This window comes from Rhincodon typus, chromosome 14 (genome assembly GCF_021869965.1).
Source record: "Rhincodon typus isolate 14 chromosome 14, sRhiTyp1.1, whole genome shotgun sequence".
NCBI lineage: Eukaryota > Metazoa > Chordata > Chondrichthyes > Orectolobiformes > Rhincodontidae > Rhincodon > Rhincodon typus.
This window is the reverse complement of record NC_063345.1, coordinates 58,915,915-59,060,093: the sequence shown is the minus strand read 5'-3', so window position 1 is coordinate 59,060,093 and position 144,179 is coordinate 58,915,915. Positions and strand designations below refer to the sequence as shown.

At 39.4% G+C, this 144,179-nt stretch overlaps 3 protein-coding genes across 7 annotated transcripts in view; all 3 read left to right on the top strand.

Moving 5' to 3' along the window:
- Positions 1-34,643, top strand: part of LOC109913834 (fibronectin type-III domain-containing protein 3A-like) — a 154,197-nt gene extending 119,554 nt beyond the window's left edge. For 4 of the 5 annotated variants that reach the window (XM_048605069.1, XM_020513382.2, XM_048605067.1 and 1 more), the window contains 20 exons: positions 572-630; positions 5,810-5,967; positions 7,478-7,537; positions 7,641-7,779; positions 8,120-8,173; positions 8,513-8,634; positions 10,448-10,622; positions 11,908-11,994; positions 13,500-13,638; positions 18,116-18,184; positions 20,477-20,595; positions 21,610-21,715; positions 21,811-21,986; positions 22,616-22,729; positions 25,244-25,393; positions 25,543-25,826; positions 25,941-26,153; positions 26,804-26,970; positions 28,936-29,057; positions 32,027-34,616. In XM_048605069.1, the coding sequence (XP_048461026.1) occupies positions 572-630; positions 5,810-5,967; positions 7,478-7,537; positions 7,641-7,779; positions 8,120-8,173; positions 8,513-8,634; positions 10,448-10,622; positions 11,908-11,994; positions 13,500-13,638; positions 18,116-18,184; positions 20,477-20,595; positions 21,610-21,715; positions 21,811-21,986; positions 22,616-22,729; positions 25,244-25,393; positions 25,543-25,826; positions 25,941-26,153; positions 26,804-26,970; positions 28,936-29,057; positions 32,027-32,344 (2,831 nt within the window). In that variant the 3' untranslated portion in view covers positions 32,345-34,616. Of the gene's footprint in view, positions 1-571; positions 631-5,809; positions 5,968-7,477; positions 7,538-7,640; positions 7,780-8,119; positions 8,174-8,512; positions 8,635-10,447; positions 10,623-11,907; positions 11,995-13,499; positions 13,639-18,115; positions 18,185-20,476; positions 20,596-21,609; positions 21,716-21,810; positions 21,987-22,615; positions 22,730-25,243; positions 25,394-25,542; positions 25,827-25,940; positions 26,154-26,803; positions 26,971-28,935; positions 29,058-32,026 lie in introns of all 5 variants that reach the window. The other variant, XM_020513383.2, reaches the window with a different exon arrangement.
- A 6,793-nt stretch (positions 34,644-41,436) lies between these two features.
- taf9 (TAF9 RNA polymerase II, TATA box binding protein (TBP)-associated factor) lies at positions 41,437-60,377 on the top strand. Its single transcript, XM_020513386.2, has 7 exons — positions 41,437-41,579; positions 45,046-45,127; positions 49,254-49,390; positions 49,476-49,610; positions 49,705-49,789; positions 52,557-52,670; positions 59,021-60,377. Exons 1-7 carry the CDS (start codon positions 41,544-41,546, stop codon positions 59,191-59,193), a joined length of 762 nt encoding a protein of 253 aa, XP_020368975.1. The 5' UTR covers positions 41,437-41,543; the 3' UTR covers positions 59,194-60,377.
- Positions 60,378-62,700: 2,323 nt separating this feature from the next.
- On the top strand, positions 62,701-139,727 carry LOC109932200 (succinate--CoA ligase [ADP-forming] subunit beta, mitochondrial). The gene is made up of 11 exons (XM_048605076.1): positions 62,701-62,835; positions 63,255-63,429; positions 66,408-66,507; positions 89,695-89,857; positions 103,950-104,078; positions 110,929-111,067; positions 112,800-112,961; positions 113,959-114,101; positions 126,919-127,039; positions 139,065-139,153; positions 139,531-139,727. The coding sequence occupies exons 1-11, from the start codon at positions 62,764-62,766 to the stop codon at positions 139,603-139,605; spliced, it is 1,368 nt and encodes a 455-aa protein (XP_048461033.1). The 5' UTR covers positions 62,701-62,763; the 3' UTR covers positions 139,606-139,727.
- Positions 139,728-144,179: the final 4,452 nt, after the last annotated feature.

Here is a 144,179-nt window from a genome sequence, read left to right as displayed (position 1 = left end):
GCATTTGCGGAACTGTGGAGAATACAAGCCATAAATATGGCAGTAACACTTCTCCTTTAGACTAGTAGGGGAAATGTAGTCTAATTAATAGCTTCAGAGTATGTAAAAATATTTCCCATTCAGACCTGGTCCAATTAATACAAAATGTTGCCAATGCTGGAAATTTAAAACGAGCAGAAAATGCTGAAGGGGCTCAGCTGGTCTGACAACATCTATGGAGATGGAAACACAGTTAATGTTTTGAGTCCAGATGACTCCCCTTCAGAATTGACCTAATTAATAGCTCAGAGTGTAAACAATCGTTCAGCATTCAAAATTGTGGAGGGGAGAGAAAAAGGAATTGTAATCAAATTGAATAAAAGTGACTTGTGTAAGTATTAGATGTGTTGAGCAAATGTCACTGTAATTTATTAAAATGGCAATGTACATATGAATATTATGAGCTATAAAATAATCCAAGTCTAATTCAAATGTAGAATTACCATAAAATGCTGACTTTTGAGGTCCTATTACTTTCCCCTGCATTATACATTTTTTTTAACCAGTAGTCTTGTGCTTTTTTGATTATCAGATTCCGACTCAGAAACCAAATTATTACAAGAATTTCTTTCTGGCATTACTAAGCCTGTGGTAAGTAAGATTAGAGATTTACAAAAACAAACTCAATTGATGTATTAGTACCAGATAATGGCTGGCTGATCTAAAGTACCAGGCACACAATCCTACAACAAGCTCAGGATCAATCCCTGGTTTATGCCCTGATTATTGATTTTGATATTGCAGTAATAATGCTGCAATTGTTTTCAGAGGTCCAGGGCAAGGAAAGAGGAAAATGTGAAGGTTCCTACATCTGCCTGCTATCTGATACCCCACACTGTTTTCTAATTATTCTTGTTTCTGCTATTCCTGCTCCTATTTCTCGTGCTTACATTGAGAAGATGGAGTAAACCTTTTGATATGGTGTGGCTTTTGATAAGGTACATCTTGACCGTTGGGGAGGCAATGGCCAAGTAGCATTGGCACTAGACTCTTAATCCAAAAACCCAAGTAATGTTCTCGGGACTTGGGTTCAAATCCCACCATGGCAGATTGTGGAATTTGAATTCAGTAAAAACTTGGAATTAAAAGTCTTGTGATGACCAAGAGACCATTGTTGATTGTCGTAAAAATCCATCAGCTTCAATGTCATTACCAGGTTTGACCTTCATGTGACTCCAGAGCAACAGCAGTGTGGTTGACTGTTTTGAAGCAATCGAGCAATCTACTCTGTTGTATCAACTGCTACAACGCCGAAAGAAAGGAATGAAATTGGACAGGCCACCTGACATCAACTAACGCACTGGAAACGACAGCAGCAAACACAGCCCTGTTTGAAGTCCTCCTGACCAACATGTGGGGGTCAAGTTGGAACAGCTGTCTTGCAGACTAGTCAGGCAACTACCTGACCATAGTCATGCTTACTGAATCATACCTTGCAAATAATGTCCCAGATAACATCACCATTCCTTGATTATATCCTGTCCCACTGACAGGTCAGATCTGGCAGAGGTGGTGGCGTACAGTTGGGAGAGGCAGAGTTGCCATTGACTCTGGAGCCCATAAAGTCTAATGCCATCAGGTCAAACATGGGCAAGAAAATTGCCTTCTAATCACCATGTTTAACACTTTAACAGCCAAACTGTTCCACTAAAGCTACAACACTGACATCTACCCAACAATGTAGAAAATTTCCCAGGTATTTCCTTAACACACAACAAGTGATATCCATCCCAACCAATTACTGCCCCATCAGCCTGCTCTCGATCATCAGTAAAGTGATGGTAGGTGTCATTAACAATGTTATAAACAACATTTGCTTAGCAAAAACCTGCACACCGATGTCCAGTTTGTTCCGCTAATGCTACAGAGCTTCTGACCTCAGTACAGTCTTAGCTCCTTTGTCCATGTTTGAACTGAATTCAAGTCAGATGAGAGTCCTAGCCCTTGACATCCAGACTGCATTTAACCGAGTTTGACCCTAGTGAAACTGGAATTGGTGACTAGAGAAAATTTCCATTGGTTAGTCGTACCAAGCACAAAGAAATATGGTTGTGGTTGTTGGAGGTCAACCATCTCAGATCCAGCATATCTCTGCAGGAGTTCCTCAGGTTAGTGTCCTAGGTCTAACCATCTCCAACTGCTTCATCAATGACATTCTGTCCATCGTAAGAACAGAAATGGCATTTTTGTCAATGGTTGCTTAATGTTCAGCACCATTTGTGACGCCTCAGGTGCTGAAGCAGTCCATCTCCAAATGCAGCAAAAACCTGACAATATCCAGGTTTGGCCTGGCAAGTGGCAACTCACATGCCACACAAGTGCCAGGTAATGAACATCTCTAAAAAGAGAATCTCACTGTCTCCCCTTGACATTAATGGATTACCATCACTGAATCCCCTACTGTCACCATCCTTGGAGTTACCATTGACTAGAAACTGAACTGAACTAGCCATATAAATGTTGTGGCTACACAACAAAGTCAGAAGCTAGGAGTTCTGCAGTGAGTAACTCTCAGTCTGACTACCCAAAATTTATCCGCTATCTACAAGTCACATGTCAGAAATGTGAGGGAACACTCCACATTTGCCCTGGATAAGGGCAATTCCAACATCATTCAAGAAGCTTGACACTGTCCAGGAGCAAGCAGTCTGCTTGATTAGCACCACATCAACAAACATTAATTCTCTGCCACTGATGCTTAGATGCAGCAGTGTATACCGTCTACAAGATGCATGTCAGAAATTCACCAAGGATTACTTAGACAGCAGCTTCCAAACACACAGCCACTACTATCTGAAAGGACAAAGTCAGCAGATGTATGGGAACACCACCAACAAGTTCCCCTCCAAGCTACTCACCATCCTGACTTTGAAATATACTGCTGTTCCTTCAGCATAGCTGGTTTGGAATCTTGGAACTCCCTTACCGACTGCATCGTGGGTGTACCTATACCAAATGAATAGTAGTGGTTCAAGAAGTCAACTCACCCCCACCTTCTCAGAGGCATCTGGGAATGGGCAGTAAATACAGTCACAGCCAGTAATGTCCCCATCCTATGAGTGAATAAAATGGAAAGGTCCTTCATGGCAGACTTATCATGAAATTGAGAGCCAGTGGATTCCAATGCAAAGTGGCATGTTGGATCCAAAGCTCCCTGACGCAGGAAGCAAAGGATGATGATATCGAGATGTTTCCGTGAATGGAAATCTGTTTCCAGGGATTTTCCGTAGGGCTTGTTGCTGGAGCTCTTGCTGTTTGTTGTTAATAATTTTGACTTGTCTGTAGGGGGAATGAGCAAGAAATTCACAGATGCCATGCAAGTTAGTAGGGTGGCAAATAGGAAAGAGAATAGACATAAACTGCAGCCTGATATCAAAGGACTTGTCAGCTGAATGGAGCAGTGGCAAATTGAATTTAACCCAGAAAAATGTGGGAGGGCTAACAAGCCCAGTTACACTATGAATGGTAGGACGCTGGGAAGTATGGAAGATCAGAGGGATCTGGGTGTGCATATCCACAGACCCCTAAAGATAGCAGGACAAGTAGATAAGGTGATTAAGAAACTATATGGTATACTTGCCTTTATTAGCTGAGGCATAGAATTCAAGAGCAAGGAGTTATGCTGGAACTGTATAAATCACTGGTTAGGCCACAAATGGTGTACTGCCAGCAGTTCTGGTCAGCACATGATAGAATAGATGTGATTGCACTGGAGAGAGTGCAGAAGATGTTTGTCAGGATGCTTCCTGAATTGGAGGATCTGAAATATGAGGAAAGACTAGATAGACTGAGTTCATTTTTCTTGGAGCAGTGACGGTTGAAAGAGGACCTGAAAGGTGAATGAGCTTTATGAAGGGCATAGATAGGGTGGGTAGAAAGGCACTTTTTACTTTAGTTGAGTGGTTAATGCCAGGGGATGTAGATTTTTAGTGAGGATTAGAAAGAAGACTATGAGAAGAATTTTTGGTGGGATGTGGGAGTCTGGAACTCATTGCCTGAAAGGGTGACTGAATCAGGAAAACTTGTAACACTTAAACAATCTTTAGATATTCACTTGCGATGCCACAGCCTCCAGGACTCAGCACCAAAAGGTGGACAATGGGATTAGTGTAATCAGAGTTTTGTTGGCTGGCATTAACATGATGGTCTGAATGGCCTCCTATGCTGTAAATGTTTGTGTCTGTCTATGATCGGCCATGATCTTATTACTTGACCAAGTGGATTATTCCTGTCCCTAGTTCTTACACTGTTGTTGGGGTCCAGGCTGGCCGACTGAGATGGAACTATATTTTTCTGCCAAGAAGGCAAGAAACATTGGCCATCTTGTTTTATGACAGCTAGTTATACAGCATAATTGAAGGAGACCTTGTATCATGGAACAACGTGTTATGACTCCCTTTCTTCTGACCCATCGCACCCTGGTAATAACCTCCTACAACCTCTTTCATCAGGCAGAAGATGCAGAAGCCTGAACACACACACAAGCAGGTTCAGGAACAGCTTCTTTCCGGCCATTATCAGACTATTGAATGGACTCCAACCTCAAATAATGTAACCTGTATGCCTCGAAGTCTTTTTGATCTGTACATCCTTTGTTTGCTGTGATCTGCCTGTACTGCTCGTAAACAGATCTTTTCACTGTATTTCGGTACATGTGACAATAAAATCAATAAATCAGTCAATCATATTATGCCCTTCTCCCTAAAAAGAAATCCACTCTGGATCCTTCAATCCTGGCAAACAACCACCCACTCTTCAAACTCCCTTTTATCACCAAAGTCTTTGAAGGTGTTACTGTCTCCTGTGCCTATCTTCTGCAAAACTGAAGCATTTAAATATTCAAATCAGATTTTTGTTCTCAGCACAGCACTGAAATGACCTGATTCAAAGCTGCGACTGATTTTTATGATTTATAGTGCCTTATTCTTATTTAACCTCTTTGTAGCCATTAATACTGTCAAAAAAAACCATCTTTATCCATCGCCTCTTCTCTATTGTTTAGCTCAGTGGAACTATCTTGATTCATTTCACTGTGACCTATCTAAACATAGCAGAAGATCTCTTAACAATGGCTTCTTATCCCATCTTTACAATGTTAAATGTAGACCCCATCTAAGATCTGTCCCTGACCCACCCACCCCCGCCCATTCTGTTCATTGTGCTCATCTGAATGATGGCTTTTTGCAACACAGTAGGGCATCTTTCGTGTGTAATTTGGTAGTCCTGAGACACCTTTGTATTTAGACTACTTGTCTGCTTTTTCTGCGTATACAGCTAGAACACCATTTCCTCTAAATATTGGTAAGGCTGAAGCAGTGGTTTTCCTTAGGTTGAGTGAAACCTTTTTCAAACAAGTACTTCTCCCCTTCCTCAGCGCATGTGCTGCTGCAGTTCTCCTCCATTGCTTCATTTCCATTTCATGTTTGCGTGTTTAATTCCTTCTGGCCTTTCCTGTGTCTGTTTCTTCTAGCCTTTTAATTCCTCAGAAAACTTAAACTTTTATGTCCTATCTTCACCCCATCATTAGTGGCCATATGCTTCCATATCCTTCCTAAATATCCAATCTAATTTTCTTTCAGCTTTAGTTGCATTAAACACCTTTGATTTTTCGAACTGTCTGCTTGATTATACCCCACTGAAGTGAGACAAAAAGTTTTTCGCCATTCTCCACATTGTGATGCAGGTTGTAACTGATGGTCACTTAGAAACTTAACAGTTTTCTTAACATTTGATCTATGTTCTGTTTCAACTGTACTTTTTTTTATTTCAGGTATCTGAAATTAAGGAAAAATCTGTTGTTTTATCCTGGGATCCTCCCTCCATTTCAATGGAAGGGGAAAATAATGTTGATCAGTTGCTAGCAAGCTGCACTTATGAAGTTACAATATCTAATAGTGGAAAAAGTGGAAAGTTCAAAGTGGTTTATTTGTAAGTGTTTGGTGTGATTCTTTTTTGTTTTGTTTTCATTTTATTGTATATTGATCAAGATTTTGTTTTGACATTGTATTGCTGTCAGGCACTCCTTAGCTGTAAAAAGCTATTAATCGCAAATGAAAACTGTCCACTCTACAAGTTTTCACAACTAGTGAGATAGTTAAACACAGATTGATTGCGCATATTGAGTGCATATTGCCTGGGAACAGGGCTAAGAATTCCTTAACCCAATAGGTTTGACCAGAAGATCTCATTAGCCTGGGCTAAATTTGAACTTGCTCGTTAATGTGGCTGTGGTTCCTTTTTTTGGTTCTTAAATTTTAAACTTTAAAGCTTATTCAAAAAAAACGGCAAACTAGGTTTAGTTAACAAATTTGTACATTAGCAAATTAAAGTGTTATTTTTTGAGAAAACCTTTACAAATGGGCATTTAGTGCCAATATTGAACTGTAATAGATCCAAGTTTCACCTTGAAACCACAGACATTAATATGAACTACAGGCATCCTTCACTGCACAATTCCTTTGACAGCTGAAAATATTATCCCTGGGGTTAAGTATGAGGCAGTAATGGGTGGAAAAAGGTTTTTGTGCTGTGGAAAATTCTCTATTGTGTCCATAATAGCAAATATCAGCAATGATCTCTGGGATTGAATGTTTCCATACCTGTGTGCCATGGATAGGGGGATTTCACTGTGAGTAAAGAATTCATGTTTCCCCAAAAACCAGGAATTGCACTGGCATGATTAATTCATGAGGCTTGGGTATTGAGTCACTTTAACTAGGTTATTTGTGTGATGATCTTAGCAATAAAATTCCTGCTGTGGTGTCTGTGACATCACCTGACTGTCAACCAAGTGAAGAGCAATCTTTGTGTGCTGAAATTTTCGGCATTTGAGTAGGTACTGAAATCAGAAAGACGCTTGAATTTGGAATCTGGAGTATTTGGATAATAGGGAATATGGTCTCCTGAAGTGAAGAGATAGGTACTAACCATAGAGAGGATTTAGCAGATTTGCAGCTCAAGTGGTTGCAGGGTTTCTGTGAGGTGAGAACAGAGAGCTATGAGTTGCAGCAATACTTTAGATAAGAGCACAAGAAATAGGAGTATATTGTATAGTCCACTGAACCTACTTCACATATATTCCCTGACAGAACAAAAATCTGCCTATCCCAGCCGCACGTGAACAATATTCACCCTAATTTTAAAGGGACTGTATAGGACAACAGGCAGGCTGCACAGAGCAAGCAGAAATTAGCCGGAATATTAGCCCTAGGCTTTGGGGCTCCTTCACTTCTACAACTCCCTCCACCTTTATACTTCACTTTCCTTCGTCCTCCTTCAAGATACCTCTTAAGATCTATATGTTTGCCACTATAAAGTTGCAATGTAGCTCCTTGAAAAGTTTTATTTCATTAAGGGTACTATGTAAATGCAAGTTATTGCTTCCAACAATATAGTGAGAGCAGGGAAGTTCAACTTACAATCTGTTTCTTAATTTCAGAGGAGAAAAAACAACGGTTACAATATCTGAACTCCGACCAGCTACGGATTACCACGTTAGGTACGTTTTCATACCTGATGACATTTGAAATTATCGATAGATATTTGCAAGAGAAGGGAAGTTTCTGCCCTGTCCACTTAACAAATGTGTTTCTCTCTGACAGAGTTGCAGCAATTTGTAATTCTGTGAAAGGATCCATTTCAGAAGCAGCAAGCTTTACTACAGAAATCAGTAAACCTGACACTCCAGCTCTGCCAAAATTAATCAATAGGACCAAAAACAGTCTGAGTTTGCAGTGGAAGGTATGCATTGCTTGATCGATGAGCAAATTATTTTCTGATGTTTTGAATTTTGGAAGGAGGGAGGGGTGGGAACTGGTGCTCCACAGTTTAAATAAGATGGAGATGAAGGGAGGGGAGCTTTCTTCCAATATTAACTCATGGAGATCCCATGCAAACCCCCTCAAAACCCCAAGTCTAATTTTTGAAGCATGGTGGAAATGGCATAGTGTAGGGGAAACTCTGTGATCCTGCAGCAAATGTTTTTGTTTGTGTATGAGGGCAGAAATAACATGCTATCAAGCCCAATGAAATGCAAAAAATTAATGACACGTTTAATCTGTTGTTCTAACTTGTACTGCAGGCACCAAATGACGGTGGTTCTAAGATCTCCAGTTACCTTTTAGAATGGGATGAGGTGAGTTTTTCCTCTTGTTTTCAACTCACCATTCTCCTTTTAAGAATGTCTCAATTTCATGAAGAAGATAAAGCTGTGGTTATAAACTGCCAGTATGGAAAAGGTTAAATTGCCAGTATGGAAAAGGTAAAGTTGCCATGATCTTAACATATCATAGGGTTGCTCTCTCGTTAGAGACAGGTGACTGGTGGTGGTTTAACCTGAGAGTCACCATGCCTCAGGCAGGGGGCAAGGTTACAAAGGAGGCACATTCTTGGTAACATCAGCTGGTATGGCAATTGTCAGTCGCTGGGTATTAAACAGCGAAATAATTAACTACAGCAACCTTTCTTCATGTAGGGAAAGCAAAGCCCTTTCAAGGAATGTTACTTTGGACATCAGAAGCAGTACAAGCTGACTAAATTGTCCCCATCCGTAGGATGCACTTTCAGACTAGCAGCTAAAAATGATATTGGACTGAGGTAAGTAACTTTATTTTGGAATATTTGAATGGCTTCAGTTCACTGGAACAGAAAAATCTATTGTATGTAATGGAGACCATTTTCCAGTGAGCTGCTGATTGAAAGTTGGATACCGGAAAGAAAAAACTGATGGTATGTAATACCACATGTTACCATAAAACAGTATCTCTATTCTCTTTTCCTGTTGCACCTGGTCATTGCCTACAGTGCTGAGTATGGATGTAGAAGTACAGGAACAACCAAAATAATTTGAAAACCCAAAGAACTGTGGCTGCTGGAAATCAGAAACAAAAGGAGAAATTGCTGGAAAATTTCTCAGCAGGTCTGGCAGCATCTGTGGACAGAAGTCAGAGTTAACGTTTCGGGTCCTCGGAACACATTCTGAGGAAGAGTCACTGAACCCGAAACGGTTGCTAAAATGAAAAAATTATTTTCGTTCTGAGCACAGAAAAGAGGTCGATGGATTTTTTTTTTAAAAAAAAAAATGAGGATGAGGGATGAGATGGAGTAAAGGAACTTGATTGGATTAACACTAAGGAGGAGCATTTAAGCTGTGTATTAACCCAGGTTTGTCCTTTTTGTTTTTGAGGCATAGTCTCAAATTGAATCCAGACTGATAGTGGCAAGTTTCTTCTTAGTTCCCGGCACACTATCCCTCAACTGATCTTGATTTTCAAACCCATGTCATTGATGTAGAATTCGTTTACCATTCCGTCGTTCGCCCCTGTGGCTCAATGTCTATCTCATTTATCAATCTCTAGAGGACCTTGTGGAATTTAGTATCATAAAAGCACAGTGCAAATACCCTCACTTTCGTGGGCATATTACTTTCTCGTAGAGTTGTGAGAATTGCTTAAAATCTATGGAACTGATCAGACAGAGGATCTTGGAAATCTGGTTTGATGGTTCTGTAAGCAGAAACAACTCAACCTTCAGTATGTATTATAAGCTTCCAGTCTTTCATTATTTCGCCTAAATCAATTGAGCTACCAGTTGAAGTGAAAGTCTATTAAGTATAGTATTAACTCCATGCTGACCTAGTCCCATTCCACATAAAATTACGACAATATTTTGATTCCATATTTTGTTACAAAGGCTGTTTTAAAATATCATTTAGAATTAAATGTGTTCCTTTCTATCTGCTAACCTACTGTTGTATAATGACTCATGACAGCAATAGAAATAGGAAATGAGAGGCCTTACAGCCCCTTAAACTTGTGCGTCCATGCACTAGATCATAGCTAATCTACACCTCATCTGTCTGACTTGTATCCAAATCCTTTTTGATTGCCTTGATGTTTAAGTTGATCTTTATAAATTCAACTGGTTGCTGTAGCCTCCACTGCAATTTCTACCTATCAGAGCAATCAAGTGTATGGTGGCCTTTATAGATTATTACTGTAAAAATCAACAGTAAAGGGCAAGCTGTGCACCTTGATGCACATTGACTCAAGTTGAAGTTTAGTGGGTATAAATGATCTCATTGCATGTGGAAGCAGGCTTTGGCACTGTGCCGTGCAATGATGTTGCAGAAAGGAGTCAAATTCAACGTCTGTAGTTGTCATTGCTGCTGCTTGGAGGACAAACCATTGCTAACATGATCAGCAGATATGTGCAGTGATGCATTGTGAGCTGCTTGCATTTCATTTTAACTGGGAGATAGTAAGAACTGCCGATGCTGGAGTCTGAGATAAGGGTCCTGACCCGAAACGTCAGCTTTTCTGTTCCTCTGATGCTGCCTGGCCTGCTGTGTTCCTCCAGCTCCACATTGTGTTATTTCATTTTAACTGTTTGTTTTTGATTCTTTCACTAGTGATTTCAGTGAAACAGTACAGTATTACACAGCAGGCAGTGTTCCACCTGTCCCAGATCCTCCTCGGCTAATTCATGCCGGTGTCACGTGGATGTCATTGGAGTGGAGTAGACCCAGTGGCGTTTCATGTGATGAGTCCATTACGTACGTTCTGGAAATGGAAGATGAGAGTTCGGTAAGATAGAATCTGGGATACAGTATTTATGAAGTAATTTGAATCCAATTGAGAAAGCGAGGAATGAATCCTTTGCTATTATTGAACCAGAATCCATTGCATTGCCAATTGTAATTCTGTACTGACTTGCAGATTTTCTCCTAAAATACCCAGATAATGTCAAATGTAGCATTGCAGAACATTTACTGCAACAAAACCAAACAAAAGCATTCAGTAGTTGAACTGGCTTCTTACCAGCAACTGTTCCTTCATAAATTGGAGAAACATGTGACAAGTAATCCAGGTTATCAGAATCCAGTTTTGAGAAAATAGCTAATATAATCGAACAATCTGCATTAGAAAATGTTCTGTTTCTATCCTCTCTCTATTCCCAAAAGGAAAGTAGATAAACACAAATTACCAGTGGTAGCCACAAACCATCCACAACTATGGACAAAATAAGAAGCCCATTCCACATATACTTAAGCCGATAAATACCTACATTGAAGCTAAGACTCATGGTAGGATTTGGAACATGACACAAAGTTAATACAGTTTGGTGGTGCTACATGCTGAAGATGCTTTTTTTAGGTATAGTATTAAACAGAAGTCCATCTACCTGTTATGCATTTTAATACCAGTTAGGGGATTCTCCCAAGGTATTGGCAATGTCCATATGATGCATTGTCGCACCTTTCAGGTGAGGTTCCTTAGAATATTCTGGTGAGATAATTATACATAAATGGAATTTTGATCTATATCTAACTGTGTGTTAAACAGGCAAGTTGTGTAGTCTGCAGTATATTAAAATAATGAAATCAAAGTAGCAAAAGTGTTTTAAATTATGTTTAATATCTTGCTCAGTGGCTTAAGCTGCATTAGGTAGGAACAAGAGTGGGCCATTCAACACCTCAAGCCTGTTCTGCCTTCAGTAGGTCAGGGCTGACTTATAGTTGAAATTTGTTTTTTTTTCTTTATTATATAAATCGTAACTTTCCTTGTACAAAGGATATGGGTAAAGATTTGGCATGTGGAAATTGCTAACCTCTGACCAATTATATGCAGCACATTTTCAAAAGGCAAACTGTCCTATTTGAAATTCACATCGCAGTGTAGGAAATGTGATCATTTTTGGTTTTTTGGTCACTGTTATTTTTGGCAGGTTATCAAAAGCAGTTATTGTAATTGTAGGAAAGGAATTGTAATTATTGTGCCAAAACACACTTTTTGGCGCAATACCATTGAGATGCACAAATTACGAGTTAACTTGTAAAATTATTTGTAACTGTTTTAAAATTTTTAATAGGGCTATGGTTTTAAGGCAAAATACAATGGTGATGAGCTCGCTTGCACTTTAAAAAATCTGAGACGGAGTACCTCCTTCAATTGCAGAGTAAGTGTTATTTGCTTGTTCAAGCTTTATTTTCTTTCCTCTTTGAATTAAGTTATCAAATTCAGATCATAAAACACAAAAGGTGGGAAAATAATTAAAGGAAGATAATCAAGGCGTCTACTTTTATGCACAGGCCTTTTTGTGAATGTGTATGAGTATTACATCAGTTACCCTTCTTATCTGCCTGTGATGCTTAGTGTAGTTTACTAGTCCGAGGCTTGCTGAAGCTGAAATAACATGTATGGCCACTTTAGTGAGACATTAGAGGGCACCTACTTGTGCTGCATTTCAGTTGTAAAGCAGATGAGAATAGGGGGCTTCACTTCCATTAGGCTCATGTTCCCCATTGAATGTGAGTGCAATATTAAGAAATCGATACTGTTGTCTCCAATAGTTGTCTTTATAGTCAATCAAAATTATTAGTTCAAGAGAATCATAGAATCCCTACAGTGTGGAAGCTGGCCGTTTGGCCTATTGAGACCACGCAACCTCTGAAGAGCACCACACCCAGACCCACCCCCCCGCACCCTCCCCATTCCCGTAACCCTGTATTTCCTATGTCTAATCCACTCAGCCTGCACATCCCTGGACACTATGGGCCATTTAGCATGACCAGTCCACCTAACCTGCACATCATTGGAATGTGGGAGGAAGCCAGAGGAAACCCATGCAAACACGGGGAGAAATGCGCATATTCCACGCAGACGGTCATCCGAGGGTAGAATCGAACCCGGATCCCTGGCGTTGTGAGGCAGCTGTGCTAACCACTGAGCCACTGTGCTGCCCTAATTGAAAAATTGCTGAAGGTAACATTGTGTCACAATTATATAGTGGCTGTTACATCTCCATGATGAAAATTTAAATTCATCACTGTGCCTTGGTATTGTGACTGAGAGCATCATTTTTTTTAAAACTGATATTCCCAGATTGAGTTTGTCTGATATCAAGGTGTTAAACAATCAATCCCATTAAAGGAGTTTAATCGACATATAGTGAAGTAAAGATTGAAACATGCATATGAAGTGAAGGTAGAAGCTTAAACAGTCTCAGAAAATCTTTGAAAAATTATTTACAAATGTAGTTTTAGAAATGTAATTCATTAAGTGGAAACATGTAAGAACACTCCCTGAAAATGTGTATGAAAATAATGTTCCAATCCATTTGTTAGGCACTTTGTAAACCCAGCTACAGTGATGTCAAAACAGTAAAAGGAAAGCTCTCACTGATTTACATATGGTGGGAATGACAGCACACCCTGCAGTTCAGCATTGAGTGACAGACCACAGTTTAGGATTTCTTCAATAATGTACATCCTGAAGTGGCCAGTTTCAGAGGGTGACCGATAGCAAATATTGACAGTTCACTGAACCTTACTCCACTCCATTGAAAAATCTAGGCCAATGTTTAATCTGTTGCTATGGAGATAAATTAGCAACACTTTTTGCATTCTATTGCAGCATTTCCTGTTTTAACATTAACTTGAGTTTCTTTTCTTTCCAATGTAGGTCTTTGCCTGTAATAGTGAAGGCAAAAGTAATCCTAGTGAAGTTGTGAAATATTGCACGTGTCCTGATAAACCTGGACCACCAAGTAAACCAAGCATAAAGGGAAAAGTTCAGTCATCCACTTTGAAGACTGTGTGGGGTAAGCCACATCTGATCAAAAGTGTTTATGAAATCTAAGACAGTGATTTCCTATAATTAAAATGGCGTTTTTTTCCAATCTCATCTTTTATTGATTTTTGTGCATGCACCCACTTTGTACTGTCTGCATTGTTAGTTGATGAAGTGTACATCATACATGCAAGCGTCACATGCATAAATCCTTTCAGAAGTAAGCCTCTGTTTACCTGAATTAGCAAATGGGAAAGCTATCAATGAAGAACTAACAGACAATGCTTACCAGAAATGCGTAAAATAAATGTTCTAAAAATCATGATTCCATACTGCTATTTTCAGTTACTTGAGAAGGAGCAATGAAAACATGTGCACAATTGTACATTTTTTGGATGATCCACAGCAATAATACTATATTTGTACACAGCATTTCCTTGTTTCATGGAACTGACACTTTTTTCCTCAAACTTGCTTTGCTCGGTTGGACTACTTCTGACATATCTTTTGGTCATCATGCATATGCAATGAATTAAATATTACATTTTAAAGTTTTATCATTCTTTAATTTTTGGATATTTTGTAACATGTGGTTGAAGCAGCTGCATCTCTTGTATAAATAATTCGCTTGCAGAATTTATTTCACTAAAACTTATTGTATTCTAGATTTATGATTAGTTGCATATTTTCTGATCTTTCTTGCTGCCAAAAAAATCAATAGATGGTCTGTTGCCACTGCAGCTGTGGCTGTTTATTGTGTATAGAAAATTTGAAAGAAGCACTGGATGCCTTGGATGAGACAGTAAATAAATGTTAAACTATTTTTATGTTCAGATATGTTATTTCACTGCCTCATCGTTGACTTTTCATAATTTGTTTTTAGTCCTGAAAAATGCATTAAATAAATGGCTTGCACTGGCCTTAGAAATATCACTGCTCATGGATTTTTAATTTTGATAGTTAATACATCCCTATTTCAATTTTCTGTCAGGTGAGTAGTGGATTTGTGCCCTTTTTAGTAGTATTTAATTCTTGTGTGTAGCACGCTTCCTGTGATTGTGCCACACCCTTCACACTTCCAGTATTTCGTTAGAATTTCCCTACAAGATCTGGCTTTATGGTAGGAAACGGTGGATAGTGGTGGAGGGTTGTTTCTCTGACTGGACGCCTGTGACCAGTGGTGTTCCACAGGGACTGGTACTGGGTCCACATCTATTTGTTATATAAATAATTTGGATGAGAATATTGGAGACATGATTGTAAGTTTGCGATGACACTGAAATTGGTGGTATAATGGACAGTGAAAAAGGTTATCTAAAATTATAAAGAGATCTTGATTAATTAGGTCATTGGGCTGAGGAGTGGCAGATGAAGTTTAATTTGGATAAGTACGAGATCTTGTATTTTGGTAAAACAAACAAAGGCAGGACTTTAATGGTCGGGCCCTGTGTAGTTTTGTAGAAGGGAAACCTCGGGGTTCAGGTACATAATTCTTTGAAGTTTGCATCACATATAGACAAGATGGTTAAAAAGACGTTTGGCACACTTGCCCTCATTGCTCACTCCTTTGAGTGTAGGAGTTGCGAAGGTTGAGGTTGTACAAGACATTGGTGAGGCATCTTCTGGAATAATGTGTCCAGTTCTGGTTGCCCAGTTATAGGAAGGATGTTATTAAGCTGGAGAGGGTTAAGAAGAGATTTACCAGGATGGTGCCACGTTATAAATACTGAAGTTATAAAGAAAGGCTGGATAGGCTGGGGCTTTTTTTCACTGGAGCATAGGAATTTGAGAGGCAACCTGATAGAAGTTTATAAAATAGTGAGAGGTATAGATAGAGTTAATGGTAGTTGTCTTTTCCCTTAGATGGGGCATTTCAAGTCAAGGGGGCACATTGTTAAATCTCTCTCCTCTCATCTTAAAAAAACATAACAGGCAATTTTTTTGCACAGAGGGTGGTTTGCATGTGGAATGAATTTCCTGAGGAAGTGGTGGATGTGGGTACAATTACAATGTTTAAAAGACATTTGGATAGATATATGAATAGAAAAGGTTTTGAGGGATATGGTCTAAATGCAAGTAGGTCGGATTACTTTAGTTTGGGAACATTGTCGGGTGAGGACTGGTTGGACCAAAGGGTCTGTTTCCTTGCTGTATGACTCTTATCTGCTCGTTCAAAGCAGTGATTTCTTGTGCAGGTCCTCATGTATGTGAAAGCAGTTATGGAGCCCCAGGCTTTAAAATAGCAAAGTAGCAGACATTTAAAAGCTGCACTAAGAACAGCAGAACTCAGAGCGTTGCAGAGATAGTAAGATGTAAAATTGGAAGCTGGCAACTTCCTTTGGCGTCTTCATGGTGGGAAGGAGAGGAGCAAGTATTTGAAGTGTGGTGGTTTAGTAATTTTGAAATAGCTGCAAGAGGAGCATATAGCCAAATAATGTATGCAGGTAAAGGGAGCATGTTCCAATTCTGCTCCAGGCATGTAAAATTGTGATCAGTTTCCATCGTTAGGAGCAGTTTATTGAAGCAGCTGGAGTTGATAGAAACTAGAGGTGATGCAGAGCACCACCTGCTGTTTGTTGCGATAATAGCTATAAACAATAGACAAATGCTAATGCAGTAGTTTCCCATGATAAAAATTTTTTTTAGGGTTTTCTCGTTATAAATGTTAACAGTCAAACCATGACTCCAAAAGAATGTGACTCAACTGACTGAAGTATACAGAATGGATGTCATATTGACAATCTCAACTATCTCATCTTATAGATGTGAAATATGTATGTATGTATCTGAAATAAACACCAAAAACAATTAGTAAATGGTGCTAAAAAGAGGATCTCATTATTATTGATATTTTAAGAGTGACTGTGGGTAAATTCCATGAAATTAGTAACCATACATCATACATTAGTAACCAGTCGACACTTAAAAAAAGTTTTGGGAGCACCATACATCAGTAGGTTTATTTGAAAACACAAGCTTTCGGAGTCTTACTCCTTCTTCAGGTGTTAGTGAGAGAGGTAGTATCAGACACAGATCTTATAAGTAAAAGATCAAAGGGCCACACCGCTGATGGGGCTGTCTCCCTCACATGCATGCACACTCACTCTCTCTCTCCCTCACACACACACTCGCATACAAACAGGCGCACATGCACACATGAATTTATGGGGTGAATTTGTATTTGCGGATATGTTCTATTTTGCTCAAAAAGCGCACAATTAATAGACAGTCTGTCAATGTGGCGTTTTATAAATTCCTGCTTTAGAAATAAAACCAGTCTGTCTGTAAACCAAAACACAGATTCTATACAAGGTCTCACGCCTAATGTGCATTGTCGGATCTAAAATGTTACTTTACACTGATAAAAACTTTAGTTTTCTCAGGACAGTGTCTTCAAAGGAATTTGGGTATTTACATATACATATTAATCTTTTCAAGCCTTCTACTGATTGAAGATTTAACAGCATCTTAGGTTTGTTTAGTACACCCTCATAAGTGATGTGACCCTTTATCTTTTACTTTTAAATTCTGAGTCTGATACGACCTCTCTCACTGACACCTGAAGAAGGAGTAAGAGTCTGAAAGCTTGTGTTTTCAAATAAGTCTATTGGACTATAACCTGGTGTTGTGTGATTTCAGAAATTAAATCTAGTTATTTTAACTCAATCATTCAATTACACTTTTTATTACTGCAGAGCTGCTACTAAATAGATCACTGCAAATTAATCATATGTCTTATGGTTTAATACCATTTCTAAGCAAATGATTCTGTCTGTACATTGTATATTCCAGTTAAGGAACTATCTTAGGTTAGTTTTAAAAGGAAATGCAAGTCGTATTTTTCTTGTTCAAAATATAATCACAATATAATCATGAAATCAATGTAGCAGAAATTGCAAAACGATATTTTGATAAAAGTTGCCATAGTCCTACTAGACCATTAGAAAGACCGGCAGCTGGTGGTGGGTCACCACATCTCAGGCGAGGGGAGAAGTTGAGAAGAGGTGTCTTTATGGTAACCTAAGCCAGTGTGTGAACTGAACTTATTCTGTTGGTATCACTCCGGGATCACAAACCAGCTATCTAACCAACCTGCAGAATATTTTGATATTGCCATTAATAAGGTTAAGGTAAATAATCTTCATTAATACAAGAAACTAAAATTGTATTCGTGCAGTGTGCACCAGAATTGTAAATTCTTGTGATATGTATGACTTGAAATCCTGAGGAAGTATATCATTTCTTAATGTTATGTTGGCTTTGATGTAGCTGAATACATTACATTAATATAGGCCTGTTCATATCCCACGCCTCTCGGGAAGTTGTACTTATGTGCTTAAAGCTCCATTAAATACCCCTATTTATAGCTAATATGTTTGAGCAATACTATAGGAGAATCATGGTTGCAGTGAAATCTTACATATCTTTTTGATTGCGTAAAAGATTTGCATCTGCCTTCTGAAATATTCAGTGTATTCAAGTCATCAAACTCTTTTTTTTTTTTGCAGACCCACCGAAAGATAATGGAGGGTCGGAGATTACCAAGTATGTACTGGAACTGTCAGAGGGTTTGAATGGTAAATGTACTTTTTTGACTTTCACTCTGGGTCTTCTCAAATATTTGTGCAAAATATTCCTATTCTGTTGACTCTGGAGTGGTGAAATACATAATTGTGGCACTTCAAAAAATTTATTTCACTTTTTCTAAAATTGTGATTGGTGCTAGTATTGGTTGTATTCAGCTGTTTTGTCTTTTTCACTTTGATAGCTTTAGTTTGCTTTGTTTTCCTAGCTAAGGAAGGAAAGCCAAATTTTTTGATTTCAAGATGGCATTAAACAATTCAAATAATTCTACATGTGTACCTTCCAGATCCTGGGACACAAACATAATAGTTGCAAAGATTGTGTCTTTGTATCTTTCTTTATTCTTGTTTGTGGACTAAAATGGGAAAACAGTCGTTAAAACCAAAAACTAAAGAAGGATTTGCTACATTTTTACGAACAACTTAACAAGAACTGATAGAGCTGTGTTTACAGAGTTGCTTTGCAATCAATGGGGGACGAGAGATAAAGCGTGTGGCCAGAGAGAGATTCAGCCAGCAATGGATTGCTAATTGGTTTGTACAATTGTGACTAGTTGCAGATACCAGGTTATCAACTTGCCAGCATGTCTCTGGTTCTTGGGGCGCTGAACAGCTGGTGTGTGAGAACAGTGCAGTGTGTGTCTGTCTCATGCCAGTAAAAGTAACTGAAGCCTGAAATAATCCAGTTATTTCCTCCCACCAGTTGCTGTAAGCTGTTGCCCTTAACTGATAACTGAATGACTCTACTTAATGTAATAATCGGCATGTGCTTCTGCAGCGAAATTAAAGAATGTGCAGAAGCAGATCAGAGAACTGAAGGACTTGGGAATCAAAAAGAATATCTCATCAATCCACAGGATTGATGGTGCTGTTGAACTGCATTTCTTAAGTTTTTTTTTAAACCTCCACCTGTAACAGCAATGTATTTCTGTTTGTCTGTATCGCTCTGTTCACGTGTGTAGAAGTCTTAAAAAAGTGGGGTTAGGGTTTCAACTAGTAGTTTATTTTTGATGATGGATGGTTTTGTTTCATCTGTGGTTAGTATTTGTTTGTAATAAAAAGTAGTTTTTGTTAAGCCCAAGAACCTGATTGTGTTTTCTGTTAATTTGTGTTCATCAGACAAGTAAACAATGGACTTTGAATACTTCGCATAAATTATTAACCTGGGTGACAATCCCCAGAGTAGTGGACCTCAAGAATCAGTTTCATTTCCCAAGTAAAATCGTACATATGTAATATAGTGAAAAACGTATATCACCAAATAAAATGCACTCTGTTTAATAATACTTCTGACAGATTTGCAAAGAAGACCAGCTTTGATCTATCCAAGTTAGCTAATTTTGGAGTTGGATATATATTTTTATTTTCAATATAATTTTTGCAGTTATAAATATTATGTATCATTGCTATGTACTGTGACGAATATGACTTACCCCTGGGCAGTTTTGCTTTTTTGAAATATGATGACTTTTCAAAAGTTTCAAGTATAGACATCCTTTAGATCTTAAACCATTCATTTGGAAAAATACAACGTACATTTATTTATCACCTTACGCATCCTCAAGATTTCAAGTTGTTATCAACAATAAATTTTTTTAATGTATGTTTGATATAAGCAAATGCAGCAACTAGTTTGCTGCCTGTGAGGTCTCTCAGAATAGTCATATGATAAGTAACCAGTTAATATTTATGATATTGTTGATCTAAAAATAAGAATTGGCTAGAACAATGGAAAAGCTCCTCTTTGAAAAGTCCAATATCTCTCAAACTTACAGCACAGAGAAATGTGAATGGTGCATTATCCTTGTGCTGGCCAAGAGCAAGTTATTCAGCCTAATCCCATATTCAGCTCTTGGTCCATAGTCATATGGATTGTGGCACTTTAAGTAAATATCTAAACAGGGTTTCTGCTTCTGTCACTCCTTCAGGCAGGTACTTGCACTCAGCAACGTCGGGGGGGTGGGGGGCTTTTTAATATCCTGAGGAAGCAAATGTTCTCCCAGAATGGCAAAAATGGCTGAAGAGATGAGCTGTCTTCATGAGCACATATATGTTGAGTATAACTGGTGCAGTTGCTGTACCTTGCTGGTGCTGTCAGACAAATAGTGCACATGGCTTTGTAGCTTCTTATAAGATTCACTCTAGCAAGAAGATAAGTCTTGGCCAAAATGATTCAGCAAATCGTTTGGCACTTAAGACCAATTTGACATCTTCTAAAAGATCTGGCCTAGTTTAAAAATCAGTTATTTGAATAGCACATAGTTAATATTAATTTGTGTTTTTCAGAGAATAAATGGGACATGGTGTATAATGGACTTACCAGAGAGCATGTCTGTGATCATCTAAAAGCTGGTACATTGTATAGAATGAGGGTTTACTGCATTAGTAGTGGAGGACAAAGTCAGGTAAGAAGTTATTTAGTTGAATATGTTCTTAAAACGTTTTGTGAACTTTTGAACTCATTAAGGCCAGACATTTTAATTTCTGTTTCCTGTTTGTATATATCAATCACATCAAGATATTGAGCTAACACTGCTTGAGGAATCCATTTAACTTCCATTAATATTATTTAACTTCACTTCTGAAAAAGACTGCCTGTTGGCTTCCCGTTCAGGTACTTCCATCCCAAGTAGTTCAGAAAAATGGAAAACATATCGTATGCTCTTTGATTAAATAGCTCAGTCACCAAATCTTCTTATTCATATAGACCTTAGTCTTTTTAATGATCAGCTAAAATTGAATGCGCCAACAATAAATTTCAGTTTCATGGTTCGTGTTAGATGTCAGTATAATTGAGCCTACAGTAAGGTTGGCCCCTGTTTCCTACTAGCCTGCTCACTGAACAGTGTACCATAATGTAGCTCAGAAATGATATGTTGAGGTACCTCTGGGTTGGTTTCTAAGCTGGTTGACGTTTGCGAGTTCTACTTCCAACTAAGCCATTATGAAAAGCATCAGGGTTTTCCCTTTGGCAATGTCAGATTAACTTGGTGAGGAAGTAGATTACACTTTGCATGTAGTCAAAAAATCAGCTTTTCCTTAAGCAAGACAGTGTTCTTTGTTGTATTACCCAACAATTTATTTTGCAATTTCCCTTTAATGTAAAATTCTGAAGCAATTAGGCCCTGTGCCATGTGTAAACAGAGTTTGATGTTGAGGAACACCCAACTATGAATCATGCTGCTTGCAGACCAGTGTTGATATTTACTGTGGAATCTCCATGTGTTTCCTACAACATCTTGAGGAAGTGCAAAGCTACCATGTAAATACATCAGAAATCTTTTCCGCATCTGCTGCAAACTGCACTATTAAATATCTGGAATGTTAACGAAAATTGATTCATTCATAATTTTCAGTTGTAGCCTAGGTGATACAAGGAAAATAGTGATGCTGTAATCAATTTCTTTTTCCTTAAATAGGTTTCTGAGGTTTTAGCTGTACAAACTGCAGCCGTTGTTCCTGGCCGTTGTCAACCCCTTCGCCTCTCTGGTAAAGCTAAAGCTAGAGAAGTGGCACTCCGATGGGGTAAGAACTTTGCCAAATGTGTGATGCACTGCTGTCTGCACACCACCTACATCTCAACCTAATGGTTCCTTTTCTCTTTTGTCATTGCTTGGCAGCACCACCTATGGTAAATGGTGGCTCCGCAGTCACGGAATACTCAGTGGAGATCGGAGAGCCAGGATTGGACGATCGAAGACTTGTCTACAAGGGTCCAGAGCTTGAATGTACAGTAGGCAGTCTTTTGCCAGGGAAGAAGTACAGTTTCTGGGTAAAAGCTGCAAACAAAGTTGGGGTAAGAAGCAAACTCAGATAACTGATTTTAAATTTAACAACTGAAATTATTGGTGATAACGTGACTGTCAATAACTGGATGTGCAAAAGCACAAAATACTTGAGAGGATTTCATTTTAATATGATTTTTAAAATTGTAGTTTAGTGCAGTTATCAGAAACCTCACTTAAGTTACCTCACTCGTGTTCAGTTTAAGGTAGGATCAATATTTGAATACTCTGTGAAATAATGCAATTCTAAATAAAGTTGACAAAAAGCTTATTAAAAATGACCAAACAATGGAATGGTTAATCCAGACCAACATGAGAAAATTTGTTGATTTTATAATTGTTATTTTTTTCTTAATTTTACATATGAAAGCATATAAAAACTAATTGACAATTTTGATTCTAGTGAAAATTGTAAGTCATTTTTAGCAGACCTTTTTAATACAGTCATGGTATTTCTAAGCCTATTTTGAAAGCATAAAACTCAATGTTCCTTTGCAATTTTTAATACTTGAGGTCTTTTGAAGGGGTGTTTAAATGTTGTGTTTGTACTTTAGTTTCAGTAATTGCCAGTATACTTTTGATATAGTTGGTGTTGCCTTTAATGCATTTTAAACTGCATGTGATTTGCTTCCTCCTGTAGTATGGTCCATGTTCTGACAGCACTGATATACCCACAGCGGCAGCACCCCCTGACCAATGCAACATACCAGTTGTAACGTGTAAGACAGCCACATGTGTACATGTGCATTGGGAGGTACACTTTCTTGCCTTTTAAATTATTGAGTTTAGCAGTGTTAAATAATAAAAATGTGTAATGGAATGAGAATTGCTATTCATTTTATAATTGATGGACAATATCAGATATTTCACTATTATGGAATGTATTCTAGCTATCTATCATAGGATATATCATAATCACCATAAGGAATTTGTCATTAGGTTGTCAGTTGTTAACTGCCAAAAGTGTCCTATGAAATGTATTGCACAAAGATTGGCAATAATCAATGTTACAACCACCGCAGTCAATTTCCAGATCCTTTCATGTATCCAAGTAACAGTTCAAGGTTTCTTGTATCCTTCTATATTTATGTCTTAACTTAAACGTTATTGAGTTGTAATAGCTTGTGTTCTTTCCACACTGTTTTTGGTCTGCTCTTAACAACTGACATTATCCTGCACAGATTGCTATCGTTTGGAAAAGTTGTGATGGAGTAACACTCGGGTTGAGTCAGGGGTGTAGAAAGGGATAAAATTTTGACATATAGTTCTTATCCAAAGATTCCTCATCAATGAATAAGTGGCAAGACGAGAAAAATTCAAAATAATAGCTGTGGCAGTGTACAACCACAGGACTCAATATGAAAATGATTTCGCCTGCTGACGCTAACACAAAAATTACAATTTCAAGATACAATTTAATCCACTCAGAACACCTTCAATGTGTCTGAATAAAGCCAATTGATTTCATTATGTATGACACATAATGCTAGCTCTTGCCAGAGGGAGAACTTATGTTAACGATGCACGTTATAGTAATATGGAAATCAGCCAGAAAATTGAGAATTTAAAGGTATTCTATGATCTGTGAATCTCCACACATTTTCATTAGATTTATAGCATTCTAATGGTTTTGCATCACAATTCCTCTTGCAAATCAACTGCCCATCAAAAGTCACCACAGGAAGTTATGTCCAAGAGTTAATAGCAAAATCCTCATTTTTAATGCACTGCTAATAAGAATGTAAGAACTAGGAGTAGCCAGTTCAGACCCTTGAGCCTGCTGCACCATTGGGTTCAGTCATGCTGATCTCACCTCGGCCTCAACTCCACTTTCCTGCCCACTCTTCATAACCCTTCAAACTTTACTAATTAAAAATCTATCTCCTCCTCAAATTTACTCAATGTCCCAGAATCCACTGCACTCTGGGATATTGCATTTCATGGATTCACAACCCTTTGAGAGAAGTATTTTCTTGTTTCTGTTTAAATCTGCTACTCCTTATGCTACAACTAGGACCTCTCATTTTAGATTGTCCCACATGAGGAAACATCCTTTCTTTATCTACTTTGTCAATCCCCTTCAGCATCTTTTACCCCTCAGTTGGATCTTCCATTCTCTAAATGTCAGTGAGTATAAGCCTAAGCTGTTCAATTTCACTTCTTGAGACTAACTCCTTATCTCTACAATCAATCTAGTGAACCTCTTCTGAACTACCTCTAATGTAACTACATCCCTCCTCAAATAAGCAGACTACTGTTATGCGCAGTATTCTAGGTGCAGTCTAATTAATGTATAGTTTCAGCAACATTTCCCTACTTTTATGCTGTATCCCTATTGCAATAAATGCTAAAATTCCTTTATTACCTGCTGTACCTGCATGCTAGTTTCATGAAATTCATACACTAAGATACCCAGACCCCTCTGGCTGAGAAGTTGAACAGTTTAAACTTGCCTATCTCATTCCTGTGTGCAGTTCTACATTTTAAGCATGTTAAACTTTTAGTTTTTTTTTTCTTATTTTTCTTTGTCTTTTAGACCAACCTTTCTATCCCTATCTCTGATGTGATTATAAATTTACATTTCTTCAATCCTCTGTTTCTTTGTAAATTCTTAAATGTAATTGGTTGATTCTGCCACACACTGAGGCCCAAATGACCTAATGTCCTCACAGCACCATTATTAGATCCTAATTCCAACATTTTAGAGTGCAAAAATTCCAGTGAAAAGAGTGAACAATGAAGTCTAACTAACGGCATAAAACATCAGGTATCCTTCTCCAGCAAAATCTTGCCCATTGTAACGGCATTGCTATTGCTTCTCTCACTGGTAGTGTATTGCACCTCGGTCTGTCACATGCAATGAATATTAGTTGAGTCTGTTGTAGGCACATTGAAGAAAATATACCAGGAAAATTATCTTCTATGGTAAATGACATTAAAGCTGAAAAGCAAAGGATTATGAAAATGGTGCCAAATGTTAGCACAGAAGGTTTAGGTACAGGTTCTGACACAGTTGGTAGATGGAAAAGTTAACAAACTACTTGCGCATACCTCGCAATACACAAGAATGCAACAAAATGAAATTCATAAGGGTACCTTAAATCCTTTAAGTTTAGGCACGTTGTGACTGGTGTTGATCTTTGGACATTTTATGTTCTGATGATGATTAGATGGTTTGAAAAGTAAATATCTGTTTGTTGTTAATGCCAAAAATTGCTTCGTCGAGCTGCATTGAGCTAAGCTGTATAATGTCTTCATTTCTCCTCAGTGCCCTCCATCTAATGGTTCTGAAATCACAGAATTCAGGCTCGAATTTGGAGGCATGGAAGGTTGCATGCAAGTTATTTACTGTGGTCCTGCCCTTAGTTATGAAGTGAAAGCCCTAACACCAGCAACAGCATACTACTGTAGGGTTCAGGTAGGAACGATATCTTAATTTTAACATGGCAATTATCACAAAACTCTCTTCCTGGTTTTTCATTTATGCAATATCATTTTGACAATTATTTTGCATGTCGTTTGCATTGTTGAAATGAGCCTTTTGCATTTTTTTCTTGCCTCACGCAGGCTGTGAACGCTGCAGGTCCTGGATACTATAGCGATACTGCCGTATGTATGACACCTGCCTCAGTGCCAGCTGCAGTTAGTGTACTGCAAGTGATTGATGAAGACCAGCTGGAAAATGTTCTTCCTTCACCATCAACGTGCCTTGCTATTCAGTGGGAGGAGCCTTGCTGCCATGGATCTGAAGTCATTGGTTATAACATAGAATATGGAGATAAGCAAATTGCAGGAGTAAGCAAAGTCACAAGTGCCATCATTGAGGATCTGCAACCAGATACAGCATACAGGTATTTGGTTAGACTGAGTTGATTATATTTAGTTATCTTCTGTGAACAACTGTAACGATAAGAGTAGTTTAAAATCCTAGTCATCAGCATTTGACTTGTCACTTCTATTTTCAGGATACGAGTACAAGCCGTCAACAGTATTGGAGCAGGCCCTTTCAGTCATTCCATTAAAGCCAAAACAAAACCACTACCTCCTGAGCCACCTCACCTTGAGTGTGCAGTTTTCAGCTACCAGAGCCTTAAGCTTAAGTGGGGGGATGGGCCCAACAAAGCTTTAACCACGAATTCAACACAATATACCTTGCAAATGGAGGACAAATTTGGAAGGCAAGTATGGCTCCATTCAAATCTTACTTTTATTTCAAGTAACACGTAGCAAAATTCATCCATGCATTGACCACCAGGTTATTTCCATTTGTTTCAGTTTGTATTGTATTTTAAACAGTACTTTACACAATCTAGTATATGGCCATCAGAATTTCAAGTCATGACCTACAGAATTAAGAAACCGGTTGACCTTGCCAGGCCATCCTAACAGCAATCTGTAGAGTGGTTGGGAATTGGTGGCACCGTAAGACATGCTATTGCTTGAATTGTATAGAAACCAGTTAACGCCACTCATTCTGATAATTCATTGGTTTGCTATAATGTGATCATACCATCTCTGGTCTCTGTAGACATTATTGGAGTCAACTATGCTACCTGTTGATCTGAGTGATTCATAAACTGGGATTTTAATTTACACAGTGAAGTATTTCACATGCCCAAACTAGTTTATACAGACGAAAGAAGAAATCTTTTTGCAGTGCTTACTGATGTGACCTCCAAAATGTTGTGTAGTGTGAATACTTTATTGCGTAAATAGCTGGTTATTTAATTTGCTTTTGGTAAAGTGATACAATTTACTCTTAAGGGGAGTGCTTTCAGCTGTCTTTATAAAGGCTTGAATGTAACTTTATTATTTGCGTATTTTACAGGTTCGTTTCTGTCTATAGTGGGCCTTGTCATACGTATAAAGTCCAGAGATTGAATGAGTCCTCAACTTACAACTTTAGAATTCAGGCATACAATGATGCTGGAGAAGGACCATTTTCTGAAGTTTACACTTTCACCACAACCATATCTCCTCCTCCTCCACTTAAAGGTAGGTCCTGTGAAAGTTCTGTTATATTGAAAGAATGCAGATTTTGTGACACATACTCGAATTATATGAAATGATCATGGTTTCCTCATGAGAACGTAGCAGCCACAAAACCTTTGAATTAATTTCATACCTAGGTTCTATTCCCAATTTGTTGTATATCAATTTGCTTTTGATCATCCTGGAATCAAAAAGGATGCTAAATCACTATAGCAAGGTACAGTTACAATATTTTCTGTCGTTATAAATTGATACTTACTTTTAGACAACTGTGATGTTGTCTCACGCATTGAATAAAGAGGAAAAGATTAATGATCCCTGGGATGATAATATGAACTATTGGCAGGTTAAACTTTACGGAGGGAGATACCTTTGTAGACTGATGTAATCACTATGTATAATGTCAGTCATGAAAGACATGAAGTATTTATCCTTAATATTCTCAAATGAGTAGTTGGATTTATGTTGCACACAATCTTATTTGAAACTAGTAAATCAAGTATCAAAGGTTCCCTTGCTACAATGCTTGTAACCATTAATCGTAAATTTCTGTAAATCACATAAGCAGAAATAATGCCAGTGAATGTAGCAGAAAAATGCAGTGTTGAGAATTCAAGATTCCACTTTCAAAGCATCCAGTACTGTCATTGCAATGCTGTATTAGATGAAGAGACATTATAATAATGGTCCTGTGTGCCACTTTCCTTCAGTACAAACCTGGTTAAGCAATTGATATGATGAATTCTTGTTAAGTTTTTAAAAACAGTTGCTTTAGTGAAGTGATTAATTTATTCCTCTTTAGTTGTTCTCTGTTTGAGTAAGAAATAGGCTTGTGTAGGATGATTGTGGAAGAATTTCAGATGCAGTAATTGTGTGGATAAATACATGATTCCCATATGTTCCATACCATACAAATACGCCAAGCCTCAGCAATTTCACCTTTTTCATTCAGAATAATCTTATACTGCTTAAAGATTCAATATATTGGAATAATGAGAAAGATCTGGTGAATTGAACCTTGGACCATGCCATTCAGTGATGTGTAAATAAAAGCAAGTGGCTTTGCAGGTGTCTCTTATAGTGTTGGAGTTGGAACTAGGTTTGCATATATATATTCCCGTAACTGTGAGGTGATGCCCTTGCACTTTGCTTGGAAGGGCATTGAAAGTCAATATAAAATAGGTCTACAATTTGCAAGGGGGCTCAGGAGCGTGAAGATGTGCTCAGATCATTGAAGGTGGCAGGCGAGATGGAGAGAGCTGTGAATAAAGGATACAGTGTTCTCGCCTTTATTAATAGGGGCACGGATTGCAAGAGCAAGGAATTGATATTAAACTTGTACAAGACAATTGTTGGACCTGAACTGGAATATTGAGATTGCCACATTATAGGAAGGATGTGAATGCATTGGACAGAGGGCAGAAGCAATTTACAACGTTGGTTCCAAGAATGAGAAACTTCAATTATGAGGTTGGATTGAAGTTGGGACTGTTCTCCTTGGAGAGAGGAAAGCTGAGAAGAGATTTGATTGAGGTTTTGAAAATCATGAGTGGACTGAACAGAGTAGATAGCGAGAAGTTGTTTCCACTAGTAAAAGGAAAAAGAATGAGGGGGTGTAGGATGTTGTGAGAAAAATGCAAGCTGTTAGGGTATCAAATATACTGCCTGAAAATGTGAGTGGCAGCAGGTTCAATTGAGGCAGTTAAGAAGGCATTGGATGATTAGTTAGATAGAAGTGGTCTGCAGGGATATGGGACAATGACAGGAGATTGGCACTATGTCATCTCGGAAACCATGTTTACATGTGGGGCCGAATGGCTGTAACAATTCTGTGATGTATTTACTTTAGGTTTGTATTCATAAGTAAATGACAGAAGTAACCACTTGATTTCAACTTTTGGATGTTCTCATTGGCCTAATGCTCTGTTTTGTGTTGTAAACAGCTGTATTTTGTTTTATCTTTTTCAGCTCCCAGAGTACAAATGTTGGATGAAAACACTTGTGAAATCACGTGGGAAGCACTACAGCCAATGAAAGGAGATGCAATTGTTTACACACTTCAAATTATTATTGGGAGAGAAACTGAGCAGGTAGACTTAGTTCAGTTTTCTGATCTATTACACAAGCCTTGAATATGCACTTCTCCTGTCACAGTTAAGCTTTCTGTCAGTCTTGAATTTCACTTGAAATTTCTTATTTTATGCAATGAACTAGATGTTACTTTGTAAGATATTAGTATAAGCTGGCATATAAATCTATAATTAGTTGAGGTTCCAACCAACAAATGGAAAAGGAGAAAATTGAATAATTCAATGTCTGTCTCTGGTGTAAACTAATGCATGAAATCTTTAATGTTTGTCTCCTCTGCATGCTTTTTAACTTAGTCTTTTGAAATGACTTAGTAATTTAATACATGATGTCTCCCAGTGAGGCAGATTTTGAATTTTTGTTGTAACTTCAAACCTTTTGCGATTCATTAGTTTTATCTGTTGGATGATACAATAATTCTCTTTTCCATAATGAAATTATTTATGTTTTTAATGTGATTTTTGCAAATGGCAAATGTTCAATGTGCAAGGAGAGCTAAATTTGGATGCATTTCATGCATCTGAACTACTGAGATAGGCAAGAGGAATGGGTTGCATTTCAAACTTCCATTACGTGTTGACACTTCATATACAATGCCATGAGAGATTGGGAGGTTACAAGAAAAATTAACAGTTAGCAATACTCTTGCTCAACTGAGAAGTCAGTAGCTCCAGAATGAAAGAATCAGAGATTCGTGCCTTAAGACTTGGAAATAGGGAATAGAGGCAAAAACCGAGTTTAAGGAAAGATTCTCATTACTAATCATAGCTTGAGATCTTAACTTTATCTTGCCAACAGCAATAGCATGTGTCCTGTAAATTTTGTGACAAAATGGTTACTATATATTTAGATAATTTTTGTATAATTCCATTGCTTGTCATTTTTATAAATTGGCATCAATAATAAAATTGAATCTGTCTCACTATTTAGATTCTGCCAGTTATTTGATACTTAGTTTAGTTGCTATTATGTAAAGTTATTCTTTCAAAGAATTTTAGTAAATGAGGGTCAGAATAGTAAATGTTTTAGACTGGAAATTCTACTTGTGTACGGTAATGTTTTCTTTGCCAAAAGTCACAATCAGTAACTTAGTCTTACTTTTCCTTTCACATATGCTTTTTGTACCCACCATAAGGTCTGTTTGTCTTTTTCATCCATTGAGCTTTGAAGTGTAATCTTTTTTGTAAGCTACCCTGAATATTTACAATATTTATTCCTTGTTGACGTTGCATATAGGGAGTGCAGCCTAACTCAATGGAAAACAGAAGCTATTACACATGAAAGCATGAGTTTTTTTTAAATGGGAGGAGTTAAATTAGAAAAAAGCCAATGGTGTTTGCTTACATTGTACAATTGCAGCATGAAGCCTGAACCATCATAAACCTCATGTAGTACTGCTTAAGCGTATGTTACAGATGAACATTTCAGCACTGCTAATTAGTGCAGTAGGAATATTGCAATACTTGAATAAACTAGTACAGCAGTAGGAATGATTCTTTTAAGGAGTTTTAGACACTGGGGAATTAATGACAAATTTAGTGAATTGATAGACCTTTGGGCAGACCATCAAATCAATCAATAAATTAAGAAACAGGCATGTTGAATGAATTAATCAATTGGACATTGGCCACTCAATCAATAAAGTAAGGAGTACCAGCACTCAATCAATGAACCAGCAGGCAGCAACAATTTGGTAAATTAATGAAGCTGGGGACACACTAACAATTGTATGATTAATGGATCAATGGTAAAGGTACCAACAAATTAATTACTGCATTAGTGAGCCATGATGAATCGAGGGGGCAATAGACAGTGATGGCAAAATAAATGGAGAAACAAACATCAGTCTAACTTTACAGTAAGCAATTCTGTGGTACATCTACTATGTATAAAAGTACATGTTAAATTCCTAAACCAAATCTGTTTCTGGCTGGTGCAACTGATGCTGGCATTTGTGTATTAGCTTGAAAAATTAAAGACTTTGTATTCTTAAAGTGTCTTTCACAACTACTGGATATAACAAAGCACAATCTAGCTAATCAAGTATTTTTGAATAGTAGTCACTGTTAGAATGTAGGAAATGTAGACATGAGAAAGTAGATATTTTGGATAGAGTAATTCTCTCGAGCATGAGTGAGCTTTTTTCGTGATTTTAAGTAGTGTCATACAGCCATAGAGGTGTACAGCACAGAAACAAACTCTTCTTTCCAAACTGCCCATGGTGACTAGACATCCTAAATGAATCTAATCCCATTTGCTAGCATTTGGCCCATATCTCTCTAAAACCTTCCTATTCATACATACAATTACATCTGGATGGGTATCAGCCTCCAGCACTTCCTCTGGCAGCTCATTCCATACACGTACCCTTAAGTCCCCTTTAGATCATTCCCCTCTTACCTTAAACCTACGCCCTCTAGCTTTGGAATCCTCACCCTGGGGAAAAGACCTTGTCTATTTACCCTGTCGATTCCCCTAATGATTTTATAAACTTCTATTAGGTCACCCCTCAGCCTCCGACACTCCATGGAAGGTAGCCCAGCCTATTCAGTCTTGTTCCTATAGCTTAAATGCTGCAACCTTGACAACATCCTTGTAAATCTTTGCTGAACCCTTTCAAGTTTCATAACATCCTTTCTATACTAGGAGATCAGAATTGAATGCAGTATTCCAAAATTGAAGGATACATATTGACCAGGGCAGCAGTTTGGAGATAATTCCCCTGCTCCACTTCAAAAAAGACCCAATGCATTATTATATCCAATTGAGGGGGTATTCAGACCTCAGTTTAATGTTTCATCCTCTGCAGGTGCACCACTTCATTGCTACTGCATTGGAGAGTCAAGTGTAGATTTTTGCGTTAGGTCCTGTAGTCACTGCTCATAGCCTGGTGTATTACATTAACTGAAAAAATTGTTTAAATGTTTCATTTAACGCTAAATTACTCGTTGTTTTTGGTACTTAAATCTAGGTGTACAGGGGGCCAGAGACTTCATTTCGTCTAACAAACTTTCAGACAAACTGTGAATATCGGTTCAAAGTCTGTGCTGGCCGCCAGTATCGAGATGCTGCTGGAATGCAAGAACTCTATGGACCTTACAGTCCCACTGTGCCATTCTCATCTCAGAGACAAGAATCCGCCTCAAGTAGTACTGAAACTGCAGTAGAGCTCACAAAGGTCAACAGGGAAACACTAACTGACGAGCAGTTTGCCGCCCTGATTGTTGCAGGCTTTGCTGTAGTTTCTATTTTGTTTGCTTTCATTATTCAGTACTTTGTAATTAAGTAGAGAATGGAAAACACAAAATGGCTATGTTTGTATCATCTATGATAAAGACTCTGGCTTTTTTCTTGGTTTATCGTCCAAATTAAACTGATAATTGGAAATTATTCAATGCTGAGAACATACATTTCCATCTTTTTTGTTCCTACTGACAGACGTGAGGCAGTGGTAACAAAACCCTTAGCACATGCAAAGACACAATTTTCGTAAAAGGGTCAGCTGAGGCTTCTAATTCTTGGACCAGCTGTTCTACAGACAGCTAGAATTGCCTTAGTATTTTAGACTCTCAAGCCAGTGCTATCCAGCCATTAGAGGTTTAGGACAAATACTTTGCAAAAGGAGCCCTCTAAAAGAGCTGAGAGAGGTGTAGTAGATTTAAGCCAATTTTAAACAATATTAGGGAACACACTGAGACTCTCACTGGTTTTTTATGATCTAGAGCGGAGCTTTATTAGTGGTCATGACTTCAGATGAACTACGAACTACTTTATTGCAAATTTCTAGTGCATATGATTGGTTTCATTACATAAAAGAAAAGCATTGCTGACTGCAGGGTAATTAAATGTGTATTGAACATGACTTTGGAAAAATGTAGTTTGTACTATGCGGTTAGTTTGAAAAACAAAAGGTCCTGCAAATTGCATCACCTACATACTTTGAGGTGACAGTGTTGGGCCCCAGATTTGCATTTAAACTTTTTTGTGTTCTGGCAATCCATGAAGGTAATTCAGTGCTAATGTGTTTGCAGGAAACTGCAGCACTTTGTAGCAAAGCACAAATTTTAATAATGTCTCTGATTGTAACGGTGCAATATAAAAGTTGCAGTTTGTTATAAATGTTTCACTAGTTAAAACTGTGCAGTTTTTCCCGCAAAAATACAATATTAAGAAAAAAGCAAAGAACTGAAATATAAGTTTCTAAGTTTTCCCTTTAATAGAAATAGAGGAGAGAACGTGGTCCTTAAACTTTGTCCCCAAAGGTATTGTGAATCTCAGAACAAACTTGCAATTTTAGATGATAATTTAACGTTTTGCTAAGCATGATTTCCAAAATGCTGCAGGGTACCCAAATGACCATACTATCATATGCCATCTTACAGAATGTCAGTATTACATTCCACAACTTTTGCATCAGAGATGGTGCCATTCAGTTTTTTAATGATGTCCAAATGGAAGAAATCTTAGCATTTCACTTTCAACCAGCTCAGTTGGTTTGTAAAGAAAGGAAGGGATGAGTCATTGTGTTGTGAAGTAGCAATATTTTTTTCTCCTAGGAATTTCATTTATGGTGCAATTCTAAAATAATCTCTCCAAATATATATCTTCCATTTTATATTTTATTTATTACGGTTAAGTCGTCCAGGAAATTTATGTATGAATGTATTGTTATACTTGTAGAAAGTCTTAACTTAATTAACAGCTTCTCAATGTAGTGGAAGCCTTGTGTTTGCCGTGTTACCGGAAAGTATGTTTCCGTATTCAGATAACTAAACAGAAGCAAATGTTTTAGTCTTTATATCCTGTAGAATGGTTTAAGTGCTTTTCTTTCTTGGTGAACCTGTATCTTTGTTTCCTGTTTCATTTTTATTTCTTAAATGAATTGTGGCATTCAGTTAAAATAAAGATTCGGGACAGAGCTATTTTTGGTCTGTTTTGCCAAAGGTGATATCTTTTGATTTCAGTTTCTTTTAACGGGGCAAGCCACATAGGTGGTGGTTAGCTGTTTTATGGTGGTAGTTGGTTGAAATAATCCCATGTTGACATCTGGGCAAGCTGTGTTTCAGCAAGTCGTCAAAAAAGAATAAAACTGGCAGATTTCTGGACTAGAGTAATTTCATAAGAAACTTGTGGTGCCTGATTCTGGATGTTTTACATACAATAAACATAAATTGTATAACGGCTTCAACCATTGGCAGTAAGTTGATTACTGCAATTTATTGTACTGGGTACAGTAGTAATTTTATGTTGCATAGTTTTAATATTAAATATACATTCCAAAACGTACCTTAGGTGGCATTAATGTACTAAATCTTATTGCTTTCAACTTTGTATTGTACTATATGGAATCATTCACAGATTCATGTTAAAACTGCCATTCCTATGTATGACTAAACTGTAACTATCAAATAGATAATATATTTAATAATGGCAAATAAAATGTAAATTAATTACATAAAATGTTAAGGTTTTGTACATCAATACCTTATTTCAGATAAAAGCGTGTTTAGTTCTACATTTGATGTCTTGTACTCCTGCATCCGTATCCTAAGTCTGGACTAAGCCTCAAAATATAATTCATCTGACAGAAAATTGTGTTTTGGCTCATAACTGAAATGTAAGCTTTGACAATTTAACAAAAGCTATTTTCAAAAAATTATTTGGAAAGGAATTAACTTAGAGAAGTTGTCAATCATGACTTGGAGACTATTGTGATTTCCTTTCTGAATTCAGAGAGCATTCCCTGTACCAGCATGAAGGAATTTGAAGGAAGACATTCTCTCCAGTGATTGTGAATCTGTGGGCATTTTTTATTCAAGTACTTTCTACATATCTGTAGATAACTAAAAATCTTGTGTACAGCACTGCACCTGTGATGCTTGGAAGATTGCAGGGCAGGGATAAAACAACTGTTTATATGATCCTATAAGAGAAGTCACTTTGACATCTTGAATGGAAATGAACTTCACAGTAGTGAGTATTGAGCGGCCATATTATCGAGGATGAACACCAAATGTTGCACAAATGCCATTATGTGCCTGACTTCTTGCACTGAAATGTTTGTAAGTGGCTATATATTAGCTAAAGTATATCAGAAAAATCATTCCTGTTCTGCATTACCAGTGAGAGTACACTTCAGAAGTATCTCATAAGCATTTTACATTCCAATGGTTATGAAAGGCATTTCATAAATGTGAACTCTTCTTTCACTTTGCCTGATTGGTTCAAGGTTTAGTGTTTACTTTTGAGGTTTTTTTATGTTAAAACAAATCTTATTCAACATAATTTTAAATATATTTAGCTAAAATTTCCCACAGGGTCCCCCCAACCTCCCACCATGGTTTCATTAGAAACCTGAAGAAAGATCTAGTCAGTGTAGTCAATTTTCTTCCTAATTTCTGTTATTAATGCAGAGACTGCATTTCTATGGCTGTTATATCTCTGAATTTTACCACATAGTTAAAGCCTAAGTTTAATGCAGTACCATGGAAGTACTGCACTACTCAGATCTTGTGTTTTGGGTGAAACATTAAACTGAATGTCATTGTGACTGAGTAACAGCCACAATTCAGTTGGTAGCTCTTTTGTCTCTGAGCCAGAGACAGAGGGTCCAAGCCCCACTTCAGAACGCAATCTAGGCTAAAGATCTGGTTCTGCACTGAGGGAGTTTCGGTATGCATTTTCAGGATGTCTGAGACTTTAACCAAGAACCTGTCTTCTCTCAGGCAGACATAAAACATCTCATGGCAGTATTTCGAAAAAGAGCAGGTATGTATCAGCCAATGCTCTCCTTTTACCAGTATAATTAGAAAGCAGATTATCTGATAATTGTCACATAGTATGAACAGGAACTTGCTATGTACAATTTGGTTGCCATATTATCTAAAGTACAACATTTATACACCTGGAATGTTTCAAAAAGTACTTTATTAGGTGTAAAGTGTTTTGCGACAACCTGAGGTCATGAAAACTTCGTTCAAATGTAGGTATTTGCTTTTGAGCCCCTTTTTTTGCTCTAAAACAGATGTAAAAACAGTTTAATGGCATTGCTCAAAGAAGAGGAAGATCTGATGCCCTGACTACCACTGAGCTTTCAACCAACATCACCAAATAAATAATCTGACTGTATACAAGTTAACTTCTGCACTTGCTAATGTGACACTGACTACATTTTGGGAAATAAGTGAATTGCTTGATTGGAGGACATAAAAATGTGAGTTTCTTTTAACAAAAAAAATTAACTGTTTGAAGGAGAGCAAATTGCAAAGGTATGGAGAAACAGCTGGAGAAGGGAGACTAACTGTTAATAAACTGCAATTCATTGTCTGACAATCGCATCAGGAATATCATGTAGCACATCTTTAATATAAGACACTGACGACAACTTCTATTGTTTCAGAGATAGTAGGAACTGCAGATGCTGGAGAATCTGAGATAACAAGGTGTAGAGCTGGATGAACACAGCAGGCCAAGCAGCATCTGATGCTCTACACCTTGTTATCTCACATCTTCTATTGTGGTGGTTTATGTTTTCTTTTACCTCTGTACACTGGAAAAAGTTTTAAAAATGTAAGACTATCCATCAAACATATGTTCCTACTTATTCCCATGTTTTAGTGGGAAAAGTTGTGGGAATCAGTGACTCTCTGCTCAGGCCTCTGATTGGAACAGGTTTCATAGCAATGAGATCTTCAATCATCCCTGGTCACCACACTTGATGGCTGAACTCTGGTGATGTGGTCTGATCTCAGTGTCCCTGGTGCATCTTGTCGAGAATGTCTTCCACAGTGAAACTGGAACGACCAGCCCTTCTTCAAATGCCAACAAGTCATTGACAATTGTGAAATGTTGTCAATGTTTAAATTAGGCTTCATGGCCAACATTTGACACTGCCAAATAATGATGAAACAGTCTCAGTCTTACGTTCCAGTCCAGATTTGCTTAATCCACTGTGGCCTGAGTATACGACTCCATTCCTCCAATAAATTTTAATTAGTTGTTGTACGGCTGTCAATAGTTGCTATGGAGACTGCATCCATTGTAGTTTGTAGTTTCCCTGAACATACTTTGTCTCATAGGCAGTAGTTGAGGCTGAATTCAGGATCTCTGTATCCATGGAAGTATCCTTGCCAACTCTTCTTTTTGTCTACAAGTGATACCAATAGGCTATGCCTATCTCTGAGCACCTTCAAGCCAAGGATGTAGTGTTAAAATCACACTCAGAACCATGTAACTGAGAGAACATCCTTCATAACTCCATAATATGACTGACCAATACCAGAGGCATAATATACAGGTTTCAACATTCATCTAGTTGCTCCTGAAGCAGCACTGCACGAAGCCTGTAGCTCAATTGTCCACAGTTATGATAGTTGAAAAGGATGGATTGTTGTGGGCCAGGATGTCTGTGAACATTTCCTTGATATTTTGGAAAGCATTCCTGCTGCTTTTTGAGCTGCTTCAAGGGTTCAGTGGTCATTGCCAAGAGGCAAAAACATCGCCAACTGGTTTACCCTGAACATCTTTGCAGCTTCATTATGGGAAACTTTTTAAATGGCTTTGGTTCGCTGGAGAAACTCAGCAGGTCTGGCGGCATCTACGAAAAGAAGCACAGAAAATGTTTTGATTTGGGTATGACTTCTTAAGAACTGAAAAGTGTTGGAAAATAGTCTTTTTAAATATTTTTGACCGAGGAAGAGGAGCAGCAAGAGGGCAGGTAGTGCAAAACTCAAAAGGGTTGTTAGTAGTGGAGAAAGAATAAAAGAGTGTAAATTAAGTTGTAAGAGAGAATTTGTCCTTTCTATTAAGTGCAACATAAACAAAACGTAAACATGACATGGCAGCGAAGGAGGGGGAGAGAATGTAAGAAAAATAGAGAATAGCATATGCCAGATCCATTGTGGGTTCAGGATGTTGTTTCGGTAAGTATTGTTTCAAGGTATTGAGAAACACTCCAGAATGACTTATATTGGAATTAGATCCTTGGGTGAGGAGGCATATCGAGACTGAATCAGAGAAGCTGGAGGGAGGGGTGGAAAACATGACTCCAGAGTGCACCTCGAGAATGGGGACCGTGTCTGAACTCCCACTACTCAGTTGAGGTGAACCTCTGCTGTTATTGCCCGTAAACCATGTTGAACAATGGCAGCTACGAACAAAGCTGAATTAGGGTTAATGGCTAAAAGGGGAGAGGAATGTTGTCGCTTTACCTCACCCATGAGCTAGGATGGCAGACCAGTTTAGGGAACACATAATCCTCCCAAATGGACATTTATCTGTGACCAAGAAGTTAAAAAGGCAATCAGTGCAAAAAAAGAGATACTTGTGTATAAAGATTAAAAGTTTGCTTTTGTTATTTTTGATTTAGGTAATTTTTTGTGTTTGAGGGTAAGTTCTGAGAGTCTTTGCGATGACTAAATTGAATATTAACTCTGTGTGGTCTGGTCTTCTATGTGTTTTGCACCTTGGTTGTTGAATGTTGCATTTGTATTGTGGATGAAAATGTTCAAATGTTATATTCCTCTTGGAGCTCGTGATCAGGGGATATATTTTGCACTTTGAGTTAAAGGACTTCTTATTTCTATGGTGAGTGAGAATATGGAAGTGTAGATGTGATTGTGGTGTGTGTCTATTTAAAAACGAAGTTCAGAATCAGATCCAGGTAAACTATTTAGTTTTGATTTTATTGGATTATTATGATTCACTCAGGCAAGAGAGCTCTAGTGAAATGTAAATTGATTAAAAGATTATAAGGTCATAGTACTTGGTGGTATCGTATTATAGTAGTATTTAGTAATTCTAGATATTTCTCTTTAGTATTTAAAATTCAGGTATTCAGACAAATCCTCTGCCTTGCCCTCATCAATCATCTTTGTCACCAGTATATCTCTTGTTTGTTAAGGCACCCAAGACTGTTCACAATGTTCTATCTTTGTTCTGTCTAGGTAGCAAAATGTCCCTACTTTTATATTCCATTCTCTTTGAAATAAAGGCCTACATTCCACGTGCCTTCCCCGTTATCTGCTGAATTTTGATGCTGACTTTTTATGATTCGTGGGTGATGACTCCCAAATACCTCTGTTTTATAGCTTTCTGCAGCCTTTCTCCATTTAAAACATGTTCAGCTTCTCAATTCTTCCTGCCAAATTGCATAACCTCATTTTCCCCACATTATATTCCATCTGCCAGGCTTCTGCACACTCACTTAACCTGCCCCTCTGCAGATTGTTTGTGTCATCATTACTGCTTGCTTTCCTACCTATTTTTTTGTCATCCACAAACTTGGAGATTTTACATTCACTTTCCTCATCCACAACATTGATATAAATTGTAAATAATTGTAGTTCCAACATTGATCCTGGTAGCATTGCACTAGTTACACATTGCCATACTGAAAATGCTCTGCTTATCCCAACTCTGTCTTCTCTTAGTTAATCAATCCTCTGTGTTACCTCTAAAGCCATGCCTCATATAATCATAAGTAGCCAGATGGCATTTGATAGATGTGTTACAATTACTGTTTCCTCTTTATTAATCCTGCTTGTTACATCCACAAAGAATTTGTCAACATGATTTCCCCTTCATGGAGATATACTGACTGTGCTTGAGCATATTATACAGTTCTAAATGCTGTGCTGTTAGAACCTTTATAATAGTCCAATTTTTCCAATAACAAACATTAAGCCAATTGGCCAATAGGTACCTGGTTTTGTCTTTTTCTGTTTTAAATATTTATGTTACGTTGGCGGTTTTCCAGTCCTCTGGGACTTCTCCAGAATCTAACAATTTCTGGAAGATTACTACAATTGCATTCACTCTCTGTAGGCGCTTCCTTTAATATCCTAGGATGCATCCCGTTCGGTCCAGGGGACTTGTTGGTCTTTAACTCCATTAGTTTCCCTCGCACTTCTCTCATGATAGTTACATTTTTTCTCACTTTTTCTCCTTTTGTCCCTTGAATGTTTAATCATTTTGGGATGCTATTAGTGTTTTCTACTGTGAAAACTGATACAAAGTATTTATTCAACCGCTCTATTTCTTGGCTCCCCATTATTATTTTACCCAGCCTCTCTTGGTAAAGGGCCTGTCTCCGCTAGTTTCTCACTTCCCTTTCATATATTTAAAAAAGCTGTAGCTCTACATCTTGATATTACTTGCAAGTTTATCATCAAAGTTTATTTTCTCCCTTTTATTAAAGTTGTCTTTTTCGTTGTTGTTTATTAACTTTCCAAATCCTGTGCCTTGTCATTAATCTTTGCCACGTAGTGTTGGACTGAGGAAAAAACACAATCGTTAACTCCCCCAAGTAACCATGGTTGGCTTATCTACTATCATGTCATTCTTCCTCATTGGAAAATGTTTTTGCTGCGACTGATAATTTTGTTATGATAATCTACCTCTTTGTTTTTTAATTACAGTCGTATAAAAGCCAACTGAAGAAAGAAGAATCAAGACAAATCACGTCATTTATTTCCTGTTTAGAATTAGCTTTATTGTCATATGTATTCACTGGTATGGTGAAAAGTTTACAAATCGCCACTTACAGTGCTATCTTAGGTACCGTGCTACCTAGGTACAGAACTTAAATACAAATTCTTAGGGGGTAAAGTAGAAAAATAAAGAAATAAAAAGACCAGCAATAAATTAGAAAAATAGAGAAACGAGAGTTCAGAATAACAGTCCATATCGGCCTCTGAGTGTCAGGAGTCGAGTCCACGCTGAGGCTGGGAGTCTGTGCTGGTTTTCACCCTGGACATCGCTGATGCCACCCGAAGATGGGAGGTAAAAAGAAAAAAAAACTGGGAAAAGAGGGGGAAAAACAGAGTTGAAATGGACGGAGTGGATCCGGCTCAGGAGTCTCCCTCTGCCACCGTCCTGGACGTATCAAAATACTCTCTACCTGTGATATAAGCATCTCCAGCATCTGCAGTTCCTGCTAACTCTCTACCTGTATTTGGTTTAAGGGAAGAGTTTTAGATAAATGATTGACTTCAAAATGTTTAGGTATAAATTGTAAAGTTTGGAATTTAACTTTGTTGCAAGAGTGAACTTCCAGATACTATTTTATAACATGGTTGAACTTTTAACTCTGGATAATAAGGTTCGTTGTAGTAAATATTGATTGGTGTGAATTGGTACTTTAGGGAAAATCAGAAAAATGCTTGCAATGTTTTGAAATAATGGAAGTGTGATTTTTGTAAACAGATATTTACTCATTGCCCCCTTCCTTACACACACACACTGCTCACTCCATGGATATGCACATACTGTCACTGCTCGCTCCCTGCATATATATATATGCACACACACAAACACTCATTCTCATTGCTCACTCCCTGTCTACACACGTTCGTGTATTCGTATTTTTTTGAATGAGTAGCGCGCCCCGTGACGTCACCGGTGTCAATGGAGCGTCGTTCCGCGTCACGTGCTTCCCAGGTGCGGGAAGTGACGTCACAGCAGTGGACCGTAGCTCCGAGGAGCGGAAGATGGCGGCGGCGAAGAGTGTTCCCAGGGATGCGCAGGTAGAGAGAGGCATGGTGGGGGTGGGAATAGGAACAGGAACAGGGAGAGCGGCAAGGCGGTGATACAAATAGAGAGACAGAGAGAGGGGGAGGGGAACACGGAGTGGAGGAGACTGAGAAAGAGAAATTGTGCTGCTTCCTGTGTTTCATGTACAAGTAGCCCTAAGACACTCTGTGTTGCAGCTTTCTGCAAGTTTTTGCCATTTAAATAATATTCTTTTCTTTGTGTCCACTTCCTATTTACCACTTTACACTCCACTGGCAACTTCTTGCCCACATATCAATACTTGTGAATCATTTGTATCCCTCTCGCAACCTGCTGTTCCACCTACAGTACTTTTATGTCATCTGCAAATTTGGCTACAGGGCATTCGCCTCCTTCCTCCCTCCAAGTCATTGACATTTGTTGTTAACTGCTGCCACCCCATCACCGATCCCTGTGGAACCGCACTGGTCAAACCTGAAAAAACCCTTATCCCCAGTAAACCGGGAAAGGAATAGAAGAAAAGCTGGTATTCGGCACCATGAGTAGATGAAAATGGGCTGGCTGTGCTGGAAGCCGTCCATGTCCACCCTAGTGAGGTGTTCATGCTTTAAAAATTATTAAATTTGGTATTGAGTCCTGAAGGTTGCAGAATCTTCAAGTGGAAAACGAGACTATGTTCTTGCAGCTTGCGCTGAGCTGCACTTAGGCAGGCCCGAGACAGAAATGTTGGCCAGGGAACTTGGTGGTGTGTTGAAATGGCAGACCACTGGAAGCTCTGCCTCAGGGCCACGCCACTCCGCAGTTCCACTTCATCCTCTGGCTCTTGTGCCGTGCTAACAAGAAACTTTTTCTTGTCCTTTCAAGCATCAAGACCCACAAGATGCAACAACTCAAGAGATACCCATGGCCCTCTGGAACTTCCATTCCCTCCCCCAACCCCACCTGTCACTTATTCATCATCCCTCCTCACCTTCCGCTGTCCGATGCTGAACGTTCTGTATTCAGCAAAGGTCTCAGCTTTATCTCTCTGCGTCCTCACCTTAATGAATTTCAGGCACGATATGATGTCAAACTCTTTTTCAGTCATCTTCGCCTCGGTGCCCATTTTGGGCAAACGTGTGTCCTGTCCCCCATCCTAGACCCCTTCACCCAGCTCCAACAATCTCACTCCATCTGGACCGCTCACTCTGGCCTTTTACCTGTACTCAATGTATTCATTGAGAACTGTCGACGTGACATTGGTTGCCTCAATTTCTCTGCCCCCTCACCCAATCCAACCTATCTCCCTCCGAACTGACTGCACTCCGTTTGCTTACATCCAACCCTGACTTTGTTATTAAGTCTGCAGATAAGGGTGATGCTGTTGTCGCCTGGCGTACTGACCTCTATATTGCAGAGGCTGAGCGCCAGCTCTCAGATACCTCTTCCTATCTCCCCCTGGACCATGACCCCACTGTAGGCCATTGTATCAACTACAGTCACTGACTTCATTTCATCTGGTGGTCTGGCCCCTCCCACCAAGCTGATTGACTTCCAGCCCTGCACAGCTTGCTTCTACCTGCTTCCGAAAATCCACAAACAGGACTGCCCGGGCATTCCCATTGTTCCAACCTGCTGTTGCCCCACAGAGCTTATCTTTAAGTACCTTGATTCAGTCTTTCCTCCCCTGTTCTGGTCCCTACCCACTTACATCAGCGGTTTCTCTGATGCTTTACGCCAGTTTCGGAATGTCCAGTTTTCAGGCCCCAACCGCCGCCTGTTTACCGTGGACGTGCAATCCCTATACGTGTCCATCCCTCACCAGGACGGTCTCGGGGCTCTCCGTTTCTTCCTGGAGCAAAGGCCTGAACCGTCCCCACCCACCACTACCTTCCTCCGCTCGGCTGAGCTCGTTCACACCCTCAACAAGCTGTCATTTTCTGCAAGTCAGAGGGGTGGCCATGGGTACCCGCATGGGCCTCAATTATTCCTGTCTCTTTGTGGGGTTAGTGGAACATTCCTTGTTCCACTCCTATTCAGCCCCCACTCACAACTTTTTCTCCATATGTCGATGATATTATCAGTGCTGCTTCCCCCTCTCGTCTGGATTTGGAAAAGTTCATTGATTTCGCTTCTAATTCCAACTCTGCCCTCCCTTTCACCTGGTCTATCTCTGACTCCTCCCTACCCTTCCTCAACATCTCTGTTTCCATTTCTGGAGATAGACTGGCCACTGATATCCACTATTAACTCACCAACTCCCACAGCTACCTGGACTATACATTGTCGCACCCTGCTTCCTATAAAGACTCCATTCCATTCTTCCAGCTCCTTCGGCTCTGTCGCATATGTTCCAATGAGGCCAACTTCGACAAGGGAGCCTCCGAAATGTCCACCTTCTTCCTCAGCTGAGGACTCCCCAGCACCATTGTTGACAGGGCCCTCAACCAGGTCCGACCCATCTCCCATACCTCCACCCTCACCTCCACTCCTCCCTCCTGCAACAGTGAAAGGTATCCTCTTGTCCTTACCTACCATCCTATCAACATCCACATCTAGAAGGTCATCAGCTGCCATTTCCACTACCTCCAGTGAGATGCAACCACCAGATGCATATTCCCTTCCCCTCCCCTCCCTTGCCTGCCTTCTGCAGGACTGTTACCTCCGGGACACCCTGGTCCTCTCTTCCTTCACTACCAACACAACCCTCCCCCGCCCCCCCAAAAAAAAAAATTAGCCCGACGGCACCTTCCCTTGCAATTGCCAAAGATGTAACACATGCCCATTTCCTCCCTCCCTACTCAGTATCCAAGGGCCCAAACATACTTTCCAGGTGAAGCAGCACTTTACCTGCACTTCCCACAATCTAGTCTACTGCATTCGCTGCTCACAATGTGGATTCCTGTACGTTGGGGAAACAAAGTGTAGACTGGGTGACTGCTTCACAGTGAAGCTACGTTCTGCTCACAAAAATGACCCTGAGCTTCCAGTTGCCTGGTTTAATTTGAAATAGTGTACTTTTGGAAAGTAGTATTTATAGCCATTTTGTGATAGAACATAATGATCATTTCAATCCACTGTTAGACATGCCGTGAACGTGGAATAATAGACATTAGACATTAGACATTAGCACAGACTTTCCAGCCCAGCTCTCTCATGTTGTCTGGCCTATACTTTATTATTGTTCGACAATTAGTGGAATTGCCATAGCATTGTGAAAACTGACAAGTGAGTAGCTTTGCCCATATTAGTTTGCAGATAATGAAGATTTGGATATGAGGGAGATAATTGTTTTTCTATTTTTCTATCTCCAGAGTTTGGCAAGGAGTGTTCTAATTTTAGTAGAAAGAGAAAAAGACATACAGTACAATAATTTCACTGCCATTCTGTGACCACCTATTGTTCTTATCTGTAGGGTGATGTGAATGGTTAGCTAAATTCCTTTGAAATAATTGTTGTACAGAGAAATTTTTTCCTTCATTTTGTTTCATGTTTTGACAGGTCATGGCGCAGATTCTAAAGGATATGGGTGTCACAGAATATGAACCACGAGTTATTAATCAGATGTTGGAGTTTACTTACCGTAAGTAAACCCGTGGGGCCTGACAATAACTTAGAAGTGGAAGAAAATAGAGGAGTGGACTTCAGATGGGAAGCCCATTAAGTATGGCTTTCTTGCAAGTCCTACAAACTGGATCTTTTTGTCCCTGCATGTTCCTGTCCAATAGCCAGCCAGATTGACCGATTTATAGAACATAGAACATTACAGCGCAGTACAGGCCCTTCGGCCCTCGATGTTGCGCCGACCTGTGAAACCAATCTGAAGCCCATCTAACCTAAACTATTCAGTTATCATCCATATGTTTATCCAATGACCATTTAAATGCCCTTACAGTTGGCGAGTCTACTATTTTTGCAGGCAGGGCATTCCACGCCCTTACTACTCTCTGAGTAAAGAACCTACCTCTAACATCTGTCCTATATCTATCACCCCTCAATTTAAAGCTATGTCCCCTCGTGCTAGCCATCACCATCCGGGGAAAAAGGCTCCCACTATCCACCCTATCTAATCCTCTGATCATCTTGTATGTCTCTATCAAGTCACCCCTTAACCTTCTTCTCTCTAACGAAAACAGCCTCAAGACCCTCAGCCTTTCCTCATATGACCTTCCCTCCATACCAGGCAACATCCTGGTAAATCTCCTCTGCACCCTTTCCAATGCTTCCACATCCTTCCTATAATGCGGTGACCAGAACTGTACGCAATACTCCAAGTGCGGCCGCACCAGAGTTTTGTACAGCTGCAACATGACCTCATGGCTCCAAAACGCAATCCCTCTACCAATAAAACCTAACATATAGTACGCCTTCTTAACAACGCTATCAACCTGGGTGGCAACTTTCAGGGATCTATGCACATGGACACCGAGATCTTTCTGCTCATCCACACTACCAAGAATCTTACCATTAGCCCAGTACTCTGTATTCCTGTTACTCCTTCCAAAGTGAATCACCTCACACTTTTCCGCATTAAACTCCATTTGCCACCTCTCAGCCCAGCTCTGCAGCTTATCTATGTCCCTCTGTAACCTGCAACATCCTTCCGCACTATCCACAACTCCACCAACTTTGGTGTCATCCGCAAATTTACTAACCCATCCTTCTACGCCCTCATCCAGGTCATGGCCCCAAAACAGATCCTTGAGGTACACCACTAGTAACTGAACTCCAGGATGAACATTTCCCGTCAACCACCACCCTCTGTCTTCTTACAGCTAGCCAATTTCTGATCCAAACCGCTAAATCACCCTCAATCCCATGCCTCCGTATTTTCTGCAATAGCCTACCATGGGGAACCTTATCAAACGCTTTACTGAAATCCATATATACCACATCAACCGCTTTACCCTCATCAACCTGTTTGGTCACCTTCTCAAAGAACTCAATAAGGTTTGTGAGGCACGACCTACCCTTCACAAAACCGTGTTGACTATCCCTAATCAAATTATTCCTTTCTGGATGATTATAAATCCTATCTCTTATAATCCTTTCCAACACTTTACCCACAACCGAAGTAAGGCTCACTGGTCTATAATTACCAGGGTTGTCTCTACTCCCCTTCTTGAACAAGGGGACAACATTTGCTAGTCTTCAGTCTTCTGGCACTATTCCTGAAGACAATGACGACATAAAGATCAAAGCCAAAGGCTCTGCAATCTCCTCTCTAGCTTCCCAGAGAATCCTAGGATAAATCCCATCCGGCCCAAGGGACTTATCTATTTTCACACCTTCCAGAATTGCTAACACCTCCTCCTTATGAACCTCAATCCCGTCTAGTCTAATAGACTGTATCTCAGTATTCTCCTCGACTACATTGTCTTTTTCCTGTGTGAATACTGACGAAAAATATTCATTTAGCACCTCTCCTATCTCTTCGGACTCCACGCACAACTTCCCACTACTATCCTTGACCGGCCCCAATCTTACTCTAGTCATTCTTTTATTCCTGACATACCTATAGAAAGCTTTAGGGTTTTCCTTGATCCTACCTGCTAAAGACTTCTCACGTCCCCTCCTGGCTGTTCTTAGCTCTCTCTTTAGGTCCTTCCTGGCCAACTTGTAACTCTCAAGTGCCCTAACTGAGCCTTCACGCCTCATCTCTACATAAGCCTCCTTCTTCCTCTTGACAAGAGATTCAACTTCTTTAGTAAACCACGGTTCCCTCGCTCGACCACTTCCTCCCTGCCTGACAGGTACATACTTCTCAAGGACACGCAGTAGCTGTTCCTTGAACAAGCTCCACATTTCAATTGTGCCCAGCCCCTGCAGTTTCCTTCTCCATCGTATGCATCCTAAATCTTGCCTCATCGCCTCATAATTGCCTTTCCCCCAGCTATAACTCTTGCCCTGCGGTATATACCGATCCCTTTCCATCGCTAAAGTAAACGTAACTGAATTGTGGTCACTATCACCAAAGTGCTCACCTACCTCCAAATCTAACACCTGGCCTTGTTCATTACCCAGTACCAAATCCAATGTGGCCTCGCTTCTTGTTGGCCTATCTACATACTGTGTCAGGAAGCCCTCCTGCACACATTGGACAAAAACTGACCCATCTGAAGTACTCGAACTATAGCGTTTCCAGTCAATATTTGGAAAGTTAATGTCCCCCATAACAACTACCCTGTTACTTTCACTCCTATGCAGAATCATCTTTGCAATCTTTTCCTCTACATCTCTGGAACTTTTCGGAGGCCGATAGAAAACTCCCAACAGGGTGACCTCTCCTTTCCTGGTTCTAACCTCAGCCCATACTACCTCAGTAGACGACTTGTCATCAAACGTCCTTTCTGCCACCGTAATACTGTCCTTGACTAACAATGCCACACCTCCCCCTCTTTTACCACCTTCCCTGATCTTACTGAAACATCTAAACCCCGGAACCTGCAACAACCATTTCTGTCCCTGCTCTATCCATGTCTCCGAAATGGCCACAACATCTAAGTCCCAGGTACCAACCCATGCTGCAAGTTCACCCACCTTATTCTGGATGCTCCTGGCATTGAAGTAGACACACTTAAAACCACTTTCCTGCCTGCCGGTACACTCCTGCGACCTTGAAACTTTATTTATGACCTCACTACTCTCAACCTCCTGTACACTGGAGCTACAATTCAGGTTCCCATCCCCCTGTTGAATTAGTTTAAACCCTCCCGAAGAGCATTAGCAAATTTCCCCCCCAGGATATTGGTACCCCTCTGGTTCAGGTGTAGACCATCCCGTTTGTAGAGGTCCCACCTACCCCAGAATGAGCCCCAATTATCCAGGTATCTGAATCCCTCCCTCCTGCACCATCTCTGTAGCCACGTGTTCAACTGCTCTCTTTCCCTATTCCTCGCCTCGCTAGCACGTGGCACGGGTAACAAACCAGAGATAACAACTCTGTTTGTTCTAGCTCTAAGCTTCCACCCTAGCTCCTTGAATTTCTGCCTTACGTCCCCATCCCTTTTCCTATCTATGTCGTTGGTGCCTATGTGGACCACGACTTGGGGCTGCTCCCTCTCCTCCTTAAGGATCCCGAAAACACGATCCGAGACATCACGGACCCTGGCACCTGGGAGGCAACACACCAACCGCGAGTCTCTCTCGTTCCCACAGAATCTCCTATCTGTCCCCCTAACTATGGAGTCCCCAATGACTAATGATTTATTGAAAGTCTGGTTGGAAAGCACCCAGGGAGTGGATTTTGGGTATGTTTGATAGAGCAGTGAAGGATTGTTTGGAGGTTGTAGGAAGCGGCTAAGTACAGCTGCCCATTATGTTGTGCTTAAAAAAACTTGGTGAGCCAGGGAAAGCACTCCAGCTGCTCCAGGCTTACAAATAATGCAGTACGGCAAAGTTCTGTCTTCTCTTAGTCTTCCAAGATTTGCAGGTATTTTGGGTTTTCAATAGTTGCAGGCACTTTACAATTAAATTTGAGTTAAAATGTAGGCCTACAGTCTCCTTTGGTGACAGATTTGCTTCCTGAAGGAGGGTGATTTGCCAGCTCCCAAGTTGCCTTTGTTAAAACTGGAGGCGGTCAGGTTGTCTCTTATTTTTAATCTCCCATCCACTCTTGTGTTAAAGTTGCGGCTATGAGGTGTGATGGGCACTATTCTAATAAGTAATTTTGGCAAAAAAGGTCTCTTGATTATTCTCTTACCTTTCAGGATATGTTACCACAATACTGGAGGATGCAAAAATATATTCAAGCCATGCTAAAAAAGCAAGTGTTGATGCAGATGATGTCAGACTGGCTATTCAATGCCGAATGGACCATTCTTTTACATCCCCTCCCCCTAGAGATGTAAGTATTGCTCAAAAACGTTTTTATTCATGATAAACGCTAATTAAAAAAATGGTTTTTAAAAATGTTCATTACCTCGCTTTAGTTTCTGCTAGAGATTGCACGGCAGAAGAATCAGAACCCATTACCACTGATTAAACCATATGCTGGGCCCAGACTGCCACCAGACAGATATTGTCTAACAGCTCCAAACTACAAGTTGAAGTCGCTTCATAAGAAGGTGTGTTTTATGCTATTATCGGACTTGATGCCGATATAACTTTAGAAATCAGACTTTGTCTGGATTTTAATTTGTTTGCATTCTCAACTTAAAGGTGACATCATCCACTGGAAGAATAACTGTACCAAGGCTCAGCGTTGGCACATGTGTTACCAGTCGGCCCAGCACACCAACATTGGGTAAGTTGCAAATTAGTATTTGCATCAAACCTGAGTTACTGCTATTAATTGTATGATACTGCAGTAGCCCTTGCCCAAGCCTGAATGGCTATTACATTTGCCACATTTTGACATTCATTCAGGGGAGGTGGGTATTGCTGGCTAAGCTAGAATTTATTATCCATCTCTAATTGCCTTGAGAAGGTAGTGCCTTTTTGAGCCATTGCAGTCCATTTCGTGTAGGGGAGCCTACTTGGTGTTAGCAAGGGAGCCCCAGGATTTTGACTAATGCCTCAAAAAGAAGAGTGATATATTTCCAACTCAGTATGAAGAATAGCTTGGAGAGGAACATGCAAGTGATAATGTTCCCATGTATCTGCTGCCCTTGTTCTTCTAAATGTTAGTGACTGTGGATGGCATTGAGCATCTTGAGTTGTAGAACTGTCCTTTAAGCAAGTTGAGAGTATTCCATCACACTCCTCCTGACTTGTTTCTTGTAACTGATGGACAGCCTTGGAGGATTAAGGAGATATGTTACTTGCTATTGAGTTTCTTGTGTTATGATTCCATTGATGGTACTACAAGACAAGTCAGATCCCAGAATGAAATCTGGCCTGATAGGCATGAAACACAGAACCAGACGTAGGGCAATCTGGTCTGGCGTTCATTAATATCATGGCTGATCTGAGAATTCTCAACTCATTTTGCTGCCTTTTCCTCATGACTCTGATCCCCTACTGATGTAAAAATCTATCTATTTCAGCCTTAACAAGACTCTGTGGTAAAGAATTCCACAGATTTGCTACCGTTTGAGAGAGGAAATTGCTTCTCATCTTTGTCTTAAATGGATGACTCCTTGCTCTGAGATTATACCCTCTGGTCCTAGACTCTTCCACGAGGGGAAACAACCTCTCTGCATCTGCTCTGTCAAGCCCCCTAAGCATCCTTTATATTTCAATAAAACCTCCTCACGTTCTTCTGAATACCAATGATTATAAGCCCAACCTCCTTGAATTTATTTTGCTTCGTTAGTTAGCACTCGTTAATCACTGAGTCATATTCACAAAGGCTATAGATTTACCTATTTGCAACAGAACAGAATATGATTACACAAGAAATCAAAAACTAACTTTGTATATATTGAGGACAGTTAGCAATATCTAAAATATTGCAGAACAGTGTTTCTAACCATTTCCCATCACTATCCATTACAAATAAATTACACCCATATTTCAAATCTTTCGGCTTCTATTTAGCTGGCTCCTGACAAGTTCTTGGCCTAGTATTGTTAAGACAATTTACTGAATCCTTTCCAAACCTGTCAATGTGATCTTTTCCACAAATCTGAGTGTCCACATTTTCTCAGTTTTAATAATGTGCAAATTTCTAACCAAACTCCCATGGTTTGCAAGTCTCACAAATTAAATCATTTAACTGAAGTAAGGTACTGCTGAACAGTCCTGCATCCTTCTCTGAGCAGAGAAGCTAAACTTTCTATTCAATGCTGGTATCTTCTGAGCAAAACCACAAAACCTGTTCTGAACTAATTTTTTTTTAAAAAATTCATACTAAATTCTTCTGAATTGGAAGTGAAGCTATTGGGCCTTTTGCGTTTACTCCATCTGTCATAAATCCAGCATGTGAACATCTCCACAGTCAGCTGTTTTCTGACGAAATGATAGGCTAGAAGCACTCTTCCAGAAGGAGTCTTTGACCTTATTATTTCTTTACAACGAAAACCTTTTGCAGAAGCAACCAACACCCCCCAGAATATATTTTGAAATCCAAATTCCAAAAATATTAATCTGTATATACATTAAACCCACCTCATCCATATGAATGGAAATATGAAGTTGTAATAAAATAAATGTGACTTAAGGACGCTGAGGACCAAGAGATGGAGAGAGGATTGAAGAGGTTTGCAGCTTTCCAGTTTAGATGTTTGTGATGAATAATTTCAAATGGAAATTGGATAGGTACATGAGAGAAATAAACTTGGAGAAGCATAGGGATAGAGTGAGGGAATGGGACTGACTGGATTACTCAACTGATGGTGGCATGGACTCAATGGGCGAACTAGCCTCCTGCGCTGTAATGCTGTATTTTCTGAGATTCATCATTCATTATAATAATGTTTGAAGCATTAACTTCAGCTCCGACTCATGACTGTTCTAAATTTTGGTTTTTATCAATAAATGTTCATTTCCTGATGGGATTGATGGCATTCAGCTTCAGGTCCTCAATCATTATCTCTATTTGCTTTTGTCCTCAAATGTATTTATAATCTTAACTATACCTACTTAAGCATCTTTCTATTTGTGCTGTCTCCATATGGAATGCGGGGTGGGGGGGTGGGGGGGTGGGGGAAGACAATTGCTATTGTGGTTGAATCTATTTTAATTTGTACTGTCATCAATATTTAGTTCCACTAAATTTAGTTTTATCTGCGTGACGTTCCATTCCTAACAACGTTGGTTGCTTTTAAGGTCTTTTGGAAACGGATTGTGTTAACTATGAGTGGGGGAAAAATTCTTTTCCTGTCTGAGTTTTTCAAACAAATAAGAACAACGATTGAGGAGGTGAAACTGAACGCCATCAATTCCACCAGGAAATGAATAATTATTGATAAAACAGCGTGTAGCTATTAGTTGCAGATTTCTTTGCAGTTTCAAAGTTTGTGGTCTCTGTTGTAGTCTATTAATGTTGTGGGGATTTTTGATTAGTTTTAATGTAATTAGCATGGTGTATTGAAAGTTTTTGGAATTCATGTTGCAATTTGCATTTATAGGTACTCCTTCATCACAAACGGTGGCTGTTACTGCAAAAGTTGGAACACCTGTTTCATTAGCTGGACAGAGATTTACAGTGCAGATCCCTTCCTCACAAACTAATGTTAAACCAGGTAAACTATAAACTTGTGATTTATGGAACAGTGAATTAATTAATAACTTGGTCCTACATTAAAACATGTTCAGTACTTGAAATGAGAGTTTCTGTTCATCTTTGAAATGGGGCAAGTGGACCATGTGGCTTCTACCTTTACTATTTCCACCCAGTCATGATAATAGAAAGAAAATCTATTTATATCCTATCATTGATATTGCAAGGATCTTAAAAGCTACCTTGAGTCAACTGGTGATTTTCTTCAATACAGATACTCTACTTCAGGCAGCCTTTGCGCAAGCAAAGTACTACATGCAGCAATTAACATTTGACCAGTTAACCTGTCATGCAAGTATTGCTGTAGAGGGTGAGGCCAGGTCCCTTCGAGCTCTTCTTCCAAAAGTACCTGAACAGGCAGTCTGTTAATTTATTGTTGTGAAGAGTGGTGCATCTTTTGTTACAGCATTCCTTCAGCATTGAAGTGGCAGCTAAATGGGCTAGAGCGATGGTTCAATCCAGAACCTTTTGGTTCGGTCTTAACACTGGCCCTTTTAAATATTTAGTGAAACCAATAAAGAGACAAAAATAGAAATTGTTAGAAAAGCTGAACAGGTCTGGCAGTATCTGTGGACAGAAATCAGAGTTAACATTTCAGGTCAAGTGAAGTTCTGAAGAAGGATTATTCAATCTGAAACGTTAAACTCTGATTTCTCTCCACAGATGCTGCCGGACTTGATGAGCTTTTCCTGCAATTTCTATTTTTGTCTCTGATTTACAGCATCCGCAGTTCTTTCGGTGAAACCAATAAATATGTTTAAAGGGGTACAGTGTCCCAATTGTTACAGCATTAGCTTAATGATGCAAAAGTTGAGAATTCATGTTGCAACAAGGTAAATTGTGAAATTGAATTAATTAACAGTCTTAACGACTTATTAACTGGCACTAGATAAAGTGATAACTTCTGTATTGTTGCATACTAGTTAACTAATATTTATCCCTAACTTGTATCTCCAAACTATATGGTTGCATCTTGTTCCCAGCACAACTTAATTATTCATTCGTGGAATGAGGGCTTGGCTGGCTAGGCTAGCATTCATTGCCCATCCATAATTGCCCAGAGAGCAGTTAAGAGTCAGTCACATTGCTGTGGGTCTAGAGTCACATGTAGGCTAGACCAGGTAAGGATAGCAGTTTCCTTCCCTGAAGGACATTGATGAACCAGATGGGTTTTTCCAACAATCGGCAGTGGACTCAAGGTCATCACTAGACTCTTAATTCCAGACTTTTCATTGAACTGATGGAATTTGGACCCAGGTCCCCGGAACATTACCTGGATCTCCAGATTAACAATCCAGTGATAATACCACTAAGCCACAGCCTCCCCGAATGGGAGGATGGACGATAAACACATTTTTGACAGTGATGCCCAAATCCAAAGAATGAATAATAAATTAAATCAATAATTAGATTAGCTTTCTGTCTTTCATTCTGTGAAAGATAATGTGTAGTGTTGATATATTGTATTTCAGTAGCACAGGTGCAATATGTTTGTCTTGGAATGTGATCCCTGAGGTCTCTGCCTCTTCTCTGTCCCAGTACTCATTCTTTCGCCCTCCCAATTTCGACAGTATACCAATTCATTCAGTGTGTAGTAATATTAGCATGTTGTCTGGTTGTTTCTGTTCTTAGCAAGAATTTTGTTTATTCATAAATCTCTGCAAGCATGACGTTAGCTGAGTGTATCTGTGTGCCCCTTAAGTTAATGGGCTGCACGTATGGCATGCTGTGATGCTTACATTCTGTACTCAGGGAGTGCAACATTGTCCCAGGAATGAACAAGAGGGTATGGCCAAAGATAAAGTTATAACTGCAGTGTTCACAGTTGTAAAGGCATGTTTTTCAAAAATAGATTGTCAGTTATGATGAAACATGATTTCCAAACATGCTGACTGTTCTGCACTCTTTTGAAAGGAAACTCTACTGTACTCCAACAAGAGCAATTGCGGTTTTGCTGATAGATCAACCTATATCTGACCTTATGCCAGTTAACTTCATTGAAAGGCTTAGTGTAGGAAAAGTAAAGTAGTAGAGGATTAGAAGATAACTGGAATTATTTGACTTCAGAATTTTTTTTAACATTAATTTTTGGGATGTGGATCTCAGTGTTGGTGAGCTGTCATCTTGAACCACAGCAATTTGTGTGCTGTAGGTGCATCCACAGTACAGTTAGAGAGTGAGTTCAGGATTTTGATCCAGTGACACTGGAAGTTGAGCAATATTTCCAAGTCCAGATGGTGAGTGGCTTGGAGTGGAACTTGCAGGTAGTGGTAGTGTTCCCATGCATATATACATGTATATAGTGTTCCCATGTGTATGTACTTGTCCTTCTAGATGGAAGTGGTAATGGATTTGGAAGGTGCTCTCTAAGGATCTTTGGTGAATATCTGCAGTGCACCTTGTAAATAGTACACACTGCTGCCACTGAGAATTCAAGATGGAGGCGGCTAGTTGTGGATGTACTGCCAATCAATTGGACTGCTTTGTCCTGGATGGCATGAAGCTTCTTGAGTGTTGTTGGAGCTGCACTCCTCTAGGCAAGTGAAGAGTATTCCATCACACTCCCGACTTGTGCCTTTGAATGGTGGACAGGCTTTGGCACGTCAGGAGGTGAGTTACATGCTGTATACCTAGCCTCTGACCCACTGTTTTTGCTACAGTATGCGTATGGCTAGTTCAGTTGAGTTTCTGGTCAACGATAACCGCTAGGATTTTGATAGTATTGGCAATGATAACATTATTGGATGTGAAGGGACGATAGTTACTCTCTTTTATTAGAGAAGGCCCTTGCCTGACACTGTGGTGCAAATGTTACTTGCCATTTTTCAGCTCAAGCCTGAATATTTGTCCAGGTTCTGCTGCATTTGGACATGGACTGCTTCAATATCTGAGGAGTCATGAATGGTGCTGAACATTGTGCAATCATCAATGAACATCCCAGCTCTGACCTTATGATGGAGAGAAGGTCCTTGATGAGGCAGCTGAAGACGGTTGGGTCTAGAACACTATTCTGAGGAACTCCTGCAGGGATGACTTGGAGCTGGGATGACTGACCTGCAATGACAACAACCATCTTCCTTTATGTCAGGCTATGATTGTAACCAGCGGAGAGTTTTCCCCCAGTTATCATTGTCTCCAGGTTTGCCAGCACTCCTTGATGCCACACTTTGTCAAGAGCAGTCATTCTCACCTCACACCTTGAATTCACCTCTTTTGTCCATGTTTGAACCAAGGTTGTAATGGGGTCAGAAGCTGATGAGTGGACCTGGCGGAATCCAAACTAGGCGTCACTGAGCAGGTACTGCTTGATAATATTTTGATGATGCCTTCCATCACTTTACTGATGGTCATGAACAGATTGATGGGGCTATAGTTGGTCAGTTTGGACTTGTCCTGCTTTTAGTACAGGACATACGTAGGCATGTTTCCACATTGTCAGATAGATGCAATGTTGTGGATGTACTGGAACAACTTGGCTACGGACTTGGCAAGTTCTAGAGCACAAGTCTTCAGCACTATTGCCAGAATGTTGTCAGGGCCCATAACCTGTATCTAGTCCTTCAGCCGTTTCCTGATATCTCGTGGAATGTATTAAATTGTCTGAAGTCTGGTATCTCTGTTAGGGGCTAATGGAGGAGGCCGAGATGGGTCATCCACTTGCCACCTCTTGCTGAAGACTGTTGCGAATCCTTCAGCTCTGTCACTTGCATTTATTGTACAGACTATTTACTGTGTAGATCAAATGACACAGTGCTAGATAAATACAGTGTTGTCCATCATATTAAATGTAACCTTGGGCTGCTTCCTATTGAAATAATGTAACTTGATGTTTCTTTAATGATTGCTGTGTTCAGATCAATAAACAGTTGACGCGAAAAAAAAAAGCCCTGTCAGCCATGGTTCAGTAGGTAGTATTCTTGCTTCTAAGTCAAAACGTTCCTGGTTCAGGTCTCATTTAAGAATTTGAGCACAAAATATCAAGGCATACATTCCAGTGTAGTGTTGATGGATTACTGAGCTGCTGAGTTTTGAATGTGACATGAAGGTGAAATGCTGTCAATCCTCTCAGGACATGAAATGACCTTTGGCACTTTTTTGAAGATGAGATCAGTTGACTCTAATGTCCTGGCCACTATTTATCCTTGTTGATAATTTTTGTAATATTACTTGTCGTCATGAAAACAATTCCAGTTTGTGGGAACTTGCTTCTTGCAAACTGACTGCTGCCTTAATTACATTACAAGAAGAAGAGATGGTACAATCTATGGTCAGACTTCATATCTGAGGACAGTCCTGATGTGGCACAGGACATTGATTTTGTAATATTCAGACTGTCTTGACAGAGTTTTGAAGGAAGGCACATTTTGTCAAATATTTTCATCTTGCATTTATTAGGACAATTCAGAAAAATACCAATTCAAGGGCACTGCACCTGTTTCAACTCAAAAAAAAAAACAGGGAACAGCCATTCACTGGTTCATTTTTCAGGGCAATTTCCTGACTAAACAGTGTAGATAATTTCTAATTAACCTGTTCAGTGATGTCATTATGCATCTCTGGAGCAGGTGGGACTAGAACCTGGTCTCTTGGATGGGAGGTTGGGACACTTCCACTCCACCACAAGAGCCCCACAAATCAGAATCTACCTGCTCGGTTTGAAATTTAAACAATGCCTGGCAGTTAACTGTCAATCAGTGCTACTGGCAATGTCTCTACTAATTGCGTTGCCATCAATTAGCACTCCTCTCATGCTGATCTTTTCCCTTGAATTGGTACTCTTGCAAATGGTCTTGATGAGTGGAAGATGAAAGTTTTCAACAAAATATGTCTCGTTTTCAGCAATACTCAAGTTCTACAAGTATTATCAGTCATCAACTATTCTTGAGTTGCTGGAGTATGGCAACAGTATATTCAGCCCTGCAGTGCTTAAGGTGACTAAAGATTTGAGAGAGGATGCTTCAGATGGCTGGATAAATGTTAACAAAAATGCACCAGTTGTTAATCAACTGACAAATGAAGCAATTGTGCTAATGGTACTGCAGGGTGCAAGTTAAAATGAAGAAGCCAGAGTTAATGAAAATGATGCAATCAAAGTTGTAGGCAGAATTTGTATCAATATTTGCATACAGTTGGCCACAGATTTGATAACTCGATTGGAGCCAAGAAGTTTCATTTGAGAGGAAGAGATAACGTCAGTGTATGTGACGCAAGAGAACCTTATTGAAGAAAGACTGAAATATGGTGAGAAATCAAACTGCAACAAAAGCAGAAGTTGCTGGAAAAGCTCAGCAGGTCTGGCAACGTCTGTGGAGAAAAATCAGAATTAACGTTTCGGGTTCGGTGGCCGTTCCTGAGAACGGGACGGTTCTAAGGAAGGGTCGAAACATTAACTCTGATTTTTATTCACAGATGCTGCCAGGCTTGTTGAGGTTTTCCAGCAACTTCTGTTTTTGTTCCTGACTACCATCTGTAGTTCACACAATGGAAATGTATTTGTATGAATCGGTGCCTTGAGAATAGTAGAAGGTGGCAGGAGTTGAGAAAGGAATGGTTTAAATGCCAGGATGCATTGACTCAATCTTTATTGTTCATTTCTGTGCTTGATCATTATATTTGCTGTGAACAGTACATGCATATGCACAGGTTGATGCACAGCCACACAGGTGTTAAATGAATGGTTTAAAAACTCCACTGACCCTGGGGGCACAACTTCCCGTGGTCTGGTTAAGATTTTGTCCTGAGACTGCTCGTTTAGATGGGTAAAACCTGTACAGCCTTGACCATGATTCAAAAAGACCTCATTGGCTGTAAAATGCTTTGGGATGTTTGGTCATAATGATGGCATATAACTGAATTTACTTTTGGCTTTTATTTCATTTTCCTGTCTTTGTCTTTTCTTTCTTCCTTTTGGTTATTAAGTCAGAATATAACTCAAAATAATACTTTTTAAAGTAAGGTCAGAAATCACAGGACACCAGGTTATAGTACAACAGGTTTATTTGAAAACACTATAACCTGGTGTTGTGTGATTTCTGACCTTGTCGACCCCAGTCCAACACTGGCACCTCCACATCATTTTTAATGTAAAGCTGTAATATCTAAAAAGTGACAATTTGAAATGGAAATGTCTGACTTTGAGAGTGAGATTTCCTTTTGGGCCAAGAGGACTAACTTTATTTTATTTTCTATTTAACTCTGTGTATTAATATACAATTGAATTGTTGTTGTTTTAAAGTTTGCTAGCAATTGTTTACAGTCGTTGTGTCCTTTTGGACTTAATTTCTAAAATATTTTGCATGCTTTTTCTTACAGCTACAGGAATCTCCTCAACAACCTCAGTTCAAAATGTTTTGATCAATCCATCTCTGATTGGCTCAAAAAATATCCTTATCACAACTAACATGGTCTCAGCCTCAGGAAGTAACAATGAAGCAAATCCATTGAAACGGAAACATGATGATGATGATGATTATGATGCTTCCTAAAAGCGGATCTGACCATCATTTTGAATCACTATTCTTTTTAGAATAAATTCTATATATTGAGACTTTCTGATATGAATGATGAACATCTGCCAATATCAATTTGGCATTGTTTGCAAGTCATCCAGATTGGACAGGCGAAGCTGTAAATCCAGCATTGTGAAGCAAATATGTAAAAGTGCAGATGGTTTGTATGGCCACTTGAGAATTTGGAACATGAGGTGTAAGCAATGTCTTGTGTTTGTGTTAAGTAAATGTGCCATTTTAGTTCTTTAAACAGTCATCTGCTTGGTATCCCTATATGTCAGGAGCCTTTTTCTAAGTTGATTTTCAAGATGTTTTCTGTACTTTGGTAACTCCTTTTAATTTGAAGAATGCACATTATTTGAGTTACTTAAGGACTGTGATTTCTGCATATGTTATATTTGCATTCAGTTTCTCCCACCGTCGATTGATGTACGTAATTTATTTCTGCTTTTGTTTCTTAAACATTTAGAGATTGCCAGTGTTGTGTCAAATTCACTCCAAATAACAAACCCAAAATTGTTTGCATTTTTGTGCTGTTTTATAGAATTATTCATAAAAATGCCTGTTGTATTTTAAGACATTTTTGTATAATGGATCAGGTTTTTCTGAAACAAGTGCTAGTTGTACGTATTGGATAAACAGGTTTCTTTGCAGTTGGGTCCTCTTGTGGGGTTTTGTTATTAGCTGAGTTTCATAAAACAATTATTTTTGATGGCTTTTTAAAAAGTACCTTAGACTTTGTGCTCTTCAATAATGTATACTCTACAGAGAAACTTGAGCTCTGTAAGATAATCGCAAACATTAACCATTTTCTGGGTAATAGTGCTGTACTGGATTTCTTCTGTTTTCATATTGTTTCACCCTCATAGTTAAACTTGTTCCACAGTTTAAGTACAATGTATTACAGTACTTGTTTTGTTCTTGTATAGTTAAGTTTGGAAAATATTTTGACATATCAACTGTTTTCAGTTAACTTAGATTTCAAAAATAATGATTTTATACTCTCCTACCATCCCAATATTTATTGTTTGTATTAGAGCAGAATTCTTTCCCCCCCCCATCACTGTGAAGTGTGACTAAGTGCAGAGTACAGCATTATGCCTCAAACAATGTTTGAGAACTAATAAATCAGAAATTGCCAGTTGGCATTTTCACACTTCTTCGCTCAGCTATCTTTGGTCTAATTTAGGTAAAGTTATGACTTCTCCTTCTTCACTATACCAATAGGATTGATTACCCTAGAATCAGGAAGGATGTTTTCTTTTCACAAAAAAGAGGGATTGAAATACATACATCTACTTACATTTTCAAAACATATCGATTTGTGTCAATAGTTTTAGGACATGGTCACTGCGTAGTTAATAATGACTTGGAACTCATCACTGAAGCAAAACTATTAGCTGATCTGTTTCTTGGTGATTACCATTGAGGGAAAAATAGCCAGGGTACTGAGTAAACTTCCGGGTGCTTGAGCCAAACAGCATCCGCAGTTCTTTTGGTTTTTACATATGATCTCCGTATTGGAATGAGGTTGCCCCTTACATTACAGCTCTTCCTTGGTCTTACGTGTGGATCATTTGCCATTGCTCAGTTGGTAAAACACATCTGGTGAGTCCTGAGGTAATGAGAAGTACTATATAAATTCAGCTATTTTGATACAATGAAATATAATTCTAGATTATGTGCATAAATAAATAAGGAAGGCTATTTGTCCAATCTCATGATAAAATACAATCCTCCACAATTGTTTCTGAAAAGACTTTGAATTGAAATGTATTGTTGTACAGACAATGAATTTCCAGATATCCATCACTCTTAGTGCAAAAAATTTGTTGATCAGTTTAAAATGTATCATTTCCTGATTGATATGAGGGAATAGACTAGAATTTTGCAGTCTTATTTAACTAGGTTGAGTTATCTTCCCTGTAGATATTTTGATTAAACTCTACAGAGATGTTATGACACACTCCTTGAGCAGATAGGACTTGAAGCCAGGCCTAATGGCTCAAAGTTAAGGGCACTATTACTGCACCACAGGAACCTCCCTTCCTTGTAATTTTTTCATTAACCTATTTTTCTAATCAACCTGTCCGGAGATGATGATATAGACCTCTAGAGCAGGTGGGACTTGAACCTGGGCTTCTGGTCCAGGGGTAGGAACATAACCACTGTGTCATTAGAGGGCTCCCTCCCTTCCATCCAATGTCCCCTACTTAATTACTTCCTCCTGAGGTCCCTGCTATTGCAGATACCAATCTTCGGCTAACTCAATTCACTCCACTTGATACAGCTGTAAGTGCAGGATACTGCAAAGGTTATGGACTCTGAATATCCTGGCAATAATATTGAAGACTACCATGCCCTTTGTCAGGTTACCTATAGCAGCTCCAAACCTAGAACACCATAACTCAAGTAATATCCTATCTGCAAAAAAAGTCAAATGACCTGTCCTAGTGGCCTAATGGATAAGGCACTGGCCTTCTCAGCCAGGGATTGTGGGTTCAAGTCCCGTCTAGGGTGAGTTGAATTCTGTCCTGAAACACTGTTTGGTCAGGGCGGCACAGTGGCAAGCACTGCTGCATCACACCGGTAGGGACCTGGGTTCAATTCCACCCTCCGGCGACTGTCTGTATGGAGTTTGCACATTCTTCCCATGTCTGCGTGGGTTTTCTCCCACAGTCCAAAGATGTGCAGGGTAGGTGGAATGGTAATGCTAATTTGTCCATAGAGTCCAGAGGTGTGTACGTTAGATGAATTGGCCATGGAAAATGCAGAGCTAGGGGAATGGATCTGGGTGGGACGACCTTCAGAGGGACTATGTGGACTTGTTGGCCTGTTTCAACACTGTAGGGTTTCTATGAAATTATACCTAATTATTGCTCCATCAACCTAATATAGGTAAGTTTGGTGAAATTGAAGTCAGTGGAAATTGGGATAACTGCTGGTTAAAATTATACTCAGCCAAATGGAAGGTTGTTGGTAACCTTTCCAGTCCAAGGAAATTGTTCTATTAGTGCCCGAGGCTCAACCATGTTTTGCTGCTTCGTTAATAACTTTCCTTACAGCATATGGTCAGAGGTAGAACATTTGTGGATAACTGCATACTGTTCAGTACCATTCACGATATCTTGGGTGCTGAAGCAGTACACAACAGTGTGCAGCAAGATCTGACAACGTTCAAGCTTGGGTTCCTACGTCCCTACATTTACAGGGTTAGAGGCTAGGAATTCTGCAGCAGTAGATTGTCTCCTGACTCCAGAACTTGTTCACCATCTACAAGGCACGGTCAGGTGCGTAATGAATACCCATTGCAAATAACACCGCAACATTTGATTAATAAATCGCATTTTTGTTTAAGTAATGGATAACTCCCCGGAGACATCTCCCATTACAATCCTTGCAATGATGTTTGAAGGGGTAAATTTCTATGTAAGTGCAGTCTCCCAGCTCTAAGGTCACATCAGCCTGGTTTACATTGGCGCGCCTGCGCATCGCTCCCAAGGGCTGTCGGCGCGCCTGCGCACAGAGTCCTCCGGTAGGTCCGTCATGGCGGTTTCTGTCCTCTGTCGCCTGTCGCTCGGGTCAAGCGGCAGGGCCGCGGCCCGCTCCGCTTCCAGGGTAAGGACTGAGCCGGTGGAGATGGGTGCACGCTAAGGAGCGGTCTTGGGCGGTGTACTGAGGGGAACGCTCCGTGTTTGTGGGCGGACGGGGAGATCGGGTCGGGCGGTGTCTGCCCTTTGCTCATTTTCCTCCCCCCCCCCCCCCCCCCCCCCCCCCCCTCCCCCACCCCCCCTCCCCCCTACTCTCCACCCCCTCCCCTTCCCCTCCCCTCCTCCTCTCCCCCCTCCCCCCCCCTCCCACTCTCCTCCCCTCCCCACAAGGGTCACTGGACCTGAAACGTTGACTTTGATTTCTCATCACAGATGCTGCCAGACCTGTTGAGAATTTCCAGAGTTTTCCAATTTCAGATTAAAATGTTATATTGCTAAGTGTCACTGTGAGGGAAAAACTATATCAGCTTTATTTTCTGTTTCTAGATTTTCGGTGGATCCTTAAATCCAGTTGGAAGTGAAATCCAGCAGCAACAACAAAGAAATCTCTCCCTTCATGAGTATCTGAGTATGGGTTTATTGAAAGATGCAGGCATAAGTATCCCAAAAGGACAAGTTGCCAGTTCAGCTGATGAAGCCTTCAAAGTTGCCAAAGCAATCGGTATGCAGATTGAGAATATTTGATGTGAAAATCAGCAATGTGTTAAAGATTTAGTTGTACTGCTAACTTCAAGAATTTTCGTGCTTTAAAAACAATTGATGTAGACTGCACAACTAGTATTGTGAGAAGTGGTTCCTACCATTTTGATAACCTAATACAGTTTGACTTCATTGTCCAGAACTTGAAAAACCCAATCTAAATAATTGCAGACTATTTTAGAATGTTCTGCTTTCCTGTTCTTCAGGTAGTGAAACCTACATCTTTGTCTGTTTTTAGATAGTAGGCCAACACCTGTAGCAGCACAGACCTGAAGAGCTGAATGGCCTTACGTCAATTTATGTTCACTGTTGATCACGAAAGTTCAATTATCATTGGGGCAAGCTAACAAAGGAGCTTTATTTTACGGTGTTAGAATTGTCCATCGAGATTTGCCTGTTTCATTATACATTTGTAATGATATCCATAACTTCACAGATGACAAAGTAAATATTAGCACAGCTTGACTTTGTATTGAGCCATTTGCACTTGAAGGTCCAATCCTTGAAACGCTGAGCTAATTGATTTCAGTCAGAAGGCGCACCTACAGTGCTATTAGGAAGGGAGTTCCCGAATGTTGATCTGTGACAGTCAAAGCACATGATATAATTCCAAATCAGGATGGTGACTGGCTTGGAGGGCAGCTTGCAGGTTGTAGTGTAGCCCTTGTCTTTCTAGATAATAGTGGGTATGAATTTGAAGGTGCTGTCGGAGGAACCTTGATGAGTTACTGCATTATGTTTTGTAACTAGTACTGATTTCTGCCACTGTTATCAGTGTGGTGGAGGGAGTGACTGATGGCATAAGTGACTGGGATATCAATCAAACAGACTGCTGTGTCATGGATGTATCAAACTTCTTGGGTGCTGTTGGAGCTTTACTCATCTAGGCAAATGGAGAGTATTCAGTTACAATCCTGATTTGTGCCTTGTGGACGAGCATTTGGAAAACTGGAAATGAGTTATTTACTGCAGAATTCCTAGCCTCTGATTTACTCTTGTACTCTTTATTTATTATCTGGTCCAGTTCAGTTTCTGGGCAATAGCCATCTTCAGGATGTTGAAAGTGAGAGAATTCATGAATGGTAATGCTATTGGAAGTCACGGGATGGTGGTTAGATTCTCTCTTGTTGGAGAAAGTCGTTGCTTGACAGTCGTGTACCACGTATGTTACTTACCACTTATTAAACTGATCTGGATGTTATCCAGGTATTGCTGAATATGGACACAGAATTTTTCAGTATCTGAGGACATGTGAATGGTGCTGCACAGTATGCAATCCTAGAAAATAGAAGCAGAACTAGGCCATTTGGCCCTTCTGTCTTTGGGCATCTCATCAGTGAACATTCATACTACTGAGCTTATGACAGAGGGGCAATCACTGATGAAACAGCTGAAGATGGTTGGGCCTAGGAGATGCTACTGTGAGATACTCCTGCAGTAATGGCCTAGGGCTGAGATGATTAATGCACGGTAACCCCAACGATCTTCCTTTGTGCCAGTTATGACTCCAACCAGTGGAGAATTTTTCCCAATTCCTAATTACTCCAGTTTTGTTGGAGTTCCTTGATGCCATAATTGGTCAAATGGTGTCATGAGCACTCCCTGTAACCTGAGTGAGGATGGTACAATGCACGCTGTAAAATGCGTAGGCAGTTAGCTGAGTGTGCAAGCATGCAGATCAGCAATGGAAAAAGGCTGTTTGGCCTACTGTTGCAGTTCGCTTTAATTTTTTCTATGACACCTGATGTTCATACCAAGCAAATTATTCTAAACATTTGCTCCTAAATGCGTATAATAGTTTTCCTAAGTATTAATATGATTTAAGGTACCAGTCGTCTTATAATTGAGCTGAGTTGGAGCTTTCTGGGAGGACAAGAGTTTGAGTCTTCACTGAGTAAAGCACTGGTATTATGCTGGTATGCCCATTGCATTAGTTTACAGCTGAATTGATCACTCGGCTGTGGTTCACGTAAAGTATGCAGAGATAGAGATGCACACGTGTTGTTCAACCTTGAATATAGAGAGGAAATCTTTGCAGTTCATACTTAAATAGAAAAACATTAACACAAAACCATTTTTGACTTGGGTATGGCAGGCATTATATTTGGCAGTTTAGTTTATTTCTTTGTAATATAATTGTAATTTAAATGTTGTTCCATTAATTAATGCTTGCAGTATTGAATATCAACAGTTTTATCCTGTGGAAACCGAATATCATTGACCTTGAATGTGGTGTTCCCCTCTCAGTCGGTTGTGCTTAAGTTGCATGTTGACTGGTCATTAATTTCAAGTATGAGCCTGACAAATAGTGGGAGGGATACTTCCTAGGGGAGGCATAGCTTAATTTGATTTCAGTTCTTTGTTGATTACATAAAATTATTTGTTAAACAAACCTTATTAAGATATATTTGTGTATAGATTAGATCCAGATAAGACAAAGGATGATGTGCAAAGCAGTTCACAGTGTCAATCATCTTTATTTTCAGTACTAAATAATAAATTAAAATAATCCTTCTCATTTGTATGGAAATAGGAGTTTCATGGCTCAGTTTGAAGGAGGGATGATGTGGAGTTCATCCAAAGTCTGTCCAATATTTTGTTCTCTCTCACATTGCACTGGACATTTTATTCAGTTATTTATCTTTTTACTGTTTGTGGGATCTTGCTGTGTATCTTACAACAAAAGTACATATTTGACTGCACAGTGTATTTGGATGTCCCAGGGCTGTGAAAGGTACTATATATGTAGTAGTTCTTTTTTCTTTCTGTATTTGTGTCATATTTGGTATGCATTACATTTAAAATGCCGTTCTCAGTTCTTTGATAGCCTCTTTTACATTAGCTTTGGATTGAATGAGCAACTTATCTCACATTTCAAATAAATCAGACATGTTTGTGCTCACAGAACTGACTGAATCATTTAAAATTTTGTCCCTATAGGGTCGAAGGATGTAGTAGTGAAAGCACAGGTTCTTGCTGGTGGTCGAGGCAAAGGAGAATTTGAAGGTGGGCTCAAGGGAGGAGTGAAAATCGTTTACTCGTAAGTTTATCTTCTCCTCTTTATTTGCTTTTCAGAGGTCAAACACCAACTTTCTTGGTAAAGTATTAACACTGTACCACCTCCCTCCATGGTTCCAGTAAGCATCTGATTATCACTTTAGGACTACAGTGCACAGTACTTTGCTACCAGTCTAGAGGGCAAAGTGACTTTCATCATAAACCTATTAGCTCCCTTTTTGAATCGATAAAAGATTCGTCACTGTACTTGCACTTGTCTGAGGTTTATAGTACAAAGACTAATTATTTAGGATAATGGCTTGATACTAAATTGACAAACATCAGATTTAATACCAAAGTTTATCTAAGAAAGCACAATAAAGAGTAATTATTCCAAGGAGATGTGTAAATATTGCTGCCCCTGAAGAAAGCCTGTGTTTACAATTGATGCCTAAATGTGCTTGAAAGCATGGGCTTCATTAGTACAACGGTCAGGAGCTCTGTTGTTAAACTAAATAAATTTCAAAGACTATTAATATTGATAGAGGAGACAATATAAACAGAAAATATTGAATGTGCTATGAAAGGATGTTGTGTTATTGATTAAAAGACTTCCAATCCTTCTGGGATTTTTTTTAGCACAATATAAAGTTGGTTTGTCTGCTTTCTGCCTGGTAGAAGACTTACTATACACAGTTTAAAAAATAGGCATGCAATAGTACGTTTAGAATTTCATGCCACTAAAATCAGTTAATGTTGGAATAGACCTATGAGAATCTTTCATCGTTTAAAAGGAGGAAGTGGGTGTTGTCATACAAAACAGGCCTTGCTAGATTAGTGAACTGATCATCATGGTAAAGTGATCAATCTCAGCATTACTAAAACCAAGTCTATGTATACGTGTTCTAAAGATGAGAAATGTCCTAGAAAGTAAAACATTTGCCTGAATCTCTCAATGTAGTTAAAATAAAATGTTTGCAGTATTACAATAAGTTTATTAAAATTGTTTCAAACTTGTTCTGCAAAAGATCATTCAGAAGTCACTCCAAAATATATGTTTGGAAAGGTTTAATCCAGTATAGTCCAGTGAAATTTTTGCAGCTAACCAATCTTAGGAGGCTGCTAAAATGTATTATATACAGTACATTAGAACCCTAATATCAAATAGCAATAATCTAATGATGCTTTTCCAGGAGAGTTTGCAGTGAATCATTGCACATAGAAATTCAAAACTATATGTAGGAAGTTAAGTTATTTGACTGTTTGGATATGAAAGATTATAAAAGTCAATATTCTCCTGCGGACTAGTGGCATCTTTATCATGGGGACATTTGAACAACACAAAGTGAGGAGGAAATCATGGAGTAAGTGACAAGTGCCAATAATTTTGATGTTCCATATTTTACTGAAACTTTTCAGCTGCTTTGCCATTATCTTCAAAAACAATTAAACAATAATTATCAGTTAAAAACAGAAAGAACTGCCGATGCTGTAAATCAGGAACAAAAATAGAAGTTACTGGAAAAGGTCAGCAGCTCTGGCCTCATCTGCAAAGAAAAATAAGAATGAACATTTCTGGTCCGGTGACCCTTCCTCAGAACTGATTAATCATCATAGCTTGGTCCCCATTGAAATTAATTGTGATTGCCATTTTCCTGCAGTTAAATCATTTTTCACATCATTACCATATAGACTTAAAATAATGGTGTAGTGTGTATGATTTTGTAAGATATTCACTGAATCAGATTATTTTAAAATGATCCTGGAAATAAGTTTGAATTTAAAAAGAAATTCCACTGAGGGTAGAAATAGTAGAGTTTGACATGATTTGGGACTGATGCATGCTTTGGAAAATGCATGTTGATATTCAAGTGCTTTATCTTGTGCCTGTCAGAATTCAGATGCATTTGAATTTTGAGCAAACTAACAACGATATAGCAACCAGTGCACTTCAGGCTTCCATCTAACATTGAGGACTGCACGCTGGTTTGACAGTTGTTTTTTCCCTCTAGCTATTAAAGGTAATGGGCAGAAAAATCAGAGTGCATTATTAATTTTGCCCATACACAGTTCGCTAGTCCTAATTTTGAGTTAGGTGAATATAACTAACTCTATGCTAAAGTGAAGTCTGGAGCTATAGTATTCTGGAATGCCATTGGAGTATGCATTTGTTACTGTTGCAGAGTTCACACAAAGTAAACCACTTTATAAGCCTTACAAAGTGGTATAATCCAACAAGATCTGGATGGAGGTATTTCTAAGAGATGAAAGGAAGATAGAAGAACACTAACAATAAGATTAAAAAGTGTTCTAAAGACGTTTAACAAACCAGTTCAAATGTATTTAATTCATTAAAACACATTAAACCTTATTAGCATAAATAAGTTACTTTTAAACTAAATGTGAATGTTGAAGAAGGTGTTGATTATCCTCTGGTAATTATCGTTGACTTGAATTAATATATCGGCTCCTATCTTCATAATATCTGGCTAATCCTTGAACCTTCTTAAGCAATCATCATTCCTTATAGACACCATCATGGAAGGCAGGACATTTCTTAACACTGTCTAAGGTGATGCGACATGTATTACAAACTTCTGATTCCTTCTCTGACCCAACAAGAGTTTCAGCTCAGAACAGGTCTGAGGCCTACGGTATAAGCAGCTAAGAACCTTCCTTCTGGAGCAAACTCACCTAATCCATAGATGGGTAGGAGAGCACCAGATTTGCAGACTTTTACTTTGAGACCAGGTACCTAGCAGTATTTAGATTTTTTAAATGAAGAAGACTGTTTTAATTATATAGGATTAATCAAATTACATACATTTGCATGGGGAAGCCTTAGAATTACTTCTTAAAGCATAAACTTAAGCTTTTTTTTTACACAATGTGTAAAATTGTTCAATTGTCCTATTGGCAAAATAGCCATAAAAAATGTAAATTTTGGAAATGTCTGGTAAATTTAATGCGGCTCGCTAATGGAAGGGTATCTACTTTCCTGTGAAGTCCATTTTTCAACAAATTCCCTTATGGATTTCTAAATACAGCAGTTTAAAAATGTTTTTGTATGCTTATCTGCCTGAGGAATGACAGTACTGGAGCAAAAGTACTTCAAATGTCAGGTATTTAATGTGAGCATAAAGCATTGTCTAATCAGGGGTTGAGTAGTTTGATATAGAATATAATTCTGTGATGACTCCTCCACTAAAATCAAACTGATTTAATTGCCTATTCACAGCGACGCTTTAGTTCAGTATGATTCAAGCCTCTGTTTTGCTTGGTACCATTACAATTTAAAAATAGTAATCATGGCTATCATCCCAATCCTTAATATTTCATAATATTATAGCAATATTGAATTATAATGGCACTAAAGCAGACCATTGAGCTTGTTGAGCCCCTGTCACTTTTGTTCCATGAACTCAAACTAATAATATGGCATTCTGCCAAATCCCACGTCTAATTTAAACCGTAAAGAGAAATCAGGCATAGCTCAAAATTTAAATAGTATCTCTTACTTTTGCAAAATATACCTTTAATTGGACATCCTCTGTATTTAATTTCATCCAGTCACAATATTTACCCACCAAAAGTTTAGCTTCCTGTTTCCAAGTTAGCTGGAAAGAGGACAATTTAGCTCCTTTCTCTTGTGGTGTTGAGAGTAAAATTAGTCAGTTAGATTAATGTTTCATTTTATGATCCAGTCATTCCTGAAAAGTGCATTTTTGTTAGCACAATGTTACAATGAGGGCAGGGGTAGTCACTATTTTGTTTTGATCTACATGGATTCATAAAACCAGGGTTTTTAGAAGTAGAAAAGTGTTTGATAACCTGCTAAATGTTTTTGAGGATATAACTATAGAGGGATATGGTGTGTGTGGGTACTTTGAAAGCTTTTGATAATTTCCCCCCATGAGCGGTTATTGTGCAGAATCAAAACACAGTGGATTGGTGGTAATATATATGCACGGATGGAGAACTGGTTACGGGCAGGAATAAATGGGTTGTTTTCAGACAGGAAACGGGGACAAATGGGGTACCACAGAAATCAGAGTCGGGCCCCCAGCTATTCACTATATCTATCAAAGAATTGGATAAGGAAATGAAATGTGATCTTTCCAAGTAAGTGTGAATTCATCTATTTCAGTCAAAAAAGAAGAATGGCTAGGTATCATTTAAATGGTGACAGATTGGGAAAGGTTGAGGTACAAAGGGACCTAGATATCCTTGTAAGTATTTTTAATCAACCAGTTTGGGCATGTTATGACATGTTTCCCTAGCAAGTGGGAATTGAGCCTCGATGTACTTGATCAAAGGTCCTGCTGCACCACAAGAGTCCCCTCTGGGTGTCCTTGTACACCAGTCATTGAAAGCAAGCATTAGGAAGGCAAGGAAGCCTTCCTGTGACTGTACAGGACCTTGGTGAGACCACACCTGGAGTTTTGTGTGCAGTTTGGTCTCTTTACCTAAGAAAAGGTGTACTTGCTGCAGAGGGAATCCAATGAAGGTTCACAAGTGGAGAGCATGGGAGTATGGTGCAGAGGATCATGGGATCCATTTGCAGAAGACACTGGTGAGAATTAGCCCACATAATATTTCGAGCAGATTCAGAATATGTAAGACTTGTTCTGACCAAAAATTCTCAAATGTTTCTGACAGGAACCACAGGAGTATTGTTCCAAGATGAGAATAGTAACAAATAAGATGATAGTACACAGTCTTGGCTGTATGCAGCATAAAATTGGCTTTGGCCTTGAGATTTCCTTTGTGTGGTTTAGTACCATGGCAACATTGCAGTTATGTGTTAAGGAGAAAGTGCGATTTGACTTGCGTTTAAGCTGAATTTGTTAACTCCCTGAAATGCACTTGGTGGCAGGATAGACTGAGCAAATGGCCTGTTGAAAAATGTCTCTGCTGAAATAATACTATGTGTTCTTTTGAGAAATGATGGTGGGTGGCATTTACATGCAGTAACCTTTTTTTAGTCTACTTCTTGTTCATGTTATTTAGTAAAGCGAGTGCTTGTTACCCAACAGGATGGTAGATGTTTGGAGCTCTCTTCCACAATCTTCCACAAACAGCAGTGAATGCAGGATCAGTTGTTAATTTTATATCTGAGATAGATGATCTTTTTCTTAAGAAAAGGTATTAAGGGATATGGCCAAAAGCAAGTATCGAGTTAGGCCACAAATCAACCATATTATCATCAAATCGTAGAACAGGCTCAAGGGGCTAAATGGCCTCCCCCTGTTCCTGTTTTCCTAACTTTCGTGTCACTGTACAATAACCTGCTATACAATGTATGTAAACTTTGTTAACAAGGTCAGCCAGGTTATAGAATAGAGTGTTAGTTCCCTGATTGGGGCTGTTAATCTAATCAGGGAGCCTTGGCTGACAGATATAAACAAGAGTAACAAAGGTTCTGTTCACTCTGACAGCTGGCTCTGAGGAAGCTGGATCAGTGTCAAGAACTTTCTACATGTAAATAAAAAAGGTGACTTGGTGACGGTACATCTGTGGAGGTATTTCAGTGGTGATGAGAGAAAAGCACGCTGCTGAAGAAATTCACTCACAGCAGTCATCTTTGATTTGGGGTAAACATTTCTGGCATCATAGTGTTATTTGAAAAGCTTGATTCATTCGATCCTGCCATCGAAGACTGGGCTCGGTATGTGGAAAGATTGCATTATTCATTCTGGGAAATTGACACTGGGGCAGATGAAAGGCATTGAGTAATTCTCTTGACAGCTTTTGGACGCGTAGCTTTTTCAGCTATTAGGAACTTAACTTTCCCTGAGCCGTTGTATACTAAAACCTTTCAAGAGTTGATGGATTTAGTTAGGGAATATTATCACCCTATGCCTCCTCTAATTCTGAGATGCTATTGGTTTTACTCAGCAATTCGAGAGCCAGGGGAATCCATATGAGGATTTTTGACGAGGTTAAGATGCCTGACAGAGGCATGTGACTTTGGTTTAGCCCTTAATGAGATGCTGAGAGGCTATTTGGTATGTGGGATTAATGATGTACCCATGTAAAAGCACCTAGCTGAAGCCCAACTGGACTTATCATTAGAAAATGTGGCAAGTGGAGCGAAGGAATTACAGGGTATTCCGATGGAAGTGGCCACCCTTGCCAGTCTGACTGAACTTGGGGAACACCACTGAAGTGAAGACGGTTCATAGCCTCAGATTCGTTGGGGATGCATAGAGCTCATTCATCAAACATGGAGATGACGATAGAAAAACTGCGCGCATCTTTTGCAATACGCAGACTCATGGAAGTGTTGGTCACAGGTAATGGGCCATGGTTTACCAGCAGGGAATTTGAGTATTTCGTAAAGTTAAAATGGTATTCGACATATAAGGACAGCTCCATACCATCCATCATCCAATGGTCTGCAGAAAGAGCAGTCCAAAATTTAAAGGAAGGCTTAAAGAAACAGCCTACAGTTTCATTAGATACCAAACTATCCCAGTTCCTATTTGATTATAAGACCACCTCTCATGCAGCTACAGGGATAGCTCCAGCAGACTTGATAATGGGGAGAAAACTCCACAGCAAGTTAAATCTGATTTCCCGGACCCGTCGGGGAAGGTGAAATGACATCAGGAACACCAATACCAGATGTGAGATTCCACGAAGTGAGAGAGACAGTTTGCAAGAGGCAACCTACTCTGCATTCCACACCGTCTGCATCAGAGGGAGAATTGGAGGAACCTGATTCAGTGCTACAACACCCCATGAGGAGTTACAAAAAACAAAGAACCAGCCTATATCCTTAGACTCAGGGAGAGGGATGTAGTGACAGTAACGAGGTCAGCCAGGTGGATCTGAGTATGAGTTCCCTGATTGGGGCTGTTAATCTGATCCAATGAGGGAGCCCCGTCTGACAGCTATAAAAAGGAGTGTCAGAGGTTCTGTTCACTCTGAGAGCTGGCTCTGTGACTATTGATGGGATATCGGCTTCTGTGGAGTGATTTCAACTTCCCTCTGTGATCAGAAAGTATTGTTCTTGACAAATCAGTGTCACTTTAGAGACATGGTGAACTTTCTCTGTTTGTACGCTGTCAAATGTGTAGTTTCAAATGCGTCCACAGTCAGAACTACTAGAATTGTCCTCATCAAGATCAACATAACAGCATATGTAATCCTATTCTCTGACAGCTTTTCAAAGACTTTGCCAAGACAGAAAGCGGAATCTTGGTGCATTCTAAAATTTGTGTTAGATAAAGACGGTATCTTCTTTATTTTCTTGTGTTTTTGATTGTGGATTGAAAGAGAGTATGACGGTTTTAAAAACCAAGGATGAGGAAAGGATCACCAAGCTTTTTAAAAGCAGGTTATCAACTCTCATGGTAAATGTTACTACACTTGTTTGCTCAACCAATAGAAGATATTTTGTTGCAGATAAGCTGGCATCAGGAAATGTCTACAAACTGAGAGTTAGCTGGCAATGAGTAACTGATTGGTCTGTGGAGTGATGACCAATTGTCGATGGAAAAAGCCTGCCTGCCAACAACTGGGTGACTAGCTCCAAGGTAGCTGAGCAGTTTCTTGGTGTGAATGAGATAGCAGAAGCCATCAGTCCTCCAGGAAGGAAAGAAGGTGTTTTTTTTTTCTCTGTAGTAAAAAGGACACCTAAAGCCTGAAGAATTATTTTCCCTCACCAATTCTTGTAAGCTGCTGTTTTTTACTTCTTTCGAAGACTTTGATAAGTTGTGAACCAATCACTATGCACTTCCTGCAAGCAGGTGACAGTACCTATAGAAGAGGGTGATTGATGAGGAACAAGACCTGGCAAGCCAAAAGATTCATCTTAGCAATTCCTGTGGACAGGGCCCATTGAATTGCCCTCCCAACTTTTCCATCTGATGTTTTAGATGTGTGTGTTTGCCTGCATGAGTAGAGGGGACCTTTATCAGGACGCCAGAGCTTTAATTAGATGGTTTATAATTATTTACTTGGAACAATACTTGTTAAATACAGAAACCTGGTCTGTGCTTTCTGTCAGTCTGTATCCAGAAGATGGGTAAATTGGGAAAATTTGTGTACTGCTTTGAAATCTTTAACCTTTGTGACAACTTTGGGAAAAGTAGCGCTTGATTTTCAGCGGGCTACCCTGGTGAGGCATGTCAGCTGCTAAATTAATGCTGAACTGTTGCTTTTTAAGTTGCTACGGTTTTACCCTTGCATCATTACATTGGTGATGTTGGTACAATTGAGCACATGTTGGTGGATGCAATGCATAAATGTTTTGGGGTATCAAATTCAATTTCTGTTTTTATTTAAGATTATTTGAATCTGGTCCATTGATTTTAGGTAGTTAGGTAAGGAGATGATCAGACCCAGGATGCTGTCTTTCAGTGTAATGTTATTTTGTTGTTGAGCTGTGTCTGACAGTTTAAGGAGGAAACATGGACTAAAGATATTTTCTAACCGCCTTGTTCAGAGATATTATTCCACACCTCTGGAGCTCGAAGAACTTGAAACCAGACCTCCTGTTTCAGAACTATAGACACTACCACTCTACCACAAGAGCTCCAAAGAACATGAGCTAAAGATATTTCTAATCCTCCTGTTCAGTTGTACTTCTGGAGAAGGTGGGATTTGAACCAGAACCTCCTGATTCACAGCTACTGACACTACCATGGTGCCTCAAGAACCTTTAAAACATGGGCTAATAGTTCTGTCTGCAGAATTTTTACTATTATATTGTGTTAGGGGCTCTTGTAGCACAGTGTGAGCATACCTGCTTCTGAGCCAGGAGCCTCAGGTTCAAGTCTCATCTGCCCCAAAATTGAACAGCAACATCTCTGAGCAGGTTGATTAGAAAATATCCATATCTCAGGGAATTGGGCTCTTGTGGTGCACTGATAGTGTCCCTGCCTCTGGGCCAGAAAGCTCGGGTTCAGATCCGACCTACTCCAGAGTTGTGACTTAACACATCTGAACAAAAACTTGTACCAGGCATTCTTCTGAAAACCGATGATTGCTTCTGCACTGAATTTTGAATTTGCCTAGAAGTACTGAATCAGAGATCTTCGGTGTTACCACTAAAGTGCTGATTAGATGCATTTTCATGGTGCAAATATGGGGCTTCACAGAACAAATTCAACTCTGAAGTGGCCTAACTTTCAGGATGTCTCGAGAATGGAGTAAAAGGCCACGACTGTTCTAAGAGCATCAGAGTAGAAGTAGGCCATTCAGTTTCTCAAGCCTGCTCTGCTATTTCAGTTTGTGACTGATTATCTCACTAAAGACAATATTCCCCTCACTATCCCCATATCCCTTGATATCAGTAGTATTTGGACTTCTGTCTTAAACCTGCTCAATGACTGAGTTTCCACAGCCCTTTGAGATGGAGAATCCCAAAGACTTGCTAGTCTCTAAGTGAAGAAATTATTTCTCACCTTAATCATAAATGACTTGGCTTGAGAGCTAAGGGAAAACATAGGTGCAGAACAATCTTAGTTAGCCGTTTAAGAATGTTGTAAGTTTCATAGACCCAGTTTTCTGATGGAAGTACCCTCTTGTTGCACTGTGATATTGTCCCTACCCCTGGACCAGGAGGCCCGGATTCAAGTCCCACCTGCTCCAGAGATACATAATAACATCTCTGAACAAGGTGATTTGGAATTAAAGGCCAGATAATCATTTCTGAAGCACAGATGAGAGTTGTATTGTGGGATCCTGTGAAATCTCCATCCTAGCAGTCTCCAAAAAAATTGCCTGGAAAATTGAAAATTTTGGTGGGCATTCCCCTAAACCTGGAAACTTCCAAAAGGCTCAGCTATACGACAACTGCGCTGTGCTTTTTGTCAAGTTTGATAACAAGCTGAGGGTGCGACCTGAGGAATGGAGTGAAGCAAGTTCAGGAATAGGAAAGGTTTAGAAGGATATGAGCCAAACCCAGGCACATGGACGTAGTTTAGTTTGGGAAACTTGGTCAGTATGGACAGGTTGGACCGAAGGCTCTGTTTCTGTGCTGTATGACTTTATGAATCTATGAGGCAGCTTAGAGTAGTTGAGGGGAACAGAGAAATTAAAGCAACTAATGCTGTGATGGCAGTTCTCACTGAAGGGATTGAGTACAGGTAAAAGTCCAGAGGATGGAGTCTAGATGGAAGGATTTTATTGGTAAAGTGCCTGTGTGGTGGGAGAGTATCACTGTCCAAAGAATTGGGCACCGAGGCGAAGAGAGCAAAAGAAAAGCTTGGTATCGTGTCTTGCTCAAAATTCATTGAAGTAGGGGTGTAAAGGGATGAAGCTAAGTTCTTTGCTGAGAACAGGTCGTTCAGCATCACAGAGAAAAGTCAGAGGGCATGATGAATATGTGACAAGAAGTGGAATTAGATGAGGGGATGGAATTGGAGAGAAAGTGAGGGAAAGAAGAATCCTGAGAAGTACCAGTACCCTTGAGTGCTTGGAGTTTGCATTCCTTAACACCTGAAAGGAAGAGAAAAAGTTTCTTGATGAAACATCAAATGAGACTAAGAATTAAATGGAACTGAGGACTGGTACAGCTTTGATATATTGTGAAGCAGTGCTGGTAGAGTGAGAGAGGTTGTGTGTGCATATGTTGGTACATAGCAGTGAGATAGATCTCAGGATGCAGTGGAAACGGCTTTCTGAGGAACATTGTAATGTCTCGGATATGCTTGTAATCTTGGATGAGTTTGAAACACAAAGGATAGAACTTTAATTGGAATCTGTGCAGGGTAAGGCAGAGCCAGAGCCAGAGACAGACACTGAGGAAGGAAATGTGACTGTGTGTTTTGTCCAACACTAGGAGGGAATTAGAAAGCAATGAAGATGAACAAGGCAAAGGATTAAAATGGAAATCCTGTCAGAGGGAAAAGCAAAGCTTTTTCAGTGTGGGCTTGAAGAATGGTTCTATAATGATCTGATGTATCTGAATCTCTTCGTGGAAGTGAGCTGTGTAATTTCTTTAATGTTATAATATGTATTAATTAATTTGATCCAGAATAGGGATTGAATAAGCCATTTACTATATAAACACTGAACAACGTGGTCCACAGTTGTGAAATTTATTATGGCCTCCTCTCAGATAAAATTAGTACGGTAATAGTTTCACAATGCAAGTAATGTGAATCTTTCAGGTGTGAGATTGAATATTCCCTGCAACATGTCTGATCCTACAGGACTTTTAATGGAGAATTACTGGGCACTTAAGTTATTATTTGTAATTTATGTGATTTTACGAGTCATAACAAAATGTTCCTTTTAACTTTACTATTTCATCTGTGGGAAGTTGCAAAATGTACTTTCTCCAAAAACTACACAGACCATTTTTGAACACCAAGCAAGCCAATCAGTTGAAGGACAGTTAGGGTTGGGAAACAAATGCCAGCTTTGTCAACAGCCCCCATATTCAATAGTAAAAGAAACTAAATTTGAGGTTCCTAAAGAAGAGGAATAATATGAATGATGATTTATTGTCATTGGTATTTTATAGTGAATACTACAATAAAATACAGTGAAATGCTTCAACTGTCACCACAGTCCGGTGCCATTTGAATAGTTTAAGAGTAAAAAGATACAGCTCAAAGAGGGTCCACTACCTCCGCTTTGAGCCCTGAGCTGACTCACCATCGACACCTGCGCCACCAGCTCTTGTCCACCACCATCTGTGCCGGACCCATTAATGTCGGATTTGCCACTCTTCAGGCTCCATCTCTTTGTCGCCGGGCCCACCTCGTCGCTGCCACCAACGCTGGGCCCCGTGCTAGATCCACATTCATCCCTCCAACCAGGAGTACCCAGCTCCGGGTCTACCATAACCAGGAACTTCTGCTGTCGCCTTGCTGATAACCCAGAGACCCTGGCTCCAGGCCTACCACCACCGCCACCAGGAGTCCCTGCTGCAGGACTACCACATGCAGGAGTTCCTGGCTGTGCTGGAGCTGCCGCCTTGCCCATGCCTAGAGTTTCCACTCTGGGCCTACCACACCCAGGAGTCCCTGACTCTGCTGCCAGGTTAGGCTGCCACGTTGCCAAGAGTCCTACACCCTCCTCCGCAATGTCACCTTCGCTGCTGACAGGAAGAAGATTTTATAAAAAGAAAGAAGACAAAAAAGGTAAGGAAAGAAGCAAAGTCTGGACTCGACAGGCCCCGGAGCCTGAATGCTGCCTACCTTGCTGGCGCATATTTGAAGTTAATTATTTCCCCTACCAATTTTCTCTCTCTTCATCCTCCATTTCTTGAAAGTGAATTATTGGCAGGCTTTCTAAACATCAAGGCAATCTTATTTGTAAAGGCTTTAAAAAATATGTAAAAAAGAGTTGTGAGAATAATTCCAGAGCTGCGGGAATTCCGTTATTTGGCTAGATTGGAGAAACTGGGTTTTCTGTTCGTGGAGAAGAAATTGTTGAGAGGAGATTTGTTAAATGTTTTCAAGCTCTCGAAAGATTAGTTAGATAAAAAGTGTTCCCAGTTGGCAGAAAGGTTGAGAACCAGAGGACACTGATGGAGCTTATTAAAAGAGTTGGCAATGGCATGATGAACATCATTTTTATACAGTGACCAGTTAGCATCTATAATGCATTGCCTGAGTGTATGGTGAAAACAGAAAATTTGCACGATCATGAGGAAAAGCAGGGACGTAAGACTATCTGAGCTGCTGTTGCATAGAGCTGGCACAGACATAACCACCTTCTGTGTTGTAGCTATTTCTTGATTCACAATCAAAAGAACATAGGTAAACAAAAGGTGATTGTGCTGTAAGATTTTGATTTAATTTGTCTTTACTATAACTTAAAACCTTTTATTCATATAAAAATTGCAGACTAACATTGATCTGAATATTTTTGTAGTTGAAATCAGTGCTGAATTGATCTGATCTAGGGTAAAGTTGAATTTAAGTAATGGTGGTAATGGAACAAACATTTGTGTTTTTCCATAACTTTATAACCTTGAGGGTTTTAGATTCTGGAGTTAAATAAAACCATGGAGAAGAAACTTGTTGAGTAGTTGGCGACTATTTATTAAAGCTATTGTTTTAATTGTTTAATAAATACAGGAATGACAGGGAAGCTCAGATCCACAGATTGCACATCCTGTTTGATTGGGAACTCCAGGATACTGCTCATGCCCTGGCTAACTATTATGGCAACTAGTATTATCAGCTGCCGCAGCTTGAGCTCTCAACTTGAGCTGACCGAGGCAACACTTTGGTATGTCCATGACATTGAGAGATTTGTGAATAGCACTTTTATGAATGCAGTTACCTCGTTACTGTAGGCAAATGAGGCAAAGAAGCAGTTAGTCTGTAATGATCAAGTAGTCAGCGTAGGAGTCTCCAGAGTGCATCTTTCTTTCCTGTATTCAGCTTTGAATATCATTTAGAGTGAAGGTTCATCGTGATGTTGCAACAAGAGCCAGGTCCATGGCAACATAGCTGACTCATTTGTACAGTGAGGCAGAAGAAAGATTGGAAAAGGTAATTTGATAGTTAGGAGAACAGCTGAGTGTTTTTAAGATTGCATATATGCATCTAGCATGGATGCTAGGCTATCATTACTTCCAGTGTCAAGGTTGTCACTCATTGACTGCAGAGTACTCTGAGGTGGGAGGATGTACATTCAGCAATCGTGCTCCATTTTGGTTTCAACAAAGAAAGAGAGATGTGATCCTTCACGTAGAGTTTAGGGAGATAGCAAGGAAATTAAGAAGCAGGACTTCAGGCAATAATCTCCAAATTATTTTAGGTACTATTCTTAAGTGACTGTAGAAGTAGGGGGATAGATCACATGAGAATGTGTGAATTGCTAATGCTATTTGGGAAGATTTAACTAAGTTAACAGGGGTGAGAGATCCAGGAAATAATATTAGAGAGGTAAACAAAAGTGCACAGAGAATTTCAAACTACAGAGTGCACTGCACTAGGAAATAGTAAGCATTAGGTGAGAGCAGAGTAGGAACGAATGTAAAGAGGTCTAAATTAGGGTTCCTGTGAATGTAAGTGAATGCACAATAAATGGTAAATTAGATTGGTGAGCTGCAGGCACTGATAGCAATGTGGAAATGTAAGTTGCAAGTACAGATAGTTGCATGGAAATGTGCTCCAGAAATGACAAACTTGGTTCAAAAAAGGGCAGAACTAGTTATTAAATATTCAAGAATGCAAGTCATTCAGGAAGGATAAAGAAGCAAAGAAATAACTATAGATAAAGGCCTACGTTACAGTACTGGAGAGAGAGAGAAAGAGAGGATGTCCCACATGGATCAAGGACAAAATCTGTCTGATCAAAATCTGAATTGGGTGAATAGCCACGGTCTTTTTGCTAACGTAGGCGAGTCCAAAACTAGAGGATGTAGGTTTAAGCTGAGAGGGGAAAGATTTAAAAAGGTCCTGAGGAGTAACCTTTCTATGCAAAGGGTGGTGCGTGTATGGAATGAGCTGGTAGAGGAAGTGGTGGGGGCAGGTACAATTACAAAATTTAAAAGGCATCTTAGTGGATACATAAATGGAAAGGGTTTGGAGGAATATGGGTCAAACGCAGGCAAATGGGGCTAGGTCATATGGGGATGTCTGGTTGTCACGGATGAGTTGGACTGAAGGATCTGTCTCCATTCTGTATGACTCTGTGATTCTTAAGTGTAATAATTAGAGAGTACTTATAATAATAGGGAAGTTTTATTATCTTAATAAAGATTGGGATAGTAATAGTGTACAGGAAGAAAAGGGCTGGAGTTTCTAGAATGTGCCTTGGAAAATTTTCTACAGCAGTACTGTGAGGAAAGATGCTTTGCCAGAAGTGGGTTAGTGGATAAAATGTCAGTGAAGAAACATTTAACAAATAATGATCATAGTATTATAAGATGTAAGTTGATTATGGAAAAAGACAAGAAAGAAAATCCCACAATTATGATAAAATATGAAATGTTGATTTTTGAATTTCATCATTTGATTTTAATAGCTGAGTAAAAATTACGTAAGACTGGCCACTAGTCAATTAGCTGCAAATATCACTTAACCGGAGGTTGAGCCAAGCTCCATGAGATAATCAATAAACAGCCATTCTGTCTAAAATTGAACATTTTAATCAAAAGAGACTGTAACTAGTCAGGCATGAAATATACCAGTATCTCCTTTTGGATTTACATTTTTATAAGAAATTCATGTGTTGGAAGTTTAATCACAGGCTTTTTTTATCCACCTTGAAAAGTAAGAGCTGTCAGCAGATTTGGCAATTTCAAGGAGCTGCTTTTGGATGGAGCAGAGGAGATGGATTTTGAACTGGAGCTGGAGAAGGCTGGCTTTCTTTCCCAGTCTGTTGAAAGACAAAGCACCCAGCGATGGTACAAACAGGAAAAAAACCCATCAGATCACAGGGCTCTTCGATACCTTCTATTTTCATGACTGATGATGTAGGACACCACTAACCAACCTGGTCTCAGATTGAAACCTAATCAGTCAAGAGCGTCTTGAGAAATTTAAATTGCATTTTATATTTTTTTGCACTCTTGCACATGTTTTAAACATGTACATGTGTTTGTGTGTTTGTTGTCAATTATTTTTCTTGGGGTTTAGCAACCCAAAAATGGTCCTTCCTTTCACACAAAAATTTCTTGTATTTGGGTCCTTATTTGTTTCTTGTGAACAAGTTAACTAGTGCTCAGATTGCTGAAATGAGCAGAGAAGTGGCAAGTGAAATCTGAAGCAGAGAAGTATAAATAGGTTTATATTGGTAGGAAGACCAAGGAGAGGCAATATAAAGAGCGCAACTTTAAAAGGGATGTGGAGACAGAAAGACGTGTGAGTATATACACACAAGGCAATGAATAGAATAGAGATTTGTTGTCTCACGTACTTTTATATGAAAAGTACAGTGCAAGGTTTTATAAGTTGCTCCACCGCGGCACCTACATCAATGACAAAAGTCATACATAATAATGAAAAAAAGTAAAATTAAGGCAAAGTTCAGTTAAAGGCTCCTAGGCTAGGGGAAAGCCGATTATGGAACGATGGCACACGCTGAAGATGCAGCTGGGATGAGACCGCCATGCCGGGCCACTTGAAGACTGGACCGGAAGCCTCCGCCAAAGCCACATCTGGCCAAGATTGCTACTCCTGAATGAGACCAACTGTCAGGTGGTTGGAACATGTGCAAGCCAAAGATGAAGAAGACCTCCGATCCAGGACAAGACTGCCATGCTGGGATAAGTCTGCTACACTGGGAGACCGCCATGCTGTGCCAAGACCGCCAACTCTCCTCCTTCAGGCACCCGGGCCCCACCATGGACCGGAACCTCAGCTTAGCCTCTGGGTCTGGGCTGGTGGAGTCAGCCCTGAACATGCTCCCCGATCACCAGGAGGCCCCGGGCTGGTGTGTAGCCATACCTGGCTCAGCCTGCTGTTGCTGCCACCGCCACCGGAGGCCTCCCTCGCCCACCACTCTCTAGACCAAAAGAAAAGAAAACCAGAAAAAAAAGCAGCCGAAGGAGAAAGAAGATAAAAAGAGAAGGAGAGCCAGCAGGAGCAGACAAGTCCTGGGCTCACCCTACCTACTCTGCTGGCCTCTTGAAAAAATTTGAAGGTTACAGGGCGGGTTGCGAGAACAATTAATAAAGCATAAGATATACAGAGCTTTCCTAGAATGGGCACTGAATACAAAGGTGAGGAAGTTTTGATAAACTTGTACAAAAAACTGATTTGGCCTCACTTGGTGTGTTATGTCCAGTGCTGAGCACTACACTGTTGGAAGAATATGAAGAAATTAGAGATGGTGCCCCAACAATTTGAGAGTGTGATTCCACTGTTGAAGAACTTAAGTTACGTGAATGACTAATTATGTGAAGCTGGGGCTGTTCTCATTGGCGAGGGAAGTTGAAATCTGAGAGCATTGCTCAAAATCATGAGGCATCTGAACAGAGTAGAGAGTGAGAAACCTCCCATTGGTACAAGGACCAAGGTGATTGGCAAAAGAAGCAATGGTGTCATAAGTAAGCACTTTTCTAGGCAGTAAATTTCTTGGGATCTGGAATGCGATGCTTGAGAATTTGGAGAAGGCAGATTCAATCAAGATTTTGAAAAGTAAACGGAATGATTATCTGAAGAGAAAAAGTTTCCAGAGCTATGGGGAAAGAAGGATATAGGAGTAGGTCAGTTTCTTTTGCAGAGAGCTGTCACAGACATGATAGGTCAAATGGCCGTGAGAACTTTTAGCATTCTGTGATTCTTTAGTTCTCTGTTTAATTATCTTAGTTAGGGAAACATATAATCCACCATGAATAATGACCCAGATGTCTTGAATTAATTCCTAATTTTCCTGTAAAAATGCAAGATGACGGTGAGGGTGACATTCTGTTTGAGCTGGTGCATGGGGAGAAAGCCATATTATAATTGTTTGCTTTCTCAAACAAAGCAGTGTTGAGTCCTTGCATTCTTATTTACAACTACTATTGTCCAAATGTTGAAGAGATTTGTTTTATCATAGGCAAAATGCCAGTTTTTCTTTAACTGACTTAAAATTTTGCTGCCCATTTGAAGGTGGTGACTTGTGCTTGGGTAATATTCCATGGGAAATGCCACAGACTGCTTTGCCCATTTCTTATACATAATTCTAGATACAGTGGCATTGGCAGTTGTCTTGGTGGATGGAATCATCATTGAGCCCTATGCTGTCCAGAATTGACACCTGCTTGTGTGTTGTCTCCATCAGTGCTGATATTAGCAATATGAGAACCTACTCTGAATTTCTCCTCGGTCTCTGTCCACCCCACCCCCTTACCTCACCCACACACACCCTAGATATGTTAAAGGGACTGTAGCACCAAACACTGCACAGATTGAGGATAGAGATGTGTTTTGTTTCCTTTGTTCGACTTTGTGCAACAGAGAATGAAGAGCTTGGCAACTGAACTGTTGGGAAGATTGTTGGGTTTTAGCATTTGAAATTTAAACATTGCCCAGAATGCTACATTGTGATTTAAAGCTATACAAAATTAATTCTAAAGAATGTGAAAGGGATACAGGAAAATCCTGTTGGAGAGAAGAGTAGAGCTTTTTCAAACATGCTGGAAGAGATGTGACAGTTGATTCAAGAGTTTAGATGAATGGTCATCAACATGGAAGGATAATGCACTTGCATTCACAGAAGCTGTCTGACCTACTGAGCATTTCCAGTGTTTTCATTTCTGATTTCCAACATCCACAGTATTTTGCTTTTGTAAATTTAAAGAAGTTTTAAAATTGTCAAACAGTGAAAAGAATTGAAACTTGGAAAATTGTCTCTACTATCAGTTAGTACACTGCGATACAACATTTCTTCAGTATTATTCTAATTCTCCAATCCTAAAATTCTGTACTACTGTGCAGTAATGTGAATTGTGCAGGACACCTGGTGGTTAAACTACTGCAGAGAAATTTCTAACAAGTTTCTGTAAAATTAGATTTTTAAAATAGTCGGCAAAATCTGTTGAATGGGAATGAAAGTTGCTACAAGTAACTAACGATTATTAAAGTTTATTTTGTATTTATAATAGTTGGAGTAAAATTGCTATGTACAAAATATATTGGTTATAGGATTACTGAATCTGTTTCATTCCTGTAATTGTTTGTTGCTCAATGATCAGAGTATCCTCTTTATAGTGATAAGAAAGGTGAATTGGTTTGTGGTATGAGAATTCTGTTGTGTTTATTTAAATTTTAGTGCTAAACTTGTATTTTGCCAGTGGGAATGTGACCTGAAATTGTCAGGCCATCACTACCGAGCAACGGTACCTACATTGAGTTTTGATTAAGTGCTAAAACCTATGAGGTGTTAAATCAGAACATTGCTAAATAGTGGGTGTGGCCTAATGGACTGAACTTTGAGGCCCGATTCCTGTCCTGAAAAATTCAGTGAAAAAGTAGGTGGTTTTTACTTAACCTCTTGCCCCCCCCCCGCCCCCGCCACAACTATAACAGATATACCCCTTCTGCTATTCTCGCAGCTCTGCTAAGAGCCCTTTGTTCTCCCCCTGCCTGCCCCCAGCTACCCGCTCTCTACTCCCTCCCTGAGCCCCAAGCTTAAGGTGACTTCAAGCCTCAAAACGGGCCCACAATTGAAACATTTCAGTTTAGAGTTGTACAAAATTGCTGACTTCTATGCAGCTATGATATTGGTATTGTAATAGTTTCTTGTGTAAAGTTTTTAATGACAGGGCTGATAGACGAGCCGAACAGACACTTTTTCGCATTGTAGGGATTCTTCCGTTCTATGATTTGTCCCCGCATATCCCGCTCTGTGCACCAATATTCGGTACTTCTTCCGAGTGCTGATCCACATGCTCGAGTGTTAATTAAGTGGAGATTATTATGGTGGTTGTAGTGATTGGAATGAGATCAGTCAGGTTCACGGAGTATGAGGTCCCTGACTGGGATGTTAATCTGGTCTGATCAGGGAGCCCTGGCTGACAGATATAGACAGAGTGTCAGAGGTCATTTTCATTCTATCAGCCAACTCTGAGCTAGCTGGGTCAGTGTCATGTACTGTGCTAATGCAAATGAAAGGTGACTTGGTGACAGGTTACCAGCCTTCGTGGAGTTATTTCAGTGGCAATGAGAGAAAAACACGTTCCTGAAGAGATTTGTTTGCAACAGTCATGTTTGAGTTGGGGTAAGTACTTCTGGCATCATGCCACTGTTAAGGAAGCTTGACTTGTTTGATCCTAGCATCGAAGCAACTTTCATATGTTAAAAAATGCATTTTTTTTCTGGGTAAATGACATTTGGGCAGACGAAAAGCCCAGTTATATGAAGGATATTATCAAGCTGGAGAGGGTTCAGAAGAGATTTACCAGAATGTTGCAGGTATGGAAGGTTTGAGTTATAAAGAAAGGCTAAATAGGCTGAGGCATTCTTCACTGGAGCGTAGGAGGTTGAGACATGACCTGATAGAAGTTCATGAAATAATGAGAGCTATAGATAAAGTTGGTAGTAGTTGTCTTTTCCCTAAGATGGGAAATTTCAAGACTGGGGGGTTCATTTTTAAGGTGAGCGGAGAGAGTTTTCAAAAAGACATAAGCGGCAAATTTTTTACACAGAGGGTGGTTTGCACGTGGAATGAACTTCCTGATGAAGTGGTGGATGCGGGTACAATTACAACATTTTAAAAGACATTTGGATGGGTACATGCATAGGAAATATTTGGAGGGATAAGCACCAGGAGCAGGCTGGTGGGACTAGTTTAGTTTGGAAATACATTCGGCATGGACTGGTTGGTCCGAAGGGTCTGTTTCCATGCTGTATGACTCTATGACAATATGTTTCTATGACTCTATAACCAGGGGAATCCATAGTGGGATTTTTGACAAGGTTAAGATGACTGGTGGAGGCATATGATTTTCGTTTAACTGCAATGAGATGCTGAGAGACCGTACAGTATGTACGATTAATGATGTGATCATGCAAAAATGCCTACTAGCTGAAACCCAGTTGGACTTCAGACAGGCACTATAGCTTTGTCATTAGAAAATGCGGATGACTTGAGCCACCTCCCGCTGGCAGATACACCACAAGTGATGCTGCCACTAGAAGAGTTTGTTCGGGTTTTAAACTTTCTGGGCACCCTTCTGGTCACTGCTGACATTATCAGACTGTGAACATGAAAAGATCCTGTCCTGGCAAAACTAAAACAACTGGTGGTGATGGGGGGAACAAGGGGCCATCACAACCAGAATTGAAACGTTTGTGGACCCAATGAGACCAAATCACCTTAGAGGACGGTATATTATTATGGGAAGCAAGAGTGCTTGTCTCGAGCAAAGGTTGCCACCAGACACTGACTAAACTCCACCACGGTCATCCAGAGGTTTCCAAAATGAAGATGTTGGCGAGAAGTTGTCTGGTGGCCAGGATTGGATTCTGACATAGCCTTGTTGGTGAGGCACTGCCCAGAGTGCCAACAATGACAAAAATTAACACCAGCATTTGTGGGAATGGCCGGGTAAACTCTGGATTCAGTTACATGTTGATGATGTCCTTTAGCGGGCTCTATGTTCATAGTCATTGTGGGCACCCATTCAAAGTGGCTGGACATACATAAAGTGCATTTGTCAGACATGCGAATGATGATTGAAAAACTGCGAGCATCTTTTGCAATACATGGACTTCCAGAAGTGTTGATCACAGATAATGAGCCATCATTTACCAACAGGGAATTCAACTATTTCCTAAAGTCAGATGGCATTTGGCGTGTAAAGACAGATCCATACCATCCTTCGTCCAATGGTCTGTTGGAAAGACCAGTCCAAACATTTGAAGGCAGTCTTAAAGAAACAGCCAACAGCTTCGCTCAATACCAAACTATCCCAGTTCCTGTTTGATTGTAGGACAGCCCCTCACACAACCACAGGGATAGCTCCAGCAGAGTTACTGATGGGGAGACAACTCTGCACCAGGTTAAACCTGAAATTCCTGGACCTGAGGGGAGGGTAAGATGGCATCAGGAATGCTGGACACAAGACTCCTGTAAGCGAGAGAGAGAGTTCATTTCAGGGGTGAAACCAGAGGAATGGCCCTGCATGGGTAACAGGCATAGTCGACACAAGCTCAGGTCCAGTGACGTACAAAGTTTGAGTTGGAGAGGCAGTCGTGAACAAGCACATGGACCACATCAAAGCTGCAGCCTCACAAACAGAGCAGGAGCAAAACACACCCAGCCGCTCAGGATATCCAGTGAGGCTGTCCGAACCCTTGGGTTCTCCCCCTTCGCCTAGCGTCGAAGAAAAGTCTGAGGACAAGATGGTATATGGCAGATGTCGTAGCCTGGATGCCGTTACCACCTGAAGAAGAAGATGAATTTCTTCCGAAATGCTCTAGATGCAAGAGGTGGGCTATGGTCCGGTACATGCCACCAGTATCCAAGGCAGAGTTGGAGGAGCTGGAACTGGTGCAAAAACACCACAGGAGAAGCTACAGGAAAAAGAATGGGCCTACGTCCCAAGATGTAGAGGGGAAGGGATGTAGTGATTGGAGCGAGGTCAACCAGGTGGACCTCATAGAATATGGGTTCCCTCATTGGACCAGATTAACAGCCCCAATCAGGGAACCCTGGCTGACAGATGTAAACAGGGGTGTCGGGGTTCTGTTCACTCTTAAGAGCTGGCTCTGAGCTATCTGTGTCAGTAACATGTACTGTGCCCATGTAAATAAAGGCTGACTTGGTGACAGGATACTGTCCTTTGTGGAGTTATTTTAGTGGTCAGTAGTAGTTTCCTTGAAATTCTTTGATCTGCATTCATAACTTCCAAGATCTTGTATAACATTGTGATGTTGAAAGTCTGATAGACTGATAGTCATCTTATTTACATAGCCCAATCTTTGTCATTCTGTTGTTTGTTTGAAGCCAGATGTTCAGTTGGGCTGTTTTTTTTCAGATTTGGATAAGGAACATTGTCAGGTCAGATTGGCTGAGAGAAACTTATTCGGTTCTGTGTTCTTGAATAATAAACCTGGCTGTATTTTTTAGGTTGAGCATTGCAACTATCTGTTGTATAACTCTGTGCTTTGCTGCATAATTGGGATTGAATCTTTTAACATGTGTCCAGGCTGATGGTGGTAAGGGGACTTTACTGAGGGATGTTGGTGAACCAGTTGAATTGTAACTCATCCTGGCACTAAGCTAGATTTATTGAATTAAGTTGCCATGGCAAGATTGGAACTCTGTTTTTTAGGGTAGCCATTTAAAGCTTACACACTTACGTTGTTCTAACTGAATGCGGGAAAACTCAAATGTTCTGGATGGCATGTACTTTTACCTCCCTGAACATTCACTTTGTTGTAATGCAGATTAACTACATGTTCTCTTTTGCACCCTAATCAGTAGAATTCCTTTGCTTACCTCGCATTTTTACAATCAACAAGATTTTAAAATTTGTTTTGGAATCACTGCAGTACTGCTTTCGACTTAGGTCAACTTTATCCTCGAATTTTCAATCCTTACATTACCCTATCTAATCAGATTTTGCCTGTTATGATTTGGAAAAAGAGTAAGTGTCTAATCAATAAGAGCGAATAACCCTAACAATCTGCTATATTCACAGAAACAATCTGCCTGTTAATGTAGCTTAACTTGTTTTATGTTGTTTTGCATTGATATTTATTGTTGCATTCGAGTTTTGAATGGGAAGAACAAATGTTTTCTTGCATCTGTAACCATCAGTTTATCAGTTTACTTTATCACTCATCTATTCTGTAAAACATAAATTTCTTTTTTGCAGCCCAGAGGAAGTTCGAGATATTGCTTCGCGGATGATTGGGAAAAAGCTATTCACCAAACAAACTGGAGAGAAAGGGCGGATATGTAATCAGGTGTTTATCTGTGAGCGCAGGTATCCAAGAAGAGAATACTACTTTGCTATCACTATGGACCGGTCTTCTCAAGTGAGTAACAAATCTACTGCTTACAGTTGTGACTGTTACATTACGGTGTAGCTTTTATTGAACGGTTTTTTCCCCATTTCACCTTTAATGTACTTGTTCTGAAGACTTGATTGTTGCTAGTATCTACGTCCAAGTGAAATCTTGCTTCTGTGATGTAGCAGAATGAGTGCTATCAAATATTACAACTTCTGCTCAAGGACTCTTTAAAGAATGTGAATCATGAGAGTGGAATTCCTGCCTAATTGCCATCTCATCTATATCTAAGACACTTAATTCTATTTGTAGCTCCCTTTGGTGAGGTCAACTAACCCAGCATTGATTAAAGAACAGTGTCATGTTGGAGTGACTAATGAATCACATGCCACTGAAAATGATATGGTTGGGTGACAGAGTGCTTCTGACATGTTGAAAGGTAAAGAACTGAGATTTTCTAGACAATTTTTTTTCACATCACAAAAATTAAATAAATTTGATAGAAACAAATCTTTAGAAGTTGTTATCTTTTTCCATTTGTTTAAGACCATGTCACCCATTTTAGTTTCCTTTGATCTATGCTGAAGTTCTTTCTGATTAATATTCTGGTTAAGTTGAGACTTAGAGGCAATACAGGATCTCAAATAACAGAAAAAAAGTAGAGTGCAGAAAATATAACAGGATAGCAATAATTAAATTAAGGTTGCTGAGTGTGAAGAAAGATAGCAAGGTCTTTAATAACGAGTGAAGAGCTACTTGGGGATGCAAAATTTATAGGGCTGTAGACAAAATACAGGCAAGTGGAGGAGGCACAGCTGCAGTTTCAAAGATCCAGCCAAAGCATGATGGCTCCAGTTCATAGAATCATAGAATCCCTACAGTGTGGAAGCAGGCCAATCAGCCCATCAAGTCCACACCAACCCTCCAAATAGGATGCCACCCAGACCAAACCCCTACCTTATCCCTACATTTCCCACCTAGACACTATGGACAATTTAACATGGCCAGTCCACCTAACCTGCACATCTTTGGACTGTGGGAGGAAACCGGAGCACCCAGAGGAAACGCATGCAGACGTGGGAGGAATGTTCAAACTCCACATAGACGGCCGCCTGAGTCTGGAATCGACCCATGTCCCTGGTGCTGTGAGGCAGCAGTGCTAATCACTGAGCCATCATACCACCCAAGTTCTGTATATTTCTAGAAAATATAAAAGGCAGTAATGAAAGATTTTACAGAACTCAAAACAAGTTAATGAATGGATCAGGAAAGTGTTTATGAGAATAGGAGATTAGATGGAGCAATTAGTACCATACCTCCTTAAATGCTGAGTATTACAGACAAAATAACAAAGGCTTTGATCAGTCTTGCAAGCATCCATTGTAAGGAAGGGTCGCTAAAGTAAGCTTCCAAAAACTAAAACATTCACTTCTCTTAGAAAATCGTGGATTAATAACGACAGCCACAATTTGTACAAATTGTGTATTACAAAATTAATGGTCTTTGCAGGAATAATTAAATGTATTGATAAAGTAAATGCAAAGGATGTTGTGTGTATGTATGAATTTTCAAACTATATTTTGATCATGTGCTACATAGAAATATAAAAATTAAGTCATGTGAAAATAAAGGAAATATGGAAGCATGAATAAGATATTGGTTGAAGGACACAAAAAATAATGGTTAATAGGGTTCTTTTAAACTGAAAGCTGGCGTCCACTGGAGATCAGTTGGAATCATTGATCTTGCTACACATAAGGTTTTCACTTGGAGATTTACTTAGACTTAGTTCCATGTGGGATAATGGGTTGCAAGACCAGTCCACGCCCTGCTCTAGCCCAGATTGTGTATTGCTTTTGGAAATCCTCCTAATGTTCTGCTGGTGCCTGTAAGCAGTCGTCATCTGTAGAACTTTTCTGTTAGTAATACTGTATCTCTGTGATGCCCAGAATTTTCCATATACAGTGAAAGATATGACACTTTCTCTTCTATGATTCCATGATTATGCTTGTTAAAACTATTGACGTATACCCCACAGCTTCACTGATGTATTGATGGAGGTTGGATGTCCACACTTGCTTATAAGAGATATAACATCATATTTGCAGGTGGCAGAAAATAGGGTGTACTATTGATTGAAGTGGATTAAGTGACTTCATAAGGATATAGATAGGATAATAGATTGGGCACATAGAAGTGATCTGCTTTTGAAATAAAGAATGAGAAGAAACATAAATTTTGAATAAAGGATCAGAGAAGCTTAGTGATTCAATCTTGGATAAAATAGCATAGCAATGTTTATTAACTTTAGAGGTCATAGTTATAAGATAAGAGATCGATTTAAAACAGATGAGGAGAAATAAGTACTCTCAAACAGTCGTGAATCTGGAATTCGTCACCCCAGAGTGCAGTGGATGCTGGGACATTGAATTGGAGGAGGACATAGACAGATCTTTAAATAGTTAAGGAGAGCGGGCAGGAAAATGGAGTTAAGACCAAGATGAGATCAGCCATGATCGTATCAAATGGCAGAGCGGGCTTGCTCCTAGTTCTTGTTTTCTTAAATAAACACATAGGGATACAGGTTCAGCTAATTTGCATGCTTTTCAATGCTGTTGCTTTTCTAGGAAGGTTTCTTTGTTGAATTGTCATGAGGTATCAGTGATATATACTTGAAGCAGCAGGCACAATCTAAAAATGAGTTAGTATTATTTAGTTGGGCTTGTGATGCTACAGTAATGAGTCTCTTGTCAAACATGTATGGAGACACTATCAAAAAGAACAAAGGAATAGCACAAACAAACCATGAAATATAGTTTTAAGAAAGTGATACAGGAAGGATATAGATGTAAGGTGAATTCTAACAAAAAAACACAATTGGTATGGAAGTAAACTACAGGTAAGTTGGACACGGGGCAGATCAAAATATGTAAGTTATGGTCCACTTGCAACACCTGCTAGCTTGGGTAATTCAATGAGTGTACAGTGTTTCCTTCTTGCAGCTGTCAGGAATTGGTCTTCCTTTACCACAAAACTTTGGAAAGAATGTTTCCTGCCACCTACGAGTTCTAATTTGTAAATCAATAGATGACGAACCATATGACTTGGAAAAGAATGATGTAAATCTGATATTTTGCATGGATGGACAATGATTTTGATGTATGTGGTCTGATTAGAGGGAGAAAGTTTTTCATTATGTGAGTAAAGATAGCATGTTGATGAAATGGGTGAAGTTGAGGTAGCTGCAATGGATGGGGATGAGGACTGTAGAATTTTTATGATGTTTTGGGATCTATTGAATGCTCTTCCTTGGTTGAGCAAGTTGAAGTTCAGCAAAATACTTTCAGATGCACAAAATATTCCCCAGATACCATACAAATATTTTGATATTATCTTATAATGCAGTGTGAGAATGTAACCAAAATAAACAAATTCATCAAACTAGTACCAAATTAGGAATTCACCAAGAAGATTTCACATATTCTAAATTTAACTTTAGCGTGAATCAGAACCAATGCAAAATAGACATGTATGAAAAGGCAAATAAATAAATACTTCAAATAAAAAGTAAATTTTGTTTTAAACACTGATGCAGCATAGATCAGTGTTTTGTAATCACAAGTAGCCAGATCAGTGTGTAACCATATACAACTCTAAAGTTCTCTAACTTCCCTCTAGTAATTAGGAACTCTTACCTTCCCATTTAATTGACTTGACTCTTGTTGTCACATCCAGAGACAGTTGTCAACAGAAATTGACACAGTCCGACAGAACATTCTTAACTAAGTTCATGACAGTCTTGATGGCATAGATGCAAAGAGACTCATTTATTTGGTTCCATTTAATAAACTCATTCTATGGTCAGCCTGTTTTGGCAAAACTGAAGCAGCAGTAGTAGAATCATCCAATTCACTATCCCTGCTGTAACCCCATTTTTGACTTTCTGTCCTGTTTCACTGTGTTACACACATATATACACACACCATACAGATTATTGTAAATGCACTTTGTCTGCTCTCCCCACCATTGCGCTTTCCTTTGGGTCTGGTCATTCAATTAACTGTTGATGTCCTTCCTTGCACTGCTTCCATGTTGAGGTTTGTTTGGCCACTTTGACTGATATTTCTTATTCAAAAAAACTATAGCTATCCCTTTACAATTGATTGAAACTCTTAACTATTTTTCACCAAATCATAAAACCAAAGATTCTTAAAAAATTGTCTTACAGAATGCTGAGGCATTTTAAAGGAATTATAAATTTTCTATGCTGTGCTGCATCTAGGTCAAAAGTCATCACAATTCTAGCAAGAAAGCAATAATTTATGTAAATACTGAGTTAGGAAATGCAGTCAAATGATGGTGTTTTATCTTTCAAGGTGGGAATGATCAAGTTTTTGGAGAATAAAGGAGGATATTGAAGAATATTTTCTCCAGCTTACTCATAGCACCTATATTTGGCTCCAAATAAGTCACCTGTTTGGCAAGTCTATACTGTCATAAAAAGTCTCTCCCTTCACTGCCTGAATATGTTATCATATTTGACATGTTGAAAAAAAACGAAGTTGCTTTTATATTCCTATGAAGGTTGTGATTATTTATTCTGAGTTACTTCTGAGACTTTAGTTACCTACTTTTAAAATAGCATAGTAATCCTTCACACTTGTTTATTTATATTAATAAATTACTTACATTGACATTTTTAAAAACAAATGCATGTTTTTACAGGAGTTATCATGTATTTATCATTCAGTATTTGGCAAGGTTGACTGTTGAATATTTGAATGATTTTAACATAAGCTGCTATAAATGTTGAAAATAAATTTTTGACATTTTCTGAACAGCCTTCAGAATTGCTGGCTAAACTACCTAATATCTGGCACAAAGGGCTGGTGAACATACAGGCAATCGTCTGTCTGCTTTATGCCTCCAAATTACAGTATGGCTTGTGGAGCTCATACTCAAATTGCTTTCATAACTGCTTACTGACTTGAATAAGGTAGGTTATGGCCATGTCTACCATTAATTTGCATGCAAACATGTGGCAAGTCTAAATGTAGCTTCAAATCTCTGTCACGCTGTGTAGGCAGCCCGCATCAATGTTCAAAATACAGAGCACAACATACACCAATCCCATAAGTACCAAAATCACCCAGAAGATCTATTCAAGGAGGTAATCAATAGAAGAAAAGATGTCCCTATAAATAGAATGGTTGGAAATGGGGAAGACCTGTTTCTCCAATAACAGATATTCTTATCAACCTGTTCAGCGATGTGAATACACACCGCTGGAGCAGGTGGGGCTTGAACCCAGGTCCCCTGGTTCAGTGAGTGGTAGAGACACTATCACTACACCACACAAGCCATTCATCCAAAAGTAGGCTGTATTTCTCCTCTCCATGGCGCTGATAGGCTCACTAGTGGATTCATCAACTGCCACAGGAAGGAAACAGCGTGTGGTTGAAGGACAAGTGGGTAGCCAGGAAGTAAGAAGCGGCAGCAAAGGAGTCACTCGGGGAGACTGAGGGTCAGACGCAGGAGTGAAGATGGTCCTAGTGGAGATAGTGAAGGCGGCTGAAGTCCAGGACGTACCCACTGATTTACAGATGCTGCGAGAGGAAGCCATGACTGGGAGCAGCTTTTCTTCATCAATGCTAGGGAAGAGGCGGAGGGGAGAGCTGCCTTTTTGCCCTCCGGAATAGTTGGAGATTGGTTGAGGGTCGTGGGGGTGGGAGCCACAGGAGGCTGAGAGAGACAGGAGGCTGCAATGAGTCTGGGGGGAGATAAGTGCTACAAGGTGTCTGTGAGAGAAAACAGTGACTGCAAGGCTGTGCTGGGGATGGGAGGGCGGATACAGACCCTGCAAAAAAGACAGAAAATGAGAATGTAAAGAAGAGAGAACATTTTCAAACATGCCAACAAATGAACACAAATTAAAAATTGAAATTACTGAAGTAATGAATTAATTGCAAATTAATGTGTAAAACACAAAGATACACAAAATATTTTTCAAAATAATTAAGTTTTTGAGTAGATCAAAGATGTATTCCCCATCACTTGCCGCTGTAGGTGCTTTTAGTATGTTATTTACCAAACCTCGACTAGATTATGTGTGCAAATTTCTGTTACACTTATATGTTCTATTGTTCTTTAGAATTGCAACTTATTGGATACTGTGAAGAATATATCCTAAAATTCTGCAAAGGTTGAGTGATTTTCACTTCTGAGGAAAGCTGGGATTGTACTCATAGCAGAGATCCTTAAGAGGAGAAGCACTCATCATAAATAGGTTTGATAGAGTAAACTGAAGCTGTTTCCACTAGCAGACATGTCGCTTGGTTTCCTGACAAGGCTTTCTTGTGGCACAGTAATTGTGGTTTCTACCTCTGGACCAGGAGGCCTGAGTTCAAAGCCTGCCTGCCCCAGAGATGTGTAACAGCATCCCTGAGTAGGTGATTAAAACACATACATATATTTCACAGCACTTGGTTGGCTAGTGCTTTGAAATATCCTTGTGTCAGGAAAGGTGCTGTATAAATGCTAGTTTTAACTTGTTTAAAAAAAACAGATGACATGTCTTTACAGTACTTGCTGAAATAACCAGCAGTATGTTGACAGGGACATTTTTATGCAGCAGGATATTTTAATTTGGAGTCCCTTGCTGAACAAGACAGTAGAAATAGAATCAGTAGTAACTTTCCAAAAGGAATTGGAAGCATACAAGGCTGTGGGCCAAGTGCTGGAAAATAGGATTATAATAGTTGGGTGGTTGTCTGTGACCAGCGCAGACTCATTGGGTTGAAGAGCCTTTTTCTGTGTTGTAGACTTATATGTCTGTATGACTCTAAAAGATTGCAGAGCTAAGAGGAGTAGGATTATGGGATAGCTCTTTCAAGGATTGAGTCCAGATACAATGGACCAAACCAACTTCTGTACTCAGATTCTAAGATGGTGTGCGACCTGATAGGGTGGTTCATTTGAATGGTGAATTCTGTATTTACTGTCCTTGAAATAACAAAATACAATTTCAGGAAGCTGTCCTTTATGAATAGGATGTTATCAGGCACGGGTGGTGCACTATATTGCCATTCTGATTTTTTTAAAATCTGTTCTTGGTTAACAGCATGCTTGGGGTTTATGTTGAATCTCTGAATATTTTAAAACTATACAACCTCAGGTTTTTTTTTAAGAAAACAAAGATCCTCTTCACCTAAGTGTTGGAAGAGAATTCTTCCCCTTTGTGTAACCCAACTATGTAAAACTCCTGCTTTGCTGAAAATCAAGCAAACTACAATGACAGGTTCACAAAAAAAATCAATCTTTAACATCTGCAGTTATAATTGCTGGGTGAAATATAACATTTTATACTTGTTCAGTTAGGGAAATCTGTTGAGTGTGTGGCTGAATTTTATCTTGCTCTGCTGAGCTAACCTGGAAGTGCTTATTATTTCACTGGCTTCTTGAAATGGAAGAGCCTTCTGCTCAGTTTCAACATTGATGTTGCTCACTTCGCTTACAGATATCTATTTATAAGTTTTGCCCCTTTCCAAAAATCTCTCACTGTGTTAATGGCAGCTTAATCCCTTCACTTTGCTGCATTACTTTTGGAACATTTGTCACGATACCAAGTTCTCTCTGTGCTGAAGTTATGCTTAAAGTTCACTTGCTGTCATGTTTTGACTGTTCTTAAAATAACTGCAGATATACTTGTAGATCAAGTGTGCATTTGCTGCATTTTGGTTCACTATAAAATGCCTTTCTTTGAAAAGAAAAGTTGATCCTGTCACAAATCACTTTATCAGAATTTTAAGATTAATCATGTAAGATAAGTACTCTTTAGAAAATTCTTCTTTCAAACATACTGCTCAGAATCAGGCCATTTGGCACAAGTTTGTTTCTAAAATAAATCAAAATGTTGAGCCCCGGAGTTTGTTCATCTGTGTAAATGGAGATCCTAGTGATCACACAGTGCCCTTTTTTTTAAAAATAATTATTTTACTCCGACAAAATTAAGCAATGGTAGAGTACTTGTTATCACACTGAGCTAGTAATCTAGAGAACTTGGACTGATAATCCAACAGAATGTCAATTATAAAGTTGAATTAAAGAATAAAACCGATATCAGTAAAGTGTGACAGTGAAATTGTCCAATTATGTTTAAAATTCAAGTGGTTCACTAGCATCTTCTAGAGAATGAGTTTTGCTGTTTTTAGTTTGTCTGGTTTATATGTGACTCCTCAATGATCTCTGAAGAGGCCTTGCAAGTTGCTCAGTTGTATAACCAACTGCAGAGAAGGTAATTCACCATGGCCTTTTCCAGGCAGCTAGGTAAGGGCACAAAATGATTCCCTTGAAAGGGGTTCTCATTTTGTAAGAATGAGTAATCTTAATGGCTAACTAATGGAATTGGGATAAGGGAGACATTTCAGGATGGTAATCTAGTGGAATGCCTCAGGAATAAATGCTGGGCCACAATTATTTACAAGTTATATTAATGACTTGAATGAGGAAAGTGAATGCCAAGTTTGTGGATGATGCAAAAGTAGGGGGAAGACGAGTGGTAAGGATAACAAAGAAAGTATGCGGAGGGATATGGGCACGTTGAGCAAAGGGAAAAAGACTTGGCACATGGAATATAATGTGCGAAAATGTAAGATTTTGCACTTTGGAAGAAAGAATAAACAAGCTGAATATTATTTAAAAAGAGAGACTGCAGAAAGCTACCGAACAGATGGAATTGGGGGTCCTTGTCCATATCATAAAATCATAGATTCTCTACTGTGTGGAAACAGGCCATTCAGCCCAACAAGTAGGATAGTAGGAGTTTTGATCTTTAAGGGATTCTAGGCATAAAGGGAGTGGACAAGGACATGGAGCTGAGGTAAATAGCCAACCGTGTTTATATTTAATGGTGGAGCTTGAAACCTATATAGTCTATTCCTATTTCTTATGTTCTTAGAACATATAGGTTGAGATTTAATGATTAAGCAGTAATAAAACCTTAGCAATTTTGGATTCACGCCTCAAAGAATGTTACGGGAATAGAGAATGCACAAAGGAGCCTGCTTGATTGGCACCATACACACAAGCATCTTCTCCCTCCACCACTGATGCTCAGTAGCAGCAGTGTGTACTATCTACAAGATGCACTGCAGGAATTCAACAAAGATCCTCAGACACCATCTTCCAAAGCCACAACCAAAAACACAAATTGCTGGAAATGCTCAGTAGGTCTGGCATCATCTGCGGAGAGAAATCAGAGTTAACATTTCGAGTCAAGTGACCCTTCCTTAGAACGCATGACCACTTCCATCTGAAGGACCAGGGCAGCAGATACGTGGGAACACCACCATCTTCAAGTTCCCCTCCAAGCCACTCACCCATCCTGACTTGGAAATACAGTGCCATTCCTTCACTGTCTCTGGATCAAAATCCTGGAATTCCCTCCCTAGTGGTATTCTGGGTAAACCTACAGAAGGTGGACTGCACCGTACAAGAAGACCGCTCACCGCCACCTTCTTAAAGGCAACTTGGGACAGGCAATAAATGCTGGCCAGCCATAGCCCACAAATGAATAAAAGAAAAACAGCTTTACTGCCTGATGTAATGAAATAAAAAGAAAGACTTTACCCAAAGAAGACTGTTGGTTACAGCAGAAAAGATTAAATGGTGCAATAAAACCTGAAAGTGCTGGAGAAACTCATTGGGCTGCATTTTCTGGGAAGTGGCAATGTCCCACAGATTAATAGTTACTCATGAGATAGACTATTTATTTAATAATCCCTAACTTTTCCTGAGTAACTATTTTACTAAGTTACATCGGCATCGTCTGAAGTCTCTGATTTAAACAAAGGTTTTCGGATGGTTCCAGGTGCAGAGGAATTGCCAGAGGTAAATTTTTCCTGGGCAGTTCCTTCAGCATGTACTACGATGGGCATTCTGCAGGATCTCCATGTGCAACTCCCATCTACACTGGCATAAAGAATGTCTGGCCAACGGAAAATCTGCCCCATTATGTCTAGCAACATCTATGGAAATGGACACAATGACTTGCATTTCAATGTAACTGTACTTTGGAACTGAGACAGTGTTCCAAAGAAATTCTGTTTTTATTTCGGATTTCCAGTATTTGCAGTATCTTTCTTTTGTTGCAGCTTAAGCAGTGATTTATTTTTAAATTGAAAATTTTGAAGGAATGGAATAATTTTAATACCTGATTCTTTACTGTTGTTGGAGAAGACAACAATACATTGGTTCCTCATTAATGAACATCTTACTTAAGATGCAGTCCCATACAAAGGTTTAATTTTAAAGACCTGGTGTCCAAACATTTCCTGTACTTAACTGACAATTGCTTTCCATTGTCCTGCATTGTGTTCCAACTTGCGTACAAATCGACTTGTGAATGGAGTGGACTGCCTGTAAGGTCCTAGGACGAATGTATTCATTCAGAAGATTCGGAACAAAGGACTGAATAAATTTTGTTGGACAGAATTGAGACTTTGTAATATGCCAATGAAGCTGATACTAGAATCAGAAACCTGGTCAAAATTTGAGAATACGTTAGATTTCTGAAAGACAGCAGGATGAAAGCATTTCAAATTGGGGCAGACATGGATATTGGATCACAAGTGGATGATAAATACCAATGTATCAATTTGGACCACAGTCCACAATCATGTTGTAATTTGAGTAATTCTGTGAAATATATTTATCATTTAATTCATTCTATGAAATCATGAATTTGATCTAATTTTATTGTTACAATATCCCAACTATTTTGAACAGTGATACAGCAAATCTCTCCTGCACTTGATAGTGAGCAGAACTTTTCACTTTTCTATTTATACAATTTGTTGCTAAACTAAGGCAATTCATTCTGTCACGTGAATTCATTATTTAATTCAGTCATTTTGAGCATATCAGACAGGGCTAGAAACCAGGCTTATAATTAGTCCATGACCCAATAGCTTGTTAGCTGCAAAAGCAGAATTCTGTGGACACTGAAAATCTGAAATAATCAAAATTTATGGAAATACACATTTGGTTAGGCAGCGTTGTGAAGAGCAAATCGATGAGCGCTTCAGGTGGTGACTTTTCATCAGAAGCCTGATCACAGTTCTGAAGAATGGCCATTGACTTGAAAAGTTAACTCAGTATTTATGGAGTTAGAAATAATCATCTGCATATTTTCAACTTGTTAGATGCCTTAAATTACGATTATCGCAAATTAGTGTGAGTGAAAGTTGAGGCAACTCCTAACTATTCCCTAGCCGTGACCCAGCCATGCTGATACGTTGCCAAGTCTAAATTTACCTGGCAACACTCCTAATTGGAAATAACTCAGACTTTCAAATGTCCTTAGTTCCATCCATCTTTCTGTGAGCCAGTTTTGCCCAGAATTTTGACCAGTTATTTGTAGAATTCTGGTGCATGGTTTAGACTTTTGTGTCAGATCAGACACTCGGCTATTTGACTACAATTGGCATCGCAGCTCAGCTTAATCCTACTTTCTGAAGTTATACGTTCTGTGCGTGATTACTTTCCAGCAGAGCTCAATGGCACCAATCGATAACAAGTGCCCTGGTTGGATTTTCCTTTATTGCCGAAGAGCAACTGTTGCATTGCTGTCCTGACTGAGAACATCTAATTCATAATAGATAGTTGATTCAAACTTTAAACATTATGCTTTGTTTGGCTTAGTGCTAATATGATGTTGCCTTTCCTGTCAAACCCAATTGGAAAGGTAGAGTTCATACTATTTGATATTGGTAATGCAAGAAGGGTTTCTTATGAATTTTCTTTGTTAACTGAGCTTTGTTAAATTGGCTTTGGTGCTGACTGTTGCCTGGGGACATCACAGCTTTAGAGATAGTAGGAACTGCAGATGCTGGAGAATTTGAGATAACGAGGTGTAGAGCTGGATGAACACAGCAGGCCAAGCAGCATCAGAGGAGCAGAAAAGCTGACGTTTCGGGCCGAGACCCTTCTTCAGAAATGGGGGAGGGGAAGGGGGTTCTGAAATAAATAGGGAGAATGGGGGAGGTGGATAGAAGAGAGGATAGGTGGAGAGGAGACAGACAGGTCAAAGAGGCGGGGATGGAGCCAGTAAAGGTGAGTGTAGGTGGGGAGGTAGGGAAGAGATACGTCAGTCCAGAGAGGACGGACAGGTCAAGGGGGCAGGATGAGGTTAGTAGGTAGGAGATTGGGGTGGGGCTTGAGGTGGGAGGAGGGGATAGGTGAGAGGAAGGACAGGTTAGGGAGGCGGGGACAAGCTGGGCTGGTTTTGGAATGCTGTAGGGGGAGGGGAGATTTTGAAGCTTGTGAAGTCCACATTGATACTACTGGGCTGCAGAGTTCCCAAGCGGAATATGAGGTGCTGTTCCTGTAACCTTCGGGTGGCATTGTTGTGACACTGCAGGAGGCCCAGGATGGACATGTCGTCTGAGGAATGGGAGGGGGAATTGAAAAATGGTTCACAACTGGGAGGTGCAGTTGTTTAGTGCGAACCAAGCGTAGGTGTTCTGCGAAGCGGTCTCCAAGCCTCCGCTTGGTTTCCCCGATGTAGAGGAGGCCACACCGGGTACAGCGGATACAGTATTCCACATTAGCAGATGTGCAGGTGAACATCTGCTTGATGTGGAAAGTCTTCTTGGGGCCTGGGATGGGGGGGGGGGGGGGGGGGGGGGAGCAGGGGGAGGTGGATTCCCTCCGGGGGCAGGGAAAAGTGCCGGGTGTGGTGGGGCCTGAGCGGCGTTTCCCACAACTCATCCCTCACACCCCCTCCCCGCAATAACAACCAAAACAGAAACCCCCTCGTCCTCACGTACCACCCCACCAACCTCCGGATCCACCACATCATCCTCCGACACTTCCGCCATCTGCAATCCGACCCCACCACCAAAGACGTTTTTCCCTCCCCACCCTTAGCTGCTTTCCGGAGGGACCACTCTCTCTGGGACTCCCTTGTCCGCTCCACACTCCCCTCCAGCCCCACCACACCCGGCACTTTTCCCTGCAACCGCAGGAAGTGCTACACCTGCCCCTACACCTCCCCCCTCACCCCCATCCCAGGCCCCAAGAAGACTTTCCACATCAAGCAGATGTTCACCTGCACATCTGCTAATGTGGTATACTGTATCTGATGTTTCCGTTGTGGCCTCCTCTCCATCGGGGAAATCAAGTGGAGGCTTGGAGACCACTTTGCAGAACACCCACGCTTGGTTCGCACTAAACAACTGCACCTCCCAGTTGTGAACCATTTCAACTCCCCTTCCCATTTCCTCAGACGACATATTCATCCTGGGCCTCCTGCAGTGCCACAACGATGCCACCCGAAGGTTGCAGGAACAGCACCTCGTATTCCGCTTGGGAACCCTGCAGCCCAATAGTATCGATGTGGACTTCAAAATCTTCCCTCCCCCTACTGCATCCCAAAACCAGCCCAGCTTGTCCCCGGCTCCCTAACCTGTCCTTCCTCTCACCTATCCCCTCCTCCCACCTCAAGCCCCACCCCAATCTCCTACCTACTAACCTCATCCCTAACTATCTCCTCCCTAACTCCCCACCTACACTCACCTTTACTGGCTCCATCCCCGCCTCTTTGACCTGTCTGTCTCCTCTCCACCTATCTTCTCTTCTATCCACCTCCCCCATTCTCCCTATTTATTTCAGAACCCCCTTCCCCTCCCCCATTTCTGAAGAAGGGTCTCGGCCCGAAACGTCAGCTTTTCTGCTCCTCTGATGCTGCTTGGCCTGCTGTGTTCATCCAGCTCTACACCTTGACATCACAGCTTTGCCTGACATCATTTGTAATGCACATTTAGCCACTCCTAGTAAGTATGGCTGGATAACAGTTTGTGGAGAGAGGGGGTTAGAGTGTTGGTGGCGAGTGTGTGTGGTACTTGATTGATGTTTTCCCTGTTTTTATTCAAGCACCCATTCCGGACCCCTCCTGACCAAAGCTAAAAACCATTCCAATCAAAATGACTTTGTGTCACAGTAACTGACTACAGAATCTGAAAAGGAAGCATCTCTATTCACATGCCTTTTTTTTTTAAAAGAATCCCTCAAGTTTTTTTGAAGTCTTTTTTCAAATATGTTTTGCTTGTTTTTCTCCAAGGGACCTGTTCTTATTGGCAGCAGTCATGGAGGGGTGAATATTGAAGATGTGGCAGCAGAGACTCCAGATGCCATTATCAAGGAACCGGTGGACATTATGGAGGGAATTAAGAGAGAGCAGGCTGCCAAGGTACTGCTACTTATCTATTTACTGAGGGAATTAAGTAATAAGCATTTCAGTACTCACTAAACAAATACAGTTTGATTATGATTCCAGAGAATTTTTCACCTCAAAATATTAGGAGATCATAATTAATCGCACTCTTGACTTTCATTCTTATTTTGCTTATGGTCAGGTGTAATTGTTCTGAAATGAATTTAGCTGTCGATAATTGAATATTGATGCAGATGTGTTGATTTGCTTACTTCCGACACACCCTTGATTTGCTTCAATCTCCAAATAAAATCATTAGAGAAAGAGAAATTTGGAAATAAAGTGGACTGATGAGTCTCTGTGGGTGTGAGAGTAAACTGTCTACAATAATTTTAGAAATAATTTCAGAAAGGTTCAGTAGGAGATTAGAAAAGAAGTAAAATTAGCAAATGGGAAACAAAACTGCCAGTTCCCATACGCTGTAGTTTTAACCATAATGTACACTGCCCCAAGATTATCATTCTTTGAAATTTGTATTTGCTCTCAATGTTGTCGCTATTTTCTTTAGAAAAACAGTTTAATTTGTGTTTAAAATGCAATTATTTTTAAGCGATCAGTTTTTTTGTCCATTTTTCTTTTATGCAGCTTAGTGAGCCGATGGATAGAATGTTTGTTTTCTTTTCTGACGTTCTGTGTTCCCATAAGGAGAAAACAACAAACAAACCAAGAAAGCTCCAATCTTTCTACAGTACATTTGTGTGGCCTGAGCCTTAGTGTTGGAATTTTTCCTCTAACGTCTGGCATGGTATTTTAGATATTTGTTAGCCAAGCTCACAAGCTTTGGTCTACCTCAGCAATGTGGCTTACTCAATGCAAATTTCTATACTGCAAACTGATGCTGTCCAAACTCCTTTTCATAGTGCAAAAGTCTCTTCTATGAAAAAGTCTTTTCAAACTATAGATAGATTTGAACTTGCTCTTCAGAAGTAGAAGACTGCTGACTACTGAAATGCCCATGTTCTGTTGTCAATTTTAATTGATCGATGCTACCTTTGGGAGGTATTAGTTTGAAAAATGTTCAACCCATTCTTTTGCTCTCCTAAGTAAATTAGTGCAGTTGATCTGTATAATTCCTGGTTTATGACTGATCATAATAGCACTTGTGGGAGGACCTGCACCAGCTGCACTGCAGCAGTTCAAACAGGTGGTTTACCATTATTTTCTCAAGGGCAGTTAGGATGGGCAATAAGTCCTGGTCTCGCCAGAAGCACTCGTCCCAATAAAGAATTAAGTAAAAAATAGCTTCATCAGCATTTTCCATGAACAAAGCAAATTTAGAAACAAAAATGACTGCAAATAAAACTCATTGTAACAGCTATTGAATTGTTTTGATGTCATGTTTCAAAGGTGAAGTAAATTCATGTTTTATGGCAGTAGTGTGCAAAGTTTTTTTTTATTACATACAGATAGTATCAAAGGCTCTTGAGAAATAATGGATTGACTCAGGTAGCATTGGTGAAATGAAATTGGAAAACATGAGAAATTGAAGGGCATTTCAATGCAAAATCAAGTTCCACTCAAAAACAAATAATGTTTTGTTTTAAGCAGTTAATAAACACTTGTGCATTTCCAAAACACAACTGCACTGGTTCAACTTGTTAAATTCATATTTAGTAAACAAGACTAAAAAAGTGACCCTCTTTTAAGCTCTTTCAATATTTCTTTGCAGATGAATTGTTATGAATTGAATATGTTGACTTAAAGACATGTACATCAACATCCTATTGATGTTATTTACCTATCCAAGACCTATTTTTGAATCCAAATAATTGACAAAATGTACCAGAGTTAAGCCTTTTTGAAAAGTTTAACTTTGTAGTAATTCCTTTGGATGCTTATAATATGTAAGGGTATCAAGAAGAGTGGAACATTCAAATGGGCAGACAAATCTTGTTAACTTATTAAATAATTAATATCAGGCAAAAAGTGTTGCCAAGAGATAAGACACAAAGTTTATTTGTAACAGAAAGGTTCAACAATTTTTTTAAAATTATGTTTGATGCAACATTGACCATTAAAACAAAGATTTAATTTAATTGAGTGCTACAATATATCAATTTTGCAATTTGCCATCAAGTGTTGAATGATCAGCAAAGCAGTGCAGGGATAAGTTGAGGTAGCAGAGTTGGTTTTGAGGTGAATGGTGAAGATATCTTAGGCAAATCTCACTACCAATGAAAAGATGTGCTGGTGAGATTTGAGACTAAAAGCACTCTGCTGACTGAGATCGGGAAGAGACATTTAGAATTCTCCGGGTATGTGATCAAACTCATGATTGAGAACATCTGAAAACCCTTGAATATATGTATCAGATTGAGATTGATTAGCTCAGTTGGCTGGAAACGGAAGTGGCACCAACAGTGAAGGCTCAATTCCTGTACCAGATAAGGTCATCACAAGTGTGCTATTTTTCAACCTTGCCTCTCACTAGAGGTGTGGTGACACTCGGGCTAATCTCGCCGCGTCTTGTGTGACTGTCACGAGATCGCAGGCCTGTGGTCTTCTGGGTCTATGGCGACATTCGTCTAATTATAACAGACAGACTGAATGTGCTGTTAACTAAACTGCACTTTGTAGGCAATGTATACTTCAACACAACCAAAAACAGCCACCATCAGGTATATGTGGCACTATTCTTTGAGTAGACATTCAATTTTCTAATATCCATCCAAAATGATACTTAGTTCCCAAAGATTTTATTCCTGTTCTTTTCCTTTCTTAGCCTAACGAACACCAGAACTGTCTTTCACAGTGAGAGTATTAATGGAGATTCCCCTTCTAGTGCAAGCTGTGCAAATCTTCTTGTTTATTTTAACCTCTCATGAACCTGGGCTTTTGAATCTGAACAAAGCTTTCACCTTCATTATGGTGCAGTGAACTGTCAATACTTCTGATCTCCAGTTGAACTAATTTGTGTTATGAAATGCAATGATATTTTCGGAAATAGGTAACCAACCCCGTATAACAGCAGCCCGTGTAACCTTCGCATATCAAAAATCACCAGCATGACAATTTGAAGTACATGGGACCTTGTATCCAGGTAGAGATGCTAATTAACTACGCCTTATTTTGGACCTAATTGGACACTTCAAGACATAACTATTTACAGCTTGATGATCTTAACACTTTTCTGTGACTTAATGGACTCAAGCTATGCAATGTTTGCACGTAACTAAAATTGTCTCTCACTCTTGCACTGTTTTGCCTGTAAATCCATCTGAGCCCCATTTAATCTCTAGCGATTAAACCACCTAGGTTTGATATCAGGCTGTCTTCAGAAGATGTCACACAACCCCCTAACTTTACCTTAAATTATGGACGCAGTGTGTTCTCGCAAGGAGAAAAGCAATATATAAAAAGAGTTTTTCTGTTTCTTATCCTGAGCACTTTATCAAAATTTACTAAGATAGCAGAAACAGTGAAATAACTTCTGCTCCAAGATAAAAGAATTACAAAAGCTTAACATGGATCAGAGTTTAATAGAAAATTCCTCCTGTTCTTTAGCATTGTGTCATTATTATCAATTGAAAATGAAAATAATATTAATGTAATATTGAACATTCTAATGCAAAAGGAAGATATCTCAATTTCTGCTGTTGCTTCTGCAATCTGATGTTTTTGGTAGATCTCGCAAGCTCCTCTGGAATTTATTTGTAACCTCTCTTTAAAGTCAGATTTAACAGGGTCTATTGCACATACTTGATTGATGGTAAATTTACCAATAACACACTTGGATTTCTACAGTAGACAAAAGAATTATTTCAAGAAAAGAGGAAGATAAAGAAGATATAGATTTTCAGTATAAAGACTGAGGAAAGATATTAAAAAATTGACTTGAATGGAATGCATAGGATCCAACTGAGATATGATATTTATCAATCAAATGAAAAATCCATTACATTTGTTAGTGTTTTCCCACACATTAGTATTCTGTAGGAGCAATGGTGTTTCATTAAACCAGAATGATTATACACCTGTTTCTGATAGGTTAATGCTGTTTCAGTATTGCACAAACAGCTGGAAAACCACCTACAGACTTCAAATCAAATCTAAGTACGTGGAAGATAGCATTTAGTTCCATTGCAAAGTTGTCTTCCTTTATCAGAAGATTGCAAATTTATATTGTAGCCTGAGCCAATGCTCAAATTAAAGTTCTCTTATTTTGAACTACTTTGATTTTGGGACACTATACTTAATAAGAATGTCAGACGCACTTGAAACAATCTAAATTTACATGTGCATCATATATGCACATCTCTCTTTACATACAGATTTTACTTTTTCATATTGAGGTTTAAAGATAACTAAAAATGCGAAATGTGCAATATTTCGGTTATCACTGCTAAAATGCATTAATTCACTAAACCTCATAGTGAAAAAAATTTTAACCGTAATATCTTAATTTGTTTAATTTAGTTCTCTTATTATATGGTGTTTTTTGCTAAACAATGCTAGCTGCAAGCATTCTGTATCTTCAGCTTTCAGTACACACAAGTAGTCCAATTATGCTAATTACTATCAAGCAAAATGTTCCTTTTATCCAATTATTCATTTTCTTACAATGGCTTCAGTATGCATCCAAGGAAACTTAGTGCACAAAAAACTCAAGATCTTGTGCTAAATGTTTCAGAAACTGCATATCTGTGCCCTAGCAGTCTTCACTCTTTACTGGTTGCTACTGTCACTTCCCAAGATAGTGGGGGAAAGCTGAAATGTGTAGAGTTTAACCAAAGGCTCACATTTCAGGAACTTAGCAGCTCAATAAAACTGGAAGTTTGTAGAATAAAATTAAATTTTTAATAAATTTAGTCCAGAATAGCTTCATTCACATAAATGCATAACAATAAGGACATCTCTTGAGGAGACCTACAAGTGCCCATCAATAAAAATCCATGCGGATACGGCTTCTAATTAACCTTTTTAACTATGAACTTGCCTTGGGTGAGAAAATGAAACCCATTAACTCATTTAACCATGAGCTTGCCTTTGTGGGGGAAAAATGGCCATTAATATTTTCATGGAAGAGCCAGAGGCACTTGCCAAAGGTAATGGAAAACCTGTTTGAACAGAACAGCAAGGCCAATATTGTGCCAAGTAAACTTGTCTTCAAGCTCAATCTAACACCTGTTCAGCTAGCATAATAAATGCCACTGTGCACAATTTATTTTTTATAAACAAATATTCCAACTCTTGTAACTGGGCATCTACTAATTGGTATTTATCATTGGTATAAATCGCTCTCAGTCACTTGGTAATTGTAATGCTACATATTTTTGTATAGTTCTAATGAAAAAGAAGAAGTGACATATAGTTTCCAGCCAGAGGTGACATTTGGAACTTGACAATCAGATTCCAAACCTCCTCTGTATTTGAATCATAATCCTGTATGTTTCAAGGCTGTAGAGACATCTGTAGGGAAGTTTGACAATGAGTCCTTATGCAACACACTATTATATAGGAAGTGTTTACAACACTACTTTTAGTATTTGATACTGAATTGGTCTTTGCTTGACCAATTTATTATCATTTATTTAATTGTGGGATACGAAGACCAGCATTTATTTTCTGTAGCTCATTGTTCTTAAGATAGTGCTGGTGAGCCACTGTCTTGATCGCAACTGAGTGGCTTGCTGTCAATTTCAGAGGGCAGTTAAGAGTCATTCACATTTGTGTGGTCTGGAATCACATGGGCCAAATTGATATAGTCCATTTGTTAAAGGATATTAATGAACCAGCTGGGTTTAAGTAACAGTCTGAAAGTTTCCTGGTCACCATCACTTGGTGAGTTATGAACTTATTTCTCTGGGTCATTAGCACAAGCCTCTAAATTTTTTGTCCACTGCCCATAACATGTACGCTATAATACCCATGCTGTATCCTGAGAAAGTAAAAGCTGTTGGAAATATGTAGCAAAACAATCAATATCTCTGAATTGAAAAACGAGACTTTTTTTCACCTTGAAGATTACTATCATAATGAGTCCATGCTTTCTGTAGATACTGACTGTGCTGCAGTGTATTTACAGCATTTACTGTTCTATTTCTGCTTTTCTGCACTTCAAAGATTTTTGGAAGACAAAATAATGGCTGTGAATGATTTGCATGGAGGTCAGTATGAATCTAGAAGTCTTGTCATGGCACAGGTATCAGTTGTGAAAGAAATAAGAAATATTCCAAGTCTGAAAATCCCGGTTCAGCTGCCAAACTATGTTGGAGAGGGGTGAAATTTAAACCTGTAAGACAGTTGTACCTTGACCCTGTTCCAAATGTTGGAGATGGAATTATTTAATTAGTAGAGTTTAGCACCTTCCCTGCAGCCACATGGTGCACTACTTGAACTCAGCCACTCTTTTTCTAAGGTGATTCCTTAGGAGTGGGGATGACATTCTTTTATCCTTGTGTTATGGATCCTGAGGTGACTACATAGTCTAATACTGAATTCACAGACCCTGCCACAAGTGGGGTTACTGGGTTTGCTGAAGTAGGTGTGTGGGGCACTCAGGTTTTTGCACACTGTTTCCACTGTCTGCGCCAGGTTTCCATCTAACCTTGTCGAAGATGCTCAAAATGGTTGGCTTTTCCGCAGAGTCGTCTTCTCCAAATGATTATATGACTATATTTATAAAAAGACTATACTTTTTAAAATAGTTTGCCATTTGTTGACTCCTGCCATAGCCTGACTAAACTTTTTGCTTTTAAGTTTGCTTTTTCTTTTTTGGGGGAAATAATAAGGTAAACTGCCTTGTGAGACAATTTTCTAGTTTTGATTGTATGAGAAAATAGCTTGCTTTTTTTTATTTGCAGTAGGATTTTTTTGTATACACTAGGTTGCTCAGCAGATGGATTTCCCAGCGGCACTAGTAGATGATGCTGCAGACGTTATTGTACGTTTGTATGAACTCTTCTTGAAATATGATGCCACGTTGATTGAGATAAACCCGATGGTGGAAGACTCATCAGGCGTGGGTAAAGTAACTCTTACTGTTCTCCATAGATTAATAGATGTTTATAGCGCAAATTTGACTACATTAATCCCAATTTTAAGCTCTTGGCCCATAGTCCTGGAGATTATGACAGTGCAAGTAATATCTAAACACTGTTTGAATGATATGAGACTTTCTAACTCAAGCACACTTTCAGATAGTGAGGTCCAAACTCCTGCTGCCCTCTGAGTAGGGAAAAATGTTCTCCTCGACTCTTCTTTTAACCTTTTACCTCTTACCTTAGATCTGTATTTGTTGGTTATTGACCCATCCCTTTTTTAATAATGAACAATGTTAACATCTTCTAGCATCTCACTTGTGATCAGACCGGATTTGAAAATTATTAACAGGGCCTCTGATATATCCTCCATTGCTTCCTCAACAGCTGGGATAAACTTACCTGGGCCTGCAGATTTATCCACTTTTACAGCTGCTAAGCCTGCTTCTAAATCTAATTCTCGTCAGTTTCATTCATGTATCTGGTTTGCTTACTAGTCCCCATTGGTTTGTCCATTATGACATTTCATTCAATTTTTGAAGTAAGATTCCTGGTTTAGATAAGTTGTTTGCTAACTAATTTGCTAACCAATTGACCTGCTGGAAGACTTGCACCTTAAGCCAATCAGAGATGCTTTTGGGAACCCTGTTCAGCATAACCTGAATTGTATATTTTTAGATTGTTTTCAGATTTTATGTAAGCAACAGGTGGAAAGAAAATAAAATATGTGAATTGGTATTTATTCTGGAAGGGTGGGAATTCAAAAAGTTGTCATGTATTTAGTGTTCAAACTATTTGTGGAAGTTAACACAGTAAATCATCAGAATTATTGTTTAGCCCCCTCTTCATTTGGGGATATACACGCAGATACTGTATTAAGTCAATCTGTCACTGATATTGCAGATACTGATGTTCTGTGATGGATAAATAAATCTTGTATTCATGGAATTCTCCCAACCCTAGAACCCAGAGAAAGCAGTACTGGACCTTGAACCACTATAATCATTGTGGTTATGGAATGCCCACAGATACATACATTAATTGTAGACTCCTTCATTCGTTGACCATACATTGTCTTTTATATGCAAACATGCTGTATTTCTTTTCCCTCTGGTCTGGGCTGGTAATAATTTTTTAAATAAGTAAATTGTTCTTCATTATGTAATGCTGTTCATTGCTTTCTTACACTTGATTGGACATAAATTGTTCTGTAGTGAAGTGGCTTGATTCAACTCAATGACTTGTTAGACTATTTCAGAGGTCGTTAAGAGTCAGCCCATTGCTGAGAACCTAGAGTCACATGTATGCCAGACTGGGTAATGGTGGCAGAATTCCTTTCCTAAGGGACCAAAATGAGATAGATGTGTTCTTATGTCAATCTGATGGTTTCCTGATGTTCATTATTCTAGATTTATTAATTAATGTAATTGAACCACCAGCTGCTATAATAGGATTTGAACTCCTGAATCCAGAGCAAGAAGTCAGGCATCTGAATTAGCAACAGTACTACAATGCTACTGTCATGAGTTTGCATGATTACTATTTGAGAATTTGGAATCTCCATGAAGTGTTTTAAGTTGTCTAAAGTCATGTGGCAGTGCTAATTACATCTACACAGATTACATTTTCTAATCTGTTTTCGATTGAAATTCTTTGTCTTTTAATTAGTTATTTGGTAAACTTGGTATATTAGTAAATATCAAGACATGTTTTTCAGTGATGTGCATGGACGCGAAGATCACCTTTGATTCCAATGCTGCATACCGTCAAAAACAAGTGTTTGATTTGCAAGACTGGTCCCAAGAAGATGAAAGAGACCAGGAAGCAGCAAAGGCAGACCTTAACTACATTGGACTAGATGGCAACATAGGCTGTTTGGGTAGGAAAGAATCTGAAATGGAAGTGATATAGATTAAGATTGTTGTTGGATTTTAACCATCTCATCAAATCTTTCTACAATACTTATTGCCAGTTTTAACTACTTTCTTAGAATCACTCAGGTGTTTCATGAATAACTGCTCTTCATGCATAGCCCATATCTAAATTTTTTCATAAACTATTGAGTACTGTACTTCCACAACTAAATCTCAATTTCCTTAAACCAGTGTCCACACAGTCATCTTCTAATAGAGCCAGACACTGTTCAAAAGTAGGAACCTATGGTGATTTTTTCCCTCATCTCTTCTCCTTCCCAAATGAATTATGCTGAGAACATTGGGATTGACTGAAAAAGACCTATTGACACTCTGTGAACAGCACAGAGCAGGGGTTTTATCTGGATCTGTTCAGCTGCATAACTTTAAAACAAAGTTATTGGGGTTGTTTCATAACTTATTTTCTATTGTATGACATTTTTATGTAGCATTATAAATGGCTGGGAGCAAATGTGATATTAACAGTTCCAACCATATGTTTTGTATGTATCCTTCTGCTGACCTTCATCGCAATCTCACCAACCCATTCTCTACCAGTCATTTCCATTGTGGGCTGATTTATTCTCTGTATTTAATTTATCCAAAAGTTTCAATGCCAATGTATCCTTTCTTCTAGGTGATCCTCAGCTGTGTATAGTTGTCTCTGTGCAAATTATATTTGAGCCATTCTTTGATTTTATAGTGTGAAATGTCTGCAGCTTATTCCTTTGAGTTTTTTCTGTTTACAAAAGATGCAATTATTTTCTTCCATTGCCTGTTAGTAAAATAGTTTGAAAACTAATTGCTTATAAAGTAAATTCACTGTACAAACCCGTGGAAGATCTCTTCACTCACTACATAATTTGCAGTACACTAAATAATTTAACCTTTACTTACTGTTTTTGTGCATAAGTATTAGTGCATTGCTCCAGATAGTTAAATTTGCTTTTTTTTTAAATACAGTGAATGGTGCAGGACTGGCTATGGCAACCATGGATATTATAAAACTTCATGGTGGCACTCCAGCTAATTTCCTGGATGTGGGTGGCGGAGCAACAGCCCAGCAAGTTACAGAAGCCTTCAGACTTATTACTTCAGACAAAAAGGTAGGTATAAAAGTTGCCAGTGCTGCCACTTTGGAGCACTGTTGCACCATTGTTCTCTTTTAATCATCAAAGGCTGAAAATAAGTTCAGCAGAAGGAAGGATTCCCCACCAGCCCCGTGTCAGGGGATTATCAACTACTTTCACGCTTGTTGCATATTGATTGTTATTGACTGTTGCTGCTGTTGTACAAATCTTTTGTGTTATCTAGATTTTTTTTAAATTAAGAAAGCGTGCAGGGAATATATTGCCAATGCTAAAGGAATTAATATTTATTCAAGCCAGTTCCTTCCAGACATGAGTCTTCAGGTAGGCATTCACCTTGGATTGCAGCTTAATTAAGAAATTGAGCCAGGAGCATGTAGAACCAGGCAAGTTGCTAAAAGAGCAAGGGATAGGAATCTCAGGCTGAAATGCAGAGGAACTTTCAAGAGGAGGCTGAGCCACCGATATGTTCAGGGAGTAATTGACCTGCCTGAACCTCAGCAAAGAACAGTGTCAGATATCTGTACTATAAAATCATCATCTCAGAAATCTGCTACCTGTTGCAACTGTAACTGCAACTTCAGAACCATGAAAGCTGGATGTATTTGCAACATTGTGGAGTTTGCCATCCACTGTTGTGTAAGGAAAGTTACTGATGCTGACTATTCAAACAGAACTAATGACATTCCATTCCTTTCTTGCCAGAGGGGAGCAAGCTTGTGGTTTCATTAGGATTGCAGGCTTTCGCATTATGCAGGTTTCCACTGATTACACAAATATATCGCTGGGAGTGTCGCATGTCAGTTGCTGATATATACCACATTTGAAACGGATTGTGCACTCTCTTGATATTTAACCATCACTCTTTGATAGTTGACAGCATTGCCATCACCACTTCCCCAATAGCTTGGGATCACCATTGACCAGAAAAGTAACTACAGTAAAATGTAAACGCTGTGGCTACAGGATTCAGTCAGAGGCTGGATACTCTGCAGCAAGTGATTCACTTCCTGACTCTCTCAAATCATTCCCACCATCTACAAGGCAAAAGTTAGGAATGTGATGGAATAGCCAGCACTTTCCTGGTTGAGTTCAGCTTCAGCAGCACTTGAGAAACTCAACACCATGCAGAACAAAACAGCCCGCTGGATCAATGACCTCAATTCCCCATTCATCAACACTCCTGTGTTTTATCTTTCCTCTGTAACCAACCATCATAGTGTTGTCTTCGCCACAATGCAGAAACAAACATGAAGTAAACATTCTAAACCAACTATATAAATCCGAAGTGTGCAGACGTTTTGTAATTATCATTTTATACTCCTGTATGGCTGTCTTCTGTTGTCCTTGCTAAGCATATTGCGATCTACGGCAATGGTAACAGTAGTCTGAGTATACATGACAGTAAACATGTATTGTGAAAGTCCAAGCTTCCACTGCAGCACTGAGATATCGGGACATGGGATAGGGAAGTGCAAGTGCCAGCTGTATGGAGAGTGAGATCCACGTGAATTCTGTTGCAGTGATTTATTAGCACGGCAAGAAGGAAGGCAAGATTTTTTTTATATTGCAAACCTGCAAGAAAGCCTTTGTACAATGTGAAGGATCATGGAAGAATCTGATACCAGCTGTGTGCATGCACAGAGTTTGAATTCCATCCTTTCTGTTATAGAAGTGGTCGCCAACTCCATTAGGATGCAACAAAACGAACATGATGCTGGGTGACTGAAGCCTTAGCTTTCAGTACAGCACAACCTGGAGGCAGCACTGTCTAACTGGCGGGAGAGAGGCGTTACGTGATTATGTTTCTACCGTTCCCAAATTTTCACCGCCTTTCATTCTGTATCCACGAAAGGCTGTAGAACCATCGCCAGTTGAAGTTTTCAGCACTGAGAATTTTGTCAGTGGGTTAAATGTATTGAGAACAAATCAAGTTAAGACTTATAAATGCAGTTGAGGTTCGGGTCACTTGTGATCTGACTGGATTGCAGAACACATTTGAGGGGCTGAATGTCCTACTCCTTTTCCTATATTTCTTTAACTCTGAACAGCAATAATGACTAAATTATCAAATTTTTAACTTTTGCATTTGCTTAAAATGCTTTTGTCCTGTGAAGAGTTTGCAGGGTGACTGATTAGCTGTCATAATTGGTATTCAAGATACCAACATTCCTAATTATAAGCCTCAAATTAAATTTGATCAGCTTCTTAATTTAATTTAATTCCCTTGGTAAGCTTGCTGACATGGACAGGAGATTTGTATGAAACTGATGATTTAATCGGGCTTTGAATTAATTTAGATTTCATGCTTGAAAGTTATTGATAGACAGTCACCAATGATGAGAATGAAATAAGGGACCAAATCTTCCATGACTGAGCAACTAGTCTGAGGGAAGTGATCCGTGGCCTGTCTGCCTTGAATTCCATGCATCCTGTTTGCAGTAGGATTTGTGATAATCAAAAATTCAAGAGTCACTTCAAGCAACAAATTACAGAAGAGAAATCAAAGTCAAACCTCAGCTAGACTTGGAACCATGCCAAAGCATTTGAAAAGCAACTTGGAACGCCATTAAACATCTCATCAGTTTAGTGATTCATATCTCCAAGATTCAGAACATGACAGAGTGGGAGGCAGCGATAATTCTCAACTCTATTTTAGACCTGAGCTGCACAGGTATTAAAAGGAGGAGATGGTATAAGGAGTTGATGTCTTTGGGCTGCCATTGTATGGCATCTGATGGCCAGATGAAGAGTCACATTGGTGATCGTTTGCAAACAGGGCATCTGGCAGTCTTTCCAGGAACAAGGATGTGAACAAATCCAAAAAAAAGTGTGGCAGTTAGTGGTGGATCATAATGCCAGTCTCTCAAAACATACACACCTCTCTCACGTGCCCATCAGAGAACCAAATGTAGATATACAGGGCTACTATATCATAGCTTGTGTTTTTTTTTTTTGCTGACGTTAGGGAACACATCGTTTAGGTTTACCCTTGTGTGTAGAAAGTGAACGCATTGGGAACCAACAGTGCAGATCCTCCATAATAGCTAATACAAAAGCTGATGCAGCCACAAAGGGATTGGGATGAAAAAAAAATCAGCATGTAAAATCCATTTTGGGGATGAGGCAGCTTCATTTTTTTTTTTGATAAACTAATGGCAGTGATCTTTTCATAAGTTGTTCTGGCATCTGGTTGAAAGTCCTGTGGAAGTTTTAAACGAAAATTTTTATTGAGCCCAAACTACTGCAACAAATGTATTTAATAAAAAGAATAGTTGCATATTAATTCACTTGCTATATTTCTTATTCCTTACTATAACCATATGCAACATAAACACAAGGAACGTGCTTATTTATATAAATAACATTTTTGAAGCAAATTGTATCTATTAGTTTATTTTACTCTTCTAGTGAAAGGGAAGCATAGAATTGAGGCAACATTTTGATGTTTATAAATGTCAGGCATATTAGTCTTATTATAACTCAGATTCAAACACCACTGTGGACATGAGTGCATAATTTAGGCTGACACTTTATTGCTGTGCTGAGAAATTGCTGCATAACCACAGGTATGGATAAGCCATCATACCTTTAGCTTGTTCAGGTGGATTTAAAAAATCTCCTAGCACTGATTGAAGAAAAGTAGGCAACGTTCCCATGCCTGAATTACCTCTACCAAGGTTTTGGAGTAGATCTGTAGCGCGGATTGTGGGTGTTGAGAATTGGTTGGCTCGCCGAGCTGATTTGTTGTTTCGCAGACATTTCGTTACCATGCTTGGTAACGTCCTCAGTGCAGCCTCTGATGAAGCATCGGTGTGTTTTCCCGCCTGGTTTTTAAACTGTGGGGTCTGTTGAGATGGATTGCCTCACTTCCGATTTTCCTTCGTAGTGGAAATAGGTTTAAATGGTGTTCGCACGCAGCTTTGTTTGTGTGTGGTGGGATGGCTACTATTGAAGTTCAGTACCTGGTCTGTGTGTGTGGCTTTTCGGTGTACTTTCGTTTGTACACTGCAGCAACATGGAACGACTGCCAGGATGGCACACAAGCCCACATCAACCCTACAACAAGTGCTCACCTGAACTAAAGACCCACTCCCCGCCATGGACAGGACCAATGTCATCTACAAGATCCCCTGCAGAAACTGCGAGAAACACTACATCAGGAACAAACAGGAAGGAAACTAACAACAAGAGTGCATGAACACCAACTGGCTACAAAAAGACACGACCAATACTCACTCATCTCAATCCACATGGACAAGGAGAACCACGACTTCGACTTGGACAATACCAAGATCCTGGGACAGGCTAGGCAGAGACAAGCACGAGAATTCCTGGAAGCATGGCACTCCACGAAGCATGCTATTAATAAACACATTGAACTCGACCCTGTATACGTTCCACTACGGAGGAAACCCGGAAGTGAGGCAATCCATTGCAACGGACCCCAGAGTTTAAAAATCAGGAGGGAAAACACATCAATGCTTTCATCGGAGGCTGCACTGAGGATGTTACCAAGCATGGTAACAAAACGTCTGCGAAACAACAAACCAGCTCGGCGAGCCAACCAACTTCAATACCTCCTCCAAAAATAAAATGTGGGCTCTCGCTGCATGTATATTATAGCTATGTTTATTTGTTTTAGAAGCATTTTATTCCCATTATGAGATGCTTTAGAATATGCTAAGGAGTTAAAAGATGCTACAAACATTAAGTTTCTTTTCCTCCGTAAATCTGTGTTTAAAAAAATCTATTGGTTGAAAAAAGGTGCTGTTACTTGAACTGTGTGCTGCAATTAATGTCAGCCAGGACAGATGAATTTTGATTTTCATGTTGTATCTATGACTTTGCTGATTTAATATTGCATATCACATGAATCAGTTGCCTCTGGTGAAGCCAAATCTGGTTGAATAAATATAGCTGCTTGAATCATACTTGACTAACTACTGTGCCCAATTGTTAGAAAGGTCTGCTTGCATCAATCAGCATAACCTCTGCCTTGATCTTTATACGTGTTCTCAATGTGTACATTATTAAGTAATCATCTCGATGGCCCATACTCAATTTTTGGAGGTGCCATCCCTCATAGAAAATATTTAATCGAAGCAACATCTACCTCCTATAGTTCAGCTAGACTCTATGGCACTACTTGCTTTGGCTTTCGAATTCTTTTCTCTGCCTTTTTGTTTCTTCTTTTTCTCTTTTAGGAATTTGCACATTTTTTTTGCATTGTAAGCAATTCAGTGTTTTTCCAGCTGTCATCTTTTCTCTAAGCAACTGCTAAATTTCTTTTTCATTAAAATTCTGGAATCCTTACTGGTCAGCACTGGTAGGGGTAGCATTTTAAAATAGGCTGCAGACCATCAGAGAAGCCAGTCGCTATCTTTGCAAGGAAATTAGGGATGAGCAATAAATGCTGGATTGAAATCAGATTAGTGCTTCAGAGGATACACTGTAGTTTAAAGATGAAATCCTCTTGCTGATTTGAGTACCATGATTCAATTTTGATTGATTGTAATCTTGTGCACATAGCAAAATCTCACAACAAAGCACTACAATTAAAGATTTTTGGTGTTGGTTGAAAGGGGACAAATTGGTTGAAACACCAAGAGAGCACTTTGTTCTGCAGTTGGAGCATGAGTATAAAACATTTCATTTGAAGGATAGCACCTCCAAACAATACAGTGACCTCACAATGCTGCATACAAGTGTGTACCTAGTTAATGCGTTGAAGTCCTAAAGAGAGTTTGTATTTGCATCATCTGAGATATTTGAAAATCCCATGAGTTTAACTGAATCGTGCAATGGTGTATGCCTTTGTCATCTAAAGCTTACTTTTATCATAGAAATATATTGTGAAATATTTCAGCTTGTCAACTTTCTGCATTTGAATTAAATTCTTAATGGATTTAACATCTATGTTATTCAAATCCATTCAAGTGCCTTATCTTCATAATTAAAATATCAATAAGCATTCTAGGACCAATTTGGTTTGAAAGGCAGAATTCTAGTAGGTGCCGAAATGTATCTACAAGCAATCAATATCTTGTAAGGGGATATGGTTCCACGTCCTGTAGAAAGTAAGTGTTTCAACATTACTATTTCCCTTTCACAGACTTCAAAATCTTCCCCATTCCTAGCTGTACTTTAGTCCAAGTCTCTGTTCTCTCACTCGATACATGCAACAAAATAGTGAGCGCGTCTGCATTACAAATTATGCCAACCTGTATTAATCTGAACTTGAGAGGTTTTTTTTCTGCAATGTCATATCTCCAGGCCTGATTAGATTAGATGTAATTCTGCTTTTGGACATGTTTTTAAAATAATCTGAACCATGTTAAGATTTACACTGGAAACCAATTTAAATTTATCACTTGGGCTTGTAATCTGATGCATTTGTACTTCCTGGTAGCATTGTATACTAATACACAGAACCCTTGTAGGCAAAACGAATTTGTACATAAGTTGCATCATTTTCATTGATAAAATTAGGGTCATGGAGTGTGCCAATTTCTTCTGTATTCTGATCACAACATGCTGACCAATCAGTCTGCCAATAATGGGCGTAACCAACCAGCATCTAATTCTCTCGTGCTGTATAAATTGCTGTTTTTTTTTCAAGTCTGTTTCTTGCATCTTAGTCCTGATGAGTGCAAGATTAATGACTGTAAAATGTAAGCTTGGAGTGTGCACTTGTACAAAAAGCTAATACAAATACGTTACAAAATGTACTTAGCAACAAAAGATCAAATTAACAGGGTCTATATCCAATCCCATGTGTGAGCACAAATACCCACTGGGCGTAATTTCATTTCTTTTTCAATTATGCACTTGAAATTCTAGTACAATCTGCGTAGAACCTTTGTTAACAATGAATCTCTATGGTAATAGGATTATGCCATCAGCAGTTCTTTAAGATAACCAAAATCAAAGGCATTTCAGTTTAAATCTGAAAAAAAAAACAATTTTTGTTAACCACAAAATAAAAATTGTTTTATAAAAAACAGGTACATCATTACTGTGAGTAGACTTCTGATGGGTCTGTTGCAGCTTTTGATCACCGATTACTTCGGTCATATCTAGTATACACAGAGTTTCAAAGGACACAATTGTTTTAATTGAATGCTGCCAGTAACTTGCACATAAAGTTGATAAATCAAACTTAGTGAGATATTCTAATTTAGGATTTATTCACCAATAAAGATCACAGTGGAATAAAAACTTTGCAAACCATCAAATTCACGTTCATCAACTAGGGCAAACAATTTCAAAAAAACATAGAACATGGAGTTAAACTGCAGGGCACTTCAGACTTTGAACAAATCTGATAATTCAAGACTGGGTATCCATAAGGGGCTGTGGCCCATCAACAGCAGCAAAATTGTACTCCAGCACAATCTGTAACCTGATGGCCCGGATATCCCCCACTCAACCATTACCACCAAGCCAGGGGATCAATCCTCGTTCAATAGAGAGTGTAGGAGGGCATGCCAAGAGCAGCACCAGGCATACCTGAAGATGAGGTGTCAACCTGGTGAAGCTACCAAACAGGACTACTCATATGCCAAACAACATAAGCAGCAAGTGATAGACCTAAGTGATCCCAGAACCAACAGATCAGATCTAAACTGTGCAATCCTGCCACATCCATTTGTGAATGATGGTGAACGATTAAACAACTCATTAGAGGAGAAGGCTTCACAAATATCCCAATTCTCAATGTTTGAAGAGCCTAGCACGTCAGTGCAAAAAAGTATGGCTGAAGCTTTTGCAGCAGTCTTCAGCCAGAAGTGCTGAGTGGATGATCCATCTTGGCCACCTCCATTGGTCCCCAGCATGATAGATATCAGTCTTCAGCCAATTCAGTTCACTCCATGTGATATCAAGAAACGGTTGGAGGCACTGGATACTATAAAGGCAGTAGTACTGAAGATTTGCGCTCCCCTAGCCAAGTTGTTCCAGTACAGTTACAACACTGGCATCTACATGACAATGTGTAAGGTTGCCCAAGTATGCCCTCTACATAAAAAGCAGGACAAATCCAACCCAGCCAATTACCGTCCCATCAGTCTACTCTCAATTATCAGTAAATTGATGGAATGTGTCATCAACAGTGCTACCAAGCAGCACCTGCTCGGCAATAACCTGCTCAGTGATGCCCAGTTTGGGTTCCACCAGGGCCACTCAGTTTCTGACCTCATTACGGCCTTGATTTAAAAATGGACAAAAGAGTAGAATTCCAGAGGTGAGGTGAGAGTGACAGACCTTGACATCAAGGCTGCCTTTTCCCTAGCAAAACTGAATCAATGGGTATCAGGAGGCAAACTCTCCAGGGGTTGAAGTCATATCTAACACGTAGGAAGTTGGTCGTGGTTGTTGGAGGTCAGTCATCTCAGCTCCAGGACATCACTGCAGGAGTGCCTCAGGGTAGTGTCCTGGCCCAACCATCTTCAGCTGCTTCATCAATGACCTTCCCTCCATCATAAGGTCGGAAGTGGGGATGTTCATTGTGCAATTATCAATGTTCACCACCAGTCGCGACTCCTCAGACACTGAAGCAGCCCATGTCCAAATGCAACAAGATCTGGACAATATCCAGGCTTGGACTGACAATTGGCAAGTAACATTCGTGCCACAGAAATGCCAAGCTATGACCATCATCAATAAGAGACAATCTAACCACCGCCCCTCAACATTCAGTGGTGTTACTATTACGGAATACCCCACTATCAACATCCTGGGAGTTATCATCAATCAGAAACTCAATTGGATTCATCACAAACACAGTGGTCCAAGAGCAGGTCAGAGACTAGGAATATTGCAGCGAGTAACTCACCTCTTGACATCCCAAAGCCTGTCCACCATCTACAAGGCACAAGTCAGGAGTGAGATGGAATACTCCCGATTTGCCTGGATGGGTGCAGCCCCAACAACATTCAAGAAGCTTGACACTATCCAGGACAAAGCAGCCCGCTTGATTGGCATTGCATCCACAAGTATCCACCCCCTCCAACACCGACGCTTAGGAGCAGCAACGTGTGCTATCTACAAGATGTACTGCAGAAATTCGCCAAAGGTCCTCAGACAGCACTGTCCAAACCCACGACCACTTTCATCCAGAAGGATAAGGGCAGCAGGTATTTGGGAACACCATCACCATCAAGTTGCCCTGCAAGCCACTCACCATCTGACTTGGAAACATATCACCATTCCTTCACTGTTGCCGGGTCAAAATCCTGGAATTCCCTCCATCATGGCATTGTAGGTCTATCCACAATAAGTAGATTGCAGTGGTTCAAGAAGGCAGCTCACTGCCACCGTCTCAAGGGCAATTAGGGGTGGGCAATAAATGCTGGCCAGCAGACGAGCCCACGTCCCACAAAAAAAATAAATAATTTAAAAATTTGAAATTGTTGACCTAGAGGTTTGGAAGGGACTTTTTTGTTGTTGGCAACACTGCATTCTTTTTGTTTATGTCAGAATTAAGTAAAGTGATCTTATGAGCTCTGACAAATTAAACAGTTTCATCAAAAAATGCATGTTTAGTCAGGTATCGTGTACACCAAAGTAAATATGTTCTCACAAGGTAGTGTAGGCATGAATGGCTGCCTATGGCACAGCAACGATTCCATGATTCTGTGAAACCTTTCTATTGTTTTGTAATTACCTAATTTGTGTAAATAAAATTTTGGTGCTATTTCTCTACAAATATGTGAATTGTGTTTCCTATCCTTGTGTATTTTTAATACCTTTAGATACTTAGCATGTTTAGCCTTTTGAATAATTTTCAAATCATCTGCCAGTACAGCATTACTTCCTTTTTAGTACCATAATAAAATAAGGATTATGATCTAGCCTAACTACTAACCTTGCAGACTGCTAGAATTCTATGCCAACTGCCAAATATAAAATTGTTTAATTCTGCTCTTCTTCAGCTACCAAACTTTAATGTCAGTAGGTAAATGGCAGTCTTTTTTAATTTCACAGTAGACTTACTTTGTGGAATTTATCAAAAGTTTTAAATGTAGTGAAAGAATAATCTACAAAAGTTTCTATTCATGAGGTTTGCTTAAAAATCTAATTTTGCACACCTCACGATTTTTTATTAACATTTGCAGTACCAACAATGGCTTTTGTGTTCTTTTGAGTTCTTTGAAACTCACTTTCTTCAATCCTTGACTGACTTTATTTGATATGAGTTAGCACATTGGTCTATCATCAAAGGATCTTATTGACTTGAAGAGCAAAGACCATCTAACATTTCTGCACATAATGTGTAATGATGTGAGAAAGCTTTTTAATTTTCGATTGGTGAAAAAGGTACGAGTCTTCATGGACAAAAGTGATAGTTCACTATCACTGAATTAGAAAGTTTAGTCATGAAGTTTTTTGCTGCAATGTAAGTGTATATTGTGCAGTTTGTACACATAAAGCTATTGATTACTGAAAGATAAATTGAAGAAGAATGGATGATCCTTGTTTTGTTCTAGTTCAAGGTTTTTTTCATCTTCAGAGTTTGTGTTGAATTTGTCATGCTTTGACCCTTATTCTGTAATTGTTGACAGGCTGCCCAAACCCAGAGCACAGGAGCAACATAGAGGTTAATTGTCATGTGAAAACTTTTGCATGCCCCATTAAACTTCAGCATTTTTTTCCGAAATGTTTACGTGATTCATGCCCATTTTACCTTGGTATCCATTGTACACCTTTGGTATTTTTAAGTCAAATATGACACTAATTGGATGTCCAGTCATGTACTTAAATTGCAATCCAAGAAGACTACCTGTAGTTGTACAAGAATTGAGGACAACGTGGACAACAATTTAAAGTTAGTTGCTGAGAAACGTACCAGTCATTCACCAACGCTTGTAAGTTATGAAGCTTCTTTAAAAACAACACACCTTGTAAGTTTTGATAGAAAGTTGTGTGGGAGAAGTTGGAGGTGTGACAACAGCAAAAGTTTTATTTATACCTTTACCATAATACATTGTTCCAAGGCGTTTTTAAGAAGCTTATGATAAAAGGTTTTACACTGAGCCAAAAGGACATTTTATGCAACCTATCAAAGGCTTGAAAGCTGTTGATTACTGAGCAAATGCTTCACCATACCTTTACAGGCTAATTCGCTACTGGTGTCACCCCTCTGCCAAATCTGTAACCTTGGACAAATGGATGAATGTGAAAATATCTCACTGTCTGAAACTCAGCCTCTCACGGATTCTAAGGCCTTGCCTGGCTCCTTGCTTCATACTCTTCTCATCACATCCTGGCTCCCCTCCAAACATCCAAGGCCCACCCACCAAGATTACTGCACAGATGCACTAAGAAGGAATGTTGGTTCGGGAAGGAATTCACTTGGGACCCAGGCATTTGATGTCACAGCCAGTAATGGTAGAGCAGTTGCATTCAGGAGCGTTCAAGCAGCCAAAATTAGAGGGATACAGTTATTTTAGTGGGTATTAAAGTTGTAGGAGAATAAAGAGTTAGGGAAGGATGAGACCCTGGAGGGACTTGAAAGCAAAGATTAGAATTTTAAAATTGTACTTTAACTGAACCAGTGCAGATCAGCAAGCAAAGGGTGGAGAGCAAACCAGACGATGCCTCATGTTCATGGATAGAATGTAGGAGGCCAGCTTAGTGTACATTGGAATATTCAATGTTTTAGTGAAAATCTGTAGCTTGGGTTGTGGCTGGAGTTGTTGGTTGGTTTGCCGAGCTGACTGGTTTTCATGCAAACATTTCGTCCCACTTCTAGGTGGCGTCTTCAGTGCTGTCTAGCCTCTGTTGAAGCATTGTTGTTCTTTTCCGTTCTGAATTTATACGGTCCAGTCTGTCATGGTGGGTAGTTCTGTTTCTAGTTTTGCTCCGTAGTAATATGTAGATAGGGTCTGTTTCAACATGTTTGTTTTTGGCACCGGCGGTTGGAAACCAGGCTTCCAGGAATTCTCGTGCTTGTCTTTGTTTTGCTTGTCCTAGTACTGTTATGTTGCCCCAGTTAAACTGATGCCCTTCTTTGTTGGAGTGAATAGAAACGAGGGAGAGTTGGTCGTGCCATTTTGCTGTGAGTTGGTGCACGTGTAACCTGGTGGCGAGTTTCCTGCCCGTCTGTCCTATGTATTGCTCCTCGTAGTTGCTGCATGGCCACTTTACCAGCTACTCTGATACACTAAAGACTGCAATGAGAAGGACAGATATGGTATACAAAATAAACACTAGAGCAGTCTTCATCCACGGAGTCACAAAACTGTCAAAACTCAAAAGTAGAAGTGAAAAAACAAATGGGTGTTTCCCTTGAGCTTAAAAAAGTTTCCACAAATCTCTAAGAAACCTTGAGGACCCTTGCTGTCCACCTTGCTGTGTCACAGATCAATCTAAAATAAACAAAAATCCATTCATGGTGTACATAAATGAGTTAATTCCAAAACTATGCCTCAAAACTGTTTTTAGAAAGAAATAACCAGGACCACAGAAATACTTGCAGTTAATTATTAACTTCAGACACACAAAAACCCACAGGTGATTAACTCAAAAACCAAAAGCCCAGTCTGAGAATAAATGATATTAAATATATATCTCTAAATCAGCTTACATCCCATCCCTGATGTAACATCAGATCATTAATGTTTAAACTTTGTGCTGGCGTATACCCATGGAATGTAGTTACTCATAAAACTTAAACCCATAATCTCAAAAATATATTGTATAATGTCATTGTCAGAATACATTTCATTAATGGAGAAGCTTCCACTATTTTATTTCCTTAAGATTATATTATGAAGCTACTTTTTGTTCAGTCATAAGTCAGAAAGATAATTACCTGACTATTTGTTTGCAGGTTCAGGCGATTCTGGTGAACATATTTGGTGGCATTATGCGTTGCGATATAATTGCTCAAGGGATCATTACTGCTGTTTCAGATCTGCACATGAAAATTCCCATTGTTGTTCGATTGCAAGGTAAGATTATCCATAAATTTCTAAGCCTTGGTAATTAGTATGTATCAGAAACACTAATAAACATTTAAGAACAGTTTCGTCCCCACTGTTTTCAGATTTATGAATGGACCTCTCATATATTAGAGTTGATCTTTCCCTGCATCTTGTCTGTAGCTGTAACAAAATACTTTGCATTGAGAGATAGTAAGAACTGCCAGTGCTGGAGCCAGAGATATCACGGTGTGGAGCTGGAGGAACACAGCAGGCCAGGCAGCATCAAAGGAGCAGGAAAGCTGACGTTTCAGGTCGGGACCCTTCTTCAGAAATTACCCTTGATCTGTTTTGAAGTTAAAGAAAGGACAGCTGATAAGAGTTAATGGCAGTGTTTGAGGGTTGCATTACTGAGGCAGTAGAATGTTTAGGAGCCTGAACAGCACAGGACTGAAAGAGTAAATGGTGAGACTTGTAAACTGAAAGCAAGGGGAAATTGTAAGGATATTTTGGGGCCTGGTCTGTAGAAGGGACTGGGGTAGTAATTCTGGAGGTGACACAATCCATGAAATTATTACACATGGACCTCATCCCCGGAGTTAGTGAACTTAACCTATACTCAGGTGTTTGAAGGGGAAGTTATCCCAACTTGCTTGTCTTTATTTCCTGTTTGGATAGTTCATTCCAAACATTTATATTTTGAGCAAGGTTTTCTTTTGTATCTTTGTAACTTTACTTTCCACTAAATTTTCATTCCTCTGAGTCTATTTTGCACGAAGCTTTGAAATAATAATCCATGTTAACCTTACATGTATCATGTACTTGCACAAACATTTTGAAGTACAGCCTTTTTTCTTTACTGTAGCGTTTAATTTGTCTGATCTTTCCTCAAACATACTTGTTTTAAAATTGAGATCAGTCTTACTGCTGTTGACTCTGTCTAATGAAAAAACGTTTTGACACCCAGATCAGCGTAGATTAGAAACAGTTGAGGTCAAAGGAAAGAACCTTATAGGACTCTATTGATGACTCGCACCCAATGCCTTTAATCAGAAGTAGTTATTCAAGTTTATTTTCTGAAAGATCATGCAGTGTGTTTAATATTCTTAGATGTTTATTCTGCAGAATCCTCTTCTCCTATTTCTATGCCTGCTTGAGTAAATTATTGCTCTACAACTACTTCTTTAACTTACACCATTATTTCACCCCCTCTTGATGTTGGATTAATAGGCTGATGGCATAGTTTGTTAACCTTCTTACAAGTACAATTCCATTTTGTGACAGTAGGCAGTGTGTTCGAAATTTTCTTTTTGGTTTCTCCTGGCAGCATAAGAGTTTACACCATTTTCTGCACAGTATATATTTGTCCCAAGTTCTCTTAACTTCCTGGGTACCTCTGCAATGGCAGCTTCAGAATTCTATCAAGATGATTGCACTTGATGCATTACGTAATGTGTAATATTTCCTTTTGTAAAATCTGTACACAAAATTAGGAACAGGTTAATTATTGTATTATGTTAGCCCATGCAATTTCATTGATCTGCCTAAAGTTTGTTTTTAATATATTCCTGTTTTTAAAACTCTCAAGATTTCTTGTTGTCAGTTTGCTAATACTGCATGTCTGGCCATGAGACCATTAACTACTCTGCATCTTTGGCGAGAAGTGATGAGAAAATCATACAGGACAAACCCATTGACACTGGAGCCATCTCAAATTCTAACTTGCTTCCAAAGCTGCAGCCACCGGTTTTTACAGGCAAGACCAAACCATAGCTCAGAATCCACATGCAGCTTCTTTGGACATCGACTGTGGCCCATTTCTTGAACAGGTTGAAGGGAAATAGACAGTTGGGTACAGCTTGCTCATGTTTGTAAATTAGTTCCAGTCTATGACCCAGTCAATAATTTAAAAAAAACTCTTCAACCCATAGTGACAAAGCTGATTCACCTTTTTAGCCCTGTTCACTAATAGTTCCTGATATTACATTGATTAGTCAGTTATTACATGGACTGTACTATTCAAACAGTTTCACACATTGTAGTGTGTGAAATTTTAAAAAATGACAAAGAAGTTACATTTTCCATCTTTGAGAGGCAGAATCCCATCTGCTCGGAACATCGACTCTGTGTTTGGGCAGTCAAAAATGGACAGGAAGTGGGCAATTTTATTCCTAGCTGCTTAGATCACTTCTAACTATCATGTGCTGAGTAGAAGAGATTGGGATAGGTAGGCATCACAAGTTATCCTGAAATCCTGTGAATGTGCAAAGTTTTATCCCCGCTGCACACATTACAAATTGCTCTCCAAATTACGTGATTCAATATAAAGCTGCAGAGGTCTTTTCTGTGTCGTCTTAAAGCACAGTTGGCAATGGGATCAAAATTTTAAAAAGTGATAGGAGGTACATACAGAGCACAAGCACTAACATGGACCCTTTGGGCCAGTTGGCATGCTTCTGTGTTCTGCGTAAAAGTGGGTGATGTCCAGGACAGGAAATAGACTAGTCAACAGTCAGGGTGAATCTGGATTTAACACTGGGGTGCAGGTGAGAGGAAAATCACAGTTGAGGTAAGAGTGGAAGATGGGGCAAGAATTCTAGATTCTTAACACCAAATTTAGGCCCACACTAATGAAATGTTCCAGGAAAAAAAATCTCAAATCTGCTGCCCATGTTCAAGACTTTCTGAAGGATTAGAATGCACTAGAATAATCATAGACTCACAGAGATAGACAGCAAGGAAACAGACCGTTCAGTCCAACTGGTCCATGCCGACCAGATATCCTAAATAAATCTAGTCCCATTCGCCAACATGTGGTCCATATCCCTCTAAACCCTTCCAATTCATATACCCATTCACCTACCCACATGCCTTTTAAATGTTGTAATTGTACCAACTTCCTCTGGCAGCTCATTCCGTGCATGTGCCACCCCCTGCATGAAAAGGTTGCCCTTTAGGTCCCTTTTAAATCTTGCCCCTCTCACCGTAAACCTATGCCCTCTGGTTTTGGACATCGCATCCCCACCCCGGCGATGAAAAGACCTTGTCTATTTACTTTATCCATGGCCCTCATGATTTTATAAACCCATATAAGGTCACCTCTCAGCTCTGATGCTCCAGGGAAAATAGCCCCAGTCTATTCAGCCTCTCCCTATAATACAAACCCTCCAACTCTGGTGACCTCACAACATCCTTCCTACAGCAGAAAGACCAGAATTGCACACAGTATTCCAGTAGTGGTCTAACCATGACCTCCTAACCCCTATACTCAATGCACTGACCAATAAAGGCAAGCATACCAAACGCCACCTTCACTGTCCTATCTACCTGTGACTCCACTTCCAAAGAACTATCAACCTGCACTCCAAAGTCTCTTTGTTAAGCAACACTCCCCAGGACCTTACCATGAAGTGTATAAGTCCTGCCCTGATTTGCCTTTCTAAAATTCAGCACCTCACATTTATCTAAATTAAACTCCATCTGCCAATCCTCAGCCTGTTGGCCCATCTGATGAAGATCCCATTGTACTGAGATAACCTTCGCTGCCTACTACACCACCAATTTTGGTGTCAACCGCAAACCTACTAACCATACCTCCTATGTTCACATCCAAATCATTTATATGAAAGACAAAAAGCAATGGACCAAGCATGATTCTTGTGGCACATCACTGGCCACAGGCCTCTAGTCTGAAAGGCAGCCCTCCACCACCACCCTCTGTCTCCTACCTTCGAGCCAGTTCTATATCCAAGTAGCTAGTTCTCCCTCTGTTCTCTGTGATCTAACCTTGCTAACCAGTCTACCATAAGGAACCTTGTTGAACACCTAACTGAAATCCAAATCGATCACATCCACTGCTTTGCCCTCATCAAGCCTCTTCATTACTATTTCAAAAACTCAATCAAGTTTGTGAGACATGATTTCCAACACACAAAGCCATGTTGACTATCCCTAAATCAGTCCTTGCCTTTCAAATGCATGTGAATCCTGTCCCTTGGGATTTTCCCCAACAATTTGCCTGCTGCCAGTCAGGCTGACCAGTCTATAGTTTCTTGGCTTTTCCTTACCAATTTTCCTTAATAGTGGCACCATTGCCAACCTCCAGCCTTCTGACCCCTCGCCTGTGGCTATCAATGATACAACTAGCTCAGCAAGGGAGATAGCAAAAACTGCAGATGCTGTCGTCAGAGATAACATAGTGTGGAGCTGGAGGAACACAGCAGGCCAGGCAGCATCAGAAGAGCAGGAAAGTTGACGTTTTGGGTCGGATCTCTTCTTCAGAATGGAAGAAGAAGGGTCCCGACCCAAAACGTCAACTTTTCTGCTGCTCTGATGCTGCCAGGCCAGCTGTGTTCCTCCTGCTCCACACTGTGTTATCTCTAGCTCAGCAAGGGGCCCAGCAATCTTTTCCCTAGCCTCCCACAGAGTTCTAGTGTACACCTGATCAGGTCCCGGGGATTTATGTACCTTTCTACATTTTAAGACATCCAGCATCTCCTCCTGTGTAATATGTACGTTTTTCAAGATATCTGTTTATTTCCCTATGTTCTGAATCTTTCATAGCCTTCTCTGTAGTAAACACTAATGCAAAATACTCATTTAGTTTAGTTTTTCCCCCATCTCCTGCGGTTCCACACATATCTGAGTTCATCTGCCTTACCTGTTAGGCCCCTTGCATTGAAATAAATGCAGTTTAAATCATCAGTCCTACCTTGTTCTCTACTTTGTTTCTGCCTGTCCTGTCTGTTTGACTGACTGCTGTACCAGTGTCCAACTGATCTCTTTCCTCACTATTTCCCCGGGTCCTAATGTTTCCCCCCGCCTCTTTAAATCCTCCTCAACAGTTCTACCAAACCTACCCATCAGTGTGTTTGTCCCCTTCCAATTCAGGTGCAATCCGTCCTCCTTATACAGGTCACTTCTACCCCAGAAGACATTCCAATGAGCCAAAAATGTGAATCCTCCTCCCCTGCGCCAGCTCCTCAGTCACTCATTCATCTGCTCTATCCTCCTATTCCTACCCTCACTAGCTTGTGGTACTGGGAGTAATCCAGATATTACTACCCTCGAGGACCTACTTTTTAAATTCCTGCCTAACATCCTAAATTCTCTCCTCAAAATCTCATCCTTTTCTCTTCCTATGTAATAAGTACCAATGTATACAGCAACCTCCTGCTGGTCCCTGTCTCCTTTGAGAATATTCCGCACCCTCTCTGAGATATCTTTGATCCTGGCTCCAGGGAGGCAACACACCATTCTGATGTTTTGCTGTTGGCTGCAGAATCGTCTGTCTGCTCCTCTGACTAGAGAGTCCCCTATCACAATTGATCGCTTGGAACCTGGCGTACTCCTCGTTACATTAGAGTTATTCTCAGTACCAGAAACCTGGCTGTCAGTGCTATATTCCCCTGAGAGTCCATCACCCACTACATTTTCCAAAACAGCATACTTATTTGAGATGGAGATAGCCACAGGAGACTGCTACTTTTTCTGGAGGTCACCCATCTACCTGACTGTATTTTCACTTTATCTCCCTCCCTGTATCTGCTATCCATCACGGCCCTAGCTCCTGTAAGTTGTTGATTGCTTCTAGGATTTGCAACCACTTCCTATTAACATAGTCATCAGTAACTTCGAAATGCTCCCTAATCTCCCATATCCAACAAGAAGAGCACATCAGTCTGCTAAAGGCAATCTTTGCACCTTAACAATCTATAGACCCAGAAAATAACACAGTCTTACTGCTATAAAAACACTGCTCTAGGCTAGCTTAGTACTTATGTTTCTATATTTTTGAAGTTTAAACAAGAGACAGATTTCAAAAACAACGTATAACAAAAAAAACCCACCCTACTCACTATTGTAGATTTACAAAAGAAAAACAGTAAGGTTACACTTTAAAAAAGCCACTTAGCTGCTCCCCTGCTGTGAGCTCCCACACACCGGTTTCTCTGAAGAGAGCTATGAATTTTGCTGTAATTTATTTTTCTTAGAACGAACTCCAATACCCAGAGATACTTGAAACCAGACAGCAAAGGCAGCAGTTGTGCAGGTTACTGCTGGGTCAGACAGCAGTGTAGTTTTTTTTTCTCTGCTTGATTCATGTCCCATGTGGTCACTGCCTTCGTCTGTCTTCCTTCTTTTGAAAGTGCTATTGTTTTGATCTTTTCTCCCACCCCCCTCAGTGTTCCAAAACGTAATGTAACAGCTTATAAAACAGTAATTACTGCTCCTACAATTCGAGGAAATCAGCTCCCACACTGAAAATACCTCAAAAAAGGAGCAGCTGTTAAACCACAATTTTTTCCTGTCCTCCATTTTGGATTACCCAGATATCTTCACTAGAAACAATGATTATAGTGGATTTTGTAGCTAGGCTAACATCCTGCAAGATAGATATACAGGCCAAGATGAATCTTAACAACATGTTTCTGGAGAGAAATAGGATTGAATAAGCAGGAGATGGACCAATAGCATTTTCATTCTCTCTTAATTTCTTTAACTTTGCTATGGCAAGGCTGAAAACATAGACATAATAGACGGCTAGTTTAATTTTTGGCTTAATTGAGGCAGGATCACATCTTAGTCTCCATTCCTATCCTGTTGCAAGATTCTCTTCATAATATCCCATCTAACGTAGGGTCTTGCAAGACCTGATTTGTGCCATTTTTGCAAGCAGTCTCTCTGGTTTCCTAACCCACCTTCTCACTGCTAATATTTTAAATTGTGGCTTCTGTTTGTAAAGAGAGAAAAGAGTTAAATACACAACAGATGGGGATCCAAGTACCCTGATTAAATTTTTGTTCAGTAGGTGGTTACAATTTTAAGTACAATCAAGCTTTTATGTGAGTAATAAAAATGTCTACAATGATCATCTGTCGCTCCTAGCTCTCAAATATCTGAAGGTTATTGTATATGGCGCTATAATATTCACAAAGTATCATGGCCCTGAGCTACTGGAATTAAACAATTGAGGAATATTTAGGCTGATATGTCAGGTAAATAATGCTAATGCAATTAAGATAGGCACAAATTTTAAATAGATTTACCCTTTAAGACCATAACTATTTTTTGATCCATTAGTTAGAAAGCTTTTTGGAAAAGCTTGAGGACTTGATGAGATGTTACAAAAAGACAAATTATTTCTTTTGGCAAGATCATACCACTACAAATTAAAGCTAGTTTATTGTGTTTTGTTATTATTTTCTGTAATTATTTCTTAGGATGACTAATCTTTTTCATAAAAATGAACATTTGTTAACCATTATAATAGTATACAGATTGTGTGGTTGCCATATTACAAAGGAATATTGAATTTATCGAAAGGATGCAGAAGAGGGCAACCAGAATGGTTAAGAGTTTGGTAAAATTGGATCATGAGTAGTAATTACTAAATTGCACACGTTCTCACTAGAAGAAATAAGGCTGAGAAATGTTGTGACTCCTGTTTTGATGATTCTAAAGAGATTAGATCACGTAGACCAGAATAACCTTTCACCTTGTATAGAACAATCAATCCACAGGACATGGCCCAAGATTAAAGTTCAAAGCAAATACGAGAAAGCATTGTTTCAGTCCAGATATGGTAAATCTTATAGTGCAGGCTCCCTGGAAAAATGGTGGAATCAGGTGGTATTGATGCATTAAAATGCAAATTAGTTAGATTTATATCAGTGAGTAATATTTTGTAATACAGTGTATGAGTAATTTGAGCCAAAATGTGCTAATTGTAGCATCCTTGGGTAGAGCAAATGACTTTAGATCTACATTTCCCAAAGCTTTTCAACAGAAAATTTTCCTCCCCTCATTTATTGCACATTAGATGATGGAGATTGGTTGCAACAAATACTCAATGCCACCATTAATATTGTATTGAGTGCAATTAGTAGAAAAGGAGCAGATGAACTGGATGGAGCTTAGTCTTTCCATGTCTACAAATTTGATGTTCTCGTATTCTATTATAGAAATGAAACAGTGGCCATTCACGTAGTCTAAAGACATTGCCTCTCTTTAGCCACAGGAATAGAAGCTGTACTTTTTACCTAGTCCATCAGCAGAAGTTATGCTCAAAACTAATTTTGTAGCACGTGAAAATGAAAAACAATCACTTGAGATCTGGCATTTATTGCTCATCCTTAATTGCCCTTGAAGAGATGATGCTGAACTGCAACTTTGGATTTTGATTAAAACTGCATGAAATACTACAGTTTTGTACACTATTTATGACATTTCACAATGACAAATTGTTTGCAAAATGAAGATGTACTCTGATCTTTTGAATACCTTATAGCTTCTCTTATTTTCCAAAATGCATACATTTCGTAATTGTTACAGAACTAATTTTCTGGAAATTTGTGGTGATGTACTAATATTTCTTGAGCATTTTGAAGCCCAGAGGCATCTAAGCTGTTATCTTTATTGATCAGATAACTGCAAACCAAAATGCATTGATTAGTGTGATTATTTGTTCTGATTGGTATTAATACATTTTGGTATTCATATATGGAAGTTATCCACAGTTAAACAGTAGTACAACAAGCAGGCCTTTACCAACCTGTAGACCAACAAATTTCCAACTCATTAAATCAGCAAATAAGAAAATAGCATAAATGGCACATTTGTGGAGTCTGAAATGAAACAATGGTTATGCATGTGGCCTGAAGACATTGCCTCGTTACCCACAGGAATAAAAGCTGTACTTTTTAGTTGACTTCAGAGTTTTCTTTGGACCTTGGGGCCAAAACACAGGTAACCTTAGTTTAGCTTTTCAATGCAAATCTAAACTTTCCAATCAGAAAAGATTTTCTTCAGGGCACCTTGCCAATTTGTATGATTTTTCTCACTTTCAAGGCTTTGGACTTGTTCAGCTAACTCTTTTTAATACTTTTCCTCCTGCCATCAATACATCAGGTTCATACCAATTCTGTGAGAAAATAGAGTATGCAGCAGTCCATCTGTTTTTGGTTTATGGTTATGAGCTATTCTTTAATTTCTATCATTAAAAAATGTTAACTAATTGAGGAAAGTTTAGGCTTTAAATTTGAAGTTGGAAAAAGAAGAAGGCACTCATCCCTTTTATGTGTGTGCCAGTCAATAAAAAGCACTTTTTGATCCATTGCTTTGTGGGTCATGGCACTTCCAGGGCGTACACATTTTTTTTCACATTTCTTTCTATTACCCCTTCAGGTTGAGTTTCAGACCCACTGCCCGAATAGAGCACAGATTTATCCACGATACCTCCATCTAGCAAATCTTTCTACTCATTACTTCAGGTATATGCCCCCTGGTATTCATAGAATCAAGAATCATAGAATCCCTACAGTGTGGAAACAGGCCCTTCGGCCCAACAAGTCCACACCGACCCTTGGAGCATCCCACCCAGATCCATTCCCCTATAACCCACACACCCCTGAACACTACAGGCAATTTAGCATGGCCAATGGACTGTGGGAGGAAACCGGAGCACCCGGAGGAAACCCACGCAGACACAGGGAGAATGTGCAAACTCCGCACAGACAGTCACCCGAGGCTGGGATTGAACCTGGTCCCTGGCGCTGTGAGGCTGCAGTGCTAACCACTGAGCCACCGTGCTGCCCCGTATTGACTGCTTACCTAAAGGAAATAGGCCCTCTTTAAATTTATACACCTTAATTAAATCTCCCCTCAGCTTCCCCTATTTCAAAGAAAACAAGCCCAGCCCATCCAATGCTTCCTCATTGTTAAAAATTCTCTGCTTCTGATAACATGCTTGTAAACCTGCTTTGTGCCCTGTTCAGTATGATCACATCCTACCTGTGACGCAATGATCAGAACTATCCTCTAGCTGTACATACTTAATACTTTCTACAGTCTTAGTATAACCTCCTTGTTCTTATTGTCTGTGGCTTGGTTAGTAAAGGAAAGTATCCTGTATGTCACCTTAACCCCTTCATTGATCTGCCTTGCTACCTTCAGAGATCTGTGAACATAGACACCAACGTTGTCTGCCTGTTCCTGAGCACTTCCAGTGTTCTACCTTTTATTGTTCATTCCTTTACCTTGTGCGCCTTCTACAAATCCATTACCTCACATTGCTGCAGTTGGAATTTACTTGTCACTTCTGTGGCCATCTAACTAGTCCATTTATAACTGTCAGGAGTCAGTGGCTTCCTGCCTTGCTTAACCACACAAGCAATTTTTATTTCATCTTGATCATGTGATTATTTACCATTTAAAAAAAAAAGGAACCTAGTTCTTAGTCTTGTAGATCTTGTTGAAAATTGTCTTCCAGCCTCAAAACCATTCTTCAACCATTACCTTTTGCTTGCTATCACTAAAATCACTTTTGGATCTCATTTTCCACTTACCCTTGGATTCTATAGCCTTTTACTGTTCTGATAGTTTGTCTAGAGCAGAGAGACCAAAGGGTTCAGGTACATAATTCTTTGATATTTGTATCACAGGTAGACAGAGTGGTTAAGAAGGCATTTAGCATGCTTGCCTTCATTGGTCAGACCTTTAAGTTAGGAGTTGGAATGTCATGTTGCGGTTGTACAGGACGTTGGTGAGGCCTCTTCTGGAGTACTGTGTAAGTTCTAGCCACCTGTTATAGAAAAGATATTATTAAACTGGAGAGGGTTCAGTAAAGATTTACCAGGATGTTGCCAACAGTGGAAGTTTTGAGGTATAAAATAGACTGGAAAGGCTGGGATCTTTTTCACTGGAGTGTAGGAGGTCGAGGGGTGACCTTACTGATGTTTACAAAATCATGAGGGGCATAGATAAGGTGACTGACAAGGATCTTTTTCCCTAGGGTGGGGGAATACAAAACTAGGGACCATATTTTTAAGGTGAGAAGAGAAGGATTTAAAAAGGACTTGAGGGGCATTTTTTTTTTTTTTACAGAGTGGTTTGTGTGTGGAATAAACTGCCAGAGAATGTGGTGGATGCAGGTACAGTTACATCATTCAAAAGACATTTGGATAAGTTCATGAATAGGAAAGGTTTGGAGGGATATGAGCCAAGTGCCGGCAAGTGGGACTAGTTCAGTTTGAGAACATGATCAGCATGGACTGAAGGGTCTGTTTGCATGCTGTATGACTCTGACTATGTACCATAAGACACAGAGACAATTATTGACATTTTTATTACTAATGTAATAGTTTTGCTAAAATCATGTGGACTACATCAAATACACTACCTCCATCAATCCTCCTTGTTACATCCTCAAAAAAGAGGAAATTATCCAGAAATGACCATCCCTTGACAAACCCATGTTGCTTAATCTTGATTAGTCCGAACCTTTAAGTGAGAGTTTATACTTGTCCCTTGGAATTTTTTTAGATAACTTATATACCACAAAAGCTAAGTTGAAAGGTTTGTAATTACTCAGTCTATCCCTTTCTTCCATTTGAAACATTGATGCACTGCTGCTGTAACAGTCTTCCAGTATCCTGTCTGCAGGTAGCATTGCAGGAAGATATTTCTGTCACTAGACACATGCAGTGCTTGCTGTTCTCAAAATCCTCAAGTGTGGGGAATAGAGCAAAAGAAAAAGCTGCCAGATATTCCTTAATTCCATTGCAACTACTTGTACCCGTTGTAGCAAGTTCCACTGGTGTTCAGGTCCTGCACAAGAGCTATTAACCATGAACACCAAGTAGTTTGAAAAAGATTCCCGTTATCCATTTAGATTGCATCTCCATATCCTCATAGGTCCTATGAAATAGAATGGTTGCACCAAGATACACTTCATTGCTTTCTTTCCTTTTTCTCTATCCCCGGGTGGAAAAAAAATCTTCATTCTCGAGGTTAGCTGAACTAATAATTAATATTTGATTGGTACACTGGCAAAGCTAAGCCATCAATGAAGCTGGCAATGTGTTAATGGGAGTTGGCCACAAATGAGTGTTCCATGACAGCATGTCGTTGGGGAAAATGGCGAAAAATGAGAAGAGTGATGCATTGAAAAATCTTGGTGTCAGTTATCAATTGAGGATTTTATTGTAGAAGGTATACTGTTTTTTGATTAAAAGCATTGTATTGTTTCAATTTTGTTGGATTGTTTATCATTCAGGCACACGTGTTGACGATGCAAAAGCACTAATTGCTGCGAGCAGCTTGAAGATCCTTGCTTGTGATGACTTGGACGATGCAGCTCGAATGGTAATACTCATTGTTAAGTTTGTTAAATTGCCAATAACTGCAGTATGAACAGGTTACCAGGGACACGTGGTTCTTCCCACCAACCCCATCACCACACTAAGCCCTCCAGCAGAGTCATTCAACATCTTGTGGGGAAACTAGGATTTCACCAAGAAAATATAGGAATCAATTTTAGCATTGTAAACCAATGCAATTCTCCTGAACTGCAAATTAAACAACAAACTGATACAACCAGCAAAATACATGAACATAATCTAAAAAAAATTAAAATGACTTGTTAGGTTCAATTTGCTTTTCAAGAAATCTGTCATCACTACAGTTTATGGAATATGTGTCTATGGAATCACTACATTTTTATTTGTCCTTCCCCCAAACAGGTTGTAAAACTTTCAGAAATTGTTTCACTCGCCAAAGAAGCTCAAGTCAATGTGAATTTCCAGCTCCCAATCTGATCATGATGCTTCAACCTCACATCTAAAGGCTTTACTGGAAAGAGTTATGGAATAGCTATTTATTTTTCATGTGCTTCTGTTTCTTGAAAATGATGGTTGAATAAAACAAATGTATGTGTTTAGCTGCTTGCAGTTATTTATTAGCTTATTCTTTGAAACACAAAAACACATTAAAAGACACAAGACTGCTCATTACAGTCTTACCAACGCAATATTAAATTGCCAACATTTCTCCTCAGTTCAATAGTTAGAAAACAATTCAAAGGAGCGGCACTATACATTTATACTGATTACTTAAGAACAGATACATTTTTATCTTGTTCATGCAGCTATGATCCGTATGTTGAGTGATATAACTGGGTTTTGAACAGCTTTCACCATTGATTTCTATTGTACAAATAGAGGCTAGCAATTAATGTGGGCTAAAATTGAAAAATTGCATTAACATAATGAAGAACTGAATATCTTAGGAATGCTTTAAATGTTTCGTTTGCAAAATCTCTCAACATTAATGTCTAGGTTTTAGTTCTTTTCACACAATTACAGTGCTGGGCTTCCCCAGTCCCCTCCCTGTGCTTTAGTTTTACTTGGGTAAACCCAAATTTGTGGTGCTGTAATGCTTAATTTATTGGATTTTTTTTAAAACTTTGATTCTGCTTTTGTGAAGGATACAGGGAATGAGGCACGTGTGTATTTTTTTACTGTGAGGTTACACTACACCAAACAATGTAGGTGTCACTTAAACTTAAAGATTCTATTACCTGAGTTTTTCATAAATTCCCTATTGTTATCAGTGAATAATGTTATCAATCTCAAACAGTAGTAGTTATATTTTGACTTGGGCTAATAAAAACAGCATTTATTCTTTGCACATAATCCTCATTGTTTTTGCCTGTATGCGAATTTAAAAAGCAGCATTAACTTCCCCATCTGGTCATTCTGATTTCCACCCATCTGAAATATGGTTATAACTAGGGAGTAGAAACAATGCTGTCTCTCGCTCTCCCTTAAAAAGTTTAGATCCTTGGACAGTTCTAGCTTCCAAGACCAGCTACACCACCTTCACTATCTCATAAACCAAAATTCAAACTCTTAAAATGAAACAAATTTGCATGTAAATCATGAGTTATCATTAATTTTTCAAATGTCACTATAGACTGACAATGGGTTTATAAACCCCTATTGAAATTTTTCATTTTTAACAAAAGTTACATTATGTATCAGGATACTTTACAACAAGAGTTTGGTTTTGAAAAAAAAATCACCAGTTGTAAAATGAACTGAATGGGAGGCTGTGTCACCTGTGGTTTTTCACCCTCTGTGTCTGATTCAAAGAAAATACCTTAAAACTAAAATTAATTAACTGTCAGATTGACAGCAGAGAAAGAAATTGTGATTTGAGACTTCAATCTACCGATTTGTAAGTGAAATTTACTATAACTTAGAAACCACATCCCTCTTGACAAATTTGTGATGGGAATTGATCAAACTTTGTTGTGTATGAAAGGGTGCAGAACCATGGCAGATAAATGGGAATAGAGGTACAAATCAGTCATGATCTAGTTGAATGCTGGACTTGCGAAAGGCTGATTGACTTAGAAGGAACGCTAGCAGATCTAATCTAATTTGTTGAAACAAATGCTGTGCCACAAAACTAGCTCAAAGAATATTTCAAAGAAAATTTGGAACATTTAATGACTAGAGCTTGCTTATCCTAAAGCTGAAAGGGGCAAGAAGGCAAAATAATAGGACTTCTCCCTTGTGTCATCAGTTGTTGGAATAGTCATAATGTTTAAAAAAACTTTAGAATGGCAAAATGTGGACTTCATTACTGAGTTATAATTAGGTGGGTGCCTCTATCCCAATTGCTATTAGTTCCACTGTACAACATTGGGAATCATTGTAAAAATTGCCTTGTTTATTATGGGAGCAGCTCTGGTCATGCAGATTTCAGCAAATGGTGATATAAGTCTTGGTGGTGGGATTATCTGTCATATTTGTCTGATGGTTGTTTATTTTTTGTTCCAAATTTTTCAGTAAACTGTGTCTGACTCACTGAGAATTACACAATTGTGATGCCATTAATGCAAAAAGTGAAAATGCCAGCTTAAGATGAAATGTAGACTTGTCACCTCAGCTTCAGTTTGGTTTAAACCTCACTGCTGGTTTGTGTGCCTGTGTTTAGCGTTAATTTGTTGCCTCAGTGACACTTACTTCATGAATTTAGTCTCAAAATGCTACATAGCAAAGCAAAATTTTGAATATTGAAGATCATTTCATGATTTATAGATTGCCAATATAGCCAAATTACAAACTGATTCCAATTACTGGTTTTCAGGTGTATTTAAAATTTAAGTGTACATAATATGTATTCAAAGACTGTTCAATAAATATGTAATTGTGTCAGAAAAAGAAGTTACCAGTATAGATTTTGTTTAATAGTGTTTGATCACAGTGTTGTGAAAGGTAGCATTAAAACTAACGGTAGAAGTATGGGAAAATTTGAAGTAGCCAGCTTTGAGCAAATGTTCACATTTATGTAACTAGCTAATTTCCTGAAATCATCCTTTTTGCATCTTTCCACAATCTCAGTTCATTCCCTTGCAACATGGAAGATCAAGATCCTGCCTCACGTTTAATAGTGTGAAATGTATTTTCTTTACATTTTGAAATTACAGTGCTGGTTGAAATTGATAAAACTAGCAGGCAAAGCTGACACCAAACTGAGTAAATGCACAATCTCAAGATATTTATTGTGAAATGACACAGATGAATCATGAGTAGATTGATAAATGTCGTAATTTGAAAAGTAAAGACCATTTGATTTTGTAAATACTCTGATGTAATTTAGAAAGACAAGATAAGTGAAGCTGAGGTACTATTTGTTATCTTGTGATTTAGAAATTTACTGGAATGATGACACTGCTTGCCAAACATGGCCTATCCTTAAGGCTCTGTTTCTGTGCTGTATGACTTTATGATTCTATGAGACAGCTTAGAGTAGATGAGGAGAACAGAGAAATTAAAGCAACTAATGCTGTGATGGCAGTTCTCACTGAAGAGATTGAGTACAGGTAAAAGTCCAGAGGATGGGGTCCAGATGAAGGGGTTTTATTGGTAAAGTGCCTGTGTGGTGGAAGAGTATCACTGTCCAAAGAATTGGGCACCGAGGCGAAGAGAGCAAAAGAAAAGCTTGGTGTCGTGTCTTGCTCAAAATTCATTGAAGTAGGGGTGTAAAGGGATGAAGCTAAGTTCTTTGCTGAGAACAGGTCGTTCAGCATCACAGAGAAAAGTCAGAGGGCATGGTGAATATATGACAAGAAGTGGAATTAGATGAAGGGATGGAATTGGAGAGAAAGTGAGGGAAAGACGAATCCTGAGAAGTACCAGTACCCTTGAGTGTTTGGAGTTTGCATTCCTTAACACCTGAAAGGAAGAGAAAAAGTTTCTTGATGAAACATCAAATGAGACTAAGAATTAAATGGAACTGAGGACTGGTACAGCTTTGATATATTGTGAAGCAGTGCTGGTAGAGAGAGAGGTTGAGTGTGTGCATATAGAATAGAAACTTTTTCATAGAATCCCTACAGGGCAGCACGGTGGCTCAGTGGTTAGCACTGCAGCCTCACAGCACCAGGGACCCGGGTTCGATTCCAGCCTTGGGCGACTGTCTTTGTGGAGTTTGCACGTTCTCCCCGTGCCTGCATGGGTTTCCTCCCACAGTCCAAAGATGTGCAGGCTAGGTGGATTGGCCATGCTAAATTGCCTGTAGTGTTCAGGGGTGTGGGGGTTATAGGGTATGGGGATGGGTCTGGGTCAGATGCTCCAAGGGTTGGTGTGGACTTGTTGGACCGAAGGGCCTGTTTCCACACTGTAGGGATTCTATTCTATGAAAGTTTCTATGAAAAGTAATCCTGGCATAAAAATGCTGTGGTCATGTTTCACAAGCATGAAAATAAAATCCGTAACAGTGTGTTGAGAAGACCACATTCACAATCGTTCCTCAACTTAAAACATTTTTTCTTTTGACAAAGTATAGAAAAAAGTGTCTTGTGAAAGCTTAAGTAATACCAAAGCCTCAGTTTCTCATCACCTGTTTTGCTTGTCAAAAATGTACATTTTTGAATTCGTAATAGCAGTAGGGGAGAGCATGTCTTCATGCTTGAGAGAAGAGGAGACAGCTGCATGAATATATTTTTTTTTAAAATTGCTGTCCCTTACCCTATCTGCTCCTTTGAGTGTAATGACTTTCTCCGGTGTTTCCAAACCTGATGATTCACTTTGGAAGGACACACTTGAAAGCAGAATACAGGGTTAACGGAAAGATTCTTGGCAGTGTGGAGGAGCAGAGGGATCTCGGGGTTCATGTTCACAGTTCCCTGAAAGCTGCCACCCAGGTGGATAAGAGTTGTTAAGAAGGTGTCTGGTGTGTTCGCTTTCATTAATAGAGGGATTGAGTTCAAAAGCCATGAAGTTATGCTCCAGCTATACAAAAGCCTGGTTCGGCCACATCTGGAGTAGTGTGTCCAGTTCTGGTCGCCTCATTACAGGAAAGATGTGGAAGCGTTTGGAAA

Bases quoted from the DNA above. Each gene is read 5' to 3' on its own strand.
- taf9 (XM_020513386.2), top strand. From the start codon at position 41,544: ATGGCGGCGGCGAAGAGTGTTCCCAGGGATGCGCAG. The intron at 41,580-45,045 runs GTAGAGAGAGGC...ATGTTTTGACAG, and splicing joins GTGTTCCCAGGGATGCGCAG to GTCATGGCGCAGATTCTAAA. The intron at 45,128-49,253 runs GTAAGTAAACCC...CTTACCTTTCAG, and splicing joins GATGTTGGAGTTTACTTACC to GATATGTTACCACAATACTG.
- LOC109932200 (XM_048605076.1), top strand. From the start codon at position 62,764: ATGGCGGTTTCTGTCCTCTGTCGCCTGTCGCTCGGGTCAAGCGGCAGG. The intron at 114,102-126,918 runs GTAGGTATAAAA...ATTTGTTTGCAG, and splicing joins TTATTACTTCAGACAAAAAG to GTTCAGGCGATTCTGGTGAA. The intron at 127,040-139,064 runs GTAAGATTATCC...TTTATCATTCAG, and splicing joins CATTGTTGTTCGATTGCAAG to GCACACGTGTTGACGATGCA.